This window comes from Cervus canadensis, chromosome 3, assembly GCF_019320065.1.
Source record: "Cervus canadensis isolate Bull #8, Minnesota chromosome 3, ASM1932006v1, whole genome shotgun sequence".
NCBI lineage: Eukaryota > Metazoa > Chordata > Mammalia > Artiodactyla > Cervidae > Cervus > Cervus canadensis.
The window spans coordinates 62,265,819-62,409,997 of NC_057388.1; the positions used below are offsets into that span (position 1 = coordinate 62,265,819).

At 38.3% G+C, this 144,179-nt stretch overlaps 2 protein-coding genes, 1 long non-coding RNA gene and 1 pseudogene across 9 annotated transcripts in view; 1 reads left to right on the plus strand and 3 right to left on the minus strand.

Moving 5' to 3' along the window:
• Positions 1 to 9,098: 9,098 nt before the first annotated feature.
• ZNRF2 (zinc and ring finger 2) lies at positions 9,099 to 94,008 on the minus strand. 2 transcript variants are annotated; one of them, XM_043463285.1, is made up of 5 exons: positions 93,552 to 94,008; positions 44,397 to 44,492; positions 19,120 to 19,225; positions 14,064 to 14,143; positions 9,099 to 10,824 (listed from the first exon to the last, which is right to left on the minus strand). In XM_043463285.1, exons 1-4 carry the CDS (start codon positions 94,006 to 94,008, stop codon positions 14,086 to 14,088), a joined length of 717 nt encoding a protein of 238 aa, XP_043319220.1. In that variant the 3' UTR covers positions 9,099 to 10,824; positions 14,064 to 14,085. The 2 variants fall into 2 exon arrangements, 1 of the variants encoding a protein (XP_043319220.1); XR_006268549.1 differs by lacking the exon at positions 9,099 to 10,824 and adding an exon at positions 27,303 to 27,379.
• On the plus strand, positions 94,007 to 113,747 carry LOC122438430 (myb-related transcription factor, partner of profilin-like). 6 transcript variants are annotated; one of them, XR_006268550.1, is made up of 4 exons: positions 94,007 to 94,471; positions 94,974 to 95,090; positions 95,799 to 96,033; positions 96,126 to 96,262. XR_006268550.1 is itself a non-coding variant. In XM_043463287.1 (3 exons), the coding sequence occupies exons 1-3, from the start codon at positions 94,007 to 94,009 to the stop codon at positions 113,548 to 113,550; spliced, it is 729 nt and encodes a 242-aa protein (XP_043319222.1). In that variant the 3' UTR covers positions 113,551 to 113,747. The 6 variants fall into 6 exon arrangements, 5 of the variants coding, with proteins under 5 accessions (XP_043319222.1, XP_043319224.1, XP_043319223.1 ...); XM_043463287.1 differs by lacking the exons at positions 95,799 to 96,033; positions 96,126 to 96,262 and adding an exon at positions 113,404 to 113,747; XM_043463289.1 differs by lacking the exon at positions 95,799 to 96,033 and having other exon boundaries at positions 96,126 to 96,816.
• Positions 113,748 to 129,607: 15,860 nt separating this feature from the next.
• On the minus strand, positions 129,608 to 130,144 carry LOC122437778 (annotated as a pseudogene).
• A 5,756-nt stretch (positions 130,145 to 135,900) lies between these two features.
• The window catches only part of LOC122438035, a 16,566-nt gene continuing 8,287 nt past the window's right edge, over positions 135,901 to 144,179 (minus strand). The window contains exons 2-3 of the long non-coding RNA XR_006268429.1: positions 136,495 to 136,576; positions 135,901 to 135,960 (exon numbers count right to left, since the gene is read on the minus strand). This is a non-coding gene — a long non-coding RNA (uncharacterized LOC122438035). The remainder of the gene's footprint in view (positions 135,961 to 136,494; positions 136,577 to 144,179) is intronic.

The following is a 144,179-nucleotide window of genomic DNA, read 5'->3' on the forward strand; positions in this document are numbered from 1 at the left end:
TTTTCCTTTTTATTTTGTATCTGTATGAAATGATAAATACTTAATGAGCTTACTGTGGTAGTCATTTTGTGATGCATATAAGTCAAATTATGCTGTACACCTTAAACTTACACGTGCTTCATAAAACTAGAAAGAAAAAGAACTAGGTTTTAAGCATCCATGTTATGGCTGATTACCAACTTCTAACAGGAATACAGCACCATATAGCTGCCTAAGGGCAGGAACTATTTCAATATATGCATAGTATCTTGTATCTATCAAATATTCACTAAATATGTGCTAAATGAATGAACCACTTCAATTTACCCTGCATTCAATTTACTCCCACACATTCTTCTTCATGGTGAAAAGACGGAAGATTACCAACATTAAGAACGAAGACCATACAAGACTACAGCTACTCACATGCCCACACAGTTACCACAGTGGCTTTCCAGTGATTGACGTGAGTGTAATAAAATGCTTTTTCAGAATTATTAACTGCTACGTTTTTCATTCCTTGCATTCCTGGTTGCTTATGGCAACTAAGTGACTCACTGGTAGCTGCTGCTTCAGTAGGGAGAGACAATAAGGATTAAGACAAAGACATTGTTGCTCAATTTCCAATGTCAAAGTCGACTTCTTAAGAGCCAAAAGAAAGGACAAGAGCCTGTTTTGATCTGTCACAGCCATGTCCTGGAGGCAGAAAGGGCTTTCAAGAATCCAGAAACTGCTGTGCAAATCAAGGATGTGAGCCTCATTGAAAAAGGTAGCTTATTCTATGAACCATAGAGTTGGGAAGAATGCATGACAAAGGAGTAGCTTTCTAGTTTAAAGAGTCAAGAGTTCAATCAAGCAGGAAAGAGAATTGGAAGGGATGAAGCTACAGCTTAGTTGCAGAGGTCTGCAATATGCTAGGCATTCTCCTCCTCAAGGGCTGACCCCTTATTTGGGGGGTGTGAGGAAACCCTAGATAAGGGGTGTACACTGGCTACACAACAGTATCACACCAGAACAGTCAACTCAAGAATCTTTGCAGTGGAATCTTTAAAGAGCTGCCTCTGCCTTCCCTTCCTACCTTCCAAGTTGATCTCATGTTTAGTCAAGTGTTGAGAATCACTGGCTTATGGGGATCTTGAAGCAGAAGAGCGTAATACCTGTCTTCCCTGGATGTGGTCCATCCTTGTAGACAAGCTCCCTCACAATCCCACCCTCTGACTGCTTTCAACAGCTCACTATGCTGTCCTATGTGTGCTAAGTCACTTCAGTCCTGAACGACTCTTTGTGACCCTACGGACTGTAGCCAGCCAGGCTCCTCTGTTCATGGGATTTTCCAGGCAAGAATTCTGGAGTGGGTTGCCATGCCCTTTCTCCAGGGGATCTTCCTGACCCAGGGATCGAACCCATGTCTCCTGTACTGCAGGCAGATTCTTTACTGCTGAGCCACCGAGGAAGCACATCAGCTCACTAAGAGCACAGACTCCCCACACCAACTGGAGAATATCTTATCGAAGAGAGTTTAGAATTAACTATTGGTGACTCTCAAGCTGGGTTTTGAAGACTCAGTTTTGTGAATGAGAATCAGGTGAACAAGCTTAGAAGTTTAAGCATGGATGTGGTAAAAAGTCAACCACCAACTAAGAAGGCCTGAAACTCACAAAACTGTCCCCACAGAGCTCGACAGAGGGGAAAACTCAGACAAGTGCTATTCATCAGCGCTGCTCACAATTCCTATTGGTCATTTGGCTAAAACACCAGCCAAGCTATCAACTGGACCAGTTATTCAGAGCCTGTGTGTACTCACCAAAACACTAATCACAGCAAAAGTCAGTGACACCATGGAAGATGGTATGGAGATTCCTTAGAAAACTATGAATAAAACCACCATATGACCCAGCCATCCCACTATTAGGCATATATCTCAAGAAAACCAAAACTGAAAAAGACACATGTACCCCAATATTCACTGCAGCACTATTTACAATAGCTAGAACATGGAAGCAACCTAGATGTCCATCGACAGATAAATGGATAAAGAAGCTGCAGTACATATATACAATGGAATACTACTCAAGCATAAAAAAGAACGCATTTGAGTCAGTTCTAAGGAGGTGGACGGACCTAGAGCCTGTTATACAGAGTGAAGTAAGTCAGAAATATAAATATAATATACTGATGCATATATATGGAGTCTAGAAAGATGGGACTGATGAACTGATTTTCAGGACAGCAATGGAGAAACAGACACAGAGAACAGACTTAGGGACAAGGGGTGGGTGTGGGGGGGGGAGGGGAGGGGGAGAGCATGGACAGAGAAACATGGAAACTTACAATACCGTATGTAAAACAGACAGCCAATGGGAATTTGCTGCATGACTCAGGGAACTCAAACAGGGGCTCCGTGACAATCCAGAAGGGTGGGATGGGGAGGGAGACGGGAGGGAGAGGACATGGGTGTACCTATGGACGATTCTTGTTGATGTTGATAAAAAACCACAAAATTCTGTAAAGTAATTATCCTTCAATTAAAAAAATAGAGCGGCAAAAAAAGGTGACATTTATGAGAGCACACAAAGAGGACTCATTAGGCCATCAACCTTTTCAAGACATTTCTAGCCTTTTTCATTAAAAAAAAAAAAAAAAAAGCTGGAAACTCTATTTCCATTAGTAACAAAATAAGACCAGCTCTGCTCATGCACAGTGAGAAACTCAGATCTCCAAAGTTAGAATTACAAGGCTTTCAAAAATATTCACATTAAGGACAGAGTAAAAAACCACCTCCTAGTCATCTGGACCTGTGTGCCTAACCAACACAGTAGCCAATGGTCACATGTGGCTCTTGAGCACTTTAAATAAGGCTAGTTCTGAACACAGATGTGCTATAAATATAAAATATATACCCAATTTCAAAGACTGAAAAAGAATGCAAAATACTTCATTGATAGTTTTTACACTGAATATATACTAAAGTGATAATAGTTTAGATACTAAAATACCCTAGCAAGGCCTTTAGCTTTTGCAGTGTTTGAGTTCTAACAGCGGTTGAACCATATACCATTTAACTTCATTGATGACTATCCCCTGAATACTTGGACATGAATCCTTTTAACATTTACAGATTTAATAACATTTCAATTACTAATGATTTACTTTGAAAAGTTCATGACATACAATAACTTGATATTTTTCTGAAACACAAATTTACATTGTAATACTGTACAATTACAACTGCTCTCAGTTATCCAGCTACAAAATGATCAAGACAACTCAAAAGCATTTAAATCTCAAACTGACTTCGTTGGGAAGATATTTTTTGTCATGCACTTTTTAAAATCTCATAAAATAATGAACACTGAATTCATAAGTTTATATGGAAAGAACCATAGAAATAAAGCTCTGTGTGACAGAATTTAGCAACTGCTAACAAAGATCATAATGCAGCCAGCAGCAATCCAGAGTCTTCCAGGAACTGGTCCTCTTCCGGTCCTCTTGCACAGCCTATCTTACTCATTCCAACAGCAGCATCCATTAGGACAGCAGGATTCATCCTTCCTGTCTATTTCTAAAAATACTCTTCTTCCAAGAGTAGAAGACTGGTAGACAGAAAGAGTACGGGAAAAATGACTCAAAGAGAAAACTTCAAGAAAGCTTCAGCGTGCATCTCAGCATTTCACTGAACACACCTAGGAGAGCATGGCCCTACTCCAAGAGGTATCTGAGGTTAAGGGGAAGATTAGTGGTGGAGGAGTCCAAGTCACCCAACCTAGATGTCAATAACCTAGTTCGGTGTAGCCCACTTACCATATACTTCTAATAGTGTTGGCCACATTTTTATCTAGACTCCCCCTAAACACTAAAAACAGACAGACACACACACACACACCAGCTGTTCTTGTCTGGTTCTCTCAAGACTCTGCCTCCATTTAAGATCCTTCAGGTCAGAGCTGGTTCTCTTTATCTTTGGTTTTCCAGCAGATTCTTCAGCATAATTGGCTTTCCTCAGGGAAAGATTCCACCCTTCAAGATGTGGGAAAAGTACTAGCTGAAAGTTGTCTTGGTCTTATCTGTCATCCTTTACATCTAAGTGACTACCAAGGTGAGTTACTTCTACTCTTTACTTCTTTAAGTTCTTCCTTTTTGCTCTCCCTATTGTCATTGCTTTAGTTCTGCTCATCATCTTGCCTGAATTACTGTAAGTTTTCTAACATGTCTGCCACTAGGCTCATTCCTCTCTAATCTGAAGGGTGAATCTGATGTCTTTTTCCTGCTAAAAATCCTTCCATCTTAGTTTGGTATATACATACCTTCGATATTTCTTACCTGCTTACCTCTCTAGACATAGCACCTCTCCAAGAGGGTTATGATTCTATCTGCTATGTTTTCTGCCTGAGAATACTCTTCCCAACCTCCTGCTTCACATTTCCTTTTAATGGATTAAAGACTACTTCTTCTTAAAGACTTAAGGTCATTCTCTTGCCTAGTCTGAGCTTAATGACCCTTCTCCCTACCTCCACAACAGCCTTTACTCCTTATTATATGTTTGTTTACTTATTTGCTTCACATACTAAAAATTAAATTACTGGAGATCAGTTATTCTTGATTTCTATATTCTTAGTTCCCTAATAGTCCACAGAACCAAGTACTGCTTAATATGTAACTGCTGAAATAATCTTCAGATTTCAGCAAGAGGGAAGATCAGAATCCACCCTGCCCTCTATTACACTTACGTTTTTTAAATCAAGGTCTATGAATTACTCCTATACTTCATGAATGATGAGAATAACAAAATTTATTCACAAATGGGCAAAAATATTTTTATTTATAAAAACTACTAACATTATTAAGTGCTTACTCTGTCTGGTGCATACATGTACTTTCCATTTAATCCTCACAACAACCTTGAGGTAGGCAGTAGTATTACCTGTTTTTATAGGCAAAAGCGAGGCACAGAGAAGTATATTGCCAACATTAAGAAGATGGCAAAACTAGGCACTGTGGCTCCAAAATCCATGTTGTTAACCACTATGCTAAAAAATTCAATACCTCTTCCATCATGAAAACTGTGTTTCAAAAGATTAATTACCCTCCTTTTAAAAATATAATGGAATGTTACTAAAATACAATCTAAATTTTAAGTTATGATTGTGCACTGGCAGACCATCATTCTTCCCTAAAATATAATAGCTCTCCAATCACATTTCAATTACAAATTTACAAAATAGGTTTTACATTAGAAATTTCACAGTATGTCTCTTTCCTTATCATTACAGTAGTGAATAAAGGCCTCTTTGTCCACTACCACTACAAACAGTTGTTTCTTAAGCTATTGCAGAATTTTAATATTTTTTATTCAATTTTTGTGGCAATGAGTATAAAAAAATAAAAAAACCTGTGACATAAGTTAATTCATGGTAACCTTTCAGAATTCAGATAATTCTGTTTTATTGTAATGTACTGTCAACTTCTAGACATAAGGTGGATATGACAAAGTTCCCTGAAAGAATTCTTCTCTTATTTTCTACTTCTAAATAGTGGGATAATTTGGCAAGATCATTTGGAAGTCTTATTTATTAAAATATTAATAATGAATTGTTCCACTGTAGAGCATACAAGTTGTTCCCAAAACATCTTCTCTATTTCTTGTGATTGATGCTTTTGATACCAGGAAAACCCTTTCTAATAGAGGAAATTAAAAAGTATTACAGAAGAGTTGAGGAAACCATGACCCTCTAGAGCAGTAGAGGTAAATATTATTATCATGATTTTCAAATAAGGAAACTCACACAGTCATTACAAAGCAATAAAATGTAATGGAGATCAATATCATCATCAAATCCCCAAATCTCTTGTATCTCTCTATAGGATCTGCTAACTGTATTAAATGCACACAGATGCTCAAAATGCTTTTGACTAACAACGAAACCTTTTCAAGATGCTGGCACCAGATTCACTGGTAACAGGTTGCCCAGAGAACTCTTAAGTTAATAAATAGAAATCATCAGTACTTACCAATCTCAGCATACTAAATGAAAAAGGAAGTCATGAGAATCTAGTAACAGAAGAAATTAGTCACTTCTGATTCTAAGACTTGCAATCCTGGAAGATGCCACACAGTCCAGAGCAGAGTTAAGAACCACAAAGTTGGTTAACAGATACTAAAATATCACTTTTAAAAATTTCATTTCTTTCTGGGATGTGAGTTTATGCCATGCAACCAACAAGCAACCAACAATTTATCTTATCAGCTATTGGTCTAAAATGAATGATGGCTTAAATATCTGAAAATATGCCAACGCCCCGAAGTATAGTAATTTTGCATTTTTGACTAAAACTAAACATTATCAAATCAGATTTTCTTTGATGTCTTTTATTCTCCATAGAGAATCAGACAACTAAAAGGACAAGGTATTTCTGATTCAATACAAGAATTCTGTGATTTGAAAAGAATATCCCTAACTTAAGCACATTCATAGAATATGGTTTATTTGTAGTATTGTCTAGTGAAAGTCGCTCAGTTGTGCCTGACTCTTTGCAACCCCATGGACTATAGAGTCCATGGAATTCTCCAGGTCAGAATACTGGAGTGCGTAGTCATCCCCTTCTCCAGGGGATTTTCCCAACCCAGGAATCAAACCCAGGTTTCCCACACTGCAGGCAGATTCTTTTACCAGCTAAGCCACCAGGGAAGCCCAGTATTATCTATTATTACAAAAAATTTTTACCAGCTGTTCCTGAATAAGGATCACTACTACACTAAGTAGCAATTTCATATATATATATATATATATGTATATATATATATATATAAAAATCAAGTAACAATTGAGTTTCAGAATGAAAAAATCTGGATAGAGAAGAAAAGGGGGCAATAACACAGATGATAAAACTACCATAATGCTTCTAATAATATAGCAAAGAAAAAGATCAGAAGTTACATACTTCAGAAATAAAGGGGAATGGGCCAAAGACAAAATACTGGCATGCTAGATTTTTTTTTTTTTAACTTAGAAAATATCTGTACATGAACAAGGGACACTTCACATTTAACCACCCACTGTCAGTATTTTCTGAGTTCACCTCAAGATAAATCAGAATGCAAGAAAACAGCCCAAATGAACAAGTTGTACTGTATTTAGAGCAATATGTATCTCTATGCAGTTTTATAAAATTCTTAATAATCTAACTTACTTGAAAACTTTCTCTGTGGAAATGTAAGATGACTATTACTATCAATCTATAATAACATGGATGTCAATCAGATGGTTAAGTCAATTATTCTTGAATTTTAAAAAAGTTTCATGCTTTGTTCAAATGTAATTTCCCTTCTTCAATTCTATAAGTTAGTAAGTTAAATTAGGTAATATTTACATTAAATTACAGTCCTTTTTCAACTAAAGGAATATCCTTATGTCTTGCTATAATGTTAAACAACTGCTTTTAAACTCCACTAAATCCAAACTTAGAAAGCAAACTAAACTTTGAAAAAAATCTGGTATTTTCATTAACTCAAGATACATACTGCAAATATGCTCCCTCAGGCATTTTGGGGCTACATTCCAATAGACTGCTTAGTAGGTGAAAACTGAAATAATTGTGTAATATTCAAAAGAAATAGAAAACTTGCACTAAGAAACAATCAAAACCTACACAGTATCCAACAGTTAACAACATGACTTTTTAGTTGCTTTGGCTACTACAAAAAATGAGTTAGAGAAACCATTATCTATATTTCAATCACAAACATTACTCTTAAAACGCAATCTATATCTGATTTAGGACCAGGTCTTAAAAACAGAGATTAAGATTATTCTTAGTTTATTTCTCTGGGAAAGAGCCAAAAGAAGACAGAATAATTGTACTCATATACATCCTTACACTCTTTTATACATTCTGGGGGAAAAATATCAGATCAGCATGAGTCAAAATTGGCAATAAACCCATTATAAAGAAAAGAGTGGCACTAAGGTGAAATTTCAGAATATACTGCTTTCTATATACCTAACTGTGATCTTACTTAAAAATGAAGTATTTACAAAGTTTCTAGAAAACTAGAACCAACTTGATAACTAGGGTTTCACTCTTTGTCTCCGTAATATTCGGCTGTCAGCAGTTTCAACTACATGTTCAAACATCTAATGTCATTTTCTGTCCTACTTACACTATTCAGTGTCTTTATATAAATTTATAAATATTATAAGTGACATGCACAATATTACTTATAATATTTTCCAGATTAACAATTTTGACTTTAAATAAAAACTGGAGCATTTGGGCTTTAAAATTTTTTCAATTTCTCAATTCTTTTTTTAAAAAGTCACTGATGGAGACTGAATTTAAAGTTAAAAAAAATGTTACCTTTTGTAAATTTTAACAAAAAGGGATCACTATGAACAAATTTATTAATAAGTAAATACTGTTCTAAACAAATAATCAAGTAGCACTTGACACTGGCAAACAATGACCTTTCTTTTAAACCACAGAAGCTTCTATTGTAGGAGCTGCAGCACAGAACCTTATGACAAACAAAGGCTAAGTGAATAAGACTGTGAGAGCATGGTACTGGATAAAGAAGGAGAAGGGAATTTAGGCCAATAAACTTTAAAAGTCAATGAGTACATTATATCAGAAAATCAACTTCCAAGAAAATATCAATAGCTAACTACCACAGCTATAGTAAATCTTTTCCTTTAAGAATGGACTACAAAGTAATTCTTACCATAACAACATACTAGTAGAAAAAAAAATTATTCACATTCTAAGAGGTTTTTCTTGGGGGGGTGGGTGTGTGTGTGTGTGTGTGTGTGTGTGTGTGTGTGTGTGTGTGTGTGTGTGTGTGTGTGTGTGTGTGTGTGTGTGTGTGTGTGTGTGTGTGTGTGTGTCAGAGAAAGAGAGATGCACGCAAGAGCAACAGAGGGAGAGAGAGCTGACAAACCTGAAAATGTGAACTAAAAGCCATTCATATTAAGATTTCATGATAACAAAAAATTTAAGGAGAATATTTTCCTTGAGGAAAGCATATTTTCCACAACTGGTTAAAAAAGCACCTATGAAACTGTGCCATCAGCTTGTCTCAATGGAGGTTTAAGATTCCTTAATCAACTGCACCATAACAAAAGGCATTTCACAGCATAACTTTAGGGAAAATGTTATCTGCTCTAGAATCACACAAATAGCAATTAGAAATTCTTTTTTAACATTTTTTATAATACACAAGTTTTTCTGGGTAGCAGCAGTTGCTCCTGTACATGCCCTTTTTAAAAAAAATATGAAACAGAAGCAACAGAACAAGGGAAAAAAACTGAGAAGGATAAGAAAAGCAGCAGTTAAAAAAAAAAACAAAAACTTAAATACATTAAAGAAAGCTTAAAATAAGGAAACAGTACTGTGTAACTCTTAATTATTCCGAGTAAAGTGCACTGCTTAAATTGTTCTCTGATAACATTTTCCCTATGTTGAAAACATGAAATTTATGAATAGGTATGTCTGATACTAAAAAAAAAAAAAAAAAGACATTCATTGTTGCAGCCCTGATAGCTCTCTTCCAGTATTCTTTAACCATTCAGATGTATTTTGTGGGAATATTTATTCACATAATTTTGCTTAATACATTTCTTTCTATACAAGACTGAATTTAAAACTCTCTGTAACATTTTAATTATAGTAATAACACATTAATAAATTATAAATTAACAAAATCTTTATGTCTGCTTTAAAAAATCATTTATCAAATGCTAAACTCCAGACTATCTGGAAAATTAAAGATGCAAATTGCTATAAATCTGGCATCCCAATTAAATTCTGATTTTTAAAAGTATATAAAAATGTCCCTCAAATTATTCCAAGTTCCACTCAAGAAAATTTTGTTTTACCCTTTTTGTAAGTTATTAAAGTATTACAACCTGCTAAACATTTTACCTAAATGTAGGAAAACTGCCTGGAGATGCAAAGCACATTACATGAAGAGAACAAATAAAAATACCCGTTAAAACAAAGTTATTATAGCTGGCAGCACTTAAAATTGGTAATTATTTTTTTTTTAAGTTGCATAGCTGCAAGATGATTCATTGCTGATTACCTGTTGAGCAGTTTTATTTAAAAAGGAAGTAACATATTTAATAAATTGCAATTCAGTAGATAATCCTAGATTTAATTAATTAGAATATTATATGTAACTTGATTTTTTTATTCTTTGGACTGCATTCTGATAATGTTAAACCTTTAATTTACAATAGTAACATACTGTAGCTTTCCTATGTAGAAGCCTATTTTCTACTCTTGGGGGAGAAAAAAAAAATCGAAGAACTTGAGATCATGGTCTACATTCAGAGAATGTTTTACTGCTTGATTACATTTCTTGGTTTCACATTTAAGACTTTAATTTTTAAGAAGTAAATTACGTGGTCTTCAATTTAAGAACTGATGAATGCAGGAACATCATGTTGGGAAAATAAAGGGTCCCCAAACTAAAAACCAAAACAAATCAAACACAAGTAGTTGTGCAGCCCTAGAGAACTTAATAAAAAGTAAATCAACTTTTAAATCAGTTAACTTTGGCGTCTGAATACAAAATGTTCATCAGTATTACCTATGTAGATGACTACTAAGGGATGTGCAGCATTTTCAAAATCCCTGCGTGTCCTTTATATGCATGTTTGGTACACTGAGTTCTGTGGCAATTGTCCTCTCTTCAGCAGGATTTTTTCTCCTATATGATTGTCCATCTCTGCATTACTGAGTCTCACAGAACTTAGATATCTGGCTGAGTGTGCCTGCATTTTTGTTTTTGTTTTTCCAGAGACAGATCGTATCCTCTTGGTTTTTCAAGCATCTTGAAGTCAAGGAAACCTGTGTAAAAGCAGATACATTCAGCTTAAGCAATGGTCCATAATAGTAACACAAATAAAAATTAAACACCTATTTCCCCATGAACATTTCTTTAGACTGTAAATTTTCATACACTTAGCATTTTAAAAAGCTGATAAAAACCTGTGTTCTGTGCAAAAGAACAAATCAAGGACACCAAAGGACAAATTAAAGCTTAAAATTGTTACCAAAAAAAACCAAACCACAAACAGTCCTTCCCCCTCCACAAGAAAGACTACAACAGAGTAGAGAAAGTACAAACACATACACATATACACAATTCATTAATCCCTTTCCAAGTAACCCAAAATCTCAAAGTTAAAAGTAGTAAATCATCTCCTAACTAATCAAGACCTTAGATATTCATGTGTCTGTATTTTAGACTGACTACTAAATTCATATGCTGAAGAATATCGGTACATGTTGCTTTAAAAAAAAAGTTTTAACAACACCAAATCCTCTTCAAACCCATACACTTTTAATCTAGGACAGTTAAAGAAATAGGAGGATTCATCATTTGACAAAGGCAGTCAGAACAAAGACAAAATGTGAGTTGAGGAATCCCATGTCTATACATTCTTAGAAATGACTTATCATTTGAAAAGACCCATACAGACAGAGTCCACTGATTCACATCCAAACTCAGGTTCCACATTGGGGAAAAAAAAAGAACTAAAGAAGATAGAAGATAACACTGATACACAGGGTAAGGAAACTGAAATGCTGTTTAAAACCAACACACATGATGTTGCCCATAAGATGAGATGCCATGTTGCCACATATCCCATAAGCTCGCTGTGACACGAAAAGAAAGATTTAGCTGATTATACTAGGTAATAACAGATTTTATATCATAAAACTCCACTTACACACAAAAAAGTTTATTGACTAAAAAGACAAATTTTACTTATGGGTGAAAGACTTAGACATATTGCTTTGGTCCATAAAATACGAAATTTCATTCTATTAGCATTGGTGTTAGTACTTCTCTTAAAAAGCTTTTATAATTTTAGCCATAGCGTTACTTTAGTGACCCAGATGTAATGTGACACTGAAGACATTCCAAAGCATCTTCCTCTTCAAAATCCCTTTAACAAAGTGAGATAAAAGCATACATGCATTCATCCTCAAAATATCACTCTCATCCCCTTCTCTTACACAGTAATCTAATTCCAATTCATACTTCAAATGTGTCAAGGTATGATCTGAATTATCTCATAGTAAAAAGGTTCAAAAGCTGACAGTTTAGCCAGGACTTCGCAGTTCACATGTGCGACCCTACTGCTATTAATACAGAGTCTCAAGGCTGCAGCTCTCATTCCAGCTGCAACAGCTGTTACTAAGTTACCTCAAAGCTCCTTTGTTAATACTCTAATCTGTTGCTATTAAGTGATCCTCATTAAGAACAACAGAATCCCTTGAATGTGTTCATTATCACAACATTTCATATTTAAGACCAGGAGTTACTGAAATAAAAGGAAGTCAGGGGGACAGCACAGGACTAGAACTTAGGATACTATCTGCTCTAGCTTCCTGCCTGTGATCACATTCAGAAAAGACTGTTCTGTGACTACCTTTAGTCTCTGAACACAGAGGCAGTAACTCCTTCCCAAACAATTTCAAGATTGGCTAAAATATTCGGCCTTCATGTAAAACACAATACTTTATACCTTTATATCATTTTGAAGTGACACAAATAAAAAGCTTTTGAAACATAGGAAGTTAGCAATTAACTTATTTCAAAGCTAAACGATGTCATTCAATTCACTTCATGGAAAATTAAAAAAAAGCAATACACAAGTGAGGTTTTGAGGTTTTCATTCAATGCACATTTTCAGAAAATGCAGAATCATGAATAAGCTATGTCAACAGTGCAAAACAAATTCTGTATTTGGTTTAAAAACTCTTTTTTTGTGTCTACTGTGTAGATAGGATACACAAATGAAAGATAAAATTGAATGAATGACTATAAAAACAGCTTTCTGAGGAAAATGTTCTCACTAATAACAGCAAAATAGCAAAGAACACAATCTTTGGGTTCAATTACCAGCTCTACTAAGGAACTAGCCATGTGACCTTGACAGGCCAAGTTTCTTACCCTCTCTAAAACTTAGTCTCCTCACCTGCATTATGGGAGTAGTTAAGAGTACTGAGCTCAAAGAATTGTTACAACAATTAGATGAGTTATTAACAGATGTAAAATGCTTAGACCAATGCCTAGTACATTATCAATGCAGTTGCTCAGTCGTGTCTGACTCTTTGCGACCCCATGAACCGCAGCACACCAGACCTCCCTGTCCATCACCAACTCCCCAAGTCCACCCAAACCCATGTCCGTTGCGTCGGTGATGCTATCCAGCCATCTCATCCTCTGTCATCCCCTTCTCCTCCTGCCCTCAATCTTTCCCAGCATCAGGGTCTTTTCAAATAAGTCAGCTCTCCCCACCAGGTGGCCAAAGTACTGGAGTTTCAGCTTCAACATCAGTCCCTCCAATGAACACCCACGACTGATCCTCCTTTAGGATGGACTGGTTGGATCTCCTTGCAGTCCAAGGGACTCTCAAAAGTCTTCTTCAACACCACAGTTCAAAAGCATCAATTCTTCGGTGCTCAGCTTTCTTTATAGTCCAACTCTCACATCCATACATGACTACTGGAAAAACCATAGCCTTGACTAGGCAGACCTCTATTGGCAAAGTAATGTCTCTGTTTTTTAATATAATAATGCAATATAAATGTTAACTAATTATTATGACTGAAGAACTGTAATATATTGCATTACCTAAAAAACATACCTGGGAAGTTAGGGGAAGAGTATGGAATTTGATTCTGTTACTAACTACATAATTGTGGATTGTTGGGACAACATGCTGCTTAATGTCATGGAACTTCATTACTCTGACCCTCGGGTTTCTCATCGGTAAAATGGGGTCAGGATAGTAGTTCATGGGGTTTTTGAAAGCATTAAACTAAAATAAGTTAAAGTGCCTTAAAAGTACCAAAATTGTAGAGTTTACTTAATACATGATTCTCTTCAGGAAATCAAGAAAATTTATTTCTTTGTAACTTTTTATGTGAGTTTTCTATACAGCAGCCTAATACAATGCCTGGAACACACACACACACCTCAGTGACTAAATCAATGAATAAAAACGGTGGTTTAGAATGGATGACTCAGGTAACAGTTTAAAAAGCAATTTAAAAAAAAAAGGGATAATTACCTATAAGACAGGAGGCTGATGCTTAATCTGAAGGGTGCTCAGGGCAAGATCTATTTACTTCAAACCATTCATCTATGCAGCTAGAAAAGTAAAAAACAGAAAAATTGAAACACGTTTAATTATCTATATAATAGTTATAATAAAAATGCTTACTTCTTGACATTAATATCTCTACAGAAAAAGAATTTGATATTTTTAATGATATTTGGCATATATAAATAAAAGGATATTTTTATTACATTCTCATTATTCTAAGAAGGAAATAAATCTTTGCAAAATTATGCTATAATGTACTTTAAGGTTTAAACAGAACCACCATTCCCAAAAGAGAACCTAAAGAACTACCACTTGACCAATATTCAAAGCTAAAGGTCAAATCTGGACAGATATTTGTCTTCAAAATAGTTGTTCAAATTTATGCAAATGTCAACCACAGATCAAGCTTTTAAATTTTAATTCTTGACAATACTATATTACATTTTAAAAGACTATATATGGGAGTATTGAAAACTTAATTCTATCCCTTTCTTCCAACAATACATGTCCAGATACAAATAGATATACCATCATCCATTTATAAACTATCTTAAGAGTTTACAGGAAGTTAAATATTAGGGTGCATATATAATTATCATTATAGATCTGCACTGTTCAATGCAGTAAGTCACGAGCGACATATGGCTATTTATTTTTTATTTTTTTCATTTACTTTTATTAGTTGGAGGCTAATTACTTTACAACATTGTAGTGGTTTTTGTCATACATTGACATGAATCAGCCATGGATTTACAAGTATTCCCCATCCCGATCCCCCCTCCCACCTCCCTCTCCACCCGATTCCTCTGGGTCTTCCCAGTGCACCAGGCCCGAGCACTTGTCTCATGCATCCCACCTGGGCTGGTGATCTGTTTCACCGTAGATAATATACATGTTTCGATGCTGTTCTCTCGAAACATCCCACCCTCGCCTTCTCCCACAGAGTCCAAAATTCTGTTCTGTACATCTGTGTCTCTTTTTCTGTTTTGCATATAGGGTTATCATTACCATCTTTCTAAATTCCATATATATGCGTTAGTATACTGTAATGATCTTTATCTTCCTGGCTTACTTCTCTCTGTATAAGGGGCTCCAGTTTCATCCATCTCATTAGAACTGATTCAAATGAATTCTTTTTAACGGCTGAGTAATATTCCATGGTGTATATGTACCACAGCTTCCTTATCCATTCATCTGCTGATGGGCATCTAGGTTGCTTCCATGTCCTGGCTAGTATAAACAGTGCTGCGATGAACATTGGGGTACACGTGTCTCTTTCAGATCTGGTTTCCTCAGTGTGTATGCCCAGAAGTGGGATTGCTGGGTCATATGGCAGTTCTATTTCCAGTTTTTTAAGAAATCTCCACACTGTTCTCCATAGCTGCTGTACTAGTTTGCATTCCCACCAACCTATGGCTATTTAAATTCATCAAAATTAAAGAAAAATCCACTTGCTTAGTCGCACTAGCCACATTTCAAGTGCTCAACAACCACATGGCTAGGGCTACTCTACTAGATAAAACAGACATAGAACAGAAAGTTCATGCAGAAAGTTCTAACGATAAACTCTTGAGCCTTGAAGGATAAGTAACTTGCCCAACAGCTAGAAAATTACCCAAGGAGATTTGCTTTTAAAGTGTTAAACATTCTCAGTTAACAGCACAAATTAACATATGCCACAAAGTTAGATGGCTTGACTAATATGCTGAAGGACAAAATTAATAGTTATCCATCCTCACAGGTTGGTTTGATAGGTAAAACCAATAGATAAATTTAAAAGGAAAGAAGGTAAAAGATCCCATCCACACAATATTCTTACAAATATTTTAAAATAATTTCTGTTGCCATTAAGACTTTTGCTGTCTAAATAAACCTGCCCAATTTGACTTACGACACTGTTTTCAACTTGCTGTTTGACTCACTTCTGGTTTACCAGAATGCCTCTTAACAACAAAATACTGAGAACTGAACAAAATACGCCAGATGCATTAACAATACTCAGTACATCTTAATGTACAATTCTGTGATCTAAAATGGGCACTTCCTATTTTATAACCATGTGATTTCAGTTCATCTCGACAAAGAAAGCATTTAAAATCTCCTCTTCTTAGATAAACTGCTTTGAACCCATTTAAAATATTATATTCCCCTCCCAAGATCCAGCAGGAAATCAATCTCCTGTACTCTAAAACTGTGTGTATGTATTCCAAAATAACATATAGTACTGCTTCCATGTTTTACATATCGAACCTTTGTTATATGTACTGAAAACATTCTGACTTCTAGTTTTAAATTTTTCATAGTATCATGATGCAAAAAACACTTAAATTTTAATATAGTCAAATTCTTCTACTTTTCTTTTAACTTTTTATGGAGAGGTTATCTTAGCCCCCAAAATTCCTTGCCATGAGGTTAAGAACATCTCTCTATATTCTTTCCAATACTTTAGACTTTAGTTTCCATAGGCAGTTAATCTAGAATTAATTCTTATTTCAAAAGTAAAATATTCAATTATTTTTTCATGTCAATAACTAACTGATTCCAGTGCCACTCAATGAATAGTTTATTCCTTATTATCTTTACTATACTGTAATACCACCTTTGTTTAACATGAATAAATGGAAAAATTGGTTTAACAATCACTTATATAGCATCTATTATTTGCCAGCACTTTCTAAAAATAACTCATTTAAAACCTCAGAACAACTCTATGAAGTTAATACCAGTGCTTCATTTTACAGATTAAGGCAGAGAAAGTAACTTGACCAAGATGATACAATGAATTAGTACAGGGGCTAGGATTCAAATTTTAGGAATCTTGACTCTTAACAGTCCATGTTCTTTCAGTTCAGTTGCTCAGTCATGTCCAACTCTTTGCGACCCCACGGACTGCAGCACGCCAGGATTCCCTGTCCATCACCAACTCCCGAAGCTTGCTCAAACTCATGTCCATCGAGTTGGTGATGCCATCCGACCATCTCATCCTCTGTCGCCCCCTTCTCCTGCCTTCAATCTTTCCCAGCATCAGGGCCTTTTCCAGTGAGTCGGTTCTTCGCATCAGGTGACCAAGTATTGGAGTATTGGCCATGTTCTTTACCTCCATGCAATGCTGAATCTCCATTTTATATGCATGAGTGTTTATGGGCTCTATTCTTTTCCACTTACCTGTCTATATTCTTTTCCACACCACATTAATTAAGAGTCTTACAGTGAATCTGTATAGGATAAGTACCCCCACCACCACCACCCAGCATCACTTACTTCTTTACGATTGTCTTGACTATTCTTGACCCTTTGCTCTTTTGTCCATATACATGTAAGAATCAACTTGTCAAGTCACATGAAAAAACTAGTTGAGATTTGATTGAAATAGTATTAACTACATAGATTTGGGGTGAAGTGACATCTTTATGATATTGAGTTTTCCCATCCACAAAATCGTATGCCACATATTTATTTTAGACCTTCGATAATATCTTTCAGTAATGTTTTAAAATCTTGAATATCTTTTTGTAAGATTTATTCTTAATAAATCTTATTCCTGTTGCAGTTTGCTATTGCTTTGTTCGTCTCTAACCTAGTGTGTACTTTTTTCCCTCAATTTTTTTCTTCTCTGATCTTTGTTTCCTTCGTTTCCTGCTATCAATTTTCTAATTCAGATAAAAACTTAAGACTATTGATTTCCAGTCTTCCTTTCCACAGTAACACAAATCTTGCAAGGATCACTCTAGAAAAATGCTGAAAAGGTTTTCACTATTATTCAGAATATTTTCGAAGTTCCATTATGATTTCTTCTTTGATCTGTAAGTTACTTAAGAGTATGTGTGAAGATCATTTATCTTTTGTCATTGACATCTAACTATGCTCAGAGAACAGAACAGCTTTCTGTATGGTACCAGCTTTTTGTGGTTTACTAAGACCTGCCGTGTGGCCTAGTACATGACCAATTTCTACAGTATTTTGTATGCCCCTGAAAAGAAAATGTATTCTCTAAATTGCTGAGTGTAGATACATCCATTCATACTCATGAGATCAAATCTGTTCACTGTACTGCTCAATTTTTCTATGTCTTAACTAGTTATATGTATGCCTATTTGACTCAAGAACTATATTCAAATTTCCAATTACCATGATGATTTCTCAATTTTTTCTGACCATTCTACATATTTTACTTTGAGACTGTGTTCTTTGGTACACAAAGAATGAAGTTTTATATACTATTATCATCATATAATACTAGTAATACTTTCTTCAATAAAGTTAATTTTGTCCAATATTAATTTAGCTTTGTCAGTTTTATTTATTTAACATTTGCCTGGATATAGTCTTCTATCCCTTTAGGTCCATATTGTTCTGTATCCTTTATGTTTAAGTGTGCTGCTCATCAACAGCATATTCCAACCTTTTGATTTGTTTTCACCTGGTTAGTTTGACCATTTGGATTTATTATAATTACTGATATTGGATTTATTTTTGCCTCTTTGTTTTGGTACTATTTACTATTTTCTCCAACCTCCACCCTCTGCTTTTACATAAAATTCCAAGTTATTTCCACTATTGCTTTTCAAGTTATAGTTTTCTGTCCTTTTTGTAGTTTACTTTAAATCATCTTAAATCAAATTTTTCCTTGTTGCCCTAAAACCAAAACACTTTATCAGAAACCGGATGGGCTCTGGAGTCAGAGACATGGCTGGAATCTCAGTTCTTTCATTTATTACTAGCCATGTGACCATGCCCCCCAGCTTATTTCCTCAACTGTACAAGACTGTTGTAAGGCTTACATAAGATAACCTATTCAGGAAGCTATGGACAATACCTGGGTTATAGTAAATGCTTAATAAATGGTAGACTTTAAGATGCAAACAGATTTTTATTCCCAACAGGGAAAAAAAGGCCTTTTTTGGGGGAGGGGAGGAGTTTCGATGAAGAAGAAACCTTTCAGCCCTAACTACAAAATTTGAAACTTTGAGAAAGGTCTTTTAGTCTAATATCAATTTGGCTAACATAAAAATAAACTCACCCTTTATGATATATGCACAGACAAGGCAGTCGTGCTATAGTATCTCCCTGCTGCAGTTCTTCAAGGCATATTGCACATTCCCCAGCATCTTTACTCAGTACATCCTCTGAGAAAAAAGAAAATGCATTTAGGACAACAGAACTGAAAGAATTATGTGAATGCTAACTTATAAAGAGTGGTGTCTGGCATATTTTTGTCAGAAGCACATAAAATTCACCACCTATATTCGAAATACTATTCATAAATCAGTAAACAATGTTTACCTTTACTTACAGTGTCTCTCAATTTCATTTAGATTTCACTGAGGCATTACAGTTAATACAAACAGTATACAATCTTCCAACTCGCAAACAACTTTGCTATAAAATTTTATCAGTAAGTCCATTATTTGTAATTTAGAATTCATCCTACTAACCAATATTAATCTCGTGCCCAAAGATCCTTCCCTGGTGGTTCAGTCAATAAGGAATCTGACTGCAAAGCAGGAGACTGCCTGCAATACAGGAGATCCCCTAGAGAAAGAAACGGCAACCCACTCCAGTCTTCTTGCCTGGGAAATCCCAAGGACAAAGGAGAGGAGCCTGATGGGCTACAGTCTATGGGGTTACAAACAGTTGGACACAATCGAGAGACTAAACCACCACCAAGCTAGGTCAAAAAAGTACAGAGACTATAACGTGGCAGAAAAGACATTAAAATACTATTGTAATTTTTAAAATTCTGAAGTAACAAAACTGCATAAGTTAAAGAAATCATCTTGAATACAGGGCTTTAAAAAAATATGCTTAATTCAAGAACATACAAAACAAGGGAGATCAAAGCTTCTGTGTAGATTCGGAAAGGGTCTTTTGGAAACGAGGATTTCAGACACTGGGCTCAACAACTCTTAATCCCAGACACCAATTAGACTCACTTGCAAAAGGCCCTGCAGGATATTTTAAACACAAATACTACTGTGGTGAAACCCTTTATAAAGCAAAATTTCCTTTTGAAAAAAAAGAAAAGCAAACAAACAAAAAACCCACCAAGGTTTTCTCAATTTATGTTTTATACTGAGAATTTAAATTATATTTTAGCATTAAAATTTTAATTTTTAAAAGGATCCTGCCTAAAAGTACATTAGTATATGCTTTGTGACTCTTTTTAAACAAGGAATAACTAAAACATGCCATTACTTTAGAATATGGAGAAACTTAATAAGTTTAGAGAACACAAAGCAAAAAGCAGGAACATGCAATATAAATTTATATCACAAATAGATAAATTACTGCTTTGGAAATAAAAATCAAACAAGCTAAAAGGGAAAAGCTGCATTAATCTCTCCCTAAATGCTTAAACACAGACCAATGCAGGTAAGTTTCCTAATAGTTCCTTTTAGAAAAATCCATTCTATAAATAGTTTCCCCTTTAGTGATTCATTTTGAGACAGCACATTAAGAGGAAATATAGCTCTATTTGGTCTGTAGAAAGGAAGGTACCAGCAGATGATTTACCCATTAGGCTAGAGAGGGTAACAGGGCAACTTCCACAGCAAAAGGAAAGGCCTTGGTAAGAAGGTATATGCTCTCAGAATTTAGTGAATATGACAGAGGCAATTTTAGCTAACTACCGTGTATCTCACAAGCTAACACATTACATCAAAGATTTAACCAGAAAAAGTTTTCGGCAAGAACTGGGTAAAGGGAAAAATGCTTATTAACACCCACCTATAAAGACCTACACACCACCTTCTGGAACTAACACCCCAAAAAAGATGTCCTTTTCAAAGCCATCAGGGATTGGAATGCAAATATATTAAGTCAAGAGAAATCCAGAACAACAGGCATGTTTGGCCTTGGAGGACAAAACGAAACCACGCAAAGACTTTTGTCAAGAGAACACGCTGGTCATAACAAATACCCTTCTTCAACAACAGAAGAGATGATTCTACACATGGACATCACTGATTTGTCAATACCGAAATCAGACTATGTTCTTTGCAGTCAAAGACGGAAAAGCACTTTACAGTCAGCTAAAACAAAATGGAGCTGACCGTGGCTCAGATCATGAGCTTCTTATTGCAAAATTCAGACTTAAATTGAAGAAAGTGGGAAAACCACTGTCATTCAAATATGACAAACATCAAATCCCTTATGGTTATACAATGGAAGTGACAAACAGATTCAAGGGATTAGATCCAGTAGACAGTGACTGAAGAACTATGGACAGAGGTTTGTAACATTGTACAGAAGGGGGTGACCAAAACGATCCCAAAGAAAAAGAAATGCAAGAAGGCAAAATGGTTGTCTGAGGAGACTTTACAAACAGCTTAGGAAAGAAGAAAAGTGAAAAGTAAGGGAGAAAGGGAAAGATATACCCAACTGAATGCCGAGTTTCAGACAATAGCAAGGAGAGATAAGAAGGCCTCCTTACATGAACAATGCAAAGAAACAGAAGAAAATAATAGAATGGGAAAGACTAGAGATCTCTTCAAGAAAACTGGCGATAACAAGGGAACATTTCATGCAATGGACAGAAACAGCAAGGACCTAACAGATGCAGGGACCTAAGAGATTAAGAAGAGGTGGCAAGAATACAGAGAAGAACGATATAAAAAAGGTCTTAATGACCTGAATAACTACGATGGTGTGGTCACTCACCTAGAGCTGGACATACTGGAGTGTGACATCAAGTGAGCCTTTAGGAAGCACTACTACAAACAAATTTAGTGGAGGTGATAGAATTCCAGTTGAGCTATTTAAAGTCCTAAAAGATGATGTTGTGAAAGTGCTGCATTCAATATGTCAGCAAATTTGGAAAACTCAGCGGTGGCCACAGGGCTGGGAAAGTGTCAGTTTACATTCCAAGGCCAAAGAATGTTCAAACTACCATGCAATTTAGCTCATTTCATACGCAAGCAAGGTTATGCTCAAAATCCTTCAAGCTAGGCTTCAGCAGTATGTGAACTGAGAACTTCCAGATATTCAGGAGTTCCAGAAAAACATTTACTTCTGCTTCACTGACTACGCTAAAGCTTTTGACTGTGTGGATCACAAAAACTGCACAAATTATTAAAAAGATGGGAATACCAGTCCACCTTACCTGTCTCCGGAGAAATCTGTGTGTAGGTCAAGAAGCAACAGTCAGAACCGTTATGGAACAACTCACTGGTTCAAAATTGGAAAAGGACTATGTCAAGGCTGTATGCTATCACCCTGCCTATTTTAACATATGCAGAGTACATCATGCAAGATGCCAGGCTGAATAAGCACAAGCTGGGATCAAGACTGTGGGAGAAATATCAACAACCTCAGATATGCACATGATATCACTCTAATGGCAGAAAGTGAAGAGGAAATAAAGAGCCTCTTGAGGGTGAAAGAGAAGAGTGAAAAAGCGGGCTTAAAACTCAACACTAAAAGAACTAAAACCATGGCATCTGTTCCTATCACTTCATGGCAAATAAAAGAGGAAAAAGAGGAAGCAGTGACGGATTTTATTTTCTTGGGTTCTACAATCACTGCTGATGGTGACTGCAGTCATGAAAATAAAAGATGCTTGCTCTTTGGAAGAAAAGTGAAAGTAAAAGTGTTAGTTGCTCAGTCCTGTCTGACTCTTTGGCGACCCCATGGACTGTAGCCCGCCAGGCTTCTCTGTCCATGGGACTCTCCAGGCAAGAGAACTGGAGTGGGTTGCCATTTCCTTCTCCAGGAGATCTTCCCAACTCAGGGATCGAAGTCAGGTCTCCTGCACTGCAGGCAGACTCTTCACCATCTGAGCCATCAGAGAAGCCCAAAGGTATGACAAAACTAGACCGTGTATTAAAGAGCAGAGACATCACTTTGCCAACTAAGGTCCATACAATCAAAGCTATGGCTTTTCCAGTAGTCATGCACAGATGTGACAGCTGGACCATAAAGAAGGCTAAGCACTGAAGAACTGATGCTTCTGAACTGTGGTGCTGGAGAAGACTCTTGAGAGTCCCTTGGACTGCAAGATCAAACCAGTCCATCCTAAAGGAAATCAGTCCTGAATATTCACTGGAAGGACTGATACTGAAGCTCCAATACTTCAGCCACCTGATGTGAGAGTTGACTCAGTGGAAAAGACCCTGATGCTGGGAAAGACTGAAGGCAAAAGGAGAAAGGGGTGGCAGAGGATGAGATGGTTGGATGGCATCACTGACTCAACAGACACGAATATGCGCAAACTCTGGGAGATAGTGGAGGACAGAGGAGCCTGGTATGCTACAGGTCACGGGGTTTCTAAGAGTCGGACACAACGTGGCAACTGAACAAGAGTCTTCTCAATTTTCTTTCTTGATCCTGGAAGTCCCAACCACTACCCTGTCCTCAACTGCAACCCCAATTCTTTTCTCTTCTTCTTGATCTCTGTTTTTCCTTTATTGTTCTGAATAGCCTTCCACAAACAGGGAACCAGTTTAATGTAAAGCACCCAACTAGTGTTAACTGCTATATTGGAACTCACAAAAGTCATCCCAGTGGCTCAGACGACATCACAAACCTATACGTTAAGTCAGCCTGCACTATAGAAATTATCCCACTCTCAAGAAACCCAACATCAACCACAGTTGTCCAATTCAGCTTTAGCTAGCCTACTTTGTCCCAGAAAATACAACCTTCTAGTTTTCTAAGGAAACGCCCATCTTTCTAGCCAATCACGTCCTGTTCCTGCAGTGCCTCTTGTAAGACCCCATAAAAGTCACTTTTACCCTAAACTCCCTGAGGTGCTTGCTAGGCATTGTAGACCCCAGTCTACAGACTGTTTTCCCTTGAGTAAAAGGATATCAAACTTGTTACTAAGTTTTTTAGTTTTGCCATTTGATATGAGGATGACAGCAATGAAAACAAAGAGAAAAAGATCTGAAGGAAACACTAGAAGATCACTGTACAATTGTATAATTCCAAATGAATGTATATTCTCACCACTTAAGATTTTTTTCCACCACCACAGGGATAACCACATAGTAAAATGAATCTACGTCTCACAACTAACTACAAAAAATTAACCATTTCTTTTTATCAAGCCTAAGACATTACATAAAATGTCTTATATGACATTATATAAAATGGGTTTTATATTTCACTGAGTAAAAAATGCTCCCACTAAACTGTGACATAAATCAATTTTAAGATACATCTTTTTCAGAACTTCACAATTTTTAAAAAGTATGCCTTAGTTGATGGACTAGGCTGTAAAATTTTCTACCTTCTAGAATACATTAACAACACATCTAGATTTAAGTATAAATGAACCAAAAACTCAATTAACATAAATTAGACCAGCTTTTAAAAAGCAAAATGTATTGCCGTTTTCCGTCTAAATCTCTGTAACATATTCTCAGCACCAAATAAAAGTAAGTAGAAATCCACTAGCTGCAAGCTTCCGAACTCATTGTTCACACAAATATAAATGTCTTACAATACTTTTATGTGGACTTATGACTACCAACTCTAATTGCAACAGGTGTTAAAAATCTTTGAGTTGGGAAAATTTTAGTATCTTAAAAGGCCTTGGCTCTCCTGCTTACAAGAAAATTTATAGTACAGCAAAGACAAATCCAATATTCATATAACTGACAGAATAATATATATTTTAAGAATATGATGACATGCTTTGCAGTTACTAAGTTAAAAAAATCTTTTTACTTTAATCTAGAATGACATATTAACATCAGTCATTTTAATCAGAAGGTCTCTAAGCCCAAGTAATAAAAAGTATGCAGAACTATATTCTCTGTGTTAAGAAAGGTATACCTGTACATACAAGAACATTCCAAACACGTTAATTTCAATGCAGAAGCAGCCCAATATCCAATGTAAATGGCTTCTAATGAAATGATACCTGCTCAGAAAATTAAAAGGTGTTAACATACTACAGCCACTGCTCAACTGCATTTTGGTAAGTCACTCTGAGTTCACTCTCACTGCAAAACCTCACAGTTATTGCCTCAAGTAACAAATACTTAATTTTCACATTTGAAAGACTCATTTCCAATAGAATCTGTCTTTATATATTTGAAGGCATTTTTTATTTTTGAAAATTCACGATGCAACGTCTGAAGGTTTTCTACAGTATTCCCCGCTCCTACCCCATTATGACATTCTATTTTCATTAAAAGAGAATTTTTCAGCTTAGCAATGAGATACATGCAGAGTTAACGGAGAGCCTAGAAATACTACTAAAACCAGGACACTGAAGTGCCTTTAAGAAAGCTGGGAAAAGATTATTAAAAGTCTTTAACCAGTCAAAACATTCATGAAAAAACCATCTCAAAAAATAAGGAATCAGTGTTTTAGGACTAGAATATCTTAAGGGCAGACAACTAACCAACCAAAATTAAAATGAGAAAAGCAGAGAAGGGAACACAGACTTTAACTACCATGGTTTGCTTGTGTAATCCCCTTCCTCACAGCACTGATCAGGGGAGAGATACTCAAGATTGTGAACATGAAACTAAATTTATGTTGCTTTTTCAAAAGTGTTGTCGATGTCCAACCTAACATCTAGAGTCAGTGTACTGCTTATCAGTCAAATTCTTTGATTTATTCACATGGTCTGTGCATTAATTTAGAAATGCTCATACAGGAAAAGAAGAATTAAACTGGGAAGACAGCAATGATTTTTATCAAGAAGTGGGCACCAAAATTACTTGGGTTTGTATTCTGTCTCAACACAGGGGGAAAAAGAAAGGATTATATATACCTGGGCCCCATCCCTAGAGATTCTGCAATATACAACTGCTTCAGAAAAACAACTGCTATCAAGGAAACACCATGCTGAGGTAGAAAGAACGTTAAGACTTAAAGTTGCAAATAATATGAATTTCTATTCTCACTATTAGGTACATAACCTCCAAAATGTTAGTCAACTTTGAGTTTCCTTTTGGATATCCAAAATATTATAGAGATGAAGCTTTAAAGAATCTTACATAAAAATTTTAAGCTATAAAAACACTGTATAAAATATTATCAGAAAAAACTTAATGGACTTCTCCAAAAACAAAGTTGGTCGTTTTTCTTTTTCTCCCCATTCTGGTATCCTAGTTGTTTCAATTTTATAAAATGTCATAAATAATCCCATGGCCAACAGACACTTCTACCAGATACTCTAGACCTAGTCATTTCTAGAGACCTTTTATAACTCCAGGCTGGGAACAACTCCATACAAACAATATTGCCTAATTAATTTTTAAATGTCTTGGCTTCATTCTATATTTGAAAGTACTATAAATGTCCACTTTATTACATGCTTTTAGACATATTTAAGTTTTTTATTAATCCTACTACATACCTAAAATTACCTCCATTTTACAGATGAGGCTCAAATAAATTAATTTACCAGAAGTTACTAAACTAGTTAAGTCCTGAGGTCAGGATTCAAATTTAGGCTTTTTGGCCTTTTTACAACTTCATCAATTTTGGTACAAGAAACAATTTCACTTTAAGAGTATAAATACAGAAGGAAACTATTTTAGACAACTTTAGGTTTGAAGTACTAAAGATTAGTGTGGCTACCTATTTAGATTAGAGGAAGCATGCTCAAGACTGATCACATGCTTTGTCTTCTGGAATTAATAAACTGCCATAAAAACTGTTAAAAGAAATGAGCTCACATTTTACTTTCTTTACAGAATAGAAGAACAGCTCTGTCCAATATAACTTTCTATGATGACAGAAATAGTCTTTTATCTACGCTGTCCAAAACAGTAGCTACTAGCCACATATGGCCTGAAAATAGGACTTTAAATGTGGCCAGTGCAAAATACGAAACCTATATATTTTAATATAGTAGATAAGGAACATACATTTATAAACTAAAGATTTCTGTAAATTGTTATTTTACTTAAGCCTCAAGCTCTTAATTTTTGCATTGCCCAAAGAAATTACTTAAAATTCAAGCAGCCAAATATGCAAAATTAAAATATGTAGCAAGTACAAGCACATATCCATATAGTTATTGCAGATCAAGACAACATGAAAAAAAGCACACAGCCAAAATCCTTTGGGGGAGGGGGAGAAAAAACAACAAATAAGACCAAATTTGTTAGAGCCAGCCAACAAAACTCCATGCGAAAAAGTCATAATCATCACAACTTTATTTTCAGATCAAGCATCCAAAGGTATATATGATCTTTCCAGCAAAATACAATGCCAAGCACTATTATGGATCAGGCATTTTACCTGAAGACTTATTTTTTGTTCTTGAACCCTCAATGATAGCAGTAGAAAACAAAAGCAGCTGAAATGTGAAATAATCCCTAGAAAAATCAAGAATTAAAAAAATTCACAACATTAGTAAGAAGCAATTACTCAAAGAATGAAAAACTGGGGCTCACAGGGTTTATTAATAAGTACTTTCAGATATAAAGTTATATCTAATGGAGTTTGAAGACGTTAACATTAACATTCTAGATTACAGATCCATGAGCTGTTACTGTATTCAAATACCATAAAGGGAATTAGAAATTATATTTAACAAAGGGAAACAGCCATTTTCAGTGTAAAATTAATATATCACTAAAAACATGGGAATAACCTTCACTAAACTGTCTAAAATTCAAACTTTGTGGTCAGGATCAACTTTTATCCTTCTTAGAAATTTATTTTTCTGGTTCAAGGAGCAATTGCTGGCTTCCTCTGCCTAGATGCCATTGACATTTACTGCATAAGTGCCTTCTTTAAAAATAATTGAGAAATGACTAAACACCTAGTCATTTTTCATTTGCATTGTTAGAAACTTACTTTAAAATTAAGACTATTCTTCAAGAGACAGAATCTGCAACTCTTCTGATGACTTGGAAAAATGTATACTCTCGGGATTTTCTGAAAATGGACATTTGGATCCTTCTCCAACAATATATTAGCAAAATAAAACAGAACCCAAACTATATACTCTAAAAAGTGAAATAGACAAAAACAACACTAATTAAATACTTATAGATTCAGTTTTCTTGGGCATTTTTGTTTCTAACTTGCCTAAGAAAAAGCTCAGGATTAAGTATTCTATAAAACCAGACACCTAATAAGTATAAGAAGTTTTACAAGTCATCTAAGAAATTTCTAAATTACCAAATTACTTCCCAACCTTCATATCAAATTAAGATGACTTTCCTTTACTCTCTCCCTATCACAAATCGCTGATTTGCTACCTCTAAATAAATGTTTACTTAAATGAGTTGTCCACATTAATACCCTGGTTTCTCTTCAGATCATATAAATGAGTTGTTCACATTAAAAAGGGGGGAAAAAACACAGAAAAGAAAAAAAAAAAAACTGCTGAATATATAAAAATAGAATAAAATACACTTTGAACTAAAGTTTCAAGTTTGTTTTTGCTTTGAATCAATGCAAAGAGAAAAACATCAGTCCTAAAAAAAAAAAAAAGCTGATTTTCAGACTTAACTTATGATTGTATACTTTTAAATTATATTAATGTATTCAATTATAAAGTAGGCTTTAATGGCAATAACAAAAGTCAAACAATCTGGGTAATACAATGTAGCAAATTAAAAAAAAAGATGTTATAGACAGTTCTAGGTTCAAATCCCAACTCTGCAATGGATCTAGGAGTAATGGGGATAATAATACCTACTTCACAGGGCAGTGGTAGGAATAAAATAAGATAAAATTCCAACGCTGCAACAGATCTAGGTACATAATGGGGACAACACCACCCACTTCACAGGGCAGTGGTAAGAATTAAAAAAATACCTGTTAAATGTCTAGAATTGTACCTGGCAAGGAGCAGGTATGTTTTGAATACTAGCTATAGGACTACTGAGAAGGGACTCTTCCTCTGAGCTTGTTATCTCCAATTGAAAGAAATGATGAAACCTGCTAGACCCGTCTCTTAAGAGTATTATGGAGATCTAATGAGAACGTAAGTGGAAGACCTGAACTTTGGACAACACACAAAATTATTTGAACTTCGTTTTCTTCAAATAAATTGTAAGTCTTAATAGCTATATCTCACACACTCTTTAATATTGATAATTAAAAATTGAAGAGCTAATGTAAAAATGCTTAACTCTAAATATTGGCTAAATTAAACAAAATTCCATTTACTATCATATTGAAACTGAAAAATGTCACCTCAAATGGCATTTAACAAACATATTATGTCAAAACTATTATCGATTTATGACGTAGGAGTCTACCTATCATTCTGTTAGAATGAATTTGAGAATGAGTGTTACAATGTGTATGTGTACGTACTGCTTTTATTAACTGAAGCTGGAGTGTGATGCTCCTTCCCTTCTGCTTCCTCCTGAGTATATGAGGAGGAAGGAATTAGAAGGTGGAGTCTTAATCACTAGACTGCCAGGGAAGTTCCTTGGTTTTCTTGTTTTCATTTATTTTTTCATTGGCCCAACATTTTTGATACAAACAAACAAAAATAGAGTCTGAGCCAGATGTGGCCAATACTTTGCAATCTCTGTATTCAAGAAACAATAATATAATTCCATGAGGAAGGGAACCTTGTAGATTCTGCTTACTCCAGCACTTAGCATGGTGTTTTGCACAGTTACCGCTTGAAAAATGTTTTTTGAACAGCTAAGAAAACAGAAGAGCTCAGAAGACTAAAGCAAGCACCAAGCGACAAATGAACCAATGGAGAGAGAGAACACCGCAAAGTCAGAGGGCTGGACTTTCGGTGACTTGGGCACTTAGTTTGCAGTCTGTTGACTCAGCTGAGCTCAGACCTTTTTTTTTTTTTTTTAAGTGTACTGACTTCTTTATCCAAGTGGTTCCTATCAGCCAATCAACCAGGAAGCACTAGTACATGCAGAGTTTGCCAATAAATAATAGTAAGTTGATTAAAATTATGGGTAGAGAGTTATTAAGTACTATGCATACACAGGAGAGAGATTTTAAATGTCCACTCCACCAAGATAATAAAGCAAAGTGTGAAACTCACACATACCTGGAGGAAAAAGGAAGGTGAGAACCAGTATTTCTCACAATAACAGTCAGGCAATACTAACAACTCAGAGTTTTTCTGGATCCCCTTATATTCTGCTACTAAATGACTAAATATTGCAACTAAATTACTTTTAAAAGAACAAAAAAAGCCCTGTGAGAAAAACCCTGGAGAAACTAAATCTAGATTCATCTGAAAATTCATGTAATGAAACCTCATGAAAATCAAGAAAGGGCAAATGTAAAATGCTTTCTTCAAAAAATTGTTTTAAGGAGAGGGGAAACACACTGATACTGAAAGAGGTTTCTTTCTTTCTGCTCAAATTTCACCAATCCTTCAGCTGCCCAAGGCAACTTCAGTACCTGAGTGAATCCTATTAGAACAAGGGGCGGAGGCTGCTCTGATGGTGAAAGTACTACTCAAAGAAAGAAGCTACTGAGTTGGGCTGAGGCTAGAACTCCCTCTGCACCCAAGAACTGGGAAACTTTTTCCCTCACAGTTTTAAACAAAAAGGGCTAGTGTGCACCAAGCTTATGACCACAAGATTCACAAGAGAAGAGTATCTTGCATTCTATCCTCTTCTATTTGAGAAACAAGTAAGTGTGATCTGTATCTGTGCTAACATTATACAACAGAGAAAATTCAGAAACTAAGTACACACAACAGTGTGAATGAAGGTGAACCAAGCTAAAAAAATGAAAGAGACACTTCTCATAAACTCAGAACAAACGAGTAAATGGAAGTAAGGGAGGTGATGACTTTACAAGTAGAAATTCCTAGAAGCATTAATACTTCAGAGGAAGGGAAATGGGTCAATGCAGAAAACTAAGTCAGTAGTCTAGAATAAATATCATGTAAATAAAAAACAAAAATCATTAACAAAGACATAAGAAACAGAGGATAAATCCAGGAGCTCTTATACTGAAATTACAGGAATCACAGGAAGAGAAAAAGGAACAGAGAAAGAAATAATAATCAAAGAAATACTAGAAGAAAATAATCCCCGAGCTGACTAAAAATCTGCATTTCTAGACTGAAAAGTCTTATAAAGTCTCAATTAGAGATGGGAGTAGAGTGAAAAAAACACTTAGATAGATGCATCCTGGGAACAAAAAGAGAATTTTAAACCTTCAAAAAAAAGAAATTAATCTGTAAGCTTCCAAATGGAAAGAATAGGCAAATTAAGATGAAAGAACAATGAGACCCAGCAAGACCTCACATCTGTAATACTGGGAATAAGAGAAGACCACAATTTTATAAACTTAAAGGGGAAAACAATTAATATATCCTATATTTAGCTAAGACAGTAATCATACATGACAGGAAACAAGAAACACCTGGGAACCCAACAGCTCACTAAGTATATCATCCATGTAAGTCTACGGAAATTATTCACAAAAATGCTTTTAATGAAAAAGAAAATTAAAATAAGAAGAAAACCCTCAATATACACAAAGAGAAAATTAAAGAGTACAAAAAACAGCAGTGAGCAGTGAAATATGTAGAAGTAAAATTTAAACAGATAACACTGTGATTGAAACTGCAACATAACAAAGCATTTTTGAAACAGAAGCAAGATCCTGCCAGTGCAAATTTAATATGTAATATAGGATGTAAAGTCAAAATTATTTCATAATAGCCAAGAGTTGGAGATAGAGGGGAAGGTGAGTAGGAGACAGGAAAGTGAGCAAGAAAAATATATTAGGTGGATGAGCACAAAGAAAACTACTAATTTTGATAGAATAAAACAGAAGTATATGTTGAAATATATATATATATTAAAGTAAGGTAAGCAACAAAGAAGGAAAGATTTATAGTGAAAGTTCTGAATTAATTTGGAAGAAAGGGAAGGAACTCGACCAATCCAGAGAAGACTAGGAAGAACCACCAGCTATACTGTAAACATATGTGTGCTGAACGGTACATTGTATAATATTTATCTAGCTTCAAAAAATCAACGTATTTACCATGAATTAAAAAAAAAAAACAAAAAACAGGGAAAGATAGGGAAGCAACTGTCCTAGAACACATGTCAAGATATAACAGTTGAGGAATGAAAATGAAAAAGAGGGAAAAAACCTACTACAAAAAGAAGTTGAAACCAGAAAAAAATGGAGCACAAGAAAAAAATGACATTCCTGATATCACAGGAACACAAGGGGTCAAAAGTGAGAATAAACTGGAAATGAAAATAGCTTTAATAATTACAGAAGACGAAAAAAGCTTTAATAATTCACTTTGAAAGACAAAAAAAAGGAGATCCCATCACATACCTATAGTAAAAAATAAAATTCAAGAAAACATCACAGAAACAAAACTAGATCTGACTCTATATACTTAAGGGCATACTGAATCCTAGAAAAAACTAATCATGAAAAATCAATGCTATTTAATATATACTCTACTGTATTTTTGTCATAAAAAGTGGAATTCTTTACACACCTTGGTAAAAAGAATGTCAACTCTAAGAAAGAGGTGAAATCAGGTTGGTCTTGGACTTCTCCAGAGTAGCACCTTACATTGTAAGGCTAGAAGAATGTTTATAATATCCTCAAGTAAAGGAAGCGTAACCCAAAGATTTTATATCCAGTTGAAAAACTGTTACTCAAAAACAACACAGATAAGCAATGTTAAACAAGAAGTCTAGTGAACTGTTTCCCATGACTCTTCTCAGAGGATTTATATGAGGATAAACCTCAACTAATCAAGACATGCCTGGAAAAGCTTAAGCAGAAGGACTGGCAGTTAGAAGTGAATCTACTTAACTACAAGATTAAAACAAAAGTGGGATTATGACATGCAAATTATATACCTAAAAATTAAAAGTTAATTACTGTCTAATAATTGGGTACAAAAAAGTATCATTTGAAGTTGACAAGGCAAATAACAGAAGTATAAATATATTAATGTAAAGATTAAGATAAAGAGATAAAATTGGGAAATGGAGCTAAGAAAGGAGAAAGGAAATATATTTAATTTCATCATTGCTCATAAAAAGAAATTAAGTGTCTAAAAATATCTAAAAAATACTATACAATTGTATTTATGAAAGTGATCTCTAAAAAAAGAACAATGGTTCTTCCTAAGTAGAAGAAGAAGCATATGAAACAAAGGAAAACTGGCCATTTGGTGGAACATTTTTAAAGAGCCAGAAAAACAGAGTACATAAAATTATAATGACAGAACTAAAACTAGCCTATTAACACATGTAACTGAAATAAACCAACACAATAAAAGGAAAGATTGGATCCTGACTGAAATTAACCCTGCACTGTATACAAGAAGCATATTCAAAACAAAAAGACAAAAGGTGAAAGTAATAGGACAAGAAAACATTTATCAGGCAAATACAAACTAAAAGAAATAAAGAATTACAATCTTAACATCAGACAAGGTTGAGTATGAGAAAAGCGTGAGGGGAGACAGGACCATTAGAGCAGTAAGAGGTGAAATGGCACAGCAATTACAGCTAGGCGTGGCAGACACAGCGCCAGCGTGCCCAAGGCATAAAGCACAGACAGACAGACGAAAACAGGAATACCAGCAGTAGCGGACTTTAACTCACCTCAGTCCATGACAAACAGAGTAAGAAAAAAGACGGACATAAAAGACCTTTCAAACTGAATACAAATACAAAACACTTGCCCCAAATGACTACATATTATACAAAAAGAAAATCTTAATAAACTAAAACAAACAGTGAAGATAATATCCTCTGATCACAATATAGTAAAACTAGAAAACAAATAACAAAACTACAGGGAAAAAGCCCCTAACGTGGGAATTTTAAAACACTCAATAACTTTTGATCAAAGAAGGTATTCACCCAAAATACAGAGCATTTGAACAAATTTTTAAAAATAACAACTTCTGCAATATTTCATATACTGGCAAGTACACCATTAACCATTAATACCAGCATTAAAGTACTAGAAGTATTATCGGAAATATAAATGTATAAGAAATACTGATCTTTACAACACTGGACTTCACTTTCACCATCAGACACATCCACAACTGAGCATCACTTCCACTTTGGCCTTGTCTCTTCATTCTTTCTGGAGCTATTTCTCCACTTTTTTCCCAATAACATACTGGACATCTACTGACCTGGGGGACTCATCTTCCAGTGTCAAATCTTTTTGCCCTTCCATACTGTTTATGGGGTTCTTGAGGCAAGAATACTGACGTGGTTTGCCATTCCCTACTCCAGGGGACCACATTTTGTCAGAACTCTCCACCATGACCTGTGCATCCTAGGTGGCCCTGCATGGTATGGCTCATAGTTTCACTGAGTTACACAAGACTGCGATCCATGTGATAATTTTGGCGAGCTTTCTGTGACTGTGCATAGGACCCTGGAGTATTAGGTCCATGAATCAAGGTAAATTGGATGTGGTCAAGCAGGGGATGGAAACAGTGAACATCGACACTTCAGGAATCCATGAATTAAAATGGACAGGAATGGGCAAGTTTAATTCAGATGACCGTTATATCTACTATTGTGGGCAAAAATCATATGGAAGAAATGGAGTAGCTCTCAGTTAAAAAAAAAAAAAAAAAAAAAAAGAGTACAAAATACAGTCCTTGAGTGAAATCTCAAAAACAACAGAATGATCTCAGCTCATTTCCAAAACAAACTTTTCAACATCATAGTAATCCAAGTCTATGCCCCAACCACTAACGCCGAAAAAGCTGAAGCAGAACAGTTCTATGAAGACCTACAAGAACTTTTAGAACTAACACCAAAAAAGATGATGTCCTTTTCATCATAGTGGATTGGAATGCAAAAGTAGGAAGTCAAGAGATACATGGAGTTAACAGGCACGTTTGGCCTTGAAGTACAAAATGAAGACAAGCAAAGTCTAACAGAGTTTTGCCAAGCAATGCACTGGTCATAGCGAACATCATCTAATAACACAAGAGACAGCTCTAAACATGGACATCAGATGGTCAATATGGAAATTAGACTGATGGAGAAGCTCCATACAGTCAGCAAAAACAAAACCTGGAGCTGACTGTGGCTCAGATCATGAGTTCCTTATTGCCAAATTCAGACTCAAATTGAAGAAAGTAAGGAAAACCACTAGGCCATTCAGGTATGACCTAAACCTAATCCCTTATGATTAAACAGTGAGAGTGACAAGTAGATTTAAGGGATCAGGTCTGAGTGCGTGAAGAACTATGGATGAAAGTTCATAATACTATACAGGAGGCAGTGACCAAAACTATCCTTAAGAAAAAGAAATACAGGAAGGCAAAGTGGTTGTCTGAGGGAGCTTTACAAATAGGTGAGAAAAGAACATATTGAGAGAAAGGGAAAGGAGAAATGGGAAGATATACCCAACTGAATGTAGTTTCAGACAAAGTAAAGAGAGATAAGAAAGCCTTCATAAGTGAACAATGCAAAGAAATAGAGAAATATAATAGAATTAGAAAGACTAAAGAAAACTGGAGATACCAAGGGAACATTTCATGCAAAGATGGGCACAATAAAGGACAGAAATGGCAAGGACCTAACAGAAGCAGAAGATATTAAGAAGAGGCAGAAAGAATACACAGAAGAACTATACAAAAAAGTTGGGATTTTTATAGTTTACCCACACCCAGATAATCACAATGGCGTGGTCACTCACCTTAAGTCAGATATCCTGGAGTGTGAAAAGTCAAGTGGGCCTTAGGAAGCATTACTACAAACAAACCTAGTAGAAGTGATGGAATTCCAGCTGAGCTATTTCAAATCCTAAAAGATTAAGCTGTTAAAGTGCTGCACTCAATATGTCAGCAAATTTGGAAAATTCAGCAGTGGTCACAGGACTGGAAATGGTCAGTTTTCATTCCAATCCCAAAGAAAGGCAATGCCAAAGAATGTTCCAACTACCATACAATAAAGCTCATTTCACCTTCTAGCAAGGTTATGTTCAAAATCCTTCAAGCTAGGTTTCAGCATTACGTGAACCAAGATCTTCCAGATGTACAAGTTGGATTTACAAAAGGCAGAGGAACCAGAGATCAAATTGTCAACATCTGTTGTATCACAGAAAAAGTAAGGGAATGCCAAAAAAGACCAACTTCTGCTTCACTATGTTAAAGCCTTTGACTCTGTGTATCACAACAAGCTGTGGAAAATTCTTCAAGAGATGGGAATACTAGACCACATTTTTACTTGCCTCCTGAGAAACCTGTATGCAGGTCAAGAAGCATCAGTTAGAACCAAACATGGAACAACAGACTGGTTCAAAATTAGGAAAGGAGTACGTCAAGGCTGTATACTATCACCCTGCATATTTAACTTATATGCAGAGTACATCATGAGAAATCCTGGGCTGGATGAAATACAAACTGGAATCAAGATTACCAGGAGAAATGTCAATAACCTCAGATATGCAGATGATACCACTCTAAAGGCAGAAAGTGAGGAAGAACTAAAGAGTCTCTTGATGAAGGTGAAAGGGGAGACGGGAAAAGCTAGCTTAAAACGCAACATTCAAAAAAAGAACATCATGGCATCCAGTCTCATCACTTCCTGGCACGTAGTTGGGGAAAAGTGGAAACAGTGACAGATTTTATTTTCTAGGGCTCCAAAATCACTGTCGAGGGTGTACTTCAGCCATGAAAGTAAGAGATGCCTACTCCTTGGAAGAAAAACTATGACAAACCTAGACAGCATATTACAAAGCAGAGACATTACTTTGCTGACAAAAAGTACACATAGTCAAAGCTATGGTTTTTCCAGTAGTCATGTACAGATGTGAGAGTTGGACCATAAGGAAGACTGAGCACTGAAGAATTAATGCTTTCAAACTGTGGTGTTGGAGAAGACTCTTGAGAGACCCTTGGACAGCAAGAAGTTCAAACCAGTCAATCCTAAAAGAAATTAACCCTGAATATTCATTGGAAGGACTGATATTGAACCTGTAATACTATGGCCACCTGATACGAAGAGCCACCTCACTGGAAAAGACCCTGATTCTGGGAAAGATTGAGGGCAGGAGGAGAAGGGGGCTACAGAGAATGAGATGGTTGGATGACATCACCGACTCACTGGACAGGAATTTAAGCAAACTCCTGGAGACACTGAAGGACAGGGAAGCCTGGTGTGCTGTATAGTTCATGGAGTCACAAAGAGTTGGACATGACTCTGACTGAACAATAAAAACAAGGTAAAAATCTAAGACCCTGCATGGTTTCTGGTAAGCCTAAGTCAAATAACGTTAGAGAAAGCAGAATAGAGAGAAGTATGCTTTATAACATAAAAAGATTCAACAGAAAAGGAAAATAAGTCATAATATTTGTGTAAACAACATACTATGAAATACATAAAGTCAGAAAAAGATTGCTGCAAGGCAACTATCACCAAAAGGAACTTATAACAGTGTAAGAAAAAAATTAATGAAGCTATGGCCACAGAGGGGACACTAATAAACTCTTTCCAAATCTGTCAGACTATGTAAACCAAACATAGGCAAGCATACAGAATATTTCAATAATACAACCAAACTCAGTTTACTGGAAGTATATGCATACATATGTTTTTAAAAGAATAATATAAGTAAATTTTTTACTCTACAGAGAACATATATGCTTCTCTTATATTCATGATTTACAGAGATCAATGATGTATGTGGTCACATAATTATTAAAAACATAGTTATTATGGGCAGCATTCTCTAATAATAAGATCAGAATGACTTCCCATCACACATACTCCTCCTGTCATAAAAAAATTTATCTTCAAACTGAAGAAGCATTTTCTTCTCAGATACATATTAAAACCTCAGATACAACTGAAGCCTCTTGTAAGAAAAATATTTCTATTTCTAAAATACTTTTACTAAAATTAAAAAACTGAAAAGAAAGTAGCTTCATCTAGTCCAGAGTACTTATTATTAGCTTTATTTACAACTCTAAAGAAGCTTTTTTGAAAATACAAACTAAATATAAGCTCTTTCAACTAGCCTAAGGTTCAAAAGTACAAAAAATATACAACATTAGAATGAAAAGGCCAATATAACAAAAATATATTAAAAATTATAATATTTGTAAGAAGATATATGCAATGCAATGCTGTGGCAATTAATCAGGAAATTCAGAAGAAAAATATTTTCTAACAAAATACAAATTCCCATAATTGACTAAGGACGTCAAAGAACATGAATATACTAATAATCAGGGAAGTTATAAGGACTGTCAAAGATTTAAAAAAGGGGGGGCTATATGGTTCTACAGTCAAATTATACCTGATATGAAAATAATAGTCCTTCCAGAGTTTTTCAAATTATTCCAGAGCAAAGATGGAAAGCTTTCCCACTCATTTTATTAGCATAATCTTTAGTTAGCACAAACTTGGTAACATTGCTTTACAAGAATTATCTATGATCAGTTACATCCAGTTAATATTAGAAATCAACACAATTCAATTGAAACATTATAAAATCTACCAATGTAATTTATCAACAAATGAATAAAGCATTTAATAAAATTAGGCTGATTTTTGCCTTTAGTAAAAGAGAATGAAATGAGAATGACATGTATACAATAAAGATGACTAACCATAACTCTTAGCCAGCATCTGTGAAACAGTGAAACACTAAAGACACACAGACAGGCATGTCCACTGGCACCATTATCATCAACATCATTTTAAAGCTTCAAACTAATGCAGGAAGACAAAGAAACAACAAATGTGCATAAATGCTTGAAAATATTATCTTCATTTGCAGATATGTCATAAGTCTAGAAAACCCAAAGACCTGCCTAAAACCTAGCTTCTCTTTAAAACCAGCAAAACCAATTGATATTCAAATAGTATGCAAATCTCATCCATAACAGCAGCAAAACTATAAAATACTAGGCAAAAATTTAGTAAGTTTAACACTGAAGTATAGGTTCTCAGTGAATCAAATGTAGAGACAAAGCATGTTCCTTAATGGGTAAACTGACAATCTTAAAAAAAAAATAGCACTGAGGAAGACAGTGAACATTTCCTTAGTAAGATTTAATAAAGTATAAAACATGTAGAGTCCAGTTCAGTCTTATGTTAATGAATAATGAATAATAATGAATAGCAGGCTATTCTATAGTCACTCATCTGTATTCTGTATGTAATAATAAAATGTCTGAAAATAGAAAGTAAGACTTCACAATAGGAGTCCCTCACTATGAGAATGTCACAATATGAAACCTAACAAAATTAACTCATGTTTTCCCTAAGGAAGAGAAAATCATTAAGATTTTTGTTGCTGGGGCTTACAATAGTAGCTCTCATCCACCTAAAAACCCCTTTCATCCACTACTGTAATGATAATAATAAAGTAAGATTAGGTATTTCAAATTATATATGTGCCATTATACATTTTAGTGTGTCTTGGGGATACTTAAAATCAGAGAGCACATATGGACCATTAAAAGCTTTTGGAAAAATATTTTTTAAATAACCACAAATGAGAATGTTAAAAGTCTTCAAAAAATTTTTTTTAAAGAAATGTATGGTCTGTCTCTTAGAATTAATATCCAGGTTAAACTTCTACTTTTCTGTATTAATTTACTGATTGATTGATGGAACCAGATATATTTATACTTTGAGTTATAATCCAAATACCATGCTACAGGGCTTCCCTGGCGGATCAGTCGAAGAATCCACCTGCAGTGCAGGAAACCCAAGTTCAATCCCTGGGTTGGGAAAATCCCCTGGAGAAGGAAATGGCAACCCACTCCAGCATTATTGCCTGGAAAAATCCATGGACACAAGAGCCTGGCGGGCTATAGTCCATGAGGTCACAAGAGGCAAACACGACTTAATGACTAAACCACTATCTCCACGCTGTACTAATTCTGTTGCTCAAATTGTTTACTGGGAGCTCATTCAGGTTTGCTCCTCCTGTGTCCTTCATCTTTTCTGATTTTTCAGCGCTTCCTTGCATTCAAATAATACAGTATCTCCAGGTTTTTCTTTCTCTGCTCCAGTCCTGGAATCAGACATTTCTCCAAGGAATCCTGTTTTCTTTTTACATGAGGATGACATTTAGAAACCAAAATTTGGGTACTGGGTGTCAAAGATTTTTCAGCTGTAAAAAGATCTCTCACACCAAAAAGCATTACAAGGAAAAGTCTAAGAACTGAATACCAAGAAGTACAGATTAAAGTGATTAAGATAAAAAGAATCCTAAGTAACAATAACCCATGAGGTACTGAGAGGTCAAGAAGCCTGGAAATTCCAAAGTCTATCTAACAAAAAACAGAAGAAATCAAGCAAATCACAAATATCATAAATATTTAGATACCAAAGGAGTGAGACTATCTAGAATATTTTTATTATTTTGTCACCTTAAAATATTCAATGACCCAATCCCTTACTCATTTTGGAAAAATCCAAAAAAAAAAAAAAAAATCACAATTTTCACATTTTGCAAAGATCAACAACGTTGAGGGCAGCTAGGTACTCTTACAATCTTTTTACTCCAATCTGAGTCCTCCAGTGCCAATCCTCAAGTCACCCATGGCTCCTCCTTCCCAATTTCTAGCAATTACTGAACTCACTTCATTCTTTCTTCATCTCTTTCTCTACCTAACAATCATCTGGCCATTTCCTACATGAAATACCATACCATTCTTCCAACTGGTCTTTAAAGAAATTATTTTCCTTACAAGTATTTTTGCACATGAATACAAATAATTACACATAATTTATTTTAAAACTTCATTATTCAGCCCTAATTTATCTTTTCACCTACAATTCTCTTATCATTCTCTGTTGCCCCAAACTACCTAGTTGTTATTTATAAGTACATCCTCCATTTCTCTCCAAATCTTATTAATAACAGACTAATTTATATACATATACAATAATCTTCAAAGGGCAAAACTGTTGATAGACATGAGTTGATCCATATCTTTGCTCCAATATAGAAGAAACATAAAAATGAGACAAATTTAGAAATGCATTGTATAAATTTGCATTAAAATTTGTTTAAAATGAGTTTGCCAATACTACATTCTAACCAAAGTAAGAACTGTGACCAGAGGAAAAGAACTTTCCCTCTGAGGACAGTTCTATAGGTTTACTTGGTTTTCTTGCACTCCAGAAAAAGTCTTTTCATTGTCTCTGTTCTGTTTCTTCAGGTTTCTTATGATTCAGGAAAGCTTACCTTGAATGTTGGATTAATTTTTTAAAAATCAACATTATAAAAGTGATATGATAAGAACACAAAAAAAGGCAAGACAATGATTTATAAAATCACGAAACAAAATAAGAATCTATAAATTAAAAAAAGATGTAATTTTCCTTCTCAAATTTTATTGAAGAAATCAGAAACAGAAATCTGAAACCTACTTTATGCTTTAGAGATCTACAGAACTGCCTTCTCACTGAAATATGTATTTTAATTTCAACTTCTATTCTACATATCTTCTTTTATAATAGGCCAGAAGGAAAAAAGGTAACAGAAACACACATCCATTTATAGTTAGTTTTTTACAATATTTTATTTCTGTACTGAATATGAAAGGATTTATGCTTCCTCAAAGAGTAAGCAAACTGCCTATCACCAAATTTAGACCTCAGATTTCAGCTATGCAGGCCACCATATTCCTTATAGAAAGCAGGAAAAGTATTTTTCACTGAACTGCAGTTGTAAATTTATCACATCAGGTGAGAACAGGTAGTGCTCTAATTATCCTCTCATCTCCTTGCTTCTCCATATATTATAGGAACTATGATTGTCATGCCAAACTTTTAGACATCTCATTTGGAATTAACTTACTATGAGCTTTTAAAATATCAAAAGAAATTTAGATTTGTCAACACATTAAATATGGTATCCACTGTATCTTTACCTCTTAAAGTCAAAGGTAATATTTCTTTGTAATAACAACAGGTCTTGTTTACTTAACACTCACTACAAAACCTACAAAAAAGTATGTATGATTTTCACAGTAACTCTATGAAGACAGGTGCTATTCCCAGTCCTAAGTTTACAGGAGAGAAAATTAAAACCAAGATTACACACTGGAATTAAGTAACAAAACAGAGATCTGAACTCAGCAAGCTGAACTTAAAGATTACACTTTGTACTGAGTATCGTTGTTCTTTATAACATTTTAATTGCAAACTGGTACTGCTTTTGAGCAGCTACATGCTAAAAGAAGGGCAATAAAATTGAATTTAGTGCCACATAAAATAGGTATACAGTTTTGGTAACTGGATAAGACTGTTTCTTGTATGACCATTTCTGATCCATCATCTTATTTATAAAGTAAATACATGCTAAATTTTAAAGCTACTACACAAAACAAGAAGCATTTTCAAACTTTTTTCCCATTTAGGCTGTTACGTAAGATTGAGCAGAGGAACTCTTCATTTACCAGGATGTCTCCTCAGTTCCACGAAAAGAAGGAGGGCTCTAAATCACAAAAGATTACAAGAGAAGGAGACGGCACTAATTTATACCTGCAAAGCAAACCTCGTTTATTATGATTTTCCTGGTAATCCTCCACAACTGGCCTCCCCATCCTCACTTTCTTCTTTGTCTGCAGCTGAAGATATTATTAAGCCCACATTATAAGCCACCCTGGAGTTTTCATTTTCTCAGGAATACCCTCTATGAACCGAGGAGGTATACATGTTAATAAACTTTTGTTTTCCTCTTATTCATCTGTCTTTTATTACCAAGGTCTCAGTCAAGAACTCAGAAGGGTAAGGGAATCATTTTTTCCTTCCCCTACAGGCCTTTGCTGCCCACAGCCTGTGAGGGGAGAGTACATTACCAATCTGCTACCTCTATCTAACCTAAACCAGTCAATCAAAGTTCTTCCTTCTTTTCACTCATAGTTGACCACTGTCCACATTTTAAAAATTCAAGAATCATACATGTTTATAAAGAAGCTGTTTTTGCTTCTTGTGAATTTCTATAGATACCCATATATATTTAACAATTTAAAAATTCTCAGGCCTACCTACCTTACAGTAGGTACCTCTTCTTAAAAGTGGCTGAAACTTTATTTTACTTTTTCCATTAAGTTTACTAATGTCTAAACTGGAATAGTGTCATATATTTAAAATCTGAATTCTTGGATCAAGGTATCCCCAAACAGAAGTTTATATATTGCTCTTTAAGCCACCAAATAAGTGATCTATTAGAACACTTTAATGTCCCAGGCACAGCTCAACCAGGAAATTAAAAACTGCCAAATATCAACAAGTAAGAAGACTATATCCAAATATACTGCACAAAAAATAAACAGAATACTAAGATTATGTGCAAATATATTATACGGTAAAAGGAAATACACTTGTCTTTTAAAATTCAAGGCAAGAGTCTTAACATTTAAGGATATTCATTTTAAAAACACTTGTAATAAACATAATAATTATGGAGGAGAATTATAAGATAAGTATGAGGAACAAGCCCAATCAATTTTATCTCAAATTTTGAACCTGTCTTTTAAGTAACTAAATTTCAATTAGATTATGCAAAGTAGCCAACTCAATTTCCTAATGCAAAAAGGTTTATATATATTCAACAGGTACATATACTATTCAAAGAAAATGCTAAAAGCTATTTTTATTTATTCACTGGAAAATGGGGAAAAGGGCTCAATTACTACTGTAATAGTGGGGCTGAAGCACTACCTTATCAAGAGAGACATTCCTAAATCACTTTGCAAAAAAGCTACTCAAAATAACATGTTCATTTCAATATTAAATTGTACTCCTCCAAGTTTCTATAATCTGAGGAGAAATCTCAGATTACTGACTAAGTGTTACTACACTGATGAACCTTTGGTTGATCCTAGGCTGTAGGATCCATCTGTTTTATTTACTGGTATATCCCAAGTTTCTAACACTATATGCCTCATAGGTGACAGGTACTCAAAAAACATCTGCTAATCAATGAGTCAGTCTTTCAACTGGCTTCACTGTTTACTGGTACTCTTCTTACTCATTCTATTTCAAACCTAATTTTACATTTGAAAAATCTAAAATTTCTCCACGGATTTTGAAGTCTCTCTTTTTATCAATAAAATTTTGAAAAAAGCTCTCATTTTTCCTTTATGTCATTCTATTCATCTGAAGTCACAGATGAACTACTCTTTTTTTTCCCCAAGTCTACTTCAAAATGTACTAAGACTACACTGAAAATTTCTCCTATGATTTTGAATATCTGGAGATTGTGGTCAGGTAAGAATGGCACGGCCAAAGTACCAGACCTAATCAGGGTATCAGTTAGCTCAGGGCTCAGAGACAGTCCCTCCTGGCCTTTTAACTTCTACCTGAAACATGAAATTCATAATACATTTTATGAAATCTAATTACAATGATAATTTAAAGCATCATTTTAAAGCACTGGACTTACCATTATAGGTTATTCTTGGCTTTGTTAAACACATCACAAGATGCAAATCCATTTCATCTGAGGGTACAAATTTTGAGCATACAGGGCACTTAAATCCTAAAAAATAAAATAAATCCATGTTACTTAACAATTTTAAATATCCAGCCTTGCCTTTTAAAAAATGAAGAAAAAGCATTTCAAACTTCAGTATTACACGCACATTAATACACTACCTACACGCAACTTAAGTTGGGAAAAGAGTTTGTGACTATAGTATCTGACTTAAATCAGTTTATGAACACCATCCAATTTCAATGAAGAGAATCTGATTCACTACAAAACTCTTGTATCCTTTTCTAATGTGTGGGTCCAATCATTTTCATTTCTTATTTTTTCATTAATCTGAACTTAAAATTTTGTTGTAATAGCTTTGTATTCTGACCATCTTTCCTGATAGTACCTTTCCCAGCTCGGTACAGGACAATGAGTTGCAAGATTTTATAGCTAGATAGTACCTTACAAACTATTCTATTCCACTGACCATTTAAAAATGTATCTGTTGAAGAAAGTGAAGCCTTTCATGGAACAGCAAAATCAGGTCTAGAATCTAAGGCTCCTGACTCCTACTATATTGGACTTATTGCCATACCACAAGTCACAAGGCAAACAGAAAACAGCACCAAATGGCAGATTTCTTAAGTCAATTTTGACATAAACATTAGTTTCCTACAATATTCAATTTGCACTAAGTACTTGCCAGAAGTACTCTATTAAAAATAAACTGGCAGACTGAAGGAGGGAATATGTTATGAATTCAGCTCTATCCTGCTCCCTCACTTACCAAGGGTAACTGTTCACCCATGGGTCCTTTTGCTGTTTCCCTGTAGACCTACTTACTACTCTCTCCTCCAACATTCCCAACCTGCATAAGCAGTGAACTGATAAAGTCCACTTATAGCCTGGTGAGGAACAACTAATCAGAAGTGGCACAAAAAGATGGCCCGAGCCAATTCGTTTTCCTTGAAAATATGACTAAGAAACAGCAAGAGGGTCATGGGTCAGCTGTAGACAGCTGAAGCAAAAAGCGCACATGAAGTTAACAGACTGCGGTGGGGTGTCTATTCTGGGTCATGTGTAGGCTGAACTTACAGGAGAAAAACTATCAGCAAGCACAGGAAAACAGCTCACATGGAGATCTTAGAGCAGGTGTGCAGAGAGGAGCAAGTGCTGTGAGAAAGAAGAAGGGTGGTGGGGAAGAAAAAAAAGTCCCTCAACGCTGACCCAGATTGTGGTAGCTTTCTACTTCTAGTATATGTGTGCTCTTACAGACACTCTCCTCCTTTCGTCTTGATGTGAAACCCACTGCAACTCAAGTCAGAGTAGAGTCATACCTCATGCAGAGCTCTGCTGAAGAGGAAAAGGCTTTGGCATGCGTACTTAATCCACGTACTCAACTTCCTGAATGGAATATGTGTTTCTGAGCAGTATTTCACAATGTATTAAATACATTTTAAAAGAAAGAAATAAAGGTATGTTTAATTCCCACTTCTTAAAAACCACCAAAAAAGAAAAAGAGGATCAATCTAAAATTAAACTACAAAAATAGCTACAATCCTCAAACAATTCTGACACAAATACTAGCTACTGCATCAATGTGGCAAAACATGCATCAAATGGGGAGAATATAGAGATGCTCAAGCAGCACTCCTATTTCCAGGACCATTAGCAATCTTTTTCTTACAATTGCAAAAACATCCTTCCCTTGAAATTAAACAGGACATTTAAAAAAAATTTTTTAACTACTTAATTTTCTAACTGTTGATCAAAATCATATGCATACTGGCACATGAACTCTAAATTACCAAACAAAAATGCACAACCATGAACCTCTGAGAGCCATCCAACTGCCCACAAAGTAGAGCCTAAGGGAAGAAACTCTATGTACCAAGAACCACTGTATTTCTAGTTAAATACAATAAATTGATGTGTTTCTTTCTCCTTCACCTAAAACCCACTAAATCGAGAATAAATGTAACAAAATAAGGTAAGGAACTTGAAAGGAGACAGCAGTAGATGAACAGATGGGCAGAACTGACAGGACTGAGGAAAGACATACTAAGTGTCTGCAGAAGTAAGCCAATTCTCACTACATAATCCTCCAAAAACTCAAGAACCTATACTTGCAACAACTTGCCATGCCAGGGATGAGGTTAACCATGAAGAAATTCCCAAGTCTCCAACCCATGACATGTAGCCAAGCAACTACAGCTTCGCAATGAGAGCAGAAGAATAAGAGTTCACCACAGGAGGGAAATGGAGAAAGAAGGCCCTGGCCCCCCACTCCAGTGCTCTTGCCTGGAAACTCCCATGGACGGAGGAGCCTGGGGGGCTGCAGTCCATGGGGTCACTACGAGTCCGACACGACTGAGTGACTTCACTTTCACTTTTCACTTTCACACACTGGAGAAGGAAATGGCAACCCACTCCAGTGTTCTTGCCTTGAGAATCCCAGGGACTGGGGGGCCTGGTGGGCTGCCATCTACGGGGTCGCACAGAGTCGGACACGACTGAAGTGACTTAGCAGCAGCAGCATAGGAGGAAAAAAGACCCAAAACAGATCTGCTTGAGGATACCAGGTACAGCAAGGAGAAGGAAAGAAAACAAGGGAATGAATAAATAAATATCTATGTACAGAAAAGGGCCCTTCCTACCAATCTCCTTTTCTCTATCCCTACCAAAAAAATTGGTAGCTGCTTCTCTTAAATCAGAAATTCCACAGAATGAAACATCAAGATCCTTGTCTGTTGATGAGGTCAAGTCTTACACATAAAGCTTCCAAACAGCTTTTCAGGTTTTGTTCTCATAAACATAATGCAATACCAAAAAAAAAAGAAACAAAAAACTACACAGTTAAAACACAGCAGAAACAATTTCAAAAGGCTAATGAAATATTTACAACCATTATCACAAAAGGACAATATCCTTAATATACAAAGAACTCTTTAAAAATGAGGAAACCCAAACACCTGTTAGAAAAATGGGCAAAAATTTTAAACAGACATCTCACCAAAAAGAAAGATAAGCAACCAACCCTTAAACAAATGAAAAACAGTGTCAGAATGTAAGAAACACTTTCCTTTCAAGAAGTTCTGCTTATTTCTTTACTCTCATTTTAGTGGACTGAGGAGGGAAGAGAGAAATGTGTGTTTAATTCACTGTTTTTTAATTAGAAATCCAGGTGTTCTTTGTACATACTGTTTTCTCTCCTTGGCCTTTATATCTCTATACTAAAATATCTTACTCATCCCAGACAGGCAAGAACGCAAAAGACTGGCACTCCTTGGACAGGCTGTGGAGAAACAGGTACTTTCACACAGTGCCAGTAGGAGTACTAAACTGTACAACCTCTACAGAGGGTAATTTCAGAATATCTAACTAGATTACGTGTGTATTGACTACACATGTAATCTACTAATCCTGCAATCCCATTTCCAGGATCTCTCCCTGAGGGTATACCAGTCAAAATACCAAAAAACACAAGCAGGGACAAAAGACCATGCGAAGATGGCAAAGTAGAATGCATTCAGGAAATCTACCTCCCCACCTAGACAAAAACTGAATGGGTGGAATTTGTTTGAAGGAACCATTTTGGAAGTCTGCAATCTACTGAAGGCTTGCAACTTCCAGGGGAAGGAAGGCTTGGACAATGCACTGTGGTTAATTTCAGCTCTTAGCACAGAGGCAGTTATTACCCTTCCCCCCCATTCCCAGCCACATGGCAGGCAGTGGTGCACTTGTTCCTGGCAATATCTGATTTCCAGAGTTACCACATTAGATTTAAATGTTCAGTTTTCAGGAAGAAAAAGAAAAAAAAACAAAAAAACTTATACAAATGAACAGGAAACGTACGGCCCAAAGGGGGAAAAAAAAGTCAGCAGAAACTGTCCCTGAAAAAGACCTGATGGCAGATATACTAGGGAAAAAAACCTTTAAAATGCCTGTCTTAGAGATGCTTGATAAAAAAAGGTGTGCAGAAAGGTAAGAAAATGACAAATGAGCAAAATATCAATAGAGAACAAATAACCACCAACAAAATATTCTGAAGCTGATAAGTATAATGTCTGTGTTAGCAGCTCAGTCATGTCTAACTCTTTGAGATCCCAGACTGTATGTAGCCCACTAAGCTCCTCTGTCCATAGGATTCTCCAGGCAACAATACTGGAGTGAGTTGTCATTTCCTTCTCCAAGGGACCGTCCCAACTCAGGTCTTCCGCAGGCAAGACCTTCCTTCTTTGCAGGCAAATTCTTTACCATCTAAGCCACCAGGACTGAAAAGTATAATAACTGAAATGAAAAACTTGCTAGAGGAATTCAAAGGCAGATTTGAACAAGAAGATGAAAGAAAACAGTGAGTGTGAGGATAGGACAATGAAGTTATAATGTCTTAGGAGCAGAAAGTAAAAAAGACTGAAAAAGTGGACAGGGTATGAGACCTGTGAGACACCGACAAGCAGACCAAAATATACATTTGGGAGTCCCAAAAGGAGAGAGAAGGGAGTACAGAAAAATACTTGAATAATGGCTGAAATCTTCCCAAACGTGATGAAAGACACGAACATAAACATGTGAGACACTCAACAGCCTCCATGTAAGATGAGGCTACGTGGGTTATATTATAATCAAATTTTCAAAAGACAAAGAAAAACTACTGAAAACAGGGATCCTCAATATGATTATAAGGAGATTATTCATGATAAACTTGGATTCCAGAAAGCAGCTGGCTGGTGGAGAAAGGAAAAAACCATTAATTAAGAATCTTCTATCCAGGGACTTCTCAGGTGGTCCAGTGGCTAAGACTCCACACTCCCCATGAGTGTTCAATCCCTGGTTAGGGAACTAGATCCCACGTGCTGCAACTAAGACCCACCTCAGCCAAAAAAAAAAAAAAAAAAATCTTATACCCAGCAAAACTTCTTCAAATGTGAGGGAGAAATGAAATTCCCAAATAAACAAAAGCTGAAGGAGTTTGTTATCACTGACATGCCCTACCAGATATGCTCAATGGAGTCCTAAAAGCGGAAATGAAAGGATACTGGACAGCAACTCAAAGCCATATGGAGAAATAAAGATCTTAGTAAAGGTCTTTAGGTCAAGGGAAACTGTTATCAAGGTGCTATACTGGAGGAACTGAACCCAAAAAGCTTCAACTATAACTGGACCTGACTTAGATAACAAGACTGTTTTTCAGTTGCTCATCATGTCCAATTCTTTGGAACCCCATGGACTGCAGCACACCAGGCTTCCCTATCCATCACCAACTCCCGGAGCTTGCTCAAATTCACGTCCACTGCGTCGATGATGCCATCCAACCATCTCATCCTCTGTTGTCCCCTTCTCCTGCCTTCAATCTTTCCTAGCATCAGGGTCTTTTCTAATGAATTGGCTCTTTGCATCAGGTAACCAAAGTACTGGAGCTTCAGCTTCAACATCAGTCCTTCCAACGAATATTCAGGACTGATGTCCTTTAGGATTGACTGGCTTGATCTCTTTGCAGTCTCAAGAGTCTTCTCCAAAAGCATCATTTCTTTGGCGCCCAGCTTTCTTTATATCCAACTCTCACATCCGTACATGCTGCTACTGCTGCTAAGTCGCGTCAGTCGTGTCCGACTCTGGAAAAACCATAGCTTTGACTAGATGGACCTTTGTTGGCAAAGTAATGTCTCTGGCTTTTTAATATGCTGTCTAGGTTTGTCTTAGCTCTTCTTCTAAGGAGAGAGCATCTTTTAATTTCACAGCTGGAGTCACCATCTGCAGTGATTCTGGAGCCCAAGAAAACAAAGTCTATCACTGTTTCCACTGTTTCCCCATCTATCTGCTATGAAGTGATGAGATCGGATGCCATGACGTTAGTTTTCTGAATGCTGAGTTTTAAGTGGACTATGGTATATGGTTCTCCAAGAATAGTTGCTATCAATTTCATGCATCCTGTTCCTCACATTAAGGAGTCCAATTCTCCTCCCCATGAGTATGAGTCAGCCTTAATAACTTCATCAATGGAATACATAACTGATGCTCTGGGATTTCTGAGATTAACCTTAAGAAGTCTAGCAGATTCCATTTGAGCCTTTTAGGATGTTCACTTTGGGGACATTTCTTTTCAGAACCAAGCTGACACGCTCTGGAAGTTCCAGGCACACAGAGGGGTCGTGGTAGGTACTCCAGCTGACAGCCCAAGCTGAACTCAGAGTTAACAACCAGTATCAATCGCCAGGCATACTGAGTGAGTTTCCTTAGATGTTGAGTTACTTGGACTTTCAGATGACTCCAATCTCAATTTCCAACTGCAACTGCCTGAGAGACTTCCAACAGGAAGCCCATCTACTGATCCTAGCTTACTCATCTTAGAACCTAAAGAGATAATACATTTATCTTTTAATTAAAACACACACAGTAATTTACTGTGACACTCTTTGAAACAGCCTAATATTGGAAACACATAAAAGATTTGGTAAATAAAGTTATGCATTTACACATCTATGCAATGGAACTGTTATGCAAGTATTTTTTAAAAATGAGAACAGCCTCTATAAACTGATACAAAGAGATGCCCAAACTAAATTAAATGGAAAAAACAATGTGGAAAAGCAGGCATGTTACACTCATTACTGTGTAAGAAAGAAGAGTAAATAAGAATAAACATGTATGTGTATATCTGCAAAAAGAAAAACAAGGAAGGATAAATTTCAAATTAAAGTTTACACATGTTACCTACAGGTGGTAAATGAGAATGTAGTGAAAGAAAAACTCAAAGAAAGAGGTACTCCTGGGTCCACCTTTTAATAAACTTTTAGACTTTTGAACAATGTTAATAATAAGGATTTAAAAATTAAAAACAAACAAGGATTAGGGGGAAAGTCTCTAGTAAAAGTAAATGTGTGTATGTCTATGTGTTAGTCACTCAGCTGCTTCCGACTCTTCATGATCCCATGGGCTGTAGCCCACCAGGTTCCTCTGTCCATGAGATTTCCCAAACAAGAATACTGAAGTGGTAGCCATTTCCTTCTCTAGGGGATCTTCCCAACCCAGGGATCAAACATGTGTCTCCTGCATTGTAGACAGATTCTTTACCTTCTGAGCCATCAGGGAAGCTCAAAAGCAAATATAAATGAAGACAAATGAACTAAACTGTATATAAATAGATACAAAGAAAAATACACACACAAACTCATTTAGCTCAGTTCTCTAAAAGAGCCTAGAAGCAATGATCAGTTCAGTTCAGTCGTTCAGTCGTGTCCGACTCTTTGCAACCCCATGAATCGCAGCACGCCAGGCCTCCTTATCCATCACAAACTCCCAGAGTTTACTCAAACTCATGCCCATCGAGTCGGTGATGCCATTCAGCCATCTCATCCTCTGTTGTCCCCTTCTCCTCCTGCCCCCAATCCCTCCGAGCATCAGGGTCTCTTCCAATGAGTCAACTCCTCACATGAGGTGGCCAAAGTACTGGAGTTTCAGCTTCAACATCAGACCTTCCAATGAACACCCAGGACTGATCTCCTTTAGGATGGACTGGTTGGATCTCCTTGCAGTCCAAGGGACTCTCAAGAGTCTTCTCCAACACCACAGTTCAAAAGCATCAATTCTTCGGCGCTCAGCTTTCTTCACAGTCCAACTCTCACATCCATACATGACCACTGGAAAAACCATAGCCTTGACCAGACGGACCTTTGTTGGCAAAGTAATGTCTCTGCTTTTTAATATGCTATCTAGGTTGGTCTTAACTTTCCTTCCAAGGAGTAAGCATCTTTTAATTTCATGGCTGCAGTCACCAAGTAATGATACTCAGTAGCAAAAAGGACCTACTCCTAGATCTTGGGTTTTTAAATATCTTCCTCTCTCCCCCGTCAAGAAAAGGAACCAGGGATCCTTGAAGAAATGGCTGGTTTTAAGTCTGGGGCAGTGAAAATAGTGAACCTCAAATATCTTGTTCCAGGTTAAGGAAGAGTTCAAAAACTGATATACAGACACAAAAAGGCACAGAAGCCACTTTGAAAGGGTGTCTCCTGGTCAAATTTAGACAATCTACACATCAAAATGCATGACATAATTATATTTTAAATTTGAAAAAATGCAAAAGTACAGATGGATAATTACACATTCTGAAATATCAACTGTAATCACTTAATTAACAAAGATTAAAAGGTATTTTTAAAATGGAGAAACTGGCTGACATTAGCTTAAAAGTCAAAACTTAGTATCACCAACACCAGGGCAAGCTGACATCTGTGCTCCCTGATATGACATACTGTGGGTGTCACGAGAGTTGGATACGACTTGGCAGCTGAACAACAACAAGGAAATTTAGAAAAAGCCTCTAACAAGACGTACACCAAAACTAACAGAAAAGGGAACTCTGATAATACAATCAATGTAGAAAACAAACTTCAGCATTGCTGATCCCCCCAAAACCTTATAATTAAAAGATTTCTATTTTCGCTTTATCTATTTGATTTTGTTTCTACATATTGCTTTGGTATCCATCTTACATACTGGAGGTTTTTTCCAAATTTCCTCAATTGTCCCAGTAATTCAAAATGATACTGCATCCATGAAACAAGAACAGGAGGCTATAAACTAGGAACAGAGAAGCAAACAAAACTCTGGAAAATTAAAACTTTTCGTAGAAACGAAGAATTCAAATAGATGGCTAAAGTATTAACTTTGAGGTAATAATAATGACAAATGTTAATAACAATTAACATCTACTATATAACAAATTAAGTAATTTGGATGAATTAACTTATTTACCCTTACATCCTTGAGTTAGGCACTACTATTAATCCTATTTTACAAATAAAAACCAGAAAAGGCAATTACATAAGATCAGTCAGAAATTGGCAATGAATAATTCAAACAGGCCTTCTAGATCCACAGCCTAATTGTTAACCATTACACTACACATATTTTTTAATCTCCCAGGAAGTAAAACCAAAAGTCAAACAAGAGAGTAAATAAAATCATAAGATTGATCCAGGTGGTCTAACATCTTATCAGCTAGAAACACAATTGGGAAAAGAAAAAGAAACTATCAAAAACATAATTTCCCAAACTGAAGTTTATGAGTATGCAGACTGAAAGAATGTATCCATACGACAAATGAAAATAGAACCATACCAAAGTATATCACCACGAAATAACAGAGCACTAGGGACAGACAGCAAAATTGAAGTTTTGAAGATGAAAAAAGATCAATATTTGAAATATCAATATCGATATCTGAAACAGTTTCCCAGACTTCTATACTCTTTCATGAAACTAATATTTTTGGAGAGTCTAGTCCACTTGTCATAATCAGAATGGCACTAATGTTCTCAACAGCAACACTTGAAAAAAGACATGTGAAACAATAACTTCAACATTCTAAAAGAAAATTATTTCACTTAGACTATACACAAAAACTATTACATACTCATACTTGACTGACAAAAACATATTTCCCTGATTAAAAAAAAAAAAACACATCAAAACCTCTCCTTCGTATGTGCATTCTTGAGAAACTTCTAGCACATATGCTCCTCTAAAATAAGGGAGTAAACAGAAGAGGAAAACAAAGACACCAAGATCAAGGCAACACGCTCTCTCACAGGAGAAAGGTGAAGGGAACTCCTTGCATAGTTCTGTGGCTGGTCAAGAAGGGGGACAAGGAGGAGGGGGAAGGCAGAGGACAGAGAAGGGGAAGGAGAGGGATGGGAACGGAAGAGAGGGAAATGGAGGGGAGGAGGGAGGAGTAGGGAGTGAACTGATGAGGCTTCTTGATGTGTTTTCTCATGTGGAAAACAGTACTGTACTTAGACAGTTTTATAATTCTTCGGGCAAGTTTGGGAAAAACTGATAGAACCTTAAAAAATGAAGTAAGCAAAGAGATGAGGCAATTACTCACTATGAAACAAATACATAAAAAGGAAATGCAATCCACCGTCAGAAACAATGAGTATCAATCAAGCAAATTGTCATTTAAAAAGACATTCAAAAGATGGAAGGATAAAAATAAAGACAGGTGATGTGAAAATCCTCACCTTCCACAACAAGCAGTTAATAGCATTTAAAATAAATTAAAAACAGGAATACAGGTTCATTTCTTACAAATAGTAATATTTACCACTTAGTAATATGTAGTAATAAAAATAGAAGTATTTATAACCAACGAAAGTAAATTTTACAAATAACACCTACAGGTGTTGAAAACAGCTGTCCCCCAAAAAATAAAAACTGGGAGTTGGGAGACGTTGAGGCAAGAAAACGATTATTTTTATTGTACAACTAGATGTATTCCGTATTTTCGAAATATACATATATCTTACATTAGTTAGTTTTTTAAACTATTTTAAAGGAAGAAGAGCATAGAACATATAAGTCAAGTGAAAAGGTTTCCACAGGAACTTAACTGAAGCTATAGGCTGCCTGAGATCCCTTCCTCTGCCATTCCCCCACTCTACCCTACCCCCACCCCCATATTGTCTTCACTTACAACAGGGCCAACTGGAATTGGCTCCATTGTTTGATGAATAATAAGAAAGAACTTATTACAGGACCCAACCACTGAAACCTACTATTTAAGGAAAACAAAAACAATAAAAAGGCCTATGAATTAGGCAACTTAGAAAATTAACTCAAAAAACAGCTGTCATAGTTCATGAATGAAATAATAAACCTGTAACGATAAAACACTATCAAAAGAATCAGAACGAGACAGAAATAGCTAGCAGTAACATCACTGACATGGAAAGCAGACTTATGAAAAACAAAACAGATGACAGTAATTTGAAAAAAAGATGAAACATATGGAAAACAAAAGGCTAACTGGTTCTCTCAAAGACTTGAATCAAAAGAACAGAACAAAATTACCAAGTATCCTAGTGAATATCTAGACAGAAAACATAAGATGTCTACAATTAAGGGGGAGGATGGCAGAAATAACACTGGTCTCAGGATTATCCACAGAATAATACACACATTTCACTTGGGACACATTTTATGTGTGGGAAATGATGGGAAAGATGTCTTCAGAACTCTTAAAAGGGGGAGGGGGGAGTAGGACTCAAGTAATTTATATCCTCAAAAGTTCAAAGACTCAAGACTCAAGCAAAAAAAGCTGTGGTGTTTTACACACACACACAAGGTAGTACACTACACGTTACCACTTAATTGAATAGGTGTAAAACAACCATAGAAATTACTGCTACAGTATTAGAAATGTCAACAATGCAAAAATGACACAACTAGCAAAAACTGAGATGAGAATGGCATGATCCCGCTGTGTATAAAGGGGACAAAGAAGACTGGGATGCAAGAAGAAAATGAACAGCAGAAATGGTCTAGATCACCCTGTTCTTTTAAAACTAAGTATGGAGGTACTGGGGCTTCCATGCTAACTCAGACAGTAAAGAATTTGCCTGCAATGCAAAAAACCCAGTTAGATCCCTGGATAGGGAAGATCCCCTGGAGGAGGAAATGGCAACCTATTCCAGTATTCTTGCCTGGAGAATTCCATGGAAAGAGCTACAGTCCACAGGGTTGCGAAGAGTTGGACACGGCTGAGCAACACTAACTATAGAGGTACTGAAACATGAGTGTTATTGTCCTCTCTCTTCTACCCGATAGAACTCTGAGGCTGTCATCAAAGCCACACTCAGGGATCACCCTTCTCCCAAGTCTTTCTCTAAAGGCTACAGAATGCTCCACCTCAGAGCTGATTTAACCATCCTCTCCCTTTGTGCTTCTTCTATACTCTGATGATACTTCCAATACCGCAATATAGCACATGGCACTCTAGTTACTTACTTGTGTTATCCTCCTTACTAGCTTTAATGGTCCAGTGAAAACAGTCTTTGGAGCCCAAAGACATGGGTACAAACCCGGCTATGTAGTTTCTACTACAAACTATGTGTCCCAAGGGAAGGCATATAATACTTAAGTTCTCTGGGTCTGATTTTTTCCCTATAAAATGTTAGTATCACTTACATATTGGCAATCTGATTCAGGATTAAAGATTACAAAAATGTGTGTAAAGTGCCAAAAAACAGAGTAGCCATTCAATAAACAGTGGTTATTACTTATTGAAATTGTCTCTTTTTCAACTTCAAGACGATTCACTTATTTTTTGTGAAGTTCTTAAAACAGTACAGTTCTAACATGACACTCTTTGATGGTAAAATTCAGATCCTTCAGACTAAAGGAAAATGTCCTGTAACATGTAACAGTTCAACAAGATGTACCTGCGACATCAAAGTTACTTCATATAGTAAACAAGAACAGCACCAGTAAACTGTGAATACCTGTCCTTTTCCACTTTGATGACTAAGGCAAAAAGGTTCTTCTTTATACTCTTCAGTAATCCCCTCTGGCCCAACCCTACATTTATTTAGCATTTGTACATTGTTTCCTTCTATAAGCAAAAAGGATTGCTCCTACACCCAAGTCTGCTAAACACAGGAGGCCCTCTGTATAAGCAAGCTCCACAGCCACAGATCCAACCATTGGGATCAAAACACTGAGGAGGAAAAAATATTCCAGAAAATAAAACCTGAATTTGCCATACCCTGGTAACTATTTATACAGCATTTATATTGTATTAGGTATTACAGGTAATCTAGAGATGATTTAAAGTGTGCACAGGTAATATACAAATATACATACGCCAACTTTTATACAAAAGACTTGAGCATAGGTGGATTTTGGTGCCCTTGGGAGTGCTAGAACCAATTTCCTTCAGACATGGGGAGACAGTGTACAACAATCAGCAGGAAAAATCTGTTTCCACAATTAGAATTTGCTGGGAAAAACAGAAGATTATAAAGTATCAGGTCCTATTATGAGATTTGCATACCAAATTGTCAACTCTACAACAAACAAGTCATCTAATGCATTTGCTTATTAGTTGAGTCATAAACAAAATAAAGACATCAGAGAGGGTCACAGTGGAAAAGGTATCCTCTCAACCACTACCAGAATTCAGGGGAAAGAACAGGAGGATTAACTGTGCTGGCTGCTGTGAAGATATAACAGACGCCTGACTTCAGGACTCTCCTACTCAGCCTGTATAAAAATGCAAATATTCTGCCCCCCCACGGTATGCTCACCCTTCTATAATCCCCCATGGGTACGGATGTCTCTACCCAAAGATGGCACTCCCAAGTTACCCAAAGTCAAAACTATTTATCTACACACTGCCTTAAACAAAGCTCTAGTCCTTCTAATCTTCATTAGGTAATTTTACTAATATAAATTTCCAGAAGGAAATGATCAATAGGTTTAAAACTCTCTAAAGTATACGTGTACTGAATGTGACAAACAATGAAATGAATCAATGGCAGAGGAACGTATTCAAGAGATTTTTACAGCAGGTGACCTCAATTTGCGACACCAACCTCTTCAAGTATAGTAACACAAAACAGTCACTGCCATCCCCCGTCTTCAATAACAGAAATGAAGAATATTAAGCTAAAGGAGTCTACAGACTGTCTTGGTATAAACTGCTCATTTAAAGAGACTAGCCTAAGTGCAAAAATATCAAGTAACAGAATTTAGCTCTTCTGATGTCTGAGCTATCAAGCTCAGCACCCTGACTTGTGATCATCTTTTACATTACTGCACTAATGTACATTTTCCCCTACACTAGATGTTTTGCATAATCACTATTAACCTAATACTAACTTATCCTTTCTCCCAATAGAATACACCCTTTCATACCTCTATGCCTTTGCTCTTAAATCCAAATGCCTTTTCTCTTATTAAAAATCCCTTCAAGCCTAGATTGATTAAGTCTTCCTATCTCAATAAGACCTTTTAAAAGAATCTGAAACCATGTCCTTCTCTGTTCTACTATATTCCATTTTCAACACTCATTTGAGATAGATATATATATATATATGTATGTATATATATATATGTATGTATATGTATATATATATGTGTGTGTGTGTGTATATGTGTGTGTATATATATATATATATATGTGTATGTATATGTATATATAAAAGCTGCTACTACATTTCTTCTATGTAGACTTAATCTCCCAAATTTGATAATACCTGTGGGGCAGAAGTAATATTCTTCTAAATATTCTATTCAATCACCTTGCCCCAACATCTAGATAGATCTATAGTCAAGACTCAGTAAATACCTAAATGCATGTGTGAATGAATCATATAGGTGACCTGAGTTCTAAAAGGCAACAGTGGCACAATTAAAGGCAGATAAAGAAAATTCTAATTACTGGTAATTTTAACTGCAATTTAATAGAGTCCTAAGCATTGTCTGCAGGAATAAACTGCGTCTTGTCTTCTTAGAAATTCAGTTTAAAGTTCTAAACATGCCAATAAAAAGAAAACATGCAATAAAAAGAAAGGTAAATAGAGCAACTTCCATAAGCAAGTGTCATAACATATATGACATTCAGGAAAAGGTGTGGAGTGTATAAAGCAAGATCTCATTTGTCAATAGGACTTGTTCAGAGCTTGGCAAATATAGGATTATCTGATTTGAAAAATTTCCTCAGAAAATGCAAGGCAATTCACCTTAAAAAAAAAAAAAAACCCACAGACAAGATGAGCTGTAGACTGTCTTCTAACTATCACGGGTTTCTAATTGGCAAAACAACTTCTACAAGAAAAAAAGATGCTCAAAAAGCATTTAGATAAAACCTGTATTGTTTTAAAATGACAGCTACTTAAAAGACAAAAATATGTCTAATAAAATTTAAATGACAGGAAAGCAAATGTTTACACAAGATAGCAGAATACATTTTTTACTCTGCTCGACAAGCATACTTACCAGAATAAATGTTTAAATCTCGAATCCTAAAAATCATCAAAAACAATCCTTGAAAACCTACAAAATAACATCAGTGTGTATCAATTTGCATAATGAACATTACTGAAGAGCTTAGTTTATGTCAGGATTATATTTTAAGTCCATTAGGAAAACTTATTATTTTCTACCATGTACCCACTTGTGACAATTCTATATTATCTTTTTTAAAAGAATGGTTTCAAATTATGATCTATTTTTTGTCATCCCAAAGCCACTAGAACGCCTATTATGACACTCAGTAGACATTCAAATAATGGAATAAACGAAAGGCTATCCAGAGAAGTTTTATTTTTTCAAGTAACATATAAGCACACTGAAATGATTCATAAAATGTTCTACAAGCACTTTAGTTATGTCCTGAAAGTTTCTTTATAGTTTAAAAAGTGGGGGAAGAGTATAATTTATTTTGTCTCTTCTGCCTCCTGGTTTTAGAAAAAACAAAAATACTTAGTTTGTTTTTAGCATTTTTAGATGCTTTATGCTAGGTTTTCGTTGTCACATGCCAGCAAGATAATGCTCAAAATCCTTCAAGCTAGGCTTCAACAGTACGTGAACCAAGAAATTCTAGATGTACAAGCTGGATCTAGAAAAGGCAGAGGAACCAGAGATCAAATTGCCAACATCTGCTGGATCACAGAAAAAGAAAGAGAATTACAGAAAAACATCTACTTCTGCTTCATTGACACCACCCTAATGGCACAAAGAGATAGAGAACTAAAGAGCCTCTTGATGAATGTGAAAGAGAATGGAAAAAACTGACTTAAAACTCAACATTAAAAAAACTTAAGATTATGGCATCCAGTCCCATCACTTCATGGCAAAGAGCTGGGGGGATAAATGGAAAGAGTCATAGATTTTATATTCCTGGACTCCAAAATCACTGCAGATGGTGACGGCAGCCATGATATTAAAATATGCTTGCTCCTTGGAAGAAAGCTATCACAAACCTAGACAGTATGTTAAAAAGCAGAGACATCACACTGTCAACAAAGGGCCATATATAGTCAAAGCTATGGTTTTTCCAGTAGTCATGTATGGATGTGAGAGTTGGACCATAAAGAAGGCTGTGTATGTGCTAAGTCACTACAGTTGTGTCTGACTCTTTGCAACCCTATGGACTATAGCCCACCAGGCTCCTCGGTCCATGGGATTTTCCAGGCAACAATATAGGAGTCAGTTGCCATTTCCTTCTCCAGGGGATCTTCCTGACCCCAGGATCAAACCCAACTCTCGTATGTTTCCTGCATTGGCAGTAAGGTCCTTTACCATTACCACCACCTGGGAAGCCCTAAGCTTTTGAACTGTGGTGCTGCAGAAGTCTCTTGAGAGTCCCTTAGACAGCAATGATATCAAATCAGTCCATCCTAAAGGAAATCAGTCCTGAATACTCATTGCAAGGACTGAAGCTGAAGCTCCAATACTTTGGCCATCTGATGTGGAGAGCTGACTCATTGGGAAAAGACCCTGGTGCTGGTAAAGATTGAGGGCAGGAGGAGAAGTGGGTGACAGAGGATGAGATGGTTGGATGGCATCACCAACTCAATGGATTTAGGTGAAGTCTGAGCAAACTTTGGGAGATAGTGAGGGACAGGTACGTTTACGGGGTCTCAAAGAGTCAGATGTGACTGAGCAACTGAACAACAAACAACGTTCAAACAATGCCCTCCAGTGTTGTTTTAAAAAAGCCATTTTCCATGTTCACTATAATTATTCCCATGCCATTTAGAAACAATTTTATAAGAATGTGAATGGGTCTGAAGAGAGCATCTATTCTAATCTACTTCAAGAGATAAGAAAATCCAGAGAAGTAAAAAAATTTGCCAAAAGTTATAAGATAAGTCAGCAGTAGGGCCAGAACTCTCACTACATTCCCCAATTCATTCATCTACCATGAGATCTCTCTCATAAGCATCTGTATCCAATTAAACTAATAATTTATAACATGATATACATAAAAAAGCTAGCAGGTTGGTGCAAAAGTAAATGTGGTTTTGCATTATTGAACTTTGCCACTTAATACTGGAATACATTCTTAAATGTGGTTATGTTATACATCATTTTAATAAGCATTTCTTGCTTTATGTTTTTTGCTAAATGAATTATTACTTGCTATATATTTTATATGTATTTTAGACTATGGAAATGATGTTAGACAAAACACAAACTCAAGTGATTTTCTTATTCAAGTTGCAACTGGGTCATAAAGCAGAAGAGATAACTTGCAGCATCAACACTGCATTTGGCCCAGGAACTACTAATGAACATATAGTGCAGTGATGGTTCAAGACCTTGAAGATGACAACGAAGAGCCACAGTGAGAAGCCAGCACACCGTGACAAAGAGAAAGCCCTACTCGCCACAGCCAGAGAAAGCCTGTGCACGGCAACAAAGACCCAGCACAGCCATAGCAGCATGGATCTTCGCTCTGGAAAACAAACAAGATAAATCTTCCTTCTTACACTTGTATGACTGCATTAAGAAATTAATCCATCTTACAGAAGAAAGTCAAATAGGATATGATAGATTGCTCTTATTAAACAGTTGGAAAAGGGGAACAGAAGAACCACAGGATACGATTGACTGCACTTGTTAAACAACTGGAAAAGGGGAACAGAAGAACCATAGGATATGACTGATTGCTCTTATTAAACGGCTGGAAAAGGGGAACAGAAGAACCAAATGGTATTCAGATGCTAGGAAAGTAAACAAACTACAGTAGTATGCAATAGGTCAGCTCTCATGGAAAATTAAATTTCATATGGTAATATAAACAAGATGTCCTTAATTCATAATGAATAGTATGCCAATAATTGCATCAGAACCTAGGGATCAGTAGTTTAACAAGTACAAGTGAGTCCTGTAAAATTCGAAATACTGAATATCTTCTTTCATCAATGAACCTCAAAATGGCCACATATCCCCACAGGGGGAGGAGGGCAGGGAGACAGGGCACTGAAAGACCAAACACAGACAAAGGTCAAAGGGAAGTAATGAGTTTTTATCCTTCACTGATGGAAACAAGTTCACTATCAGAATAGGATGAGAATGCCTCAGTGCCAAGCGCAAATCAGTCTCTGCATTTCAGGGACATGTTTAGTCCATTCAGGCTACTGTAATAAAATACCACAGACAAGGCAGCTAATAACAGAAGTTTTCTCTCTCATAGTTCTGGAGGCCAGGGTGCCAGCATGGTCGCACAGGGGCCCTCCTCCCTGGCTGCAGACTTCTCACTGTATCCTCACATAGTGGATGGGGCTAGGGAGCTCTCTGGAGCCTCTTTTACAAGGGCACTAACTTCTCCCATGAGGGCTCCACCCTCATGACCAAATCCCACCCAAAGACCCTATCTTCTAATACCATCATCACCGTGGCCATTAGGTTTTCAACATATTAATTTGGGGGCAGGGCACAAATATTCAAATCACAACAATATGCAAGGCATTTTTGAAATTGAACTTCAACAACAGTCACAGTTAATTCACTTTTATATATAGGACAGTAACCTCTGCTCTGGGATGTTCTCTCAGTTGGAGGAGGAGGAGCGGCAGAGGATAGAGTAATGGCATTTACTTTGGGAATTCACATACCAGATGGAGAAAAGTATCTTTGAGCCACAGTTTCTCATCCAAGACACACACAGTACAGCTATATAATAATGACCACTAGCCTACAGGTTCATATGTAACATATAATAAGCTAACTGTTAGTTTTGTCATGGCTCTAGATTAACAAAGAAATCAAATGAAGGGGGAAAATTTTAACTATACACTTCAGAATTATTACAATGAACTCTAACCACAACAATTAACTTTTCATACTTATTGGCTTAAAGCAAAATGCTATGAAAAACTTACACAACTAGAATTCTCAATAAGCTCAATGTCCCAAAATATTTGTTTGTAAACAGACATGTTTTCAGTTCCCTTGGAAATGCAGAAATCATATGACCAAAGCTCTAGAAACAAAGTATCAACTTGGATATAGGCCACAAGGCTCATAATTGTTTATCACCTGTTTCATTTCAGGTTCTGTAAGACACATGCACTGTCCCTATCATATTTATATATTTGCTGTCTTATTAGCTATTCCAAAAACAATTTGCTAACGATTCAGTTCAATTTTACTAAAGCTCCTTAAGTCTTTTCAAAATGTAAAACGAGAACAAAATTACTATTAGTATAGTAACCAGGCTTCATTAGACTTAAATTTTTTTCAGGAACTACAAGGCAGCTAATCATATTATAGTCTTAAAGTCAAATGTCTTTAGAACTTTCAAGTACAAATATAAAATATACAAAATATTCAGCTGATTAAAATATATCTTCTTCGTGTTTCATATCAGGATATCTACTTCCCAGCACACCAAGGCAAAGTAAAGTAGACATTCAAGTATTTACTGAATGAATGAACAGTGATGTACTCCCTCTAATATACCCCTACTCATGCCCAAATGTGATGAAGTATGGAGTTTCTTCTCTCTCCACAATTCTCTCCTTAGTGCTCAAGTTAACAATAGCAGCTCTGAAGAGCTGGCTAGATGACATTTTTAAAGCATGGCTCACGTATATTTCTCTTTCTCTCCCCTCCCCCCACGTCTGTCTGTCTGTCTCTCTCTCTCTCTCTCACTACACACCATGGATGTTTTATCATGCTGTCAACTGTCAGAATTAAACCTAAATTAAAGACCACAAAATATGTGAGACAATTTTCTACAAAGCAGGAGAAGATGGAATGAACAATAGCTCACTGAATAACTATACAATAGTTATTTGGTGAACAATAGCTGGTGCCTGTCTGTTGTTGTTTCACATAAAAACACATTTAAATGGTTTAATGTTCCACTCAGCCACAGAAACAGGAGGAGAAGCAGACAGAATGAGGTACCTATTCTTCTGAAAATCACAGTATAAATTCTCCCTCATCAACCATAAAATATGTTTTTCAAAAAAGATCAGGGAATGATATGCACATTACATTCTTAGAGAACTTACTTTTTAATAAAATCCTAACATGTTTAGTGTGCACTTTATCTCTAAGGGGGATAATCTTCTATCAATCATCCTGATTAACTAAATTTTAAAACCTTTAATGATTCCATTCACTCTCATGGAATTAGAGACTTAAAGAAGTGAAAGAAGAAACGTTAATATCCAACCAGGAAGGCTGAAAGAGCAAGAGAAAGTACAAGTACCTGGTGCAATGGCTAAAGCAGAGCTGTTAGAACATAGGTAAGAAAACAGGAAGATCCAGCAAAGAATAAAAATATATCCTCTCTTCTATACTTGTATTTCTCTTCTCACTATATACTGTACAAAATGAAAAAAGATTTTAATTGGAAATGCAAAAAATATACATTGAAAGAAAAAATACTAGGCCAAACATTATACAGAGAAAAAGTATACAAAAGATTCACATTTATTAAGCTTCTAGAATTAGATTTAAATTATATTTGTGCCATTCTAGTTACAGCTTACACTTGAATGAGTAAATTTACTTTTTCCCATGTAGAACGTTAGTACTAATGTACTAACTTGAAATGTGAGGAGATAAAAATAATTAAAACAAAAATTACAAGTTAAATAGAAGCCAGATACTTTAAAATCTTATTTTAAATATTTTGTTTTCTGTAAAAAGCAATAGGGCTTTAGTGTTTAGAGATTTCTTATAGACAATAAATTAAATAATTCAATTCACCAGTGTGTGAAAATTTAATGTATCTATCACAGACACTAAATTCTTTACCAAATAACTGTTTTTAGATACATAATCAAATGTAGAATATACGTAACAAAATATGATAGGATTTTTAAAAATGCTCTTTTGGCAACTAGGGTTTTAAAATCTTCTATGTTTGACTAAAAGTATTTTCAGTTACTGTCAATAATTTTTTAAGTCCACCACAACAAAGAGTTAATTATGAAGGCTAAACATACATTAACAGTTCAGTATCAGGAATTCTCTGGTGGCCTACTCGTTAGGATTCCAGGCTTTCACTGCCATGGCTTTGGTTCAGTCCCTGGTTAAGGAACTGTGAGATTCCACAAGCCACAAGCCACATACACACAGACACAACAAATTAGGTAAAACTCTGCCCACTGTATTTGTACTCAAATAATCTGACTCAATGTTGGCAGTATTTCCTAATACCATGTATACATAATTTAATTCTCATGATTTACTGTATCAAATTTGACTTAGAATTTAAAGGTTGGTTCTATAAGAGTTTATGTAAGTTTAGCAGAAGATGTGAAATCACTAGTACATGGTATTCCTAGTAGAGCTAGTAGACCTGGTTTCAAATCGGGAAAGGAGTACACCAAGGCTGTATATTGTCACCCTGCTTATTTAACTTATATGCAGAGTACATCATGAGAAACACTGGCCTGGATGAAGCACAAGCTGGAATCAAGATTGCCAGGAGAAATATCAATAACCTCAAATATGCAGGTGACACCACCCTTATGGCAGAAGGTGAAGAAGAACTAAACAGCCTCTTGATTAAAGTGAAAGGGGAGAGTGAAGAAGTTGACTTAAAGCTCAACATTCAGAAAACTAAGATCATGGCATCCGGTCCCATCACTTCATGGCAGATAGATGGGGAAACGGTGGAAACAGTGGCTGACTTTAGTTTTCTGGGCTCCAAAATCACTGCAGATGGAGATTGCAGCAATGAAATTAAAAGACGCTTACTCCTTGGAAGGAAAGTTATGACCAACCTAGACAGCTTATTAAAAAGCAGAGACATTACTTTGCCAACAAAGGTCTGTCTAGTCAAAGCTATGGTTTTTCCAGTGGTCATGTATGGATGTAAGAGTTGGACTGTAAAGAAAGCTGAGCACTGAAGAATTGAGGCTTTTGAACTGTAGTGTTGGACAAGACTCTTGAGAGTCCCTTGGACTGCAAGGAGATCCAACCAGTCCATCCTAAAGGAAATCAGTCCTGAATATTCATTGGAAGGACTGATGCTGAAGCTGAAACTCCATTACTTTGGCCACCTGATGCCAAGAATTGACTCATTGCAAAAGACCCTGATGCTGGGAAAGATTGAAGGTGGGAGGAAAAGGGGACGACAGAAGATGAGATGGTTGGATGGCATCACTGACTCAATGGATATGAGTCTGAGTAAACTCCGAGAGTCGGTGATGGACAGGGAAGCCTGGCGTGCTGCAGTCCATGAGGTCACAAAGAGTCGGACAACTGAGCAACTGAATTGAACTGAGTAGAGCAAGGCCTAAAAGAAATGCCAACTTCCACGTACAAATCAGATTCCTCACTACTAGAATATAACCCAACTCCACTTTCTTAACACATCTGCAATTAGTCAAAGTCACTGACTTTCTTTCCCATAGTGGCTGATCTCTGGAAACTACTTCTTACCTCCTTAAAGATTCAGTTCTTCAGGGAGTTCACTCTACATTAAATATTTCCACAGCTATACAGAGTTTGCTGGGAGTTCCTTGTTTCTATATGTATTCCTGTCTCTTGGGGACCCCCAACCTACAAATGGAGGTATCAAATAGCAGCATTACATACCGAAGGATTTATAAATCCTTAGGACTGAAAGGAATTGACACCTTACAGCCTATTTACTGTTTATCTTAAAACTTTCTTGTGAAGAACCTGCATCTGGGGTAACTGGCAAACTGAACCTATGAGCTAAAGGCAGTCTGCTTTTGCACAGCCCTTGAATCAAAAATAGTTTTACATTTTTAAATGCCCGGGGAAAGAAACCAGAAGAATTTTTTGTGACACATGAAAATTATACGAAATTCAAAGTCCTTCCATGTCCACTAACAGTTCTGTTGCAATACAGAGTCAAGTACATGCACTTATATATTTTCTATGGCTGGCTTCATACTACACAAGAAGGAACAGAGATCAATGGCCTGCAAAGCCTAAAATATTTACTATCTGGCCCTTTACTGAAAGTTTGCTGATCCCTGGAGTAAGTCATTAAGTAGGTCATTAGAGAAGTGATAAATTTCTAAGCACTCAAAAAAAAAAATTATACTTAAAAGTAAAACCTAGTAAATCATTTTAAGAAGGCTAAATTTCTGACTCTATTGGTGAAAGAGACAATATTCAGTATAATTATCTAGTTGAATGCATTAGAAGAGTACAGAGAATGTTTGAATGTTGAATGTCAAAATCCCTCCCTCATAATGTCCCAAATGTTTAAAAACTGTGCTGTGTCATTACTTTAGAATTTGTACATACTTTTAATATGACGATGTCTAACTTTTTAAAATAAAGAGGTCTTCTAAACATATTCTCATCATATAAAGAAATAGTATGTATTTCAAATATGCACATTTGAGAATATGGGGTGAAATGACAAGAATATCTGGGATCTGGCTTAAAATATTTCAAAAAAAAAAAAAAGAGATAAAGCCAAATATGGGGAAAAAAAAAAATTAACCGGTAAATGGGGATGCAGTGTATTAGTTCACTGCACTATTTCTATCTCTGAGAATGTTTGAAAACTTTTCTAATAATACTTTTAGAAAGTCTTCAGTAAATCTAAGAAGTCAGTTTTTCCAACAGATCTGAAAAGGCCAAATTTGACTGCAATTAAAAGTGAACTCAGAAAATACTGACATGTAAAAGAAAACTTTAAAACTTTTGACAACATTTTTACAGAGCAACAACAGAGTCTTGAAACACTGCCAGCCTAAGTATAAACTGATACAACTACACTGGAAAACTGAAATAAAGCTGAAGGTATGCACAGCCTATAATTCCTCAATCCATTCCAAGGTATAAATCTCAGAACAGTGATTCTCAAACTTTAATGTGCTTAAGATTCACCTGGAGATTTTGTTTCAGTCTGCTGGATACCAGAGTTTCTCATGCAGCAGGTGAGGGTGTGGCCCATCAACTTGCATTTGTGATAAGCTCACAGCTAACACCAATGCTAACACCAATGCTGCCGGTCAAAGGACCACCCTTTGAGTTAACACTGTCCTAAAGAAACCTGTGCACATGTGTACCAGAATGCATGTTAACAAAATATTCACAGCCAACAGTATTTCTAACAGTGAAATGGAAACAAACATCCAACAAAGGAATGGTAAAATAAATTGTGGTATATTCAAAGAAAGGAATGATGAAATTAACCAGCTACTGAAGGACAGAATACACCACCCTAAAATATGTCACTTTGGCATACAGATTATTTTGAGCTGTAGGCACTTGAAAAGACAGCTAATCCACAGAGCAGCTCCCTCTGAACTCCTCTCATCTGCCCAAACACGTAAGCTCAAGAAGGAACTCAGCTGGGGAGTTCCTTCCTCCCTGCCGCAGAATTTCATCAACCAGGGAAAACCGACTCTTATCACAGAAGAGGAGACTGGAAGTGGACAACACAGTCAGACAAACTTTGTCACAAACTGTCACACCTCCCATCATATAAAAGCCATTCACTCTTCCTACAAATCATCTCTCTCCCCTGAGGGACCTATGTCCCCTCTCCCCTTTCTCTGTTAAGGTGACAATTAAGCCTGAATTCTAAGCCATCTGGAGAGTTACTCATTTTTCTCTGGGTTTCTTCCGTGTATACATAAATCACACATGTTAATAAGCTTGTTTTTCTCATGTTAATCTGTCTTTTATTACCAAAGTTTCAGCTAAAATCTCAGAACTGTAGAGGGAAATTATTATTCCCTCTGTATACTACACACAAAATTAAATGAATCTTACCAAAAAACTGAGGAAAGGAAGAAAGATCCAAAAATAAAAATACGATTCTGCTTATATCAAGCCAGAAAAAGGTATTCTTTAGATTGCATATGTAAATGATAAACAAAAGCAAGGAAATATGTATCTAAAAAATTATTATTCTAAGTGAAAGAAGAGATTTCATAACCAGGAAGACAGGTTTCTGGAGTACCGGCGATATTCTATTCTGCATATTGGTGATAGGTGCATTGGTATTCATTTTGTAAATATGAATTATTCTATCTTATGCATCTTTCTTACTTATAACACATTTTTAAAGATATTTTCTTTGATGATAGGATTTTAGGAAAGTGACTTCCCAAAGTTTGCTATTTGAATCTCAGTGTTCTGAATCTAGCCTCATCCTTTCAGTCAATTAAATTATATTTTATAAGTTCAAAGAAATAAACAGCAGTCTTGGTGGTAAATGCAATGGTAATTTATCACTACAGTACAAAGCTTTGAGCGAACAGCATAACAAATAGATATTGCTATGATAACTCCTAAAAAAAAAAACATCTATTCATACCTTTTAAAAATACTGAAACGGCTCAAATACCTTGAAATTTGAAATGAGAAATAGCAACACAAAACCTAATTGCAAATTTAACACTGAAGAGTCAGCAGATGAAAGCAGTATCGCTTAATCAACTTAACTATCACTCAATCTATAATTCTGCCCAAAGTAATAGTAATTATGCCTTTAATGTCTATAGAACAAACATCTTACAGGTATCTAACTGTTAAGATTTGGAAAGATTCCAAATATCACAGGGAAAATACAATGCAGGTGTGAGAAAGATTTTTCTCCTTCCCATCCCAAAAGCTCCCTCTTCCACAACCACCCCCACCCCCCTGACCAAAAAAAAAAAAAAAAAAACACCCAGCAGAAAGAAGGGGAAAAAGAGAGTGCAAGCTCCAAGAGAAATATCACTATGAAACACACAAACGATGGATGCCATTTGACACAGCATGCAAGGACAGCGGTACCTCAAAACTGGGGTCCATCAGTCCACACACAAACAAGGCAACAATGAAACCTGGGAAACCACAGGGACCATCTGGAGTCTACAAAGTTTTCACCAGCACGGGTGAGGGGGAAAAAATTCCTCACAAGGTCAAAAACTTTGTAAATCTTATTGAAATACTTACCATCAAACTACTGGTTCCAGAAGGAATAAAGGTAGCAGAGTAGAAAAAAGAGGGAAAACCCAATCAATACTAAGAATAAAAAGTGGCAACACAATATCAACTCTAGGCATCTTGAATAAAATAACAAATGAATAGAAAGTATGAGGTCAAGCAGCCAACTTTCTACAAGTATTGAGAGGTGGGTTGTTGGTGCCCCTTCCGCATCTTATCCCCATTTTGCTTATAATGTGGACAGAGTTCCTTAGCTATTCTAAAGAGCAGACCGGGAAGGGCAAAAGTTAAGTCTGTAATATTCACTAAGGTCAATGAATCAACATGCCACTTAAATTACTAAGGGACTAAGAACCCTTAGATTTTATTCTACAGCAATTGGACTACATAGTATTTTAGGAAAATCATTTAAGTTTATCCAGAATGTATCTATACAAACTAAAGTAGTGGTTTAACATTTAAGTGAATAAAATAGATGGTTTTTATGTTTGCTGGTATGGTTCATATCGAACCATCACCCTGAACAAATGAAAGGTGATAATTACCTTACTTATATGTACCTAATATGCCATAAAAGATGGAATTTTACTCACAACTTTGTTACATTAGCTTTTACTATTTTATAAAGTATATCATACCATCTTTTACTTACTACTAGCTTCACACCCACCATTCAAAGCAATCTGTAGATGGGAGGATTTATTATCTTGATAAGGATGTTAGCTCAGACTTGCAAAGCACTTTACTGTAAGTCAAGTGATTTGTTGAATGCTACACTATCTCATCTAATTTTCAAAACCATCACATGAGGCAGGTACTATTTATTATAACCATTTAGCTATTATAACCATTATAACTATTTATTCCTTATTTGAGGAAATACAGGTTTGGTGTTTAAATGATTTGACCAAAGTTGCAAAGGCCCAACTATAAACCCAAAAATGTAAACCACTATACTGCAGAATAAGTAAGCAACTTAAAATAGTATTTTCACATTATTTCAATGTCATTTTCTTATTTCTATGAGTGCTAAAAATATGTATGACAGACCAATGTAACATCAATCAAAAGTTTTATGAAGAACTTCCCAATTCATTGATTTTCTAAGTACCTGAACATAAAGACACCACATATACAAGTAGGAAATAATTAAAACAACACTACTTTAATCTTATTTTGAAAAATCAAATTCTAGTCATAAATAAAAATCCTAGACAAATAGTGTGTTAACTGGTCAACTTCATCGATAACACTGGCGCAAGATTCAAATCTCTCAATCTCTCTCTCACACACACTCATTTAAAAAAAAATAAAAAAGCATATTCCTTCTTGCTACAAGAACTCAATAAATGAAACTAATGACTTACAAGAAAAACAAAAGTTTATCAAGATACCTTTAAATAACAATGTTTTAAAAGACTAGGACAAATTTGCAAATACAGTCTACACACAAGTTACAGCTAAGTAAGGGCAAGATTCATTTAGAATGAGTATTTCCCTAAGAACAGTTAAAGCTTTACACATAATATTGGAAGGCCTAAAACTTCAGAAAGCAAGTACATTTAAAGAGATGAAAAGCAATCAGTATCTCAAACAGCAAAATGTTACATACCCAGTGGTGTTCTGGTGAATGTGTAACAACTGCTCTTCAGAGCAAAATAAATCCTGACTTTCGGTATTTGCTAATTTCCACGATTTCTGTCTGATTTTAAGCCACCAAATTATCATCACTGAACACAAAATTGGGAAGAGAGGAGCACTAGTACATCATTTTATAGTACTTCCACCATACAGATACAATCAAATAGATGCCAGTAACCTCAAGAACACATTAATAGTAAAATAACTAGGAAGTGGTGAGTTTTGAGTATTCATTATCTTTTTTCAAAATGTAATTCATCTAATTGTAAGTTTATGTAATTTTAATGATGGCTGCCAAAATCCTGAATTTAACAATCAACTCCAGGAAGAGCCAGTTCTAGCATACCACTGGCACACAGTTCCCTTTTTAATTCACCCCAGTCCTTCATTTATTTCCCTCACTTTGCTATTATACATTTTGGTGGATTAGTAAGGAAGTAAGGAACAGTTAGTAAGGAACAGTTTAATCCATCAGTGCTTTCACTTATTTATTCCAAGTCTATGTAAATATCCCCTAAATCCACCTATTCTTTTTGTTCAGTTAAGCAAAAGCTACTCCCCAGGGCTTAAACATAAAAATGAGTAACAATCATTCATTCCCATTCCTTGTCACAGAGAAATGAAAGCAGTGGCCAGTTTCCTTTGCTGTAAACCTACTTCCCCCAACCTATTCCTTTGACATGATGGTTTTTGCCTGACACAAGCTGATTTTAAGTTGCCTAAAACACCAGAGCAACTTACATTTACACCACACCCCTCTCACCTGCAGTGGATGTTGCTACTACTTTACTTCCTGCCAATCCGACACGAATAAAGTGCTACTGCATTACTACTTTAGCTTGTATTTCCCTAGAAAGCAACCTGACAAAATCTATTGAATTTAGTAATAAAGATGTCACAGGAATACAGAAGAATAGGTACTTAGGTCAATCCTAACAGAAAAAACATAAATAAATAAAAATCTAGCATTAAAAAAAATCTTAAAAACATTAACAAGCTAGCAAGGAAGATACAAATCCTCGGCCAGAAAATGAAAAAAGACTGAAAATCCAGAACAGTACAATGAACAGAGACAAGTTTTTGTCTTGAGGTGGCCCCTGGAGAAAGAAATGGCAACCCACTCCAGTATTCTTGCCTGGAGAATCCCACGAACAGAGGAGCCTGGTAGGCTACAATCCATGGGGTCGCAGAGAGTCGGACACGACTGAGCGACTTCAAGACAAGAAATACATACTAAGTCACTCCAGTCGTGTCCAACTCTTTGCAACCCTAGGGACCCTAACCCACCAGTTTCCTCTGCCCATGGGATTCTCTAGGCAAGAATACTGGAGTAGGCTACCACACCCTTCTTTAGGGGATCTGGGATCTTCCTGACCCAGGGATCAAACCCACGTCTCTTATGTCTTCTGCATTGGCAGGGGCATTCTTTACCACTAGTGCCACCTGGGAAGCCCTTTGCCTTGAGGTAGGATACTCTCAAATGGCTGTATTATGGTAAATTAGAAATAACTTTCCTCTCCTGACCACCATCTCCCAGGCAACTTCAAGGAAAACCCACTGAACCTGGACACTGGGTGGGGAGGAGATGAAAAAAAATCACCACTGCGAATTTGGGAACACAAATAGAACTCTTGGCTGCATTTGCTGTCTGACTTCGTAATTCCTACATGGTCTAAAAACCCTATATTGAAATTCTCACACTTTAACATGCATCAGAATCACCTACATGGCCTATTTAAACAGAATGCTGCTACCTCATAGATGTGTGTGTGTGTGTGTATTTGTGTGTGTGTACACATAATTTGAATGTTATTTTTGATCAATGAGAAACCGAGCAGCCAGGACCACGGAGGTGCCCAGGACACACGGTCCACCTGGGACAGGGCACCCGCCAGGTGCCCAGCTGCCTGGACCTGGGAAGGGCAGAAAACACACAGCACATGCGGGTCTGTGCCCTCGCGGAGCACCCGAGAGCCTGAGCAGCTCAGACCCGGGAAGGGCGTGGAACAAAGGGTCCACATGGGCCAGAGCACTTGAAGAGCACCCGGGAGCCAGAGCAGTGTGGGCCTGGGAAGGACATGCCGCCCTGGGCTGGGTGAAACCCAGTGTGATCCATCCACTGCGAGCACTCCCCACACATGCTGGCGGTGTTTGTCGGCAGGGTCCCCCCGCTCCACATTACAACTGAACAAGTAAGTCTAAAGAAGGGGCCACCTTTGCCCCCTCGCGTCAGGGTGGAAATTAGACACTGAAGAGACCTGGAAACAGAGGATGCCAAAATAAACAAAGAAGGGGGTACGCTCTGGAAGTGACAGGTGCAACAGATTAAAACCCTGTAGTTAATGCTGAGACTGTACATTTGAGGGGCAACCATAGACTTTGAGAGCAAATACAAGCCGGAATAAGGGACTCTCTGACACTGAACTGATCCCACACTGCCCACAACAGATCCAGAGAAACTCCTAGATAAATTTTTACTATTACCACTTTTTAATTTATTAAAAATTTAGTTATTTATTACTCCTTTAACTTTCATTTTTATAGCCTACTATTACCACAATCACAGACAACTAACCAAACTAATCACATGGACCACCGCCTTGTGTAACCCGATGAGACTATGAGCCATGCCGTGTAGGGCCACCCAAGACGGAAGGGTCATGGTGGAGAGTTCTGACAAAACATGATCCACTGGAGAAGGGAATGGCAAACTACTTCAGTATTTTTGCCTTGAGAAGCCCATGAACAGTATGAAGAGGCAAAAAGAATGACACTGAAAGATGAACTCCCCAGGTCAGTTGGTGACCAGTATGCTTCTGCAGAGAGTGGGGAAATAACTGCAGAAAGAATGAAGAGAGAGCCAGAGTGAAAACAATGCCCAGTTCTGGATGTGACTGGTGATGGAAGTAAAGTCCAATGCTGTAAAGAACAATATTGCATGGAAACCTGGAATGTTAGGTCCATGAATCAAGGTAAACTGGAAATGGTCAAATAGGAGATGGAAAGAGTGAACATCGACATTTTAGGAATTAGTCAACTAAAATGGACTGGAATGGGCGAATTTAATTCAGATGACCATTGTATCTACTACTGTGCCCAAGAATACCTTAGAAGAAATGGATTAGCCATCACAGTTAACAAAGAATCTAAAATGCAGTACTTGGGTGCAATCTCAAAAACGACAGAATGATCTCAGTTGTTTCCAAGGCAAACCATTCAGTTTCACAGTAACCCAAGTCTATGCCCCAATCACTAATGCTGAAGAAGCTGAACAGTTCTATGAAGACCTACAAGACCTTCTAGAACTAACACCCCAAAATGATGTCCTTTTCATCATAGGGGATTGGAATGCAAAGGTAGGAAAGTCAAGAGGTACCTGGAGTAACAGGCAAGTTTGGCCTTGGAGTACAAAATTAACAGGGCAAAGGCTCATAAATTTTGCCAAGAGAATGCACTGGTCATAGCAAACACCCTCTTCCAACAACACAAGAGATGAATTACACATGGACATCATGAGATGGTCAACACCAAAATCAGATTGATTATATTCTTTGCAGCCAAAGATGGAGAAGCTCTATACAGTCAGCAAAAACAAGACCGGGAGCTGACTGTGGCTCAGATCATGAACTCCTTATTGCCAAATTCAGACTTAAATTGAAGAAAGTGGGGAAAACCACTAGACCATTCAGATATGACCTCAATCAAATCCCTTATGATTATACAGTGGAAGTGACAAACAGATTCAAGGAATTGGATCTGACAGACAAGAGTGCTTGAAGAACTATGGATGGAGGTTCATGACACTCAACAACATCCCCAAGAAAAAGATATGCAAAAAGGCAAAATGGCTGTCTGAGGAGGCCTTACACTTAGCTGAGAAAAGAACAGAAGCTAAAGGCTAAAGAAAAAAGGAAAGATATACCCATCTGAATGCAGAGTCCCGAAGAATAGCAAGGAGAGATAAAAAAGCCTCCTTCAGTGATCAGTGCAAAGAAATAGAGGAAAACAACAGAATGGGAAAGACAGATCTTTTCAAGAAAATTAGAGATAGCAAGGGAACATTCCATGTAAAGATGGGCACAATAAAGGACAGAAACAGTATGGACCTAACAGAAGCAGAAGATATTAAGAAGAGGTGGCAAGAATACACAGAAGATTTATACAAAAAAGATCTTAATGACCCAGATAACCACAGTGGTGTGATCACTCACCTAGAGCCAGACATCCTGGAGTGCGAGGTCAAGTGGGCCTTAGGAAGCATCACTACAAACAAAGTCAGTGGAGGTAATGGCATTCCAGCTAAGCTATTTCATGTCCTAAAAGGTGATGCTGTGAAACTGCTGCACTCAATATGCCAGCAAATTTGGAAAACTCAGCAGTGGCCACAGGACTGGAAAAGATCAGTTTTCATTCCAATCCCAAGGAAAGGCAATGCCAAAGAATGTTCAAACTACCGCACAATTACACTCATCTCACACGCTTGCAAAGTAATGCTCAAAATTCTCCAAAAGAGACTTCAAGAGTATGTGAACCAAGAACACCCAAATGTTCAAGCTGGTTTTAGAAAAGGCAGAGGAACCAGAGATCAAATTGCCAACTTACACTGGATCATCGAAAAACCAAGAGAGTTCCAGAAAAACATCTACTTCTGCTTTATTGACTATGCCAAAGCCTTTGACTGTGTGGATCACAACAAACTGTGGAAAATTCTTAAAGAGATGGGAATACCAGACCACCTAACCTGCCTCCTGAGAAATCTGAGAAATTCTACAGGTCAAGAAGCAACAGTTAGAAGTGGACATGGAACAATGGACTGGTTCCAAATTTGGAAAGGAGTACGTCAAGGCTGTATGTTGTCACCCTGCTTATTTAACTTCTATGCAGAATACATCATGAGAAATGCTGGGCTGGATGAAGCACAAGCTGGAATCAAGACTGCCAGAAGAAATATCAATAACCTCAGATATGCAGATGACACCACCCTTATGGCACAAAGTGAAGAACTAAACAGCCTCTTGATGAAAGTGAAACACGAGAGTGAAAAAGCTGCCTTAAAACTCAACATTCAAAAAACAAAGATCAAGGCATCCGGTCCCATCACTTCATGGCAAACAGATGGGGAAACAATGGACACTGTGAGAGACTTTATTTTTGGGGGCTCCAAAGTCACTGGAAATGGTGACTACAACTGTGAAATTAAAAGATGCTTGCCCCTGGAAGAAAAGCTGTGACAAACCTAGACAGCATATTAAAAAGCAGAGACACTGCCGACAAAAATCCATCTAGTCAAAGCTATGGTTTTTCCAGTAGTCATGTATGGATGTGAGACTTGTATGATAAAGTGATCAGTGAAGACTCAAACATAAAAGTATGGTTCTCTGGTGCAAAATTCTGTGGAGGAAATAAAATACAAATACTATTTCAAGGTAAAAAAGGAACAATGTAAAATTTCCAACAATTAAAGACTAGCCTCTTCATGAATGTTATAAAGGATGCAGGCAAATCTCAAGACACTAGGATATTATATTTATACTTCACTGGATATATTTAAAAGTGATATTAGTATTTTAAAACATCAATATTTTTAATATTCCCGAAATTATATCCCTTACAACTATTTAAATATTATGATAAAAAAGTTAGATGTCAACTTAAAAATGTAAAAAGAGGTAGATAGTTTAAAAAATTATTTGGGAATCAAAAAACAAGTAAAAGACCTAAGTAGGAATTTCTCCAAAGACATATAGATGGTCAATAGCACACAGAAAGATGCACACTGCTAATTACTAAAGAAATGCAAATCAAAACCATAATCAAGTATTACCTCACACCAGTAAGATCGGCCCTCATTAAGAAGTCTACAAATAATAAATGCTAGAGAGGATGCAGAGAAACAGGAACTCTCCTACACTGCTGGTAGGATTATAAACTGATGAGGCACTATGGAAAACAGCATGGAGGTTTCTTAAAAAACTAAAAATAAAGTAACCATATGATCCTACACTCCTACTCCTGGATATACGCCCAGAGAAAACTCTAACTGAAGAAGATACCTGCACCACAGGTATTCACTGCAGCACTATTTACAATAGCCAAGACACGGAAGCAACCTAAATGTCCACTGACAGACGAATGGATAAAGATGATGTGGTGTGTACACACACACATACGCACGAGGCACTACTACTCGGCTATAAAAAAGAATGAAATATTTGCAGCAACATGGATGGACCTAGAGATTATACTAAGTGAAATCAGACAAATGTATCACTTACATGTGGAATCCAAAGTATGATACGAATGAACTTATTTACAAAGCAGAAACAGACTCACAGACATAGAAAATATATTTATGGTTACAAAGGGAAAGCAGGGGAAGAGGGATAAATTAGGAATTTGGGATTAGCAAATACAAACTATATATATATTGAATAAAACAGATAAACAAAGTTCTATTCTATAGAGGGAACTATATCAAGTATCAAGTAATAAACTATGATGGAAAAGAATCTGAAAAAGTATATATGTGTGTGTGTGTGTGTATATATATATATAAGTAAATCACTTCACTGTACATAAGAAGCTAACACAACACTGGAAATAAACTATACTTCAATTTTTTAAAATTATTTAGGAGATAAAAAAGCAAAAAGGTTTAATGACCACTGTCCCAAAGTACTTGTGAACATGTGCAAAAGGAGTCACAAATAAAAACGTTCACAGCAGCATCTTTATAATAATGCAAAATCAGAAACACCACCAATTCCATCAACAAATAAAATGAATAAATTGTGGGATATTCATTCAATGGAATACAATGTATCAATAAAGATGAATAAGCTACAGCTACAAACAATAACATGGATGAACTGTAAATAAAGTCATCTATTTAGAATGATTCCGTTTACATGGTATTCATGACAAAGTCTATTATTTGAGGATGCTTATGTTTTAGAGATGAGTAACTTAGCGATGAAGCCATAAAGAAAGATAAGAAAAATATTTTTCTCAGAAGCAAGTATAATACAACGGAAGACCACAGAGGGAGATTCTAATAAACACTGAACCGTTCATTTCTTGGCATGGGTGGTGGTACATAAGGACTCCCTTTATTAGTCTTGAAAGATGCATACAATTTTACATATTTTTCTGCATGCAAAATATATTACACAATAAAATGACTTCTAAAAATTACCCTTTGATCCAGCAATCTCCATATGGTAATTTATCCTAGGGTAAATATTACCTAGGTAATATCTCCTAGGTAATTTATCAATATACAAAGAACATATGCACAATGATTTTCATTTGTTTGTAGAAGTTAAAAAAAAGCTCAATAATTTATCCAACATGGCGACTGTGAAATATCTTGTAGTCATTAAAAAGAATCTGAAGTATACTACTTGAGGAATTCTCAAAGTGTTTGAAGTGAAAAAAAAACAAGATGCAGAAAAGTATTCATAATACAATCCACTTTTATAAAACCACAAAATTCCTATATATGTGTATATGTTATATCCATGCCTAGCACAGAGGTTCAGAAAATAACATGAAATCAGTTTATCTGGCAGGTAAAGGTGTGGGGGATAAAAAAGAAAAAGAAAGCAAAAAAAATTGGTGTGAACCTACATACATGTATAAAGAGATGTACCAAAGTGTCAGTGGTATTTATCTTAGCAGGTTTTCAAGCAACTTTCCAAGTAATTTAGCTTACTGGATTTTCAGGTAATTTTTATTTTCTAATATTTTTATGTGCCATTTCAAGATTTTAACAATAGCACTCAAGATTTATAATAGGATATATTATTTTATGGCCAGTAAACACTAAAGTAGGTACTATCATTTTGGACAGAGTATCTCTAAGGTCTAGAATAAATAATAGCCCACCTGGTGACATCCATACAGAAACAGCCCTGGATGGTCAGTTTATAAAGTGGAGAACAAGTCACATGCTACACCAGAGAAGCTGTTTTCAAGGTGTATGCTACTAGCGGTGCTTCTTGTGTGGTAATGTACATACAAATCGACTGGGCCTTTTTAAAATGCAGTTTCTATTTGAAAGGAATGGCTCCCACTCCAGTATTGTGGCCTAGAGAATTCCATGGACTGTACAGTCCATGGGGTAGCAAAGAGTCTGACACGGCTGAGCAACTTTCACTTTCTTTTCTGTTTCTGTAAGTTTGGGATGGGACCCAAGATTCTGCATTTCTAATAAGCTCACAAGTAAATGTAATGCAACTGGCCCATAAAATGTACTTTAACAAGGTGGTGAGCATTTAGAATGTGAGCGCTAAGTGGAGAGCTCTGGGCATTTTTGCAAATATTACATCATTTAATCCTTATTAAAACTTTCTGAGGTAGGCTTAATCACTTCCATCTACAGACACCTAAACTCAAGCTCACAAATTAACAGAGAAACACTGATGGCAGAAGGGAAATATATGCCCCCTGGTTAATTTAGTTAATGAAACCCCTTTGACAGATCTTTCCATACCACAATCATTTCCTATTTTTAGATACCTTCTTTCAGCAGGAAAACACTAGCATCATAACCTGAGAGCTGTCAAGTTTACATCTCAATGCAAAAATGGGACTGCAAATCACCTAGCAGAGAGAGTACCAGGTGTGATTCTCAAACCAGCATCATCAGCAACCTGAAAACTTGTCAGAAATAAACACTCTCAGGCCCCATTCCAAACTCACTGAGTCAAACACTTTGGGAGTGGGGGTGATGCCCACTAAAGTTTGAGAGCCACAGAACATCAATGAAGGATTAATGAAACAGAAGTCAAATTACTGTGAAATTAATTTAGGAGATACTGAATTAAAAGGAGTAAACCAAATTTCTTTATAAAACTTCCTTGGCTGCAGAACTCTCTCTTCTAGGAGAATCTTATGGGACCAGTGTTTTAATATGATTAAACTCTCAAGGATCCTGTCCCAAAGCAGATTTTGCTCCGTGGGGCTGAGGGTTAAGGGCTAAGGGCATACACCCCAAGTCAGATAAACTTAAGTATGAACCTGAGCTCTGAAAGAATAAGTAACGGTAGACAGGAGTAGTAACAGTCAGAATAGCAATGATAATGACACTGCTACCAGTTCTTCTCTGTTTATAAAAGGTATACACGTTTTACTGTAAGAAATATATGACAAAATGTAAGAAATTCCTACTAGCCAGATAACCAATTTTTAGTGTATGGATATTACCTTCTGGTCTTTTTTCCTTATAGGCACATACATACACAAATTTGGTAACAAAATTACCAAAACAAAACCTTTACCACTTTATACCTAATTTTGTAGTTTCCAAAACAGTCTGTCCACTAGACTATTCTTCCTGAGGACAAAAGTCGTTTTCACCTTTGCATTCCCAGTACTAGAAAGCCTACCTAGCTTACTGCAGCTGGCATTGAGTATTTTTTGACTGAGTGAATAAGAAGAATCAGATACACAGACTGTGCATGATAATAAGAGAAGAGTTTAGGTTTCTTCCATATTCAATTTTAAAGCCAACTAAACACAAAAGACATCTTTAAGTCCTGTCCATCGGCTTATAAAAGTTCAGTCACACTTTCATAATATAAGAAATACTTTTTCTAGTGCTTGCCACATTATAAAGCTGCTTTCTTTAAGAAGCCTTAAGACATTAAGTATGTGGATATATAGCAAAAGCAAGAATAATGTCAATGGAACGACAGACAATTTGGTCCCCAAGGGACCTCAATTTTCTGTGGCATAAGCTTGTCAGATTTCTCAAATTCCTCTAGAGCTCTTGACTCCGAAAGAGGAAGACTGCTTTCAGAACACCAAGGAATAATGCTGACAGAGCTACTTTACCACCCCCTCTGAAAAAAGTGAAACCACCTCCTTCTCTGAACAAGCAACAGCACGCGCCTTTCTACAAGTATCATTATGACTCTCTTTAGCGCACTAACCTGCAAGAGGATAGGCCTCTAGGTTGCTGTCCTAATCATTTGTTCTTATACAGCAAATTTAATTACCCTTTTGGAATTTGTAAAAATGGGAATTGTCTGCATTAGTATATTCAAATCCAAGGCACGGACATAGCTGTTTTCTTAAGCTTCATTATTCTTTAGTCTATCCTAGAAACTGAAGCCCAAGAAAATGAAAGATGAAGGTCATAAAACAAGCTTTATTGACCTCAAGGTAGAAGTTGTTCTCACCATAACCAATGACCCTTCCAAAAATATCTAATATATCAAAAGTGAATGCAGCTAACCAAGTCCCAGATTGCTTTTAAGAATTTTAGTTAGGCCCTTTAAGAATACTCTTCTCCATATATACTAAAGGAATCTCCAGGCTGAGGTTCTGTCTTCCTAGTCACCCTTTCTCAGTCCATGTAGCTTGATACATGCATCATATAAAAAATGAGTAGATTCTTCTCCTGTTCTCATCCTTGGTGAATACAGAATCCATGTTCAAGATTCAGTACAGTCTGTCTCACTGTCACAACAGCCTTAAGAACTCCCTTTTCTGGTTCTTCTTGCATAAGACTGGAATTTCTACTAACTAGCTGTTACTTTGGATTACAGTTACATTGTACACAAAACTTAGGATCTTTGACTCATTTATACTTCCTGATTTATATACCAAAACAGAAAACATAAGAAGAAAGAAAATTGGATGCCTAGCTACTGTCTACTTAATTTTTAAAAGATTTAGACTAAACCAAAAACATAGGAAATAACCAACTCTTTCATCTTTGTTCAATCACTTCTTTTTTTTTTTTTCATTTATTTTTATTAGTTGGAGGCTAATTACTTTACAATATGGTAGTGGGTTTTGTCATACATTGACATGAATCAGCCATGGATTTACATGTATTCCCCATCCCGATCCCTCATCCCACCTCCCTCTCTACCCAATCCCTCTGAGTCTTCCCAGGGCACCAGCCCGAGCACTTGTCTCATGCATCCCACCTGGGCTGGTGATCTGTTTCACTATAGATAATATAAATGTTTCGATGCTGTTCTCTCGAAACATTGTTCAATCACTTCTCTACATTCCTTGGACAAGTTACATTTCTCCCATGTTCAGAAGCACTGATCCTAAAAACAAAGCTTCCCGAATGCTGTCCTCTTCCTAAGAACTGACAACTTGAAGAAACAATTAACCACTATATCCCACTTTGACATAGTGAATACCATCTAAAACATTTATTATCATTCAAAACCTTTTCCAATCAGATAATTTAAGATTAAAGAGTCAATAAAGTTTAAGGATAAATTTAAGCATCAATTTTAAAATTAAATTTCTCCTTTATTTGAGGTATTCACGCACTCAAGTATCCTACCATAAATCCATCCCTGGTTAAACACTGTGGGTATTCTCAGGCTGTGTCCACACGTTAGAGGACAGTGTTACCACAGGGAGGGGGTGGCATGAAAGGGACAGAAAAAATGGGAGTGGCAAAAAAAGTTTCATTAACCTTTCCAATGTCTCCTATTTTTAACTTTACAACTACCCCAAACCCTCAACTACCTGTAATTATGACTCCATTAAATTCAAGAAGAGACAAACCTAATGTATGATACCGTTGTGGTTCAGCTGTGAAGTCATGTCTGACTCTGCAATCCCATGAACTGCAGCATGCCAGGCTTCCCTGTCCTTCATTATTTCCTGGAGTTTACTCAAATTTATGTTCATTGAGTGGTGATACCATCCAACTATTTAATCTATGATAATAGATGGTATAATAGATGACACAATAATCTATGATACTAGAAATAGGTAATATTAATCATCTCTAAGAAGTACCGTGGGAATGACTTGGAAGGAGTGTAACAGAACTTTTGGGGATAAAGAGAGTGTTTCCTACTTTTGACAGTGTGTTGGTTACACATGTATTGTCAAATCTATTTGTCAAAACTCTTTAAAATGTAAATTAGGATCTGTGCACTGCAACATATGAAATGCATGTCCAGTCACCTGTCGTCTCGGACTCTTTGAAACCCCATGGACTATAGCCCACCAGACTCTTCTGTCCAAGAGATTTTTCAAGCATAAATTCTGGAGTGGGTTGCCATTTCCTACTCCAGGGGATCTTCCTGACCCAGGAATTGAACCCATGTCTCTTGTGGCTCCTGCATTGGCAGGCGGATTCTCTACCACTGTACCACCTGGGAATAAGTAAAAATACAGCAAATGCAGAATTGTAATTCATCTAACTTCTGATGTTCATCTTCAAATAACCAAAGAAATTTCTCTATATTTATGAAATGCAAATGAGTCAGTGCTTGTGAAGTCACTTTTCTAATCCACAAATTATCACATAAAACAGTATTAGTTCTATATTTAAAGAGACACTAAAAGTGGTCTATAATATTAAGTAGTCCTCATTTAAGTTTTCTCTTAGGAAACTTTTCTAATGACATTCCTCTGAACAATTCTTTACATGGGAAGATGGTGGAAAGAGTGAAACGTGGGAATTAACTGAGATTTAAAGGTGACCAGATGCACTGCTTTCGAAGATGCACTGCTTCTGAAGGTGTGTTATAACAGACAGGAAATCTGAAAAATTCCAAATCAAGACCTTGGAGGTCTCAGACCAGAGCACGCCAAAACACCAGCAAAGCAGCATGCTCCTTTATCAAATGCCATGTCATCCAGGTTGCCTAAGATGCAGTAAATCGTACAGCACAAAAAATGCTAAGTTTTTCGGATACTTCCCTGGAAAAGTAGCATATATTTAAAAGAAGTGACCTGCTTTAACTTCTCACCAACCATCTCCCTCAACCATCTCCAACCACCCACAAAATATACTCAAACTGATCAACAATGTTTGCAGCATTTCAAATGCTTATGAAAAAACAACTATTAAGTACAGGATAATTTTATTTGTAAGACAATTTTATGATTGCCACATTTGTATAGTCCACATTATACCTATTTTCTTTGGCTCAACAATTCAGTTTACATATATTTACTTTACACAAGTAAAAATATAACATCTCTCTGGAGCAGTAAGTTTTTATATACGATTTAAATACACAATAATTTTAGTGATCATTAGCTGTGTTCTCAAACACAAAATGTACTTGAAAACACTGAATTTACAAAGTTAACCTTCTGATTAACACAGTACATGCGCTGTAAAGCTTAATCCAGATATTCAAGGGAGATTCATGGCAACAGAAAACACATATATAAAAACTAAATATATGGATTTTTTTTTTTTTTTGCAAAATCTGAGAAGTTGAGAAAAGTAAAGGACATGGTCTTTCTGAAGAGGGTGGGAATGAGAAGAGGGATATGAGTCTTGAATGTTTTAATTTTTGATAGTAGTTCAAATGTTAAAAATATAAAGATATACGGATTAAACCTCACAATACCACAAAACAAGATTTATTCTTATCCTGATTTTAGAGGTGAAAAAACTAAGGTATGGAGTGGTTAAAATAACTTGCTTAAGGTCACACAGTGTGGATGGACTCAACCCAGACAGCCTGACTCGAAAACATAAACTCCTCCCCATGATAACAGAACACAGCCGTCTCATTCTGAGAGTGCATTCCATCTCCTTCACTTTGGTGACTGATAGGCACACAACTTAAATCAGAGTCCTCTTGCTACAGCTGGAGGAAAACATTCCCTTCAGGCCACTAAGATGACATGTAGATGGAAGTAACCATGAGCCAACATGCCATCACCTTAAATAAAGCCTATACACAATATAAGAGGATAAAACTAGGTAACAAGCAAAATGAAAACGAGGGTGTGGGTGTGCATGCAGAGTACATAATGAGAAAAGCTGGGCTGGATGAAGCACAAGCTGGAATTAAGATTGTCAGGAGAAATACCAATAACCTCAGATATGCAGATGACACCACCCTTACGGCAGAAAGTGAAGAAGAACTAAAGAGCCTCTTGATGAAAGTGAAAGAGGAGAGTGAAAAAGTTGTCTTAAAACTCAACATCCAGAAAACTAACATCATGGCTTCTGGTCCCATCACTTCATGGCAAATAGATGGGGAAACAATGGAAACAGTGACAAACTTTATTTTTGGGGGCTCCAAAATCACTGCAGATGGTGACTGCAGTCATGAAATTAAAAGACGCTTGGCTCTTTGGAAGAAAAGTTATGACCAACCTAGACAGCATATTAAAAAGCAGAGACATTACTTTGCCAACAAAAGTCTGTCTAGTCAAAGCTATGGTTTTTCCAGTAGTCATGTATGCATGTGAGAGTTGGACTATAAAGAGAGCTGGGCACTGAAGAACTGATGCTTTTGAACTGTGGTGTTGGAGAAGACGACTCCTCCCGTGGTGTTGGTGTTGGTGTTGGTGGAGGAAGACCGTTCAGAGTCCCTTGGACTGCAAGGAGATTCAACCAGTCCATCCTAAAGGAAATCAGTCCTTAATATTCATTGGAAGGACTGGTGCTGAAGCTCAAACTCCAATACTTTGGTCACCTGATGTGAAGAGCTGATTCATTTGAAAAGACTCTGATGCTGGCAAAGACTGAAGGCGGGAGAAGGGGACGACAGAGGATGAGATGGTTGGATGGCATCACCAACTCAATTGACATGAGTTTGCGTAAACTCCGGGAGTTGGTGATGGACAGGGAGGCCTGGCATGCAGCAGTCCATAGGGTCACAAGAGTCGGACACAACTGAACTAAACTGTGCATGCACATACAGAATTTCTCAATTTCAGCTCCACAGATGCTGGTTCCTGAACTTGGTCCTTTGAGTCTGTGAGTTATTGTTAGGACTCTTCCTAATAATTTTAAAGAACCAAACTGCAAACAAACTACAGTTGACCCTTGAACAATACAAATTAGAACTGTGGAGGTCAAATACTTGGACTTTTTTCAATAGTAAATACTCCAGTACACCATGAATTCTAGCAAACTCCAAGAGTTAGAGGACAGAGGAACCCAGCATGCTGCAGTCTACTGGGTGGAAAAGAGCCGGACATCACTTAGCAACTGAACAATGACAGCACACCATCTGCAGTTTGGTTGAGTCCTCCATTCCTAACCATGGATACAGAGGAACGGCTATTTCAGAGAAGGGGCTACAAGTTAAACTGGACTGCCCAGAGCACCCGCACCCCAAAGCCCCATGACATTCAAGGGTTGGTTGAATATAAATCCTCTACATCTTATCTAGTTGACTCCACTTTCAAAAAGCTAGATATCCAGAGTCTAGCAACTCTTCACCAACTTCAGTGCCGTGACTCTGTCCTGGTCACTTATCTCTTGCCAAGGGTTTTGCACCTTTGCTGGACTCTTGCTCTCTAGGGCCTACTCCCACATGTGCCCAGAGCAATCTTTTAAAAGCCTAAGTCAGGTTATATCACTCTCCTCCTCAAAAAAAATCTGCAATGCCTCCCCATCTCTCTCTAAAACAAAACTCTAAAAACCACATCAATGGTTATAAGGTGGTTCATGCCCCCCATCCTAGTCCTTATCTACAACCCCCTGCACTCCAACTACACCAGTGTCATAACTGTTCCCAGAACACACCCGGTACTTCGTTCATTACAGTCAGACCTAAGCACCTTTCTAGTTACTGTTCCTTCTTCCTGAGTTTGCTATTCCCCTAGAGATTCTTCATGGCTTGTTTCTTTAGTTTCTGCTTGAATGTCACCTTATCAGAGAAGTTATCCCTAAAACCCTATTTAAAATAAAAACAAGTCTATACCCCATGATCTCTACCCTTCCACTCCCATTTTTCTGCATCACATTCAAAACCCTCTGAAACACTGTATATTGATATTTTACTTGTTTGTTTACTGTCTCCCCCAAGTTTAATATAAGGCCTATGACAGTGCTGAGATTTCTCCACTTCTACATCCTTAGGACAGTGCAAGGCAAAGTAGGTCTTCATCAAATATTTATTGAATGAGCTCTGGAATACTGGGCAGTCATTAAAAATAATGCTATAAAGAATTTTAACATGATAGAAGAAACTGATTAAGCAGAAAGAGCATTTTATCAAAGAATATGTAACCAATGCATCAAAAAAGAAATCACAAGGGAAATTAGATAATATTTTTAACTGAATGTTAACGAAACACTTCAAAAACTGTGGCATTCAGCTAAAGCAATTCTTGGGAGAAAATCTGTAGCCTTAAAATCTTATATTAGAACATCCAAAAGATTTAAAAATCAAAAGGATATACAAGAATGACCTCCAGATTTTCTATCTAAAACATATATATGGGAAAAATAGACATCAACATTTTATTCTGGTTATTTCCCATGGTGATATTAGAAGTGATTTGCAATTTCTTGTATATGCCTTTCTGTATTTTCCACATTATAGCTTTCTCTAATGAACACATTTTAATAATAAAAACATTTTAAACAACTTCTTTTCCTTGTGCTTTAATTGTAATCACTGGCCTCCTGCTCTGCCTCTCTCTCAAAATTCTTGCTCCCCAGGAGTCTATGCTTGTGCCTCAATTTGTATCCATCCCTCAGTAATCTTAATCACTGTTCAGCTCCATTTACAAAATGCAAATTGACAATTTCTCAATTTTTTTTGTAATGTCCTAAACTGGAGACACATTTCCAAATGCTTAAAAGATGCTTCTAGATAGAAATCCTCAAAATTTAACAAGCCTAAAAGGACTCATTATCATTTCCTAAAGCTTATTATTTTCTTATTTTTAATATTGGTTAATGACATCACCACACACCCCAGTTCCCAACTCTATCAGTTCTATCTTAGAGAAGTCAAGTATCTAATCATCTCAAATTCAACTGAGCACCAAGCAGGAACAAGCCCCATGTTTGTATACCTGACAACTACAATGGCCAGCCCCTAGAAAGGGATCGATTCACACTAATTAAAGCAATACTTAGCATCTACACTATTGTAACTTCTTCCAAGTAAACAGAAAATTCAAAAATATGGTTAGAACAGTTGCATGTTTAGCTGGTTAACCTAAATCTATAATCAGTGTGGGCACACGTGATTCCTGCCTCCTGATACTTAACACCTTTCCGTCATTCCCTCCCCCTTGAGTATAAGCAGGACCTGTGACTTGTTTATAACCAATGGAACGCAGCAAGGGCCATGAGCTGAGTGTGATTACGTGTACATATTTACATAAGAGTGTAGCACCGGCCCATCTTGCGAGTCTCTCCTTTGCTGGCTTTGAAGAAGCTGCCAACAGCTTAATAACCATGAGGAAATGAATTGTAGTATTTAATAAGCGGCATAGAAAACTACCTGCAACTGAATACAATCATAACCTAAGCTATTTCTGAACTCTGTTCATACAAAGGGCATGTTTGTTCCAATTTCTAAACACTTCAATAAGTGCAGAACAACTTAATTCATTAACACCACCAGTCAAGTATGTACATATATGTAAAATTAATTAGGAAGTATTTTGCTACATATAGCAATTCCTATACTTCTTTTTTAACCTATTTGCTAATATACCCAATTGTGCAGGTACCCAGAATACATACTGGGTATAACCTTAACACAATTCTTATAAAAACTGAGAATCAGTGGTATTGGTAACCAGAAAATAAATAAGTGGTTACCAGGCAAAGTAATCCAATTGGAGAGGTCTGGGGGACTTGCTGGAGACACTACCTGTTAGTAAAACAAGGGAGCTTGTACTGGCTTTGCAGTCAGCAAAGCATCAAAAGTACTGAGGTCAGGCAGCTGCTCTCTCATCAGACGGTGCCCATTGCCCACAAACCAATCCTCCCTTCGGCACCCGCTCACCCTGCAGGCAAGAAAACTCAAAATATTCCCAAAGCAGAAACTTCCACGACAGAGCCCAAACTTTAGCACAACAAAGTAACTAGAGTGTTTTAGGATTACGTGAGATTACAAATGAGAAAAATTAACCACAAGAGTTCTTGATTTTTGGGGGTGGATGGGGGAGGAGACGGGTGACAGGATGGTGATTAATTAGTCATTTTTCTGAAGCAAACATTTCTCTTCTACCACACGGTAAGTTTTCAACTGAATAATAGAACATTCAGGAATAGAAAGCAGATTAATCACAATATCCCCAATTCAAATATTCCAGCACTAAATACTAGTAAGAGTGACTGAGCATAATTCAACACAGCTAATTAATGCAGATAATCTTAACACCTTAAAACCCACATCCGTCCTGAAGATTGAGAAATTGGCCTAGAACTACAAATTTTAACATATTCAGTTTTAAGCAATGACAAACTTCTTCAATAAAAGGAAGCAATTGTTCCTAAGTAACAGGAGGCACCTGAATTACAATCACACACCCTAACTTAAGCCAATCAATTAGGAGGTAACCAAAAGCAACCCAGTACCATCAATAAATTGTCTAGATTAATTCATCTCTCCGTCTCACTTCCAGATTCAGAGATACATGAGGACCCCACATGACTTCTCTAGAAATGATCTCCATTGACTGGCATAATTTTATAGTCTAATTTACCTTCGATATCCTTGCTGGATCATTAAACACTATTTTACCATCCATCATAATTGATGTTACAAACATTAGCAACTTGATAGTGAAAAAAGTGTAGACATACACTAAAGCCAAGAAAATCCTAAGATACCATCAAGTTTTCAATATTAGACTATTCCCTTAAAGACCTGTTTTAAAACAAAGGTGATTAAATTAAAAAAGGCTTTTATTCACTGTAAAACTTTTGTTAAACTCAGCACTCTGAAAAGAATAAAAAAAGAAACCTACTTGATCTAAAAATTCCTGTATGTTTTATAATCATACTCTGATATACAACTCAGTTCTAAGAATTCTAGGAAACTTCTGTAAACTGAACATAAATTAAGTACCTCTCTTCTGTTTCTCTAGAGAGAATTAAATAAGAGTGAATGTAGCCAAAATACATGTCCCAAAAAGAGCAAAACATAAAACCAACACAGAAAACCTCATTTAATTTGGTAATTCATTACGCTGGAACTAGTTAACAATTCAACTTGCCAGACTTCTAAATTTTTTTAAAGTGATATTGTTTAGATTTTCCTGTTCTATAAGGGAAAGATAATTTTGTATCTGATTAGTACCATGTTTTCCTATTAGGAAACAGTAACAATACAAACATCAATTAAAGTTCTATAAAATTACAGAAATAACTTTCCACTAATTTAGAAATAATCCTTTCCTCAACTTTCAGATGGGAGTTCCTTTTTATTGGCCCAAACATCTGCACAATTTCTACCTGAATAAATTACTAAAAAATTAAGTCAACATGGAGTAATAATGAAGTCCAGTTTTTAAAATAACATTCAGGGACTTCCCTGGCAGTCCAGAGGTTACGACTCTGCCTTCCAATGTGGACGGTGCAGGTTCGATTCCTAGTCAGGGAGTTAAGATCTCATGTGCCTTGGGGCCAAAAATTAAGAATGTAAAACAGAAGCAATATGTAACAAACTCAATAAAGAGTTTAAAAAATTAAAAAGCAAAACAAGATTTATCATCTGGTTTCCTAAATCTCAGGATGATGGCAAACAGGGTTCTATTAAGTTTCCCTAATGAGCCCAACTACTGAAATACAGATAAAAAAAATCTCATTAAAGCAAATGCTGCTAGAAAGATGCTTTTTCACTCTCAAGTGTATTCCATCTCCAAGTCTTAAATGGGATTTAAGGTACTGGCACTTCGATCTGTTCCTATCATTTAGAAAGAACAGGTAATTTCTCTGATTCTCTTCCAAGTTTTCTCAACTATGGTTCCTCATCTGAACTAACAAACACAAAATTATCCCAGTGACTGTTTTCTCAAATTTCCTAAGAATGATACATAACTAGAAACATTCCAAATGCACAAGAGACTAGTTAACTAACTGCACACAACAGATACTTTTAAGACATTGGGGATCCATTCTCTACAGAGACTTGGTTAGGAAACCCACAGTTCTCATTGTCATGTGCCTCCACTAGGCCCCAATCATGCTAATCCCTAAAATACTAAAAACGGCTAACGTGTACAAATCTAAGAATTCAGAGAAGTAAACAGATAAATGCTTTACTTCTCCAACTTTCAGCAACTAGAGCTTCTTCACCTGCTATTTCATTAAGAATTGATAGCACAGGTGTCAACTATTTGCCCCCACTCCCAGATGAAACATTTTAAACCCATACAGATAAACTTTGTTAAAAGAAAAAAAACAGTCCTTTAAAAAAAGTTAAGCCATCAGTATACCAAAGAAGTTACTAATCTGATGAACCTTTTCCTATTCCCTTTCTTTAGCAAGCTGTTATACATAACTACATGCAAATTTTAATCTTAAGATAAACATATTTTTTTAGGACTAGCTTAGCCTTTATTCTTGCCACTAATCTCCCATTCTTAAGAAACTGTCTTTTGTTATTCTTCGATGTGGTACTACAGGACCTTCAGCTGTGTTAGTTATGAATCACAAATCACAGTACAGTCAGCACTAGTTCTTTCTCTCAAAAAGAAATGTTTTTTTTAAGGGCCAATCTTAAGAAAAATCAGTATTTTTAGTTACAAAGAAAAAATCATTTTATAACAAGTAATTAAAGTAAAGGTGATTAAACAGTTGTTTTCTATTTTGAATATGCAAAGCGGTATTAAAAAGATGGGGGGAACTAAACATCTCACCCCAATTTTTAATTTGTGCTAATGTGAATATTGACAGTACAGAAAATCAGAGCAATTACATTATTGAACATTTCACTTTACCAACTGCCTGCTCAAATTTCTCACATTTATAAACATGAGTAAAGGAAGCAGAGAAATAGAGAAGATGGTGTTTTCACTACTCACCTGTGCTCAACTGTAATTGTAGGTAATATCATGATGTATAAAGAAAGAAATGATATGGAAATACTTATCTTCTATTGTCTGCATCTCTAACCAGATTTAACTTCTACTCTTCATGAACTGGGAAGGGAGTGTCTTAATTCATTTACCATTAACTGTTCTGAAGGAAAGTAGAAACCATAAAACACAACTGAAGAGGTCGAATTTGCTTTCCTCACATCAGGGATACCCCTCCCCCGTTTCTATCAATTCAAAAAGACAAGCCGTTTTGCTACTAAAATTTCCATTTTTCACAGGGTCTTTCTTGAACCCTAGCGAGCATAGCTTTTCCAAAACACCTGGGCTTTTACTGCATCTTGTAGGCAGAGTTGTAATGATTATTGGTTTCTTTCCTTAAGAAACAGATCTCAATTTTTTAATGCTCTGTCCAAATTAAGCAGGACTCACATTAATCATTATCTAAAGCAGCAGTTTCCTAAGGTTAAAAATATACTTTTCATTAACACATTCACCCAATTAAAGCGTACACAGTAGGTAGGACTACCGACACAAGACTTGAGAATTACAGTTCTACATTAAGTTACTCCAAAAGCGACAGCTCTCTTCTTTTTCAAACACTCATCTGTTCATTTGAGACTCTGACTTTTGGCCTTTAAAAACTGCTCACCACCGGAGTCACCAGATACAACCACATTTAGCAACGGGTCCTGACTTCCTGCTACTAAAAACCACAAACACCAGGGTTATTGCGTTTGTTTTTAAAACAACATTTGCTCCCTTCACCTCCGGGAGCAAACAAGGGCTTTCTGTAGGAGAGAGCCACGAAGAGGTGAGGGTGCACGCGGGGTTCAAAAACCAAACACTGGGGTCCCGCGGTAGCGGCGCTGCAGGGGTTAAGAAGCGCTCTCTCCCTCTGTCTTTCCCTCCCAGCCCCAAGAGGGGTGACCCGGCCCGGCCGCGCGACGAACCCCCGGCGCTCAGGCTGAAGGAGAAAAGGAGAAGGGTAAAAATAAGCGCAGCCGCGGCCCACGTGCCGCCCGCGGGAGCCAGAGAGGGAAGGGGCCGTACCTCCAAACATGTGCGGCGAGAGGTGAGCTGGTAGGGAGCCGATCACCAGGCGCGGCCCTCCGGGACCCCCGCTCGCCGGCCGGTCCCTGCCGCCGCTGCTGCCGCCGTCCTCCGGGCTGCTGTGAACGGAGTCCTGCGAGCCGTACGGGCCGCTGCTGCTGTTGGGGATGCTGAAGGTGGACTGAGCCGCTCGGGCCCCCGACGCCACGGTCCCCACGGCCCCGCCGAGGGAGCGGCTGCGCGGGGCCGCCGAGGCCGCCGCGGCGCCGCCGGAGGCGCTGGGCTGGTGCGCGCTGGGCACCTGAGCCGGAAACCGCCCAGCAGCTGCGGCTCGCGCCCCGCCGCCCGCGGTCCCGTTGGCCCCTCCGCTGCTGCTGCTGCTGGAAGGTAAATCCGAGCCCGAGTACGCGCGGGTGCGGCCGTTAGCAGCGGCCGGGCCGCTCTGCTTGGCGCCCATGTCCGCCCTGCCCCGGGCCGGGCCCGCGCACAGCGCCCGGAGCGCCGGGAGGGCGGGAGCGAGCGCGGGAGCGAGAGGGCAGGGCCGAGGCGCGGAGGCCGGCGCAGAAAGAAGCCCGCACGTCCAGGGCCGCCGCCCGGCGCCCCTGGGGGCGGTCGGCGTCCGCCGCGCTCTTCTAGGGGGTGACGAGCGAGATCGACGGCCTGTCTGGGTACTCGGGAGACGAGGAGAGACGGTGAGGAAGGAGGTCCCGGCTCCCGCGGGCGCCGATCGTTGGCTCCGGCGGGAGGGGCGGCTCAGGTGGCTGCGCGGCTGCCGCTGCTTTCGGTTCTGGTGCGCCGCGACGGGCCGCTGCCGCTGTCTGCCGCCGCCGCTGCGCTCTGCGCCCGGGCCCTCGGCACCGCCTCCTCCCGGGCGGCCGCCGCTACCGCCGCCATCCTCCTGCTCCCACGGCGGCTCACGGGTGAGTGGGAGGTGCCCGCCCAGACTCCGCTGGGGCCACCTTCCCTCCTCCCCCAGCCACCCAGCTGTTATTAACTGAGAAGGAGGAAAAACGGGTGGCGCGGGAGGGGAGGACGCAGGAGGAGAGGGAGGGGCAGCGCGCGCTTCCCGGCAACCGTCACCGCGCTCCCCCAGAGAAGGAGGGGCCGGGGGGTAGGGTCTGGACCACGAAGGTGGGGGGTGCTCAGCGGGGAAGGAGGTACTGCGGCCCTCGCACCGGAAGGCGGAGGACCAGCGCGGCCCCAGGGTGCGCCCGAACCCGTGTGTTTGGGTCGCGCGCGGTGACCCCGCCCCCGCCCCCTGGCGCCGCCGGGCGGATTGGCTCCCACCGGCCTGGCCCCGCCTCCCCCCTCGCCGCGGCCTTCCCGCTCCTACCCTGTCTCGCCTAGGTGCCTTGGTGGGGTAGGTGCTGCCACCCGCGGATTCGGTGATGGACAGGTCTCTGGCCCCGCCCTCTCCTGCAGGGCGCGCCCCCTCTCCACCGCGGGGCCTGCTCTGATTGGAGGGACGGAGCTCCTCCGGGCGCCAACCAGAAGACGGCCCCTCCTCCTGCACGTGGCCCTCGGACGCTGGACCTGAAGGTGGGTAGTCTTCACCTTCTTAAAGCTGAGGCTGGGAGTGTTTCTGTCCTCTGTCTCTAGCCATTGCGTTTGAGTGGGTGTCGACCTTCCTCCTTGATGTTACTCCAAGTGCGTATTTTAAATAAAGCAGAAGCTCACCAATCTGATGATAAAAAACTGAAAACAAAAGAAAGAACCTAGGAAGCTGAAGGCAACTTGATCTGAATTAGATCTATCCCATTTAAACACTCCGACTGTGGAGAAAGCAGAGTTAATAGAACTAAAGATAATCCAACATGATCTTCAGCAGTAGAGCAAAAACTGGCACAGAGACAGCTGCAACCGATTCATAAGACCTGGGGTCTAGGTCTGGGACCAAAACTAAGTGTAATAAGCAAATCATTTTACCTTTGTGGATGTTAGTTTCCTTACCTGGGATGTTTGTATCAAATCTCCACAGCACCACTGCTTTAAAACCCTGTAATTTCTCTAAAATGGCCATTAATACTAGGTTGGTGCAAACGTAATTACGGCTTTTGCATTGTTTAAATTTTCCATTTGATATTGGAATACATTCTTAAATAAAAATGGTTGTGCTGTACATCATTTTAATGCACATTTCTTACTTGGCTGACTTGTTTTTGGCTGACTTATTACTTGTTTATATTTATTTCAACTATGGAAATGATGTTAGAGAAAAAGCAAATTCAAGCGACTTTCCTATTCGAGTTCGCAGAGACAACTCACAACAATACATTTGGCCCAGGAACTGCTTACAAATGTACAGTGCAGTGGTGGTTCAAGAAGTTTTGCAGAGTAGATAAAAGCCTGAAGATAAACATAGTGGCTGCCCATAGGAAGTTGACAATAACCAATTGAGAGGCTTACAACTACATGAGAAGTTGCCCAGGAACTGAACATCAACCATTCTACAGTTGCCCAGCATTTGAAGCAAATTTGAAAGGTGAAACGCTCGAGAAGTGGGTGCATCATGAACTGACTAAAAATGAAAAAAATCATCATTTTGAAGGGTCATCTTGTCTTTTTCTACATTAGGTTCTTCTCTTATTCTCTGATTGTGATATGTGACAAAAAGTGGATTTTATATGAGAACCAGCAATGACCAGTTCAGTGGTTGGACCGAGAAGAAGCTTCAAAGCACTTCCCAAAGCCAAACTTGCACCCAAGAAAGGTTATGGCCACAGATTGGTGGTCTGTTGCCAGTCTGATCCACTACAGCTTTGTGAATCCCAGCAAAACCAACACATCTGGGAAGTATGCTCAGCAAATCAATGAGATGGACCAAAAGCTACAACACCTGCAGCTGGCATTGATCAACAGAAACGGCCCAGTTCTCCTCCATGACAACACCTGACTGCACATCACACAACCAACACTTCAAAGGCTGAACGAATGGGCTATGAAGTTTTATATCATCCACCATATTCACCTGACCTCTCATCAACTATCACTTCTTCAAGCGTCTTGACAACTTTTTGCAGGGAAAATGCTTCCAGAGCCAGCAGAAGGCAGGAAATGCTTTGCAAGAGTTCATCAAATCCCTAAGTATGGATTTGATACTACAGGGATAAACAAACTTATTTCTTGTTGGCAAAAATGTGTTGATTGTAATGGTTCTTATTTTAATCAATAAAGATGGGCTTGAGCCCAGTTATGGTGATTTAAAATTCACGGTCTGAAACCGCAATTATATTTGCATCAACCTAATAAAATTCTTCTCACTCCAGTCCAAACTGTAATGTGGTATTTTGGTGGCAAAGCATGGTCTAGATACCCAGTGGACACCCTGCTGTGACCCTTCGATTTTTAAAATTCCTAAAAGTGTTCCCTATGTGAAAATAATAGTAACTTGTATTTTTTTGTACAAACAGCATAAATACTTGGTTTTTTTTCTCATACTTGTAATGAGTAATTTATGTAATGATTATCACTTTGAAGTATGAAAATCAAGTTTTTAAACAGAACTGAAGAATATAAGTATAGCTATTGATGTACCGTGTGTGTGTGTGTATATATATATATATATATATAACTACTCAATTCAAATCTTGAGCTACTCAAAATTCTTTCATCTTGGGTATGAGCTTAATGAAACCAACGTTTACTTCAGTTCAGTCACTTAGTCGTGTCCGACTCTGCAGCCCCTTGGACTGCCACACGCCAGGCTTCCCTTTCCATCACCAACTCCCAGAGCTTGCTCAGACTCATGTCCACCGAGTCACTGATGCCATCCAACCATCTCATCCTCTGTCATCCCCTTCTCCTCCTGCCTTCAATCCTTCTCAGCATCAGAGTCTTCCAATGAGTCAGTTCTTTGCATCAGGTAGCCAAAGGATTAGAGCTTCAGCATCACTCTTTCCAGTGAATATTCATGGCTGATTTCCTTTATGATTGACTGGCTTGATCTCCTTGCAGTCCAAGGGACTCTCAAGAGTCTTCTCCAATACCACAGTTCAAAAGCATCAATTCTTCAGTGCTCAACCTTCTTTATGGTCCAACTCTCACATGCATGCATGACTGCTGAAAAAAACCATACCTTTGACTAGTCGGACCTTTGCAGCAAAGTAATGTCTGCTGTCTAGGTTGGTCATAGCTTTTCTTCCAAGGAGCAAGCGTCTTTTAATTTCATGGCAGCAGTCATCATCTGCAGTGATTTTGGAGCCCAGAAAAATAAAGTCAGCCACTGTTTCCCCATCTGTTTGCCATGCAGTGATGGGACTGAATGCTATGATCTTAGTTTTCTGAATGTCGAGCTTTAAGCCAACTTTTTCACTCTCCTCTTTCACTTTCATCAAGAGGCTTTTCAGTTCCTCTTTACTTTCTGCCATAAAAGGGGTATCATTTGTATATCTGAGGTTATTGATATTTCTCCAGGCAATCTTGATTCCAGTTTCTGTTTCATCCAGCCCAGCATTTCTCATGATGTACTCTGCATATAGATTAAGCAGGGTGACAACATACAGCCTTGACGTACTCCTTTCCTAATTTGGAACCAGTCTGTTGTTCCATATCTGGTTCTAACTGTTGCTTCTTGACCTGCATACAGATTTCTCAGGAGGCAGGTAAGTTGGTTCAGCATTCCCATCTCTTTAAGAATTTAACATTTACTTGGTAAGCAAAAATAAAGTTTGAAAGGCCAAAGTCATTACCAGAATGATAAGCTCTAATTTAAGCAGGCAATCTAGTTATTCAATCTGATTTAAGTTTTATTGAATGAGGCCTTTGGTGGAAAACTCTGGTTCAACAGGAATTTATACCAATATGGCAAGAACTTATTGTTAATAGCAAATTATGATTTTCAAAGGGAGTAAAAGACTTTTATAGGTCTCTGAGGAGCTAACAACTGATAAAGAGTTTCACACTTATTATACATTTTATTATATATAAAATGTTATGTGTCATTATACATTATGCATTTTAAAAGTTCAGATAGCTACAATATGGAGCAAACCCCATTCATTAGTTAAAACTGTTAAATGAAAAGATTTAACCCTATGATTCTTGCTCATATTCAAATTTACATATATTTTGCTTCAACACATCCAAACCTATACTTTTAAATCATTTTTACGCAGATGTTAATTACACCTAAAAAAGTACTCAATATTTATTCATTTATTCCTACCTAGGGAAAACATCTCCTTATAGTGCTAGGTTTCCAGTGTTCACACCACTCACAACACCTGGAATTTTATATTTGTTTGATTGTTTATGTCCGTTCTTCACAAGGTTGTAAATTCCATGAGGGCATGGAAAGCATCATTTTTCTGGCTCACCATTGCAATGCTTGACACATAATAACCTTTAGGTAGGTATTTGTTGAATAAATGAATAGTGAGAAGGCCATTTACAAAAAACATAGAGGGTAAAAATTAGAGTTGTAATGATTATTCATTCTCCATCATAAATGTGTGTTTTGTTACTTAGTGCCAGGAACAGCATCTTAATCAGGACAGGCTAAGCCACAAAATGGAAACAATTCCCTGACCTCAGGTTCATGATGCAATGAGAGCACTTTACAAGTTCACTTGGTAAACCCGCTCAGCTCCCTCCAAACAGTTTCCCACTTAAGTGGCAATCCTCAGTGTCTCTTCTCCAAGTGGTGACTCGGGGACCCAGGTTCTTATCCTGTGGCTAAGCAGACCCCTGGTCCCCTCACTAGATCCTGTGCCACCCAAAGAAAAAGACAGATATAGGAAGAAGTTTTGGCCAAGACTAGAAGGTTTTGCATCCCTCTTCCCACTCTCCATGTTGGCAGAAATCAGTCACATGGTCTAACCTACCTGCAAAGGGGTCAGAAAATGTGGATTTGTGTGTGTGCCCAGGAAGGGAAGGAAATAATTTCGGCAAGCACATAGCAAACATATCTTTGCCACACAAGAACAACTGTCTGGCCATCAAACATCTAAGCTAAGTATGAAATCTTAGTAAAACTTTAATTTTTACAATAAAAATTAAGTTACATGAAAAATTTCAAGTGGCAGCTATTATTTTTAAGCCATCAAAATGTAAAGAAAAAAATTTTGTGTCTGTATGGGTCAGCTAAATTTCTTCTGCTTTACATTGTGTGTCTGGAAACACCATCCAGCACAACTGTTCATTTAGTCATTTGGGTCAGTGATCCTCAAAGTATGGTGCCCAGATCAGTAGAATCTGCATCACCTTGAAGTTTGTCAGAAAGGCAATTTTCAGACCCCACCCCCCCCTCCGCCCAGAACTACTAAATCAAAAAGTGTTTGAACAAGCCATTGAAGGGATTCTGAGGCATGCTAATATTTAAGAACCACTTATCTCAATAACCATTAATTAACTTCAAAATAGACTATCATGTTGAAATGTGGTCATCATTTTGATTAAACAGCCTCTCCATATGGATGTCTCTTGTCACTCCACTCTTAACCCATCATCACAGGCTAACTTGAGTATTCTCACTCAACACATGTTAATACTCCCTTCACATCACAGATCTTGCTATTGTTATTATCATCTTCTTGCTGTCATTAAACAGTACTGTCCAGCATCTAACACAGTGCCTGGGACCTGTGATGATACAATAAGTGATCTATGAATGAATGAATGAATGAAGGAGTGAATGAGTATTTCAGCTTAAATGATGGTTTCTGAAGGTCACACATGACCTTATTTCATACTTATCCTCCTTGATGGGCTTCCCAGGTGGTGCTAGGCCAAAGATCCTGCCTGCCAATGCAAGAGACAAAAGAGCCTTGCGTTCAATCCCTGAGTCAGGAAGATCCCCTGGAGGAGGGCATAGCAACCCACTCCAGTATTCTTGCCGGGAGAATCCCATGGACAGAGGAGCCTGGCGGGCTGCAGTTCATATGGTCACAAAGAGTCGGACATGACTGAAGCAACTTAGCACGCATGCACGAATCCCCCTTGATTATCGATGCCCCTTCTATTTTCTCTCTGGGTGAGACTTATTTCTTTCCCCTCAAGGATTCTGGAGTTATGAAACTTTGGCCTGCTCTGTTTTTTTTTTTTTTTTTTCCTTGGCCCTCCTCCCTCTCTCCTCTGTCTCTCTCCAAACAGGGATCTACATTAAGCTGTCAGTGTGTTTTATCGTCAACCAAACAGTTCTGATTTCATTTAAAATTTGTAGCTTCTTTATTCTACCTTACCCGTTCTTCAACATTTAAAAGTGCTGCTTCATCCAAATCAGTACACTTGTACAGAACTGAACAAAGCCTTATGGGATCATACCTATGCTACATGGGATACACTCCAGTTTCTGGTCTGTTCCATTTCACTTTTGTAAAATGCTGGTTACTGCCCGATGAATTGATTTTATAGCCCACTCATTGGTTGTAATCTGTTGTTTGACAAATGATGGTCTAAATCAGTGCTTTACAAGCTTCAGTGCATAAGAAAATCAACTGGAGACCTCGCTAAAACAGACGGCTGGGCCCCACCCTCAATGATTCTCCCTTCCATCAGGATCAGACCTTGAGAATGTGCTTTCTAACAAGCAGCCCAGTGATGCTGATGCCACGGGACCTCAGAACACCCTTGGAGAAGCACTCGTCTCAAGGACACTCTCCTGTACCTAATCAGAGCTGTTGTTTTAATGTTCAGTGACTCTTCAAGAGACCAAAGCCCCAGCTCTTTAAAATTGTTTGAAGCTTTCTCATGCTCTGTTTTCCTTTCTCCTGACAGGTTCAAATGATGATATTTGATCAAAGACTTTTGGGGTTCACAGTTAGTTTGTACTGTTAAAGTACTTCCTGTTGACAAAACTGGTGACCAGAAACCCACATTGGAACGAATAAGCTAGTTGTGAGCTTAGTGAAAATACCTGACTGAGCAGTTTGCTGTTATCTAGTTTGAGTTCCAGTCAGAGCACGTCTCTTTCCTTTTGCACTTACTCTTTTTGTGTGTGCTTCTCTCTCCTCTCTCGCCCACTCTTTAAAGTTATGACGGGTCAGACCTTTGACATACAGGACAGCAGATCTGCACCGGGCAGAAGACCTGTCACACCCATTAATCTGCTCAGTCAGGCCCACAGCCTCCCAACCAGGCTTTCCTACAGCCAGCACCAGCCCTACATTGTTTGCTAAAGTCTCCGCCATCCCACTTGCCTCTTACTATAGTATTTAAAAGATGGCCATGATTTCACCTTTTCTTTCTTTTTTTATTGTTGGTATTATATACTATCTGGTCTCCTTACCAAACTATAGGACTATGTGCACTCAGTCGTGTCTGACTCTTTGCAACCCTGTAGACTATAGCACCAGCCTCCTCTGTCCATGGGATTCTCCAGGCAAGAATACTGGAGTGGGTTGCCATTTCCTTCTCCAGGGGATTTTTCCAACCCAGGGATCAAACCCGCATCTCTTGCATCTCGTGCATTGCAGGCTGATTCTTTACTGCTGAGCCACCATAGGTATAATAACCTGTCTTTAAACAGACCTTTTTCCTATTCTTATGTTTCATTTCTTACATAAATAAATGAGGCATCTAAACATTAAAATTTATCCTAATCCACTCTGCAAAAGACTTAAATGGTGATTAGAAACCTATATCTTAATAAAACTGAAGTCACTTGAGAGGAATATTTAGGACTCGTTGGGTAGTTTTTCATAGGACATCAATAATTTAGATAATGTCTTTAACACACGTTTTTGAGGATCACGAGTAAGCCAAATTCTTCCATCCCTTTACTTTCATTGATTCTTTAATCAATCATGCCTGTCTTCCAAAAGATGGAGCCATCATGATAGGATTCTAAGCACACACCATGAAGTAGTTAAGCTCAGGCCAGCATTAGGCCCTGACTTTGCCTAGCTCTGGCTGTGGGATTTAGGACAAGCCACTTCACCTGGCTAAACCTGTTTCCTCTGTAAAATGCAGATGATCATAATACCCATCTCACAGAGCAGTTGTAAGTCTCAAAAGACTCAGTCTCTATTGGAAAATACTTTGAAATTTGTTAATAGATGCACATATTTTAATCTCAATGTGATTGTCCCTAGCAGGTTGTAATAATTTGCATATTACTTCTAGCAGGTTATGATATTATTCAGTTTAATATATACTAGTACTGACTGGGATTGATTTTACCACTTTGTATAATTTGAATACATTGTTGACACAATTTATTGGTAATAATTGTTTAGCAGTAATTTACTAATAAGTATGTCTATCACTACTCTAATTTTGATGACAATATGACATAATGGCAAATCTAATTGTCATAGGATGGATGAATATATATGCATCTATATATATTAAATTTGAAAAGAAATTGTCATTAAGAGACCAGGGACTAGCTATTTGAAATATATCTAAAGCTTTAAAAACAAAAAATCTCGAGTCTACAAGATAATTAAATTACGCTTTCACTAAGGAGACTTCAGCGTCCTAAACAGGACTAAACATGTTGTGACAGCATTTCATGTTAATCAGTGGCCAGATCCCTAAGCTATGTCAAACACAGATTCTGAAATCATTTTCCTTTCCCAAAACAGCTTGAGATACAATGTCAGCAACTACTAATAAAAATAACTTAATTCTTGCTTATCAAAATGATATGGAGTATCATTAAGAGCGTAAATGTTTATATTATGCTGTCTTCTCAATCCACCTTGGACTGCAAACAATATATTTTTTTCAGTATTTAAAAGCCCTATTTTAAAACCCATCATACAAAACAACCACAACACATGATGATTTCCCTCACTTATGAAGAAATCCTCAGCTTCCCCACACTGTTTTAAATTTAAAAGGAATCCCTGCTCTGAGAGGCATACTGTCAAAAAAAACTTAAGATTTAGTGGAAAGGTGTGTCATGAGGTCAGTACCAAGGGGCGTTTCCCTGCCTCCAGAAGTGAAGAATAGCTTGGCTTGGAGAAAAAATAGCTCTCTGCTACATAATGCATGTGGGCTCTTATCCAGTGCATATACACTTGCCCTCTTGCTTCCTGTCACTTGCTGAAATCGCTATGGTTATACATCAATGATTAAATAGTATTATAAGACATTTTCCCTAACCATCTCCTCCCCTAGCCCGAAAAGTAGCCAAAAGCCCCAATGAAAGCAAGCCCCTTATTTTAAGCCTAGATTGCATAAGCCTCCCAAATACAGAACTCTGTTCCTGTTTTATTTTTAACTCCCTACAGTGCCTGCCTCTGAGACACTGTGCATATAAGAGACATTAGTATCCGCTGTGGATCACGATGGGCAGCCATGACAAAAACCTGTCCTGAATCTCCTGATTTACCAGGCTGTCATCACCGCATTAAGTTTGCATGTGTCCCATTTGCCATCTTCTATGCTTTTCAGCCAGGGAAGCCTATATCTTCAGGTGGCCAGTTCCCTTTGGGTTGCTGTTGATTGACGTATGCCGCCAGGTTAGGGCAGGTTGGAAGTGGTAAACTCATAATTGCTGGATGATCTATCCTTGGCAACCAGAGAGAAAACAGAGCAATAAGAGCTACTGTTCAACTTGCCCCACCCTCTGTTTCCCAGAAACTAGCTGGGCTCTGGCTGCACTCTCAGGATACAGGTCTAAACCAGGTAGGTTTTGGAACCTAGCCCTGAACTAGGTTGTCCTTGATTCATGGAAACTGCAGAATACCTTGGGACCTGTGCTGGAGATGTCTTCATTCCATAAGCAAAAGGTGACTGAGCATTTGTAATTGCCAGGCCCTGTGTTTACCAGCGGGGATGCAAAGTTAAACAGGGTCCCTGCCTTCGAAAAACATATAGCCTAGAGTCAGGGGACATAGATATAGATCATGAGATGATTAGAGTGCAGTGTGATAAATGCCTGCTGGAGCCGAGTGCAGGGACGGGGGTTGGCTGAAGGACAGATGAATTCCCAGAAGTGATACTGAACTGAATCTTGAGAGTTGGCTTAAGCAGCCACAGGCATTCCAGGCTGAGGGAGCGTGAAGCACGGGAGAGCTCTGAGCATCTGGAGAGCAGCAAGCAGCTCATTAGCGCTGAAACAAAGGGTGGGAGGCGACGAGGCAAGTGACTAGGCTGGAAAAGGAGGTTGAGGCAAAGTCTAACTGGCTTGGAGTTCTGGGCTAAGAGGTTGGATGGAATCAATCCAGAAGACAAAAGAGAACCACTTTCATAAACAGGGAAGTAGCATGATTGTATATACATTTTAGAAGGATAACTCAAGCAGTATTTTGGAGAGTTTCTTGATAGGAGGGAGGAAAGCACAGTGGAAATGGAAGACAAGTCAGGAGACTGAGGTACAGTAGATTCAAAAGCTATTAAGAGAGTAGCCACCATAGGTCTTGGAGGCCCATCAGGTGTTGTATATTACTGAGAAGGGACAGTCAAGGATAACAGGTAAGTTTTTGGGTCCCTGGGAGCACTAGATAGGAAAGATCAATTTTGAGAAATGGGGAAATACATTCAGCTCTACAAGGCAGAACAAAACCAGCCTTTAGGTTGTAGCAAGCCATAGAGTGAAGTTCTGTTGGCTTTAGACATCCAATCCTATACTGAATTTGCACAGGGATATAAGCAGCCTTCTCAAAGCCCTGGATTTCATTTAGTACAATGCTTCTCAGGGCAAGAACCACATCTCCCACTGTCTCCAACTCAGTGCTCTTCCTAGGGTAGACATTCTGAATGTGCGGAACCACAAGGGCAAGGAGAGGTAGTGCTGTGTGCAGTCAGGTTGGAGGGTGACCAAATATTAATGCTGGGTGTGGCAAATTTATTTTTCCTCCTTGTTAACATTCCATGAATAAAGGAAATTTAGGCCTTGTTATTTTCCCACACAGTCTACTATGGACAGCAGTTTTCTATCACAGTGAATTAGGCTATTAAAAAGTTCATCACCTCAAAAATTGCATCTTTGCCACTGGACCACCGGGAAAGTCTCAGTGACTAAGATACAATTTTTGAGGTGATGAACTTTTTAATAGGCCAATTCAAGCCCTGGTCAAGGAACTAGATCCCACATGCCACAACTAACAGTTTGCATGCTGCAACTAAAGATCTTACAGGTCACAACTGATAGAGACCCTGCATGCCACAACAAAGATCGAAGATCACTGTGCCTCAAGTAAGACCCCGCATAGACAAATATATCAGTAAATAAAAAATAAGTATCTAGATGGGGAACACATGTAAATCCATGGCTGATTCATGTCAGTGTATGGCAAAAACTATTACAATATTGTAAAGTAATTAGCCTCCAACTAATAAAAATAAGTGGAAAAAAAAGAAAAAAAAGTATGTAAAAATTGCATCTTATATTGTTGTACTTAAAATAATGACTGTGATAGGCAGGGAAATGTCCACCTAAAGATGTCTATGCCTTTATCCATGGTACTTGTGAATATATTACCTTACATGGCAAGAGGGGCTTTGCAGGTATAAATAAATGAAGGGTCTTGAGATAGGGAGATTGTATGAATCTGAATAGGCTCAATTTAATTTCAAGGTTCCCAGAATTGAAAGAGACACGTGTACCCCAATGTTCATCGCAGCACTGTTTACAATAGCCAGGACATGGAAGCAACCTAGATGTCCATCGGCAGATGAATGGGTAAGAAAGCTATGGTACATATACACAATGGAATATTACTCAGCCATTAAAAAGAATCCATGTGAATCAGTTCTAATGAGGTGGATGAACCTGGAGCCTATTATACAGAGTGAAGTAAGTCAGAAAGAAAAACACCAATACAGTATACTAACGCATATATATGGAATTTAGAAAAATGGTAACGATGACCCTATATGCGAGACAGCAAAAGAGATACAGATGTAAAGAACAGACTTTTGGACTCTGGGAGAAGGCGAGAATGGGATGATTTGAGAGAATAGCATTGAAACATGTATATTATCGTATGTGAAACAGATCGCCAGTCCAGGTTCAATGCATGAGACAGGGTGCTCAGGGCTGGTGCACTGGAATGACCCTGAGGGATGGGATGGGAGGGAGGTGGGAAGGGGTTTCGGGATGGGGAACACATGTACACCCATGGCTGCTTCAGGTCAATGTATGGCAAAAACCACTACAATATTGTAATTAGCCTCCAACTAAAATAAATTAAAAAAATAATTTCAAGTTTCCTTATAAGTGAAACAGGGAGGAGGAGAGGAGAGGCACTAGATGTCAGTGTGGATTTTCCCGACCGCCACCCTCTCTCCTCTGCAGGAGATGTACCAGACAGCACCCTGGGTCCTTCCCCAAGTCCTGGCAAACACAGGGCTATTTTCAGAACTGTAATTTCACCAAATATATACTTACATATTTTGACTTTTCAAAATGATACATGCAAGAAGAGTGATACAGTGCAAGGAGACCTCAGTGGGCCATTGCTAAAGACAGGGGGCTACAAGCCAAGGAATGCTGGTAGCTTCTAGAAGCTGGAAAAGGCAAGGAAAAGGATTCTCTCGCGATCCTTCAAGAGGAACACAGTCCCACCAACATCTTGGTTTTAGTCAGTGTGACCCTTTTTGGATTTCTGACCTCTAACACTGCAAGATAGTAAATTTGTATTGTTTTTAGGCAACTGTTTGTGGTTATTTGTTACAGCAGCCCTGTATGTTAGTCAGTTGTGTCGGACTTTTTGCAACCCCATGGACTGTAGCCCACCAGGATCCTCTGTCCATGGAATTCTCTAGGCAAGAATACTGGGGTGGGTTGCCATTTCCTTCTCCAACAGCAGCCATAGGAAATGAATACGTTGATTGTTCTTTAAGACTTCAGAAGCTCCCTGATGACAAACTGCGTTTAAAAAAGAAAAATCTAATAACCATGGCCAATGAAATTCTTATGTAGCTACTCATACATATTTCTCCTTGGCTTCCTGCCCTATTCGTGAGTCATGGTAGCATAAGATGCTTGATTTCCTGAAGCTAGGTATTACAAGTATCTGAGACCGCACGCTGCTTTTGAAAGACCCTAAGTGGAACACAGCTGGGGCTTCCCATTACCTGCCTCAAAACAGCGTGGTAAGCTGCCTTCCAAATGCAAGCAATGAGATTAGGTCACAGCATTAAAAAGAACAGCCTTTGGTTCAGGGTTTCTGTGTTTTACAATAGCTCTGAAAAGTCAAAATATGTAAGTATATAATATATTTGGTGAAATTACAGTTCTGAAAATAGCCCTGTGTTTGCCAGGACTTGGGGAAGGACCCAGGGTGCTGTCTGGTACATCTCCTGCAGAGACGGTCGGGAAAGCCCACACTGACATCTAGTGATGCAAAACTGCACTGCTAAAGGTTCCAAACCTGAAAGAGTTTGCGTCAACCGGTTCCTCGTTTTCTTTTTCGATGCGCTTACCCTCCTAGAGGGCTCAGGACTCCGCGTGGACCGGGACACTGACCAGGTGACGTCAGCGGTCGTGGGAGGGGCCAAGGCGGGTCGGGCTCCTTGACGCTGTGTGTGTGTGGGTGTGTGTGTGGGTGTGTACAAAGTTCAGTCATCTAAGAATTTTGCATCTTCGTTTTTAGAAATGATCATTTCTGCGCTCTATTAAGCTACAAATTTTACTTCTAAAAGCCTTTTGGTGCTTCTGGTGACCAGACCCTTTAGTGCCAAATGAGTTTAAGAGCACTTACGTTTACAAGGTTCACAAAGCAATCGCTTCGGCTGTGATACCCGGAGCAAGGAATAACCTGCGTCAGGGAAGCACAGGTGCAGCAGGTACATGCCTTTTTTTGCCCCTGGGACTTTATCTGCCTTTGATCTTCATCAGCTATGTAGCCTAAAGCACAGAAGAAATGGCAAAGAATGCCCCTTACATTTCACTTTTTTCCTCCGGATGCACATGGTGAAAATAAGTCAACAGAATTATGATTTCTACGTTTCCTTACTGCGGGCAAAATTAGAAGCAAGACATGGGTTTTGAAGGCTGTTGCAGTAACCCAGGTGCAAAATGATGAGGGCTGCACAATCATGTGAATACACTTAACTGCCACTGAGCTATACACTTAAAGATGCTTTGAATAAACAAGGTCCTACTGTATAGCATGAGAACTATAATCATGATCCTTAATTAAATAGTAATGAAAAAAGTGTGAAAAAGAATATGTGTATGTGTAACTGAATCACTTTGCTGTTTGCTGTACAGTAGAAATTAACTCAACATTGTAAATCAATAATACTTCAATAAAATAATTTTAATGATTAAAATTTTTGTTATGTATATTTTACCACCAGAAAAAAAAAATAGTAAGAGGCTGACCTGCATCAGAAACAGTAGGAAAGGAAGAAGAGTCTACAGGCCTAATGAAATGATTGGGTGGAGACTCATTTTCGTAGCATGGGCAAATTGTGAACAAATAATAAACTCTAGAAGATTAACACCAAAAACACTCTTACAACTGTCTGAAACAAACATACTGAAACAGTGTGGAACAACTTCATCAGATTTTACAATGAAGTGTATTTTTTTTCATACATTTAGAACACTTTCTTTTATGGCATAAAAATACCAAGCTTCAAGCAAATCATACAGATGGGAAAATAAAATGTGCTACACTAAAAGCACACAGATTTAGCAGAGAAAGGGCAAAAAGAAAACACACACACACGTACACACACACACACTTCATGAGGGATCTCTGATTCAGTTTTGAGTGTCAGAAGTAAGAGAGAGATAAAAAACATTTCCAGAATTGAGTTCTTTTGGTAAGGCAAGCAAAAACAAAAAAGATATTTAAATAGGAGGAACTTCAGACATGACTTGTGCAAAGAGCAGGTTCACATGTTTGGAAATGACAATTTGTTACTTTTTAGAATTTGTAACATATTGAAATTATAGTTCATTGGCATTCCAGGAGGAATTAGGAGATCTGAAATTTCTTCAGTAAAATGCAACATTTCAATTAACATTCAGACCTACATCTATCCAGTTTCTCTAATATGTCTTTTATTTATTTTTTTCTAGTATGTCTTTTAGCACACATCATCAGTTCAGTTCAGTTCAGTCACTCAGTCATGACCGACTCTTTGTGACCCCATGAACCGCAGCGCGCCAGGCCTCCCTGTCCATCACCAACTCCCGGAGTCTACCCAAACCCATATCCATTGAGTCAGTGATGCCATCCAACCTTCTCATCCTCTGTCGTCCCCTTCTCCTCCTGCCCTCAATCTCTCCCAGCATCAGAGTCTTTTCAAATGAGTCAGCTCTTTGCATCAGGTGGCCAAAGTATTGGAATTTCAGCTTCAGCATCAGTCCTTCCAATGAACACCCAGGACTGATCTCCTTTAAGATGGACTGGTTGGATCTCCTTGCAGTCCAAGGGACTCTCAACAGCCTTCTCCAACACCATAGCCCAAAAGCATCAATTCTTTGGCTCTCAGCTTTCTTTATAGTCCAACTCTCACATCCTTGGGCTTCCCTAGTGGCTCAGACAGTAAAAGCTTCTGCCTGCAATGCTGGAGACCCAGGTTCAATCCCTGGGTCAGGAAGATCCCCTGGAGAAGGAAATGGCAACCCACTCCAGTAATCTTGCCTGGAAAATTCATGGGGCCGCAGAGTCGGATGCGACTGAGGGACTTCACTTTCTTTCACTTTCTCACATCCTTACATGACCACTGGAAAAACCACAGCCTTGACTTTTCAGACCTTTGTTGACAAAGTAAAGTCTCTGCTTTTTAATATGCTGTCTAGGTTGGTCATAACTTTCCTTCCAAGGAGTGTCTTTTAACACATGTCATACTACTAATAAATTTTGCTCTGTTTCTTCATGCCTGCCCCTCTCCAATGACTGGGTGATGTGAAAAATACTGTCAAGACGGTCAAGGCCAATATGGTAGCTACAATTAAGATTTCATTTTAATACAGCAGGATTTTCTTAGGATTTTTTTCCTACTGAATTAAATTTATTTGATAATAACTCATGATTTTCAGTGGTAAAAGAGTTTCTTCTGGAGCTCACAAAGAACTGAAAAAGAACAACTTGAAAAAAAATTTTTTAAGCCCCATCATGCAGAAATTTTACTTAGTTTGATACACATGAACTTTAGAGAATATCTCCTCGAGGAGTTTTATAAACACAGTCACTATGCAGGGGAAGAGCAAATGTCTGCTGTCTTCAATGCTCAATATTAGAATGATAATGACCTACAGTCACATTTAAAATAGTGATGGCTTGATAAAGTGGGTAACAGAAACCATCTTGTTTTTCATAATTTAGTGTAATCAAGCTAATGGATTTTGTATACTTTTCCAAACTACTTAGTGGATATTTTATGATGAAAAATAATTATCTTTCTTGTCAGGCAAGATATAAAGAACACAGATTTCCTCATTTGAAGAGTGGATAGCATCAGAAATAAGTTTACATCTGTTGAAGCAGTAATTCTAGGCATTGATCTACAGACTGATGCAGGTCTGTGATGAAGCCTTCACAGTAAACTAAGAAAAATTAGTTCAATGCAGCAGTTGCTTTCTTACCTAGAAAAAGCTAAATGTCTTCCAACAATATGATGATACCTCCAAAAATTAAGCATTCAGTTACCATATGAACCAGCAATCCCACCTCTGGGATTATACCCAAAAGAATTGAAAGCAGTGACTCAAACAGATTTGTTCAACCTATTCATAGCAGCATTACTAGAAAGAGCCAAAAGGTGGGAGCAACCTGTGTTCATCTATGGATGAATGGATTAGAAGAATGTAGTATATACATATGATAAAATATTATTCAGATTTTTTTTTTACTTGAACAATAGACATAAATTTATTTCTCACAGCTCTGGAGCTGGGAAGTCCAAAATCTGGGTGCCAGTAGATCTGGTGTCAGGTGAGAGCCCCCTGATTTGTAAATTACTGTCATTTACTGTCATTACTGAATTCTCATTGTATTCTCACATAATGGAGAGCAGAGGGAGAGCAGGAAGGAAGCAAACTGTGACACATGCTACAACAGGGATGAAACCTGAAGACTTGAAAGGAGTCAGTCACAAAAACAAGCAAACAAAAATACTGTATGATTCCACTTACATGAGGTACCTAGAGCAGTCAAATTCAGAGAAACCAAAAGTAGAATGGTGGTTGTCAGGGGCTAGGGGGAGGGGGATATTGTGAGTTGTTAAGGGGTACAGAATTTTAGTTTGGCAGGATGAAAAATTTTGGAGACTGGTTACACAATAATTTAACATAATTAACAGTACACTTAAAAATGGTAAAGATGGGAAATTTTCTGCTACCATATTTAAAATTTCTTAAGGCTAAACATATTCATTTCACAAACTTTCCTTTAAGATTATGTCCTTTCTAATCTTATGATAATTGTAGAGAGCAGTAGTTTGGGGAATTTTTTGTTTTGTTTTGTTTTGTTTTGCTTATTTGGGATCTTTTTTTTACTTCCTTATTTGACACTATGAGATATTGGCACCCTGATATTGATTCCCAAACTCATTTTGAATTTTTATTCACCTGTGAAACCTAGAAGGTAGGGAACCATTGCTGAAGAGATCAGCAGTTCTCACTTTTGCTTTTGCTACCTTTCCCACAGCCTCAATAGGGCATACTGTCAGCTGGAATTTTGGGCTTAAAGGGGCAGGATGCATATCAAAAGAGCTGGGAGTCATGTACCTTAGACAAAGACCCTGGCTGATTCTAACAGGGCCCTCTCCCCACACCCAAATGGCAATGACTACTTCCCAAACCCAGCTAAACTGAGAATTCCTGCTCAGTAGTATTAATATATCCAGGATATTTGAGTGGGGTTAGAAAGGACCTTGAATTTTCATTGGAAGGAATGATGCTAAAGCTGAAGCTCCAATACTATGGCCACCAGATGTGAAGAGCCAACTCACTGGAAAAGACCCTGATGCTGGGAAAGGTTGAAGGCAAAAGGAGAAGAGGGTGGCAGAGGATAAGATGGTAAGATAGCATCACCAACTCAATGGACATGAATCTGAGCAAACTGTGGGAGATACTGAAGGACAGGGAAGCCTGGCGTGCTTCGGTCCTTGGAGTCACAGAGTCAGACATGTCTTAGCAACTGAACAAGAAGAAAGGGCCTGGATACCTCATTTATTAATTCACCATCTGGCCTTCTGCACAGGTCTATGCCTTAGTCTGCCAGAAAATGGGTAGAACTTCTAGGGAAGGCAAGCCCTTCTGAAATATCCAACAACCAAAACCATACAGAAGGCTTTTTTAAAAAATTTCTGATACAAATCCTTCACACTGGAATTTGAACATATTTTTCTTTACTCTTCCAGGCTGTTATTTAATATTCTGGGTTATTTTTTCTGCAAGGGAAAATGGAAGGATTTAAGTCTGGTCTTCCAAACTGTGGATGTCATCCATTAGTGATGCAGGAAGCCAGTTCAATTAGGCATGACCAGTATTTATTTTTTTAATGAAGGAAAAGAGTATTGAAATACTAGAAACATCAAAGGGCATTACATGTAGTGAAGGTAAATATTACTTCATTGGATTCATCAAATGATCTTTATAATCTGTTATGGCTTCAAATTCTATGATTCTCACTTTCATAGTAAATACAGAACTCTCCCTTCACCCATACCAGCTTCCCATCCCCCTCAACAAATCAAGGGCTTCCCAGGTAGCTCAATGGCTCAATTTGCCTGGAAAACCCCATAGACAGAGGAGCCTGGCAGGCTCCATAGAGTGAAAAAGAGTCAAACACAAGTGAGCGAGTGAGCATAGTTGCAACAGATCCAAGAACTCCTATTTGCCTTTGAAACCCATGTGGTGTCCTGGAAGCAATCTGCCTTGACTCTTTCACATGAACTCGGACATCAGGCTTTCCTCTGGATCTCCCTGGCCAATGGGGTAATGATTTTCATAGTGCTTATCCTACAATATTGTAATTGTTTGTTCATCTTCCCACAGAGCTGTGCCTATACTTTGGCAAGGTCAATTGCACATAAGAGAAATGAGTTAAGGAAGACAAGAAGGAAGGAACCAAGCTATATTTGCTTAAACGAGTGGTTCTCAGACCTGGCATCACATCAGAACCCCCTGGGAAACTTTTCATAAGTTCAATACTGAAACCATAACCAGACAAAGCAGAATCACTGTCAGTGGAACCCAGGCATCAGGATTCTTTCAAGCTCCCTAAGGAGCTCCAGTCTCTGTGGGGTCTGGTGCACACAAGGTTTGTTTGAGCCCTCTGAGCATGTCTGGCAGGTATGGGGTTTGATTCTAAACATGATTTTGCCCCTCCTTCTGTCTTGTTGGGGCTTCTCCTTTGCCCTTGGATGTGGGGCATCTTTTTTGGTGGGAGCCAACATTCTCCTGTTGATGGTTATTCACCTACGAGTTGTAATTTTGGAGTTCTCACAGAAGATGAGCACATGTCCTTCTACTCCGCCATAATTGTTGAGTTGTTTGTTTTTTGTCCAAGCTGGATTTAGAAAAGGCAGAGAAACCAAAAATCAAATTGCCAACATCAACTGGATCATCAAAAAAGCAAGAGAGTTCCAGAAAATCATCTACTTCTGCTTTGTTGACTACACCAAAGCATTTGGCTGTGTGGATCACAACAAATTGTGGAAAATTCTTAAAGAGATGGGAATACCAGACCACCTGACCTGCCTCTTGAGAAATCTGTATGCAGGTCAAGAAGCAACAGTTAGAACTGGACATGGAACAACAGACTGGTTCCAAATCAGGAAAGGAGTATGTCAAGGCTGAATATTGTCACCCTGCTTATTTAACTTATATGCAGAGTACATCATGAGAAATGCTGGGCTGGATGAAACACAAGCTGGAATCAAGATTGCCGGGAGAAATATCAATAACCTCAGATATGCAGATGACACCACCCTTATGGCAGAAAGTGAAGAAGAACTAAAGAGCCTCTTGATGCAAGTGAAAGAGGAGAGTGAAAAAGTTGGCTTAAAACTCAACATTCAGAAAACTAACATCATGGCATCTGGTTCCATTACTTCACGGCAAATAGATGGGGAAACAATGGACACAGTGACAAACTTTATTTTTGGGGGCTCCAAAGTCGCTACAGATGGTGACTGCAGCCATGAAATTAAAAGACCCTTGCTCCTTGGAAGAAAAGCTATGACCAACCTAGACAGCATATTAAAATTCAGAGACTTGCTGGAGAGGGTGTGGAGAAAAGGGAACCCTCTTACACTGTTGGTGGGAATGCAAACTAGTACAGCCGCTATGGAGAACAGTGTGGAGATTTCTTAAAAAACTGGAAATAGAACTGCCATATGACCCAGCAATCCCACTTCTGGGCATACACACTGAGGAAACCAGATCTGAAAGAGACACGTGCACCCCAATGTTCATCGCAGCACTGTTTATAATAGCCAGGACATGGAAGCAACCTAGATGCCCATCAGCAGACAAATGGATAAGGAAGCTGTGGACATATATACCATGGAATATTACTCAGCCATTAAAAAGAATTCATTTGAACCAGTCCTAATGAGATGGATGAAACTGGAGCCCATTATACAGAGTGAAGTAAGCCAGAAAGATAAAGAACATTACAGCATACTAACACATATATATGGAATTTAGAAAGATGGTAACGACAACCCTATATGCAAAACAGAAAAAGAGACACAGAAATACAGAACAGACTTTTGAACTCTGTGGGAGAAGGTGAGGGTGGGATGTTGCGAAAGAACAGCATGTATATTATTTATGGTGAAACAGGTCACCAGCCCAGGTGGGATGCATGAGACAAGTGCTCGGGCCTGGTGCACTGGGAAGACCCAGAGGAATCGGGTGGAGAGGGAGGTGGGAGGGGGGATCAGGATGGGGAATACGTGTAAATCTATTGCTGATTCATGTCAATGTATGACAAAACCCACTGAAAAAATAAATAAAAAAAAAAATTCAGAGACTTTACTTTGCCAACAAAGGTTCCTCTAGTCAAAGCTATGGTTTTTCCAGTAGTCATGTACGGATGTGAGAGTTGGACTATAAAGAAAGCTGAGCACTGAAGAATTGATGCTTTTGAACTGTGGTATTGGAGAAGACTCTTGAGAGTCCCCTGGACTGCAAGGAGATCCAACCAGTCCATCCTAAAGGAAATCAGTCCTGAATATTCATTGGAAGGACTGATGCTGAAGCTGAAACTCCAATACTTTGGCCACCTGATGTGAAGAAATGACTCATTAGAAAAGACCCTGATGCTGGGAAAGATTGAAGGCGGGAGGAGAAGGGGATGACAGAGGATGAGATGGTTGGATGGCATCACCAACTCAATGGACATAAGTTTGAGTAAACTCCGGGAGTTGTTGACGGATAGGGAAGCCTGGCGTGCTGCAGTTCATGGGGTCCCAAAACAGACATGACTGAGCAACTGAACTGAACTGATGGAAGTCCAATGTGCAGACAAGGTTGATACCCACTGGTTTAGACAGGACCTGGGATCATGTTACAGTGCCGATTCTGGTTTCCTAGGTCTGGACTGGGGTCCAGGAATTTTCAAGCATACTTCTAGGTGATATCAATGTTGCTGGTCTGCATATGTTTGAGGAGCTAGAGTATATTATGGATGCTGGCAATATAGAATGAATGAAGATAGCAAAATCAAACAGATCTGGAGGACAGTAAAGTTAGTGACCAGCTATGTGACTTCTGGTGTAAACTTCCTGGTACAATTTCCTACTAGCTGTATGACCCTGGGCTAGTTACTTAAAGGTTTTCCCATCTGATAATGGAAACATAACAGTATTAAACTCATATGTGGTAGTGAAGTGGTAGGGAAGACCAAGCAGCAAACTTCATAAAGACCTTGGCACATACATGTGTTTATTAGTATTATGATTATGCATTCCAACTCAACTTACAATCTTTATGCCCTTGGTAAGTTACTTAACCTCTCTGAGTTTAAGTTTCCTCAAATATAAAATGGGAACTCATAATATCTATCCTACAAGATTGGCCTTACATAAAAAAAATGGCATATAAACTTCTTAGCACAATATCTGACCCATGGACATGGTCAATAAATGGTTATTCTTCTAATTAGTTTCATTTGTATTGGAATAAATCATTCTGACCTCCCATAGGTACAGTCTCTATTTAGCCGTCTGCCAGAACTAGAACCTCCTCCTGCCCACATCCTCCACAGGTCCTAGGCTGTGGGGACAGAGGACAGAAGGTGGAAAGCTCATCTCTTTATTTCAACATGTTACAGTTCAACAGCAGGACTTGTTTTTACCATCCTATTGAGTTTACATGGGTAGGTTTTGGCAGCAGCAATTATTCTTCTTATTACTTTTCAGATGAAGAAGAAATGGACTGGGCTCTGATGTGTCAGATTTTCTCAAGCAAGTCCCACGTGGAGGATAAAAGCTCTCAATTCTAAACAGAGCCAGAGAAAATACTCCTGGCTTCATGCTCCTTTAAAGCCTCTCTTTCAAAATACTTTGAAGACTTACAATGGGCCAGGTGTTGCACTAGTTTCAAACAAACGTTTGAACTAATTGCTACAAGATCATAGGCAGGATTCTGGGGGATGGTGGGAAGCAATCTCTGATGGGTGGAGGCGGGGCCAGACAGGATACAGTGTTTATAGAAGAGGTGCTATGTTGGTTGGGCAGTGAAGGTCAAAGAGGAATCGGTAAGTGGGAAATAGAGGGAAAGTTGCTTAGGAAGAGGAAATGGCATAGACAGTAATGAGGAGGTGGGCAACAGCTTGGTATGTTTGGGGAAGAGCAGGTGTCCAGAATGGAAGAGGACGGAGCCAAAACATTAGCCTGGAGCCAGACTGTAAGTTAGATAGAAGAGTTTGAATTTTATCCTGTTTGCCATGGTAGAATGAACACACAATTCATCATCCAAATGGGTCACTTTTGAGAATAGAAAGGCATGCTAACCAGATGAGATAACAGAACACCCAACATAAAACTGAACTTTTCCAAGCTAACGGGGCCATTCGGTCACCCTAGCATTGGCAAACACTGTTCAGATGTGCCTGTATTATAGAGGGGAGTCTGATAGCAATGCAGATAGGAAAGCAGAGGGGGTGCCTATAGTCAAGGGGATAAGTAGGAACACAGTGGGCTTGGAGATGAGAGGCATCTAAGAATGTATTATTCAGAAATGGAGTGAATCAATTATATGGAGAAAGAGAGAATAGGTAATGACTCAGTATTTCTAGGCTGGGTAACATGGAGGCTAAGGAAGACAAGAAGAGAAGCAGGTTTGGGGAAACCAGTTTGTACAATCTGAGGCATGCTGAGTTGGAGATATTTGCTAAATATTGGTGTTGATGTCAGTGTCCAGCAGGCTGAGCTGGAGACATGTGGCTCCCAGGTGGAGATGGGAGATATAGGGGGACGAAGGATCAAGTTACTCATGTAGTACTCACAAACAAGACAGACATCATCCTTGACAGCAGAGCATCCATCACTGCTGATCTTTTTAGAGTGGTGCAGGTGGAAGCCACACCACTGCTTGCTGAAGATCGCTTGGGAATGAGTACTAGAAGGCAACTAGAAACCACTATTTCCAGGAGGTCAACAACCAGCAGGAAAAGGAGTTACAGCCACTTGAAGGAGAGGCAATTTCCCTATTTTATTTTCCTCATGCTGTTTACTTCTAAGTCTGGTGTAACATGTGGTTAGAAAATTAGAAGAAAAGCAATTGAATTTACCCCATGTTCCTTGGGTCTAAAATTCAGTCAGGAGAGCTGAACTTGAAGTGATTTTCCTTGTCCAAAGTGATGGTAGCTTTAAACCATTCTGTTAAAGAGTGTATTTTCCAACCCCAAATCTTGTTGTCTTGGCTTGTATTCAGATGTAACTTGATAATGGCCCCATTAGGACATTTTAGTGTATAATGTTTTCGCACATGTATTGTGGGCCACTATAGATTAGCTATTATAAATAGTGAAAATGTCAATGAAAAGAATTTTATATAATGAATACTCATGATTCTGTGTGTAAAGACCAAAGATGGATGAATCAGTGCCCTCAGAGCCTGCAGAAAGCAATGACTTTCCAAAGACAAAGGCCTTGACTAACTTTGATCTGAAGATATTGCAGGTCACCAAACTTGTCCTTATAGTGGGTCATCTCCAGTGAGAGAGACTTTATGGGCTCCTCTATAATATAAAGCTAGAAAGAAACCCATGTAATAGAAAGCTCAGGGAAAGAGAACTGCCTTGAAAAATTATCAGAGTGTAACTATGAGAAGATGAAGCTATCGAGGGCTGCAGTTCTTGCCTTTACATCCTGATGTATGAAGGGATGAGTAAAAATAGTTTGTTGGCATTAAAAAATGTTCCTACTGATAGACCAGCCTTCCTATATTGATAACAACTCTCCATTTTTTATCTTGGTATAATTTCCATATACTTAAAATTCTCATTAAAAAATTTTTGGTCATATTCCACCTTGAGAATTTCTCTACCATTGCTTTTTCCTACTGGCTATGCATATGATAACTTTTATTTCTCAAATTTCAAACATTGACACTACCATCCATCAGTCTCAGGTAACTTCTCCCTAGTCATGGGAAACTTAGTTATCTGGTGAATATCCTTTTCCCTGAAGCAGTATCATCATTCAGGAAGATTTCAAATTCCATGTGGACACCTTCTGTCTTGGTCCATTTAAGCTGTTAAAAACACAATACCATAAACTGAGTGGCTTATAAACCACAGACATCTGTTTCTCACAGTGCTGAACCTGAGAAGATCTTGAATCAAGGTGCCAATAGATTTGTTGTTTGGTGACGGTCTCCTTCCTGGTTGGTCATCTTTTTCCTCACATGATGGAAGGGGCTGGAAAAGATTGAAGGCAAGAGGAGAAGGGGATCGACAGAGGATGAGATGGCTGGATGTCATCACCAATTCAATGGACATGAGTTGAGCAAACTCTGGGAGATAGTGGAAGACAGAGAAGCCTGGCATGCTGCAGTCCATGGGGTTGCAAAGAGTCAGACACAGCTTAGCAACTGAACAGGGAGCTCTCTGAGGCCTCTTTTATAAGGGCACTAATCCCATTCATGAGTGCACCACCTTCATGATCTAATTGCTTTTCAGAGGCCCCATCTCAGAATACCATCACCTTGATGGTTATTATTTAAACGCATGAATTTGGGGAGGATACAAACATATAGACCATGGTATCCTCTCATCAGCCTAGCCTCAAAAATCCATTACCTGCCATTTCTTCCACAGCAGTAGCATTTACCTACCCTCCACTCCAGCTATCCATTCACATGATCCTATCCTGAATCTTGTCATTACTTGAAACTATTCCACTATTTCAAAACATGAATCCACCTGCAATGTCAGAGACCTGGGTTCGATCCCTGGGTTGGGAAAATCCCCTGGAGAAGGGCATGGCAACCCACTCCAGTATTCTTGCTTGGAGAATCCCCATGGACAGAGGAGCCTGGTGGGCTACAGTCCATGGGGTCGCAAAGAGTCAGACATGACTGAGTGACTAAGCATACACACTGTACTCCACTATTTCAAAGCACATACTTGTTTTCCCCATTAAGACTTCATTGGAGTAATGTCAGTGAAAATGGCAGAGTAAGGATCTCCAAAAATTCTCTCCTCCGTAAAAACAAGGAGGAAACTGACAGAAAGTGGTCAGAATCAACTTTTTCAAAACCCTGAAAATTAATCAAAGATTGCAAGAATTCAAGAAGTTTTTATTCAAGAAAAACAGTTGACTCTTACTAAGAAGAGTGAGCTTAATTTGCCCTGTTCCCATTACCCACATCCCCCAGCTCTGTAGCCTTGAAAACCAACAGCTAACAATCAAGGTGAAAATCAGCAGGCCGACAGCAACGGGACAGGGTAAAATGAAACCAGAGCACCTGCAAAGCCTCTTTCTCACAGAACAATCATGATTTGACCTGTCTGCTGTTCCCCTGAAATATTCCAATTGCAAGGCAGTCTTTGACTTCTTTTGGAGCTCGCCCAGTGTGAAAGCCTTTTCCCTGAGGACTTTTGTGGAAAATACTTAGAAGCAATTATTTAACCTCATGACTACTTTAAGGCAATGGATATCTGTTGGCAAACAGTAGGCTAACCTGAAAGCTTAAAAGGAAAGGCTGACGAATGCCCATAAGGACTTTGAAAAACTCCAACACATTCCTGGGAAACTAGAAAGCTGTAGTCATACATGGGACTGTTGCATGTGCTCAGGAAAGACCTGAGAAGGCCCTAAGTTCTCACTACGATGCAACCTGACGTTGAAGCTGTGAGTGGGCAGGACGTGTAAGCTATAAGGCAGAGCTGTCAGTTGCCTGACTGGATGTTGAAGGCATGCCTCAACATGTATGCAAGGGCCCTCTGCAAAGAAAGAGAGATCCATTGGTTCCCAACATTTAAGGAAATTTCTATCTAATAATTACCTAACCACTAAGCAAACAAACAAAACAATCAGACACGAAGGAATTAATAGGCAATTTAATAATAACATTTGGAAACTTTAATATGATTCAATAATGGATAGAGCAACTAGAGAGAAAATCAACAAGAAAACAGAAGACGTGAACAACACTATAAACCAACTTGACCTAAGAGACATTATAAATGTCTCCACTCCACTTGCCAACAACAGCACAATACATATTCTTCTCAAGTGCATATGGAATGCTCTGCAGGATAGACTATATGCTATGCTATAAAACAAGTTTAAAACAAATTTTTAAAAGATTAAAGCTATACAGAATGTCTTCTTGGGCCACATAGAATGAAACTGAAGTCAATTAACAGAAGAAAATTTGGGGAATTCACAAATATATGGAAATCAAACAGCACATTTCTAAATAACCAATAAATTTTTAAAAATCATGAGAGAAATTAAAAATGCTTTAAGAGAAATAAAATTGGAAACACATCATACCAAATCTTATGAGATTCAGTGAAAGCAATGATTGCAGGAAGCTTATAGCTATAAACACCCATATTAAAAAAGAAGAAAGTTATCAAACCAATAACATAAATTTCTACCTTAAGACTAGAAAGATAAGTTCAAGCTAAACCCAAATTAGGTAGAAGGAAGGAAACAATAAAGATTAGAGTAGAAAGAAATTAAATAGGGAAGGAAAAACAATAGAGGAAATCAATAAAACTAAGAATTGATTCTTTGAAAATACCATAAAATTTACAAACCCTTAGCTGAATGACAAAGAAAAAAAAAAGAAAGTCAGGGATGAAAGAGGGGCCATTACTACTAAATTTAAAGAAATATAAAAGAATTAAAAGGGTAGTGCTATGAACAACTGTTAATGCCAGCAAATTGAATAGCCAGCAAATTGGAAATGGACAGATTCCTAGGAAGACACAAAATACCAAAATGGACAAAAGAATAAACAGAAAATCTGAAGAAATCTATACGAAGTAAAAAGATTGAATTAATAATTTTTAAATTTCCATAAAGGAAAGCTCAGGACCAAAAGGCTTCACTGTATGAAGAAATTAATGAACTCTAACAAAGGTTTACAATCCTTCAAAACCCTTCTGAAAAATAGAAGAGGAAGGAGCTCTTCATCTCTAAGGCTATGAGACCAGTATTACCCAGATACCAAAACCAGATAAAGTCATCACAAGAAAAATAAATTATAGACAAATAACCTTTATGAATCCAGATGTAAAAATCTTCAACAGAACAGTAACCAACTGAGTCCAGCAACATATAAAAAGAATTACATGCTGTCATGAACAAGTGATTTTTATGTCAGTATTGCAGGGTTGGTTCAACATATAAAAATTAATGAATGTGCTATACTTTGTTAATAAAGGAGAAGACCACATGATCTTATCAACAGAATATATTTGGAGATCATCTATCTTATATGGGCTGCTCTCCAGGATTATATATAAAGAACTGTTACAACTCGGTAATAATAAGACAAATAACCCAATTGAAAAATGAGCAAAGGATATTTACAAATATCCAATAAGCACATGAAGAGATGCTTAACATCATTAGTCATCACGCAAATCAAAACCACAATGAAATATCACCTCATACCCACTAAGATAGCTATCATATAAAAGACAAAAATAAATTTAAAAGAAAACAGACTCATGAGAGGGTAGTGGGGAAGACAGACAATAATGTGTGTTGGCAGGATATAAAGAAACTAGAACCCCCTGGTGATTGCTCATGGAGTGTAAAATTGCACAGCCACTTCAAAAAACAGTTTAATAATTCCTCAAAAACACCCTAAACATAGAGTCATCATAAGACCCAGAAATGCTATTTCTAGACATACCCCTAAGAGATTCGAAAATGTGTCACACAAAAGGGGGTAAACAACGTTATTCATAATAGTCAAAAAGGGGAAACAATCCAACTGTCAGTTGATTAACAAACTGTGATATATCATACAGAGGAATATTGTGCTGTGCTTAGCTCCTCAGTCGTGTCCAACTCTGCCACCCCGTGGACTGCAGCACACCAGGCTTCCCTGTCCTTCACTATCTTCTGGAGTTTGCTCAAACTCATATCTGTTGATGCCACCTAGCCATCTCATCTTCTGTTGTCCCCTTCTTCTCCTGCTCTTGATCTTTCCCAGCATCAGGGTTTTTTTTTTTTCCAATGAGTTAGCTCTTCGCACCAAGCGGCCAAAGTATTGGAGATTCAGAATCAGTCCTTTCAATGAATATTCAGTGTTGATTTCCTTTAGGATCAACTGGTCTGATCTCCTTGCTGTCCAACGTACCCTCAAGAGTCTGCTTCAGAACCACAATTCAAAAGCATCAATTCTTCAGCATATGGCATTGGGTAATAGTTTATTTTTTTTGTTTGTTTTGTGTTTTTTCAAAAAGCAAGGAAGAGACTGGTTCTGCATCAGCGATCTTTGGATTTATTAACACAAAACTATTCCAACTAATTTTTCCCCAAAATATTTCCAAAAGACTACCTCAGCAGGGAATCTTAGCATTCTCTGCGCACAAAACATTTTCTTACTAAGGGAATCTTCTTTCTGGCAGGGCTGTCTCTATGCTGTGCCAGGAGGCATAGATCTCACAAGTGAAGCGTCTTCAGTAAGTGCAGTAACTAAAGAAAAATTAATTGCTGACTTCACAGTGCTCTTGTGTGATCTCTCAGAGGTATGGTCAGAAAAAACACAAATACTAGACAACTCTGCAGAGATGATATCATTATTTCTGCTATTGTTGAACTACCCTATGAGAAAAGCATTTGAAGTTGATCCACACCAAGCCAGTTTGTATAGGTCAGAGCAAAGATTAATTATTGCCAAAAGAAATGAATGAAGAGCGCATGCTAACAGTGCTAAATCCAAGATGTAATCTTGCTTGTCTGAGGAGTCCTCGTTGAGATGAAAATAGGGCAAACCTTAAAGCACTATCTCACTGGTAAGTAGCAGGATCCCTGAGGTTGTACAGGTAAAGACAAATGTCACAGATCCCCTATGTCTGCCTGACCTGCACCATCTTCCCCCCAGCTATTTTGACCATAAAAGTACCTGGATTGCTTGGAACTTCCCACTAAACATAAAGCCTACAGAGGCTTTGAAACACAGCTAGAAGGTGGATGCTGAGGATAAAGGAAACAGGTTTAGGTTTTAATAGGGGACAACCACATTGTACCAAAGCACAACAGAGACTCTATGGAAAGTTGGTAAAAGATCCTCTGATGAACAGATTTGTATGAGGTGGTAGTAGAGGGTATATGTGTATGTGTGTGTGTTTATACATGTGCCTCAGGTAGAAGCGAGTGGGGAAGTTGTAAGGTGAGGTGAGTCAGATGAAGAAAAGGGAACTGGGGTGAAGGAATGATAAAGAATACCCCTGCAATCTTAGGGAGCCAATCTGACTTCCCAGAGAGTCGAGGGACCACGCCCATGGCTGACATTATGTCTTCTCTCTCTGTCCATGACAACATGAAAGGGAAAGAGACAGTGGAGACAGAGGGAGGGAATCTCTAGAATGGGGACTGTTTGGCCTGAACTTGCTTCGTCACTGTCTTTAAACCAGCTGGCAGTGGTGGAAATGAGAAATAACAAGATGGATTAACTTTAGTGGATTTAAATAGAAATGGAGCCCTCAGCCCATGAGGATTATTGCAGTGGGATGTCATCCCTCTCCGTGACCAGCAGCAGAACGCTGGGGCAACCTGGCAAGCCTGAGCAGCCAGCCTGATGCGGCGGTCCTCTGCGGAGCATCCTTAATCATCAGCCCTTACTGAGGGACTGCTTGTTTAAGGGTGGTGAAGAACAAGAGAGCCAGATCAGACAAGATGTCTCTTCCAATTTCCCTGAACATTTAATTTTAGGATTGTTATTAGACATGAATATGTCTAGAAAACGATCTCTTGCAAATAACTGGCACCAAGCTGGGATTATTAAAAAAGAGATTTAGGGGACTTCCCTGGTGGTCCAATGACCAGGTCCAAGATTCTGTGCTCCCAGTGTGGGAGGCCCGGGTTCAATCCTTGCTGGGAGAACTAGATCCCACATGCTGCAACTAAGTCTTGGTACAGACACATAAATAAATAAATAAAAATAAATACTAAAAACATTTTTAATAAATAAAAATGAGATTGGGGAAAGAACTGGGTACAGCTAAGGTCTCTATGAGAACCAGTTCTGGGCAACCAAACATAACTTTATAGAAGGCTCATTTATAATACAAATCTCCCTACCACGAATAATCTTATTTCTTTTTTAAATAAAGTTTTTTAGTGCCTTTTCACCTTAGTGTTTTTCAAATAATCTTAAAGGAATAAGTCAAATCACCTAAAAATCTACCACTCAGAGGCAACAATTGTTATCATTCCAACACATTTATTTCTAGTCTTCCTTCTGTTAATTTTTCTTTATGTAGTTGCTATCTGCCTGTCTAGATTAGTAGCACTTCTTTTTCTTTTTTGTTTGCAAGGATGGAAGATTTGCTAAAGTTACCTTAAGTGTTAATAAATAATGGAAGTTTATTGTAAAAAGTGCAGGTCTGCCATCATGAAATCCCAGAAAAAGAACAGACAGGTCCCATACATTGACGATGTATGGCAAAAACCATACATTGACATGAATCAGTCATGGATTTACATGTGTTCCCCATTCTGATCCCCTCTCCCACCTCCCTCCCCATCCTATCCCTCTGGGTCTTCCTTAGTGCACCAGTCCTGAGCACTTGTCTCATGCATCCAACCTGGGCTGGCGATCTGTTTCACACTTGAAAATATCTGAGCCACTAGGAAAGCTTATCCATTCCTCCAACAAGAGGTGGAGTTTATGATCATCCCTTTGAAAGTAGGATGACTGTTATGACTGCCTTGACCTTGAGCCTGGTAAAAGTGACACTCCTTAAAAAAAATAAAGTGACACTCCTTGACTTCCAGGTCTAGGTCATAAAAATACCATGTGCTTATAAAAAAGAAAACTATGTTCTTCAGGGGCTTCCCTGGGGGCTCAAATGGTAAAGAATTAGCCTGCAATGTGGGAGACCTGGGTTTGATCCCTGGTTTGGGAAGATCCCCTGGAAAAGGGAACAGCTACCCACTCCAGTATTCTGGCCTGGAGAATTTGATGGACAGAGGAGCCTGTCCGACTACAGTACATGGTGTCACAAAGAGTCGGACATGACTGAGTGACTTTCACTTTCATGTTCTTCAACCCTGTCCCAATGAAACCCAGTCACCATGCTGTGTGTGAGGAAGTCCATGGAGAGGTTCATAGCTATTGATGGGCCTGCACATGCCAGCCATGTGAATGAGCCATCTTGAAAAGGGATCCTCTATTCAATCCTCCACAAACTTCCTGAACAGGATCTTCTCATGGAACAGACACCAGTTGTCTCCACTAAGCTCTGCCCGCAAATTATAGATTTGTGAGCAAGGTTACCTTTTATTGCTGTTTTAAGGCACTACACAGAAGAACTGTACAAAAATCTTCACGATCCAGATAATCACAAAGGTGTGATCACTCACATTCACCTAGGAATGTGAAGTCAAGTGGGCCTTAGGAAGCATCACTATGAACAAAGCTAGTGGAGGTGATGGAATTCCAGTTGAGCTATTTCAAACCCTAAAAGATGATGCTGTGAAAGTGCTGCACTCAATATGCCAGCAAATTTGGAAAACTCAGCTGTGGCCACAGGACTGGAAAAGGTCAGTTTTCATTCCAATCTCAAAGAAAGGCAATGCCAAAGAATGCTCAAACTGCCACACAATTGCACTCATCTCACACGCGAGTAAAGTAATGCTCAAAATTCTCCAAGCCAGGCTTCAGAAATACATGAACCTAGAACTTCCAGATGTTCAAGCTGGTTTTAGAAAACACAGAGGAACCAGAGATCAAATTGCCAACATCTGCTGGACCATTGAAAAAGCAAAAGAGTTCCAGAAAACATCTATTTCTGCTTTATTGACTATGCTAAAGTCTTTGACTGTGTGGATCACAATAAACTGTGGAAAATTCTGAAAGAGAAGGGAATACCAGACCACCTAACCTGACTTTTGAGAAATCTGTATGCAGGTCAGGAAGCAACAGTTAGAACTGGACATGGAACAACAGACTGGTTCCAAATAGGGAAAGGAGTACATCAAGGCTATATATTGTCACCCTGCTTATTTAACTTATATGCAGAGTACATCATGAGAAATGCTGGGCTGGATGAAACACAAGATGGAATCAAGATTGCCGGGAGAAATATCAATAACCTCAGATATGCAGATGACACCACCCTTTTGGCAGAAAGTGAAAAACTAAAGAGCCTCTTGATGAAAGTGAAAGAGGAGAGTGAAAAAGTTGGCTTAAAGCTCAACATTCAGAAAACTAACATCATGGCATCCGGTCCCATCATTTCATGGCAAATAGATGGGGAAACAGTGGAAACAGTGGCTGGCTTTATTTTGGGGGACTCCAAAATCACCACAGATGGTGACTGCAGCCATGAAATTAAAAGACGCTTACTCCTTGGAAGAAAAGTTATGACCAACCAAGACAACATATTGAAAAGCAGAGACATTACTTTGCCAACAAAGGTCCGTCTAGTCAAGGATATAGTTTTTCCAGTGGCCATGTATGGATGTAAAAGTTGTACTATAAAGAAAACTGAGCACCAAAGAATTGATGCTTCTGAACTGTGGTGTTGGAGAAGACTCTTGAGAGTGTCTTGGACTGCAAGGAGATCCAACCAGTCCATCCTAAAGGAGATCAGTCCTGAGTGCTCATTGGAAGGACTGATGTTGAAGCTGAAACTCCAATACTTTGGCCACCTGATGCGAAGAGCATTAGACTCATTAGAAAAGGCCCTGATGCTGGGAAAGATTGAAGGTAGGAGGAGAAGGGAATGACACTTGATGAGATAGTTGGGTGGCATCACCAACTCAGTGATCATGAGTTTGAGTAAACTCCGGGAGTTGGTGATGGACAGGGAGACCTGGCGTGCTGTGGTCCATGGGGTCTCAAAGAGTTGGACACGACTGAGCGACTGAACTGAACTGAACTGAAGGCACTGCATTTGGGGATGGCTTATGAATATCACAAGAGAAAACTGGTACCCTGTTTCAGTCACCACCATGATGGAGATCCTACTCATCTTCACCTCTCTGTCTCCAAGTGCTTTTCTCTCCCCAAGCTTCAGGTTCAGCCTGTGCCAAGGAAAGCTCTGCATGGTTTCAGTGAATCACTGTCTCCCCTGCTGATCATCCTGTAAATAAACTGGCTTCCCTTGGTCAGGTTTCTACCCCTGGGCCAGCCGGAAAGGTCACTGACTAAAAGACCCATAGAAGGGAACTGTAGGAATGCCTGGCATTTTAAGGCCTATAATAGTTTTGTATTTGTTGTTTAGTCACTAAATTGTGTCCAACTCTTTTGAGACCCCATAGACTCTAGCCTGCCAGGTTCCTCTGTCCATGGGATTCTCCAGGCAAGAATACTGGGAGGAGTGGCCATTCTCTTCTCCAGGTGATCTTCCAGACCCCTAGATTGAACCCATGTCTCTTGTGTTGGCAGGCAGATTCTTTACCATCTCTTCACCTGGGAAGCCAGATCACTTCATAGATACATCATAATCTACTGAATCATTACCTCGTTCAGCATTTAAGCTATTCGTAGAAACTTTCTTTTCTTCCCCCCATCCCTCCTTCCCTCTGTTCTTCCTTCCTTTTTTCCTTCCTTCTTTCTTTGCTATTTTAAGTAATGACAAAACAAACATCTTTTGTTATAAAGCTTTGTTTCCCTAAGAAAAATATTTCCCTAAAAATGAAATTACACTGTCAGTGGATGAAATGTTTCAAGTGTCTTGAAGTGTACTGCTAAAAGATGTCCAGGATGTCCATATCACTTATCTTCTTAATGATGGATGTAATATAGTTTATATATGTATATATCACATCCTAACCAGCCATGAATTGTTAAATTGTTGAAAAATCATTGTTGTTTTGATGGTTTGAAAACGGTAAAGTCTTACTTCAATCTGCATCTCTTTTATTTATGAAGTTGAATATTTCTTCTTTTCTCCCAACTATTACTTTATTTATATTACTATGCTTAAGTTGGGCTTCCTTGGTGGCTCAGCTGGTAAAGAATCCACCTGCAATGCGGGAGACCCGGGTTTGATCCTTGGATTGGGAAGATCCCCTAGGGAAGGGAAAGGCTACCCATTCCAGTATTCTGGCCTGGAGAATTCCATGGACTATACAGTCCATGGGGTCGCAAAGAGTCAGACAGGACTGAGCAACTTTCACTTTCACTTTCATGCTTGAGTTACATAGAAAAGAATAACACTGAACCTTCCGCACTGGTCACAAATTCAGATCTCTTCTGTGAACTCAGCAAATCAAGTGAAATAACTGGATTTTTTTTAAGTTTTAAAATGAAGCCCAGAGAAATTTAAAAACCATACTCTTGACACATTTTCCTTTCAAAATGTACATAAAACACTTTTGCACTCTAATAGCCCAGATTTTTTTCCATGTAGCTGCAGGTAGACTATTCTGCCTCAAGATATAAATATAGGGGGAAAAAATAACAACATCTGTATAATAGTCTCTCTACACACTGTTGTTGGATGGAAAACAGAAAATTTTTAAAAAGAGAAAAGGTTCCATCATAGATTTTCATAACCTCTCATTCCATAGTTCATGAATCTGACTCTGATGCTAAGGTGACCATGTATGTAAGTAGAGTTTTGTTTCCAGAGAAGGAGACCTGGGAAAAGATGGATTTATCTCTTTTTCTTCAAGAGTTATCAGATGGTTCATGCTCCTCCTCAAAGCCATCACTTTCTCAAACTAGAGCACTTTTCAGGGTCACATGGCCTTCCTTATAAAATTGGCTGTCTTCAATGGCAAACTCATAAATCCATCCCAGTTTGCTATTGCAGTTTTAGCAGCTCACATTTTGAACCAAGTGATGACTAGAGAGCATGACCTAGTCTTGAAATTCACAGGTTAACTACCTTGTTATAAAGAAATGCTCTAAAAAAAAAAAATTAAAAAAAAAAAAAAGAAATGCTCTGCATCACAGTACTGTAAAGTAATTATCCTCCAAGTAAAATAAATAAATAAATATTTTTAAAAAAAGAAATGTTCTGCTAGTGGTGCCTGTGAATTGCATGGGTATGAATTCTGAGCAGTTGGTCAGGATTGTATCAGTTTGCACAGGAAAACAGACGGGTACCACTGATATCAAGGAAAATCCTGCCCATTTTTATAGTTGAAGCTCTACCCTACGTGGCTGTGAGATCATTACTGCCAATGACTCTTCTCTCCCCAACTGGGATAAAGCCTTGAGCATTTTTTCAAATGTGTCTGTACCATTTCTATTTTCTTTTTCGTGATTTGTCAGTATATACATGAAAGTTCTTCGTGGCTTAGAAATGTCAATATAGGAGGAAGTTTCATTGTAAAGAATCTGCCTGCAATATGGGAGACCTTGGTTTGATCCCTGAGTCAGGAAGATCCTCTGGATAAAGGGAATGGCTACCCACTCCAGTATTCTTGCCTGGAGAATCCCAAGGACAGAGGAGTCTGGTGGGCTACAGTCCATAGAGTCTCAAAGAATCTTCCCCACACCCTACTGTAGGTTACTCTGTATTTCCCCAGAGGATTCTTCGAAGGCATTTTTCTATGATTAGCATTAACAACCAAATCACTAACTACTCCTTTTAAACCTGAAAAAATGCCATTATTTCTCTAAATCTTAATGATTTTTTAAGGCTCTGTGCTCTCCACTCATGTGATGGTTAATTTTATGTGTCAACTTGACTGGGCTAAGGAATGCCCTGATAGCTGGTAAAATATTATTTCTGGAAGAAATTAGCATTTGAATCAGTAGACTGTGTAAAGAAGAGATTAGCATTTGAATCAGTAGACTGTGTAAAGAAGATTGCCCTCACCAAGGCAGGTGGGTGTCACCAAATCCGTTGAGGAACTGAATAAGACAAGAAGCTGGAGGAAGGGGGAAATCACTTTCTTTCCTTGGGCTGGGACAGCCATCTCTTCCCTCCCTTAGATGTCCAGGGCTCCTGGCTCTGTAGCCTTTGGATTCAGACTGAATTACCCTACCAGCTTCCCTGGTTCTCAGTCTGTAGACAGCAGATCAGACTGTGACATTTCTCAACCTGCTTATTCACATGAGCAAATTTCCATAACACACCTCCTCTTACATGTGCATACGTACATGCTAAGTTACTTCAGTTGTGTCTGACTCTTTGCGACCCCATGGACTGTAGCCTGCCAGGCTCCTCTGTCCATGGGATTCTCCAGGCAAGAATACTGGAGTGGGTTGCCATTTCCTTCTCCAGGGGATCTTCCTGACCCAGGGATCGAACCCACACCTCCTGCATTGGCAGACGGGTTCTTTGCCACTAGCACCAAAGAAGCCCCTCCTCTTATATATATCTCTATATATCCTACTGGTTTTGCCACTAGCACCAAAGAAGCCCCTCCTCTTATATATATCTCTATATATCCTACTGGTTTTGTTCCTCCAGCAAACCCTGACTAGTACAACCCAGTACCACCCTTATATCAACTCCCTACAGGCCCAAAACATAAGACTGTAAGGTCAAACTGCAAAGCAAAATCTTGGTAGAAAATTTGGTTACATTATCAAAGGTTGGTATTTTTGAATGACAATATACCTTCTAGAAAGAGAGTGTCCCTGAAGTCAAGATTATTTAATATTTAAGGAAACCTGATTTTTCATTTTAAAAAATGGCGAAAAGCCAGGCAGTGGAGCGATAAGGAAGCAAGGTGAACACCCGCTATACCATTTCCCACCCATCCAGCAGATCACAACTGGGAACATCAACACCATCAGGTGGGGCAGGTGTTTCCAGGGACCTCAGTTATGACTGAAAGTACCCGTGACTTCACAGTCACAATTCATAATAATCCACCATGTCTTCTGTGTGAATCCCAGTGACAGATATAAATCCTACCACAGTCATGATGCACTCCAGGGGATCTGAGGGTGACAGTTGGTTCTAGAGCCTGGGGGAACCTGACATACTGGACATCTGTCGCAAAGAGAATAAGTGACTACACAGGGAAAGCCAGCTTGAAGGGAGCCCCCTGTTCATAGTTTTCAGAGACATATGTTGACTGGCATTTACTGCTCATTAGCCCAGATATCTCTGAGAGATTCTGCCTAAACTACTGTAAATCTCTTATTCAAGCAGCTTGAATAAGATGGCCATGTATATTCATGGGGAGAAAGAATAAGCTGGTGTGTTTTTCTGAAAGGAGAGATCAGCAAAAGGTCAGCCCCATGTCCACTAGAGCACAGGTAACGAGCGTGCCTCACACACATACCCCTTCCTGAGCCCTTGGCAGACATCAGTAATCAATGATTGTAGATGATCACTGCCAAGACAGGTCTCCGAATCTATTTCAGGGCAGGGAGCCACTACCTGTCCTTCAGCTTTAATTCTCCTACAGAAACTTGGCCATCTCTGGCCTAGTTTCTCCAATTCACTGGGGACAGCATACTAAGTATTTTTAGCTATATTTCCTGCTTTTCTGCCAGGAGCCTCAGATTCCAGCTCCCCTTTCTCAAGGCACCCTTTATGCCCTTCACTCTTTGTGACTCTCCATGGTCACAACTTACCCACAAGGCACTGGCAGAGCTGGGGAAGACATTCAGTGTATTTAACAACTGGTTCAGCTCAGGTGCACATCAACCAGAATGGCCCCCTGCCCACAAACAACCAGGAAGACAGCCCTACCGTGGTGCCAGTTACCGTGGAGAAGCATGGCAGGCAGCCAGAGCGCTGGTATTTTCAGGCAGCATTTAAAAGAGATGCTGACTTGTACACTCAATAAAAACAGAACTGTCTGGAAATTCCAAGTGACTTGAATTACTGTGACTGCCCTCTCCAGATTTATGGCCTTCATGCTGATGGGCCTAGTATATTCCTTGTCCTTCTGAAGGGTATGCGTGACATCGTCCTTTCTGGGATCTTTAGCATTACTGGGTTATCACCCCCACACACATACCCCAATCCTCTAGAATTCTCCACAGCTAAGGGTTTTTCTCTTTGGCCCATTTTTCATACTGAAACATACCCAGAAAATGAGCTGTTATTTGGAAGTTTATGCACTTCCCTCTCAGCACTATGGTACAAAAGCACTGTCCTTTATTGATGGAAAGAAACAGCAATAAAAGAAAAACCTCCATTGAGTAAGTGAACGATTATATCTTCTTTGAATGAAATGTGTCTTATAACTATTTCCCAAAGGATTCCTTGAATCCTTTGCTGCACTTAGGTCCCTGGTTTGTTTGTTAAAACACTGATTCCAGGCCACAACCCTAGACCTACTGAATGGGAACCTACAGACAGGAGGGCCTGCATGTTACCTGTTTAACTAAAGTTTGCAAACCTGGGGCTTAGAGACTTTTAGTCATTCTGCCTAAAGACTTAGCCTTCTCTTGAACTGATTTCTTAACAATAAAGTCTTGAAAATTCAGAACATTAGCCTTTCTTTGTCACCATCACAGTAGAAGTTAATCGCAGATAAGACAAGGTATCAGACATAGAAACAAACTCTAGCCTGTGTGTCACTGAACACAAGGCCAATTGCTGGTTGTGGCCTTGGAGGGCAAATTAACCATTTGTTTTTGTGTCATGAAGTTTAGTCAATATGGATTATTCTTATGGACAGAGGGGAAAGCAAGGATAGGTTATACAGAAGAAGAGATAATCCAGAATATTTTATACCCAGCTCTGAAAGTTCCTCAGAACCACAGTGTGTCTTAAGCAATTTGGTCTCACTTGGTCCCTGGCCTTGGAACCTCTTCAGAGTCCTTTACACACTCCACAGACAAGAAGAGGCCCTGGTGTCATGGATTAACCAGTTCTGGTCAACTCTGGATTTCCTCTGTTAACAGTGAGTATATGTGTCCCTGTATCTATTAGAAGTAGAATGCTTTCTTTTTAGGTATCAGGATTAAAATGCCAGGGCCTCCTCTGGTGGCTCAGACAGTAAGAATCTGCCTATAACTCAAGAGACCTGGATTTGATCCCTGGGTTGGGTAGATCCCCTGGAGGAGGGTATGGCAATCCACTCTAGTCTTCTTGCCTAGAGGATCCGATGGACAGAGGAGGCTGGTGGGCTGCAGTCCATGGGGTCACACAGAGTCTGACATGACTGAAGCGACTTAGCACAACACAGAATTAAAATGCCAGTCCCCAGATGGTCTTCAGTTGACATCAAAAGTATAACCCAGATTAAAATATGTGTCCTGTGGTTTTATTTTGGGAAATAAGCTAGTAACCTTAGAAGACCTCGGACTTTGGGCTCAGAAAAACTGAGTTCAAATTTAGACTTTGCTGGTTAACAACTCAGGACCTTGATCAAGTGACTTGTCTTCTGAATTTCAGATTTTTCCCATTTTAAATTGGCATAATACTTCCAACTTCACAGAGTTACTAAGGAGATTTAATGCAGTAATGGATATGAAAGCACCAAATGCAGTTCCTGGCACACAGTATACACCCAGTAAATGTTAATATCCTTCCACTTAAGAAGCTGGGTAAATTTCCAAAGCTTAGATTATCTCTGCTGGCCAAAGGAAGTTAATCATTGACTGACAAAACCAGGTCACAAAAGATCTAGGAAATAATAGCAAGGTTGTCCTTCAGCTCAGTGTTTCTAAGCAGACTTTGGAATCTTATGGACGACTACCTTTTTTGGATGTTAAATACACCAGTTTAACTCCCAAAGATAGGAAGAACATTATCTCAGAGGAAAGAACATTGGCAACAATACGCACATTCACACATTGACTTCAAATGCGCACACACCACATTTATCCTTTTTTTCTCATTGATGGAAAGACCCAATTGGAATTGGTTCTTGGGGAACCCACTGTTCTAGAAGCAACACAGAATCTGTCTTCTCAGGTCACAGAACTCCATTAATCAGCATCTCCCTCCAGAAACCTTCCTTGGGACCCAGCAACAGAGATGCCACAAATCCCTGGCAAGCCTATATCAGCGTATGACCCGCCGTGTGGTCAAGCTTCCCCATGGAACCGGCACGGCCACAGCCACTAATTGCAACAGCCTTTGCCAAATTCCTCAGGACATGAGTAGAAAAAGGTACTCTTTCCATTTCACATATGAAAAAAATCAAGCAAACACAAAACTATAAATAAAAGATTAAATAATTTTTCTAATTCACATTGATTCAGTGGTGAAAACAGGATGCAAAATCATATTTTAAAGCTGGAACTGATATACAAAGATCTGAGAGCAACACAGCAGTCACCTCACCTCTATTCTGCAGGCACACAAATAGAATCAGTAGGGCAACTGACTGCCAGCGCCAGTCTGGACAGCAAAAATGACACTAATGCTTTTTTTATTTCCAAGATTATGTGTACTCTATAAGCCAGTTATTTAAAGAAAAGTTTACATGTGTTTTTTTTTTTAAGATATAAACATGAATATTTCTTTAGAGAATATAGCAAATGTTTAAAATCTGATAAATCTCAAATATCACAAATCTAAAAAAAAATTTGAGTGTCAAATGTTTTTTTTTCAATTAAATGTTTGACATATGTCTATACTCTTTTTTTTTTAATTTGAGGGATTTGTGCATTATTGATGTCAGAAATGTTGCATTTAAATTAAGGAGTTTCAGGATTCACTGAGCAGTAAAGTGGGAGGAAGAGAGTAAATCATCTACAGAGAAAGAAAACAGGCCCAGAGAGGCAAAGGGATTTGACCTACAGAAGTCAGACTCTGGTCCTCATTCTGCTAAAGGCTCACTGTGAGGCGGCAGCAAGTTTCTCAGCTTTTCTATCTCAGTCTAATGTCTCTAACACTGTGCTTCATATTCTAAAGGCTGTGGTCACCAACATGTTTGCCCAAACACAAAGTAAAATGCTTTGGATGTATATAGAGAAAGCTTTCATCATGAGTTAAAGCATTACTATTGACAAATAGTTACAGACCATTTGGGGGTAACGATGTTTTCTGCTGCTGGTGTCTGTCCTTCAAGATCTAGGTGAGCACTGCAGATAGAGATGAAAGACAAGTATTATTTTTCCTTTTTTGTGGAAAGAATTCACCGGTGTGTTTTTTCTATTTATTAAAAAAAATTTTTTTTACAATGTTGTGTTGGTTTCTGCCATACAACAACGCAAAGAGAGACAAGTTTTATGGGTTAAAAGTGTTTCTCCCACAGACTTGTGGTTGCCAAGAGGTCGGGGTGGGGGGCACGGGAAGGGAGGGAAGGACTAAGAGTTTGGGATTAGCATATGCAATTATATACAGGATGGATAAACAAGGCCCTACTGCATAGCATAGGGAACTGTATTCAATATCCTATGATAAGCCATAATGAAAAAGAATATATATGCATAACTGAATCATTTTGCTGTACAGTATAAATTAACACAACATTGCAAATCAACCATACTTCAATAAAAAATTTTTTAAAGGTGTCTCTCCCTACTCAGCATGTGCCAGGGCCTGAAATTCCCACCATTTGTCTCTTCTTTGGGTCAAGATGGTGCTTTCATTCATTTGTTCATCCATGCACTTACTTGAGAGTTACTAACTGAACCCCTGGATGGGCCAGGCACTGGGTGTCCAGCGGTGCAATGCCCTCATGGTATTTGTCATCTCCTGGAGAAGACAGACATTAGATGGTTATGAAATTGTTGTATCTGGTAGCAAGATGTAAGAAGGAAAGGAGCAGAGCCAGGGCTCAGTTAGGGAGGCTGAGATTGAAGGGTGGGAAGGAGTTAACAGCTGAGTGGAGAGGGACAACTCCTCTAGGCAGCACTGGCCACAGCTTCGGGCCAAGGTCCAGGGTAATCAAGAGCTTGGCGAGTTTCAGGAATTGTCCTTGAGGCTGAAGCAAAGCATGTGAGAGGGAGAGTTGTGGGAAGTGAACTGGAGACTTTACCAGGGTCTAATAGCTCCAAAAAATAACTTTACAACTAAAGGACATTGCCTTGAGTACAAACAAAGACACTGGATAACTTGGTAAGAGCAAGTGTAGCAGGTTGGCGAGCCTCAGTGGGGGCGTGACAAAGGACAATCAGAGTTGATGCAGGAGAAGAAAGAATGATCTGAAAGGGACACTTGAGTAGAAGCTCTATCTCACCCCATGGGCAGACACATTGGGTAGCTGTGGGCACCACAAGGGATGGGAAGATTGACGGGTGTCATACCTTATCCAATGTCATGACTGAGTCACCACCTGGACTGAGGTCTAAGGCTGTTTCATCAACAATATGCCTCCAATTGGTCTGGCTCTGAAGCTGATTACATTCATGGCATCATGGGACTGGAGGGGCCAGGGTGAGAGTTGAGTTCAAGTTGTTCATTTTACAGGTTACAATTATAGGGCTCAATTCAGTTGAAGTGAAGCTCCCAACTAGTGGTGAAATCAAGGTCTGTTTCCGACGCTCATGCACCCTGCTGTACGCACTCTCCATGGTAGGTCATGAGCTTCTCTACGTAATCAGAATTAGCTGTCACGGGAATTGAGTCAGATACAGTCAGATAGTAGGTGCTCAAGAAATACAGGTGAAGTAAATTACTTCCCTGTATCAGATTTTCCTTTGACTTCTTTTCAAATTTATATAGATGAAACACTAAACCAGATAACCATAGTCCTATATTCACATGAACTTGTGATTCATCAGCATCCTTCCAAAGAATCGCTGTTTTGCCAGCTAAAACTAGCATTTGGGACTTTCCTAGATGTCCAGTGGTTAAGAATCCCCCTTGAAATGCAGGGGATACTGGTTCAATCCTTGGTCCCAGAGGATCCCACATGCCACAGAGCAACTAAGCCCTGTGTACCACAACTACTGAGCCAGTGCTCTAGAGCCCGCAAACCACAAACTGCTGAATTCACATGTGGCAACTACAGAAACCCATACACCTAGAGTTGGTATTCTGCAGCAAGAGAAGCCACCACAGAAACTGACTGCAACGAAGAGTAGCTTCCATTCACCACAACTAAGCAAAGCCCCAGTACAGCAAAGAGGACCCATCACAGCCAAAAAATAAAATAAATAAATAAATATTTTTAAAAAAACTAATACTTGGAATAAAGAATATTTAAGGAAATGAAATACTTGAAATGCATCATTATATTCATCGAAGAAATTGAACAGAATCTGAAATAGGTTTCTTTTTAGTTAAACTAAATGTATTCAAGTCCATAGTCTGTTCATAAATAGGGGGAGAGAAAAGTTAGAGGTAGGTGAAGGAGTGAATAATAGATTATTTCACTTCCAGGAGAGATTATGTTGAAGAAAAACCTAAGATCAGAATTTTTAAACATCAAAACAAAGGACACGATAGTTAACAATTGGATGGTAGGAATTAGTAAAATTTTGGCTCTGAATGTGTTTTTTAAGAAGTATACAGAACACCAGAAGGAGATCACATAAAAGGCATTTCCCCGAGAATATATTAATCTGCTGTGTGTGTATGTGTTGTGTGCATGTGAGCTTCTGACACATGAGCAAGTGCTGTTTCCATGGCAACCAGGGTCCGGGAGGAAGGATTCCTTGCCATGAAGCAATCTTTTTAGATTCAGACACACTTATAAAGATCCATGATCTGAACATTATGAAGGGGAGATTTTGAAACCAAAAGAAAAAATTATTCTAATATTCTTTAAGATGACCCCTAAGAGGTCCAACTATCATCCCTGCCTCCCTCAGTCTTTCTCACATGCTAAATTTATCTTCTAGCTCCAATGTGAATTTCGGCTATATTTATAAACACATGGCACTCTGTTTCCCCAAATCCAGCCTAGCTCTTACCTTAGTCTGTGTTTCCACCTATTGAATCCCTAGGGATTTCTCAAACAAGGCTGTAGAAAAGGACAAAGATCTCATAATCATTGATCCTGAATGCAAACTGTTTTTTTAAAAATGTGAGAAATTTGACTATATATCCAAAGTTCCTACAGTGGTAGTCCTTGGTCTGGAATGTCTGACTTCTTTTTGAGATGGTTAAAAAATAAGGAAGCCTTAGTTTTTAGCCTCACATTTTTATTCTTGGACAGGGAGTTTGCCAAGTTTTCCCTTTATTCTTTTTAAAAAAAATTTTTTTAAGATTTATTCATTTGTTTATTTTATTTATGCTGTACTGGGTCTTCATTGCTACATGCAGGCCTTTTGCCCGTTGCAGTGAGCAGGGGCTACTCTCCAGTTGTAATGCTTGGGCTTCTCATTGCCGTGGTTCCTCTTGTTGCAGGGCACAGAGCCTAGGTGTGCTCAGGCTCCAGGAGTTGTAGTTCGTGGGCTCAGTAGTTGTGACACACAGGCGGGACGTGGGATCTTCCTGGACCAGGGATCGAACCTGTGTCCCCTGCATTGGCAGGCAGATTCTTTACCTTTGAGCCACCAGGGAAGCCATCCCTTTCTTCTTATCTCACCTTTGCGTGTCATCAAATTTCAGTGCAAGAATAAATAACCCTTTTGCCTTAAGTGAGAAACTTGAGGTTTGAGGCTCTGCCCAACCATGGGGGTGATCTTCTCTGAAATTTTCCTCAAAGATGTATAAGATGATTTCTAACAGTGGCTCCTTATTGAAATTTTGTTACTTCTAATTAATTCTCAGAAAAAAATGCTGCTGCTGCTTCCTTGTTTCATTTTCTAGTCTTTCAGGGCCTAGAAATTCCAGAAATAGTCATCTTGATTAAAAAGAGTGTCTTGAGTTTTTTAAACATATTTTGAAGAGAATAAGCTTAGACACTTATCCATCGTTGTCTCCTTACGGGACACCTGGATCATGCTTTCTTAACCTGCAGTCTGATATTGGCTGCACAGTTTATCACTTGACAAGCAGGAGGGTATAGATCTTCCAGCCTAGCTTCTGATGCTCAGAATTGAATTCAGCATCAGAGTCCACTTTTAAGAGTAAACTCCATTGAGATTAATGTCTCTTTAATATACGATGATATGGGGGATAAATTAGAAGTTTGCAATTAACATATACAATACTGCATGTAAAATAGAGAAACAAGAACCTACTATATAGCACAGGAAACTAAACTTCATAGGTTTGTAATAACCTATAAATGAGCTTCCCAGAGGGCTCAGTGGTAAAGAATCCACTTGCCAGGAGGAGATGTAGGTTTGATTCCTGGGTCAGGAAGACTCCCTGGAGAAGGAAATGGCAACCCACTTCAGTATTTTTGCTGGGAAATCCCACAGACAAAGCAGCTTGGTGGGGGTACAGTCAATGGGGTCTCAAAAGAATTGGATAAGACTTAGTGACTAACCACCAACAACAGAAACAATAGACTATAAAGGAAAAGAATCTGAAAAAAAAATAGGTATATGTGAATGTATAACTAAATCACTTTGTACACCTAAAACGAACACAACATTGTCGATCAACTGCTCTTCAATAAAAATTTTTAATAAATAAATAACATAAAATGATTAAGCATATAACTGAGCAGAAAGCAAGCTCTTCATCCAGCTAGAAGCATTCAAGATGGGGTGCATCTCAATAATAAACCATAGCAGGCAGAATTCAGACTGTAAGCTGGGTATACAAAGGTGAATATAAGACAGCATAGTGCCAGCACACAGAAGTCAATTGGTAAATATTGTTGATGTTTATCTCCCTCCTACACTCATCCGTGAAAAAAGATCAGATGATGATCCAACCCATCTTAAAAGCAAAACACTTCTTTGCTATATTTAGGGAAGATAAATACACCAGCCCAGATGATAATTGCCCTCCTCACTGTGCACAACTCATTGTCCCCTCTTGAGACAGGATGTGGATCTGATCCATCTTGTCACCTCTGTTTTCTGAATCAGTACCTTGTATGGAAACTGTAGGAAAAGAAAAACCCAATCTTCTTTCAATTCTCATAATCACAAGATGTCCATAGTCATAGGGATCAGGAACAGTTAAATAATACATGCATTCTTTTGCTTCCTTTTTCCCCTTCTATTTGCATTTCCTGATGGATTAAAATAGTTAAGAGTTCAGCTTGGAAAACAAAGAAGCAATGGTTCCAACAATACTGTTTTTCTATGGACTGTGCTCCCAGTGCAGTCACGAGGATAAAGTTATAAATGATATGGCTTTGCTAGTAAGGCTCACTTATTTGCATGACTACACTGAATTCAATGATATAAAGAGTAAAAACAAAGACTTTATTATGTTTTCCAGTTGTGTGCTTTCTGTTGGGTCATTATATGTATAGTTTATTCCTAGCTGGCACTATTTCTCAGTTTTTGTAATCAGCGTTCACAAGTTCCTATGTTCTGTTCTTTTATAAAGAAGTTTTCTTTTCACCAGGTCTCAATCGGTCTAATGTTTGGGTAGGCCTGCAGTGTGGCTCCATGTTTAAAATTCACGCAGAATCCAATCTCTTTTCACCATCAAAGTTGGAGTCAAAATTGAAACCCTCATCTCTTATCTGGATCACTGAAGTAGCCTCCTGACCAGCCTTTCTTCCTCCGCCCTTGACCTCCTAGAACACATTCTCAAAACAGTAGCCAGGGGGGTCCTTTAAACATAGAAGTCAGAACAGGCTGCTCCTCTGCTCAGAGCCTGGCAGGGCCCTCCATTTCACTCCAATGAAAGACAAGTCTGTACAGTGGTCTACAAGGCCCACCATGACCAGGCTCCCTTTCACACTGTGATATATCTGCCATGCCATCAACGGCACTCACTGGTCTTTAACACACCACGTGTTGCCTGTTCCCTCTGCCTGGAATGCTCTTCCCCATGTAAAGGCACCGTTACTTCCCTGCTTCCTTCAATACATGTACATATTCGAATGTAACCTTCTCAATAAGACCTCCCCTGACTACCTTGTGTACAAGTGGACTCTGTCTCCTTATTCCCACTCAAACACTGCTGGTCCTCTTTACTGAGCCCTATGATCCCTTTTTTCCATTAAACTCATCACTTTCTTATATGCTATTTCCTAAATGTACCTTGTTGATTGTCTGGTCCACCCAGTAGAATCTACGCTACAGAGAGATTTGTTTGCTGATGTACTCCCTGCACAAAACAGTGCCTGGCCCATAATGAACGCTCAGGAAATACTTGCTGAATGAAAGCATGAACCCGCAGTGTCCAGAGCTGCTCTTGACACACAGTGGGCGCTCAGTGCTTGTTGAATATGTCTCTCCAGGGGAGTAACAGGACTAAGTGTCAAAATAGAGGGGACCCAGGCAGCAGAGCCTGGGGGACTCAGAAGCCGGCAGGTTCTTCCCAGCTAGCTTGGAGGCTCAGCTCTGACACATACTAGTGGTATGACCTGGGCAATTCACTTCATCTCTCTGAGCCTCTGTTTTCTAAACTGCAAATTGGAGGTGATAATAGCACCTCCTTTATAAGGGGCTTATGAGAATTAAATGTGACAATTCAGAAAATAAGTCTGGTAAATGCTCAATATGCTTCAACTATCATTATTATGGCTGAAGCTTCAGTACTTTGGCCACCTGATGTGAACAACTGACTCATTGGAAAAGACCCTAGTGCTGGGAAAGACTGAAGGCAGAAGGAGAAGAAGGTGAGAGAGTTGGATGGACATGAATCAATGGACATGAACTTGGGCAAACTCTGGGAGAGAGTGAGGGACAGGGAAGCCTGGCATGCTGCAGTCCATGGGGTCACAAAGAGTTGGACGTGACTTGGCAACTGAACAACAACAAAATTATCATGAGGTCTTATTCTTTTACTCCTCTTCCAGAGAAATAAACTCCACATCCTTTCTTGACCCTCATGATTATTAGCAAAAAAAAAAAAAAATCACAGTATGTTAAGTGAAAAACACTTTGGAAGCATACAACACTCCACAGATGCTAGGATCATAGTAACGATTCTTCTGAGCCCCAGAAGACCTAGCATCATGTGGCCCGTACAGGAGGAGGCCAGGGAGCACTATAGACTCTGAAGTCTATCAGCCATTGGGCAACTGTCCTAAGCCTGAAAAAAAAAAAAACCACTGGCTGTAGTTCATACTAGGATCCTTTCTGTAACAGAGTTCCTTCTCTGTGGCGCCCCAGAGGCAGGAGGAAGGCTACGGCTGTGTTTCAAAGTCCTTCTGCTTCTCTTCCCTCTTCCTCCCTAGGCTGCCAGAACCTTCATTTGCCGCGAAAGCAAACTGTATCTCTGGGAGTGAAATTTGCTGTCTGCCCTCTCCAGTGGTTTCTACACGTGGGCTGTTACTATGTTCAAAGCATTAAACTGTCTGCAAGTAGATTATTTACAGAGCTTCTCTCTTCCCAGAGCCACTGATACATGGATATATTCTGAACCCCTTTACCCTAATGCACACTTTTTTTCTCACAAGTCCCACCGAGACCTTTTGTTTGCTGCCAGCAGCTGGCTCTGCCACGTACTTAGCTTGGCTGGCACAATTCTCTCCAGTCCCTAGAAGACACAGTCCTCCCCTACCCACCAGGGAGGAAGTAAGATTTCTGCTCAAAACTTGCAACCTTTCTCTGAGGTGGTGTCCTACTGAGACAGAAAAATTAATGTGCTGTTTCTGTAAATGGCGTTGGATGATAAGTCAGTCTTCCAGACAGACTTTTGACACAAGGAGGATCAAGGTATGATTACCATTGAGTATTCCTTGCAGAGAAAACAGCTTCTAATTGGACAAGAGAAAGAAAGGGGCCAGCTGCTGCTTTCATGATTATTTCAACACCTATCGACAGTCAAAACCGCCTCATTGTTTCATTACCATTGAAATTTGATTGCCATTACATTTTCTACAGGCCTCCTCTCTATGCAAATTGGGCAGAAGAAAGAAATTCATAAAGCACTCATTCGGTTTCTGAATGTATTGTTTGCACATAGACTTGGGCAGCATGAAAATATCCTAGCAAGGAATATCAAACTGACAACACTGTTGGTTTTTCTATTGTTCTCTCTGAAAATGTCATTTTTAACATATCCATAGAGGCAAGCCAGATTGTGTTTTTATCAGTATTTTAGTAAGAGCCAAGAGGCTTAGTGGTTCAACTGTGGGCATTGGACATTAATGAAAACCTTTCTGGGAGAGTTTGGTTTATAAAAGATTAAAAGAATTCACCAACTTGAAAAAAAATCTTTTGTTCTGACCCTCTCTGCTGACAGTTAATGTTTATGCTGGCCACTGAATATTATATAAAGATGTGTACAACACTTTACAGTTTTCAAAACATTTCTGCCTTCAGTAAGTCCTATAACACTCTGAAGGACCCCATGAGGGAGGCAAGGGCAGTTTTCTTATCCTCAT

Excerpts from the sequence above, each read along its gene's own strand:
- ZNRF2 (XM_043463285.1), bottom strand. The coding sequence starts at position 94,008 with ATGGGCGCCAAGCAGAGCGGCCCGGCCGCTGCTAACGGCCGCACCCGC. Across the intron at positions 44,493-93,551 it reads CTCGCCGCACATGTTTGGAG|GATTTAAGTGCCCTGTATGC; the intron begins GTACGGCCCCTT and ends TTTATTTTTTAG. Across the intron at positions 14,144-19,119 it reads CTGTGCATATATCATAAAGG|CTGCATAGATGAATGGTTTG; the intron begins GTGAGTTTATTT and ends TTACTTTTCTAG.
- LOC122438430 (XM_043463286.1), top strand. The coding sequence starts at position 94,007 with ATGTCCGCCCTGCCCCGGGCCGGGCCCGCGCACAGCGCCCGGAGCGCC. Across the intron at positions 94,472-94,973 it reads GCTCCCACGGCGGCTCACGG|GGCGCGCCCCCTCTCCACCG; the intron begins GTGAGTGGGAGG and ends CCTCTCCTGCAG. Across the intron at positions 95,091-95,798 it reads CTCGGACGCTGGACCTGAAG|TTCGCAGAGACAACTCACAA; the intron begins GTGGGTAGTCTT and ends TTCCTATTCGAG.